The sequence below is a fragment of the Symphodus melops genome (genome assembly GCF_947650265.1).
Source record: "Symphodus melops genome assembly, chromosome: 16".
Taxonomy (NCBI): domain Eukaryota; kingdom Metazoa; phylum Chordata; class Actinopteri; order Labriformes; family Labridae; genus Symphodus; species Symphodus melops.
Window position 1 is genome coordinate 16,668,032 of NC_136706.1, and position 127,989 is coordinate 16,796,020.

General features: G+C 39.9%; 9 protein-coding genes across 11 annotated transcripts; 3 read left to right on the forward strand and 6 right to left on the reverse strand.

The window, feature by feature from the left end:
• The first annotated feature begins 1,979 nt into the window (after positions 1–1,979).
• On the forward strand, positions 1,980–6,649 carry tmem267 (transmembrane protein 267). Its single transcript, XM_079364851.1, has 3 exons — positions 1,980–2,075; positions 2,991–3,455; positions 4,055–6,649. Exons 2-3 carry the CDS (start codon positions 3,048–3,050, stop codon positions 4,388–4,390), a joined length of 744 nt encoding a protein of 247 aa, XP_079220977.1. The 5' UTR covers positions 1,980–2,075; positions 2,991–3,047; the 3' UTR covers positions 4,391–6,649.
• A 1,659-nt stretch (positions 6,650–8,308) lies between these two features.
• il11ra (interleukin 11 receptor subunit alpha) lies at positions 8,309–60,643 on the reverse strand. Of its 2 annotated transcripts, none has more exons than XM_079364453.1 (12): positions 60,638–60,643; positions 26,759–26,855; positions 21,788–21,854; positions 21,280–21,446; positions 20,430–20,544; positions 19,943–20,106; positions 16,851–17,014; positions 15,606–15,750; positions 15,136–15,222; positions 13,159–13,261; positions 12,930–13,009; positions 8,309–12,253 (listed from the first exon to the last, which is right to left on the reverse strand). In XM_079364453.1, exons 2-11 carry the CDS (start codon positions 26,853–26,855, stop codon positions 12,931–12,933), a joined length of 1,188 nt encoding a protein of 395 aa, XP_079220579.1. In that variant the 5' UTR covers positions 60,638–60,643; the 3' UTR covers positions 8,309–12,253; position 12,930. The 2 variants fall into 2 exon arrangements, with proteins under 2 accessions (XP_079220579.1, XP_079220578.1); XM_079364452.1 differs by lacking the exon at positions 60,638–60,643 and adding an exon at positions 55,495–55,716.
• A 1,453-nt stretch (positions 60,644–62,096) lies between these two features.
• LOC306836536 (cystatin-1) lies at positions 62,097–65,132 on the forward strand. The gene is made up of 5 exons (XM_079363703.1): positions 62,097–62,182; positions 62,363–62,580; positions 64,287–64,438; positions 64,547–64,648; positions 64,779–65,132. The coding sequence occupies exons 2-5, from the start codon at positions 62,493–62,495 to the stop codon at positions 64,872–64,874; spliced, it is 438 nt and encodes a 145-aa protein (XP_079219829.1). The 5' UTR covers positions 62,097–62,182; positions 62,363–62,492; the 3' UTR covers positions 64,875–65,132.
• Positions 65,133–65,162: 30 nt separating this feature from the next.
• Positions 65,163–68,081, reverse strand: LOC306836609 (hatching enzyme 1.2-like; the record flags this gene model as incomplete). The annotated part of the gene is made up of 7 exons (XM_079363785.1): positions 65,163–65,835; positions 66,204–66,285; positions 66,710–66,888; positions 66,987–67,104; positions 67,495–67,635; positions 67,888–67,906; positions 68,004–68,081. 7 exons carry the CDS (start codon positions 68,079–68,081, stop codon positions 65,658–65,660), a joined length of 795 nt encoding a protein of 264 aa, XP_079219911.1. The 3' UTR covers positions 65,163–65,657.
• Positions 68,082–81,076: 12,995 nt separating this feature from the next.
• LOC306837113 (uncharacterized protein) lies at positions 81,077–90,471 on the reverse strand. The gene is made up of 3 exons (XM_079364619.1): positions 90,418–90,471; positions 82,378–82,955; positions 81,077–81,846 (listed from the first exon to the last, which is right to left on the reverse strand). Exons 2-3 carry the CDS (start codon positions 82,939–82,941, stop codon positions 81,568–81,570), a joined length of 843 nt encoding a protein of 280 aa, XP_079220745.1. The 5' UTR covers positions 82,942–82,955; positions 90,418–90,471; the 3' UTR covers positions 81,077–81,567.
• On the forward strand, positions 88,755–96,114 carry LOC306837114 (uncharacterized protein). Of its 2 annotated transcripts, none has more exons than XM_079364621.1 (3): positions 88,755–88,830; positions 93,474–93,965; positions 95,184–96,114. In XM_079364621.1, the coding sequence occupies exons 2-3, from the start codon at positions 93,492–93,494 to the stop codon at positions 95,445–95,447; spliced, it is 738 nt and encodes a 245-aa protein (XP_079220747.1). In that variant the 5' UTR covers positions 88,755–88,830; positions 93,474–93,491; the 3' UTR covers positions 95,448–96,114. The 2 variants fall into 2 exon arrangements, with proteins under 2 accessions (XP_079220747.1, XP_079220746.1); XM_079364620.1 differs by lacking the exon at positions 88,755–88,830 and adding an exon at positions 92,087–92,180.
• Positions 96,115–97,120: 1,006 nt separating this feature from the next.
• LOC306836690 (type 1 phosphatidylinositol 4,5-bisphosphate 4-phosphatase-like) lies at positions 97,121–108,223 on the reverse strand. Its single transcript, XM_079363904.1, has 7 exons — positions 108,014–108,223; positions 106,306–106,466; positions 104,800–104,906; positions 103,678–103,789; positions 102,314–102,366; positions 100,860–100,950; positions 97,121–100,261 (listed from the first exon to the last, which is right to left on the reverse strand). The coding sequence occupies exons 1-7, from the start codon at positions 108,102–108,104 to the stop codon at positions 100,118–100,120; spliced, it is 759 nt and encodes a 252-aa protein (XP_079220030.1). The 5' UTR covers positions 108,105–108,223; the 3' UTR covers positions 97,121–100,117.
• A 1,046-nt stretch (positions 108,224–109,269) lies between these two features.
• LOC306836610 (solute carrier family 2, facilitated glucose transporter member 1-like) lies at positions 109,270–114,806 on the reverse strand (the record flags this gene model as incomplete). Its single annotated transcript, XM_079363786.1, is given in 13 exon segments — positions 109,270–109,443; positions 110,002–110,148; positions 110,150–110,193; positions 110,196–110,205; positions 110,288–110,352; positions 110,355–110,376; positions 110,478–110,511; positions 110,513–110,571; positions 110,677–110,692; positions 111,028–111,160; positions 112,023–112,185; positions 114,055–114,286; positions 114,787–114,806. Coding segments are annotated over 13 exon segments (1,119 nt in total).
• A 41-nt stretch (positions 114,807–114,847) lies between these two features.
• Positions 114,848–121,087, reverse strand: rassf6 (Ras association domain family member 6). The gene is made up of 11 exons (XM_079365000.1): positions 120,951–121,087; positions 120,711–120,789; positions 120,329–120,489; positions 119,857–119,951; positions 119,554–119,753; positions 119,343–119,444; positions 118,278–118,329; positions 118,064–118,182; positions 117,269–117,366; positions 116,848–116,888; positions 114,848–116,665 (listed from the first exon to the last, which is right to left on the reverse strand). The coding sequence occupies exons 1-11, from the start codon at positions 121,019–121,021 to the stop codon at positions 116,625–116,627; spliced, it is 1,059 nt and encodes a 352-aa protein (XP_079221126.1). The 5' UTR covers positions 121,022–121,087; the 3' UTR covers positions 114,848–116,624.
• Between the last annotated feature and the right edge of the window lie 6,902 nt (positions 121,088–127,989).

Genomic DNA, 127,989 nt, shown 5'->3' on the forward strand with positions numbered 1-127,989 from the left:
TGCCTGTCTATCTTTGCGCAATAGGACTTCCTTTATCTATATTTTACAATTGCAATAGCTTTCTTTTCTTCACACAGCATTTAATCGTACTTTTCTTTGTACCTTACAGTACCTCAACATTGGCCTTGTGTTCTCTTTGGCAAACTTTACTTTTTTATCGTTTTGCTTTTTAAAGGCATTAGGTCACCTGACTTGTTCTCCACAGTTTTAAACCGACAGATACATTAAAGCAGGGAAAGGTTGTAAGAGTGAGCTAGATAAAGAAGTTACCTTATTGAAAAATGTCAAGGCTGGTTCTTCAAACCACATAAACGTGCACTGTGTCATTAATTTTGCTGGACAGGTCAAGAGTAAAATACTTAGGAAAGTAGCACAGGGCATCATGGTCAATGCTCACCGTATCAGCAACCTCCATTCGCTGTTCATGTGTGACTAGCTTGCTGATTTTGAGCGTGTGGAAGACTCTGTTCTGAACATTGATTGCTCAGGCAGATTGCGCATAGAGGTGAATTGGAATGGAAGCCGCCGAATCATTTATCCCAGACTGGAAGAAGTGATTGCAATGGTCTGCAACATCATGCTATATTTCTTATTCTTGTTAGATTTAAAAATAAATAGAATACATACCAAAATGTCTTTGTCTTAAATGTCTTAAATGTGTCTTTAAGAAATTGGTCACTATAATTTAAATATGTGAAAATATGCAGCTTTATTATGAGAGCGTGTGTTTTTGATTTCTTGTTTACCTTTTAACATGTGCTTTATATAGTGTTTCAGCACCATACTCACTTACTTGTTTTCTGATTCATGGAATAGGTTGGCTTTACTTTAATTGGTGAAACCAGTAAAGTGTAATATGTTCTCATACAGCAACTCATCCATCAATCATTTGGATCACACTATTAAATATTGTTGAACTATCGTTTTTATTTTCAATTTTAAGGTGTGTTGAAATATATTTCATTCAAGAACAATCAAATCTGCAGAGGTCTTTTTTTTTTAAAAACCTTCAACTTTATATATCCATATAGCATGGCTGTGGTGCTGTACTTGAATTGCTTTATGTAACAATATTTCTGAAAAAAAAAACAGGTTGGAGTTAGTGGGAGTGTAAGCATAATACACTTGCTTAAATAAAATTATAATTTTGGATGAGTGGCACAAGCCAGCAACTTAATTTTTAAAAACTTAAACGGGCCATATAAGACATTTTTTTTTGTTTCATTATACAGTTTTTGAGGAATTACTAAAAACAACAACAACAACAACATTGTAACACCACAAGAGGGCAGCAGAGACAACCCTTTTATACCCTTCTTGTGCACTGTCTCTGGTGCTGAAACATTCAAACGCAGTCTCTAGCTTTGTCCTCTTTCACAGAGCTAAATATTGTAGCTCTCCTTATAGCTCATAGAAGCTTTTTCTATTACGTTGTAAACTCTGATGTCCAAAATCTCTGTTAAATGCAGAAATTATACCTACTTAATGCAGGATCATACTTAATCCTTTGTACAGTTGTGTGCATGGATCTTGTCACTCTATTTAAGTGTTCCAGAAAGATTTAAATTCTGGACTTACATCAAGTAATGCTAAGAGTAAAATATGATAAATTACATAATTTCTAATATAAAGACAGCTAAGGCTGCTGACGGTTTCAGTTGTACTTGAATTGTATGCAGTGATAGTGTCTCTTCATCATTCTAACATTGTTTAGTGCTGTAATGTGCTTTTTATTTTATGTACTATTCTGCCATCTAGTGATGTTAACAACGTAACAGTTCTTACTATTCAGCTTAGTGTTCAGGTTTTAAAAACTTGTTGTTCCTGTTCTTTTCTGATGGTCCCTGTTTGGGAGATACACGTCTATGTACATTCCTGCTGGTAAACAAAACGTTGCCTTTTTACTGGCAAGAAATAAATCATTGGACAAAAGCCATATTGTTTCGTTAAAAGCCTGTTGTTTCACATATGACCTGCAGGTGGAACCAGACTGCCGCTGACTGTCAATGCTACCACAATACACCACCGAAGAATTGGCAAACCTGGCGTATGGATAACTAATGCAGGGTAATGGGGTATGTATCTTTGGTATTTATTAACTGGTTGTTAAAATGTCAACTAATGATATTGTATCAGCTTGTGTATAATTGAATAACAGATTTTAATTGCCGAGCACGTTTCATGTGTTGTCATTTACTTCAGCTTTACCCGTCCGCCAACACACAGCAGTTACTGTTAGCCACTTAGCTCAGAGCTAGCTGTCATTGTCACTGAAAAGACAAAAGATTTTTTGATGAGGTGTATTTATTTTTTTATTTTTTTGATCAGCCAAAAGTGAACTCGTAGATGAACTCAAACAAATGAAATGTCGTCTGTCATAGGTAGCTTAGCTCACCGGGAGCTGCCAGCAGTTAAGAAAAAAATAACGTTAATCTAATTAAAATGTAAAACATGGAAGAGTCACGTCCCCGAAAATGACAGACTGCTGGAACATCAGATGATTTATACAGACTGTCAGCTTCCTCTGTCATTCATCTCACCCAGTGGCATCAGAGACATAGACCTGGTTTTCTGTCACCCTGGGGCTCAAATGACTCCGTGGTATCTGAATTGAACACACTCTGTTTGGAAGGCACGTGAGGAGTAGAGATGTATCTTTAAGATGTTTTTGTTGCTCTTCAAACAAGCTCTGGATCAAAACCTTAAGATCATGAGTGGTAATAACAAATGTTTTTGAACATCCGGGGAACATTTTTTTATTTTTTCCAAATGTGTTGTGGTACAGTAACTTTAGGTAAATGAATGTGTTATAAAGAACTGTTAATTTTCTGCTGTATTCATTCCTGTTCAATGCAAGAACCATCCATATTAAAGATTTGCCAGGTGACCTGATAAAAGAGACTCATGTATAATGTCTTAGCTGATGTCCAGACCAGCCTGAACCCCCTCTTTCTCTCTTCTTTGCCTCCTTTCCTTCCTTATATTTACAGTCTACCTGACTCTTGCTGACCTTCACTGCTGATTGGCCCTCACAGCCATCTGTCAACATGCAAGGGTTCTACTCCAAGCTCGACTCCTCCCCCTCCTCGTCCCCTTTATTGGGGGTGGGTCTTGGGAGAGAAGGCGCTCCTGTTCCTCTCAGTCTGGCCGTGGAGACGGAGAAAGCTCAGGCCCTTCTCCAGACGTTTAGCTCCGCCTCTCTGCTGGCGTCGGCGGGACTGGGTGTGTTCTGTGTGGTGGCAGACCACGGCCTCCAGCTGTCGGTCATTCAGCACCACCTTTGGCTGCGTGCTGCCTTGGACAACGCGACGCATGGGTTAATAGGGCTGTGGTCATGGGCAGTTGTGATTGGACTCAGGAAAAAGAGTGATCTGTATGAGGTGCTGCTGGCTGGTCTTCTGGCATCACTCATAGACCTGGACCACTTCTATATGGCTGGATCCCTGTCACTCAAGGTAAGACCAACCTTACTGAAGGTTCCTGATCTGATGAGGTCTAATGAAGTTTTAAAATGACAGCACAAAGGAAGATATAAACGTCGATGCGGTGTATTTGGAATAATTCAAATGAAAGTCAGGGTTTTGTCTCTTTCGTACGTGTATATTAGAGCAGGCTCGTGTTGGTCATCTACATTTCTTTCTCCTTTCTTCTATGGATTCAGGATAATTTTTTTTTAAATAACATTTCTAATTTTAAGCATTTCATAAAACCAGACAAAGACCAAATCCTTTAAGTTTTCTGTTGCATCTTTTATCGCCTGAAGTAGGCTGATTTACACCAGCAAGAATGAGATAGTGTAGATGAATCATGGACTTTTTTTTCCCCCAGAAAATGAAGATGTCAATCTGTAACACAGGTTTGAAGTGATGACTCTTGTCTACAGTGTATTCAGAAGAACGGTTTCTTCTGCAAGGCCTGAAACTTTGACCTTCAACAATCCCCAAAATGTTGAAATAATTTATTTAAAGTACAACTGAGATGCTAGTTGATACAATAAACTCGTGTCCACCTTTTAAATAACATCCCATAATATGGTCTCCTGCTTTCCTTCTAGGCTGCTGTCTCGCTCCCCCAGCGTCCTCCTCTCCACTGCTCCTCTCTCATTCCCGTGCTCTGTCTCTCTCTCCGTTTCCTCATGTGGATCGGACGCCTCAAAGATGCTTGGTGCTCCCTGCCCTGGATGCTGTTCATTTCCATGGTAACGCACCACGTCCGGGACGCAGTGCGCCACGGCCTGTGGGTGTGCCCGTTTGGCAACACGGCACCGCTCCCGTACTGGCTGTACGTGAGCACCACAGCGACGCTTCCTCACTTGTGCTCAGTGCTCATGTATCTGACCGGAACCAGGGATATGATCTCCACCAAACATGGGGTGGCCATCGATGTTTAGGCGTCACTGACTTACTTACCAGCAACGCCTGATGCAGATCTGAAATGCATCATCTGTGGAAGACGAAAAAAGTTCTTTGTTTTTGGGGGAAAAAAACAACTTTTCAAGACAACATTTGAAGGCTTAGAAAACGTAAACACGAACGTACAAAATGAAATGTGGGTTTCCACTTATGGAGACGTGTCGTCAAACAAAAAGAATATTGGATTGAGACGAGCAACATTCCAATTTGAGTGCCAATCATGGACTTTTTGTCTGATATTTTACTAAAGAGTCATTTTCATCTCTCTGGAGAGGGATTCTGAACTCTTCTGATCTGGTAAAAGAGTCGTGATGCTTTTTAAAGATCAGACACAACGTGTTGCTTCAGCTTGTTATTCCTCTGTGAACCATCACCAACACATCCCAAGAACTCAAGGAAAAGTCAACCAAAGGTCATCCGGCTGCGTGGCACTGACTCAGTGTTACAGGAGCCCTTTCACTCTGTGTGTACAGCAGCGTGTTCCCACTTTGATTTTTTTTTTTTTTTTTTTTTTTAATCAGCCATGGAGGTGAAACTAAAAAAATATTGTATCCTGTACTTTAGAGTGAGCTTATAATCACCACCACATTCCAGTAACAGATCAACTTGTAATAGCTCAGACTCTTAAATACCCAGCCGTCAGTTCTCTGACACTCTGCGTTTAGCCTCAGCCTTCTTCTCCAGTCACTGTACATTTTCCCCGTAGAGGAAAAAGAAGAACGTTTCAGTGCAGACCAAGTCAATCGCGGTTTTGAATCTGAAACGGTTTTGGAATTTTGGATCAGCTGATCACGTTTTTAGCCAAGACAACAGTCCTGCTGGTTGGACTTGTTATGAGCCTTCGACTAGAATCATCTGGGAAAGTGAAAAAAAAAAAAGGTGTTCCACTTATGAGAGAAACTTTGCTGCGGTACAATTTATATTGCTGGATTTCTACTGTTGTACAACGGACATACCACTGCTTTTGTTATTTCTGTTTTCAACAGGAAGCATCCTCTCAGAGTGTGACATGTACAGCTCGTGTTTGATTTTCACAGCAAAAGAAGCGAGTGAAAGGATTGAGTATTTGTTTCAGTTCAAAGGGACACCAGTGTCCTCAGTGACTTTTATTTACCAAAAACACAGGAGGAAAGATGAGGGCACTTGAGAATAGCTTGATATGTATCTTAGTGAAATAGTGTTCCCATTGCCAGTAATGTCTTCTTATCACTTGTTGATACTTACAGATATATAGACAATAATTAAAACAATGTAATAGCTGCATTAAGTTGCTGTATATTGTTCACTGCAGTTTGTTTTGGATCTGTAAATGCTGCACAGTTTAAATGCTGACGTTCTCGGTTGACTTTTCAGTGTTGAAATGTCAACATGGCCGATTTATTTCAAATGATTTATTTATTTTCATTCAGTGAAAGATGGACGGACTATTACACTGTTACTGGAAGTAGACAGAACGCACCCATTGATTCCTCAGCAGTATTTCTATTAGATTTTAAAGGATGCTTTATATGTTGTCATAGAGTGGATAGTGATATGTTTAAGGGACTAACTAAATGTGTAGATGTAAGTGACTTGCTCCGGGTTTAAATGGGATTGTGGATTTCAATGATCACATGTTCTTGAGTTCAGATTGTAATCAATGTGTTGCAAAAGATCTGCAACAACTAATGTGTTTTTAAGAGTGGCATATCTGCTGATGAAGGTTTTAATACTGTTTGTTGTCCACTAGGTTGCAGCAGTGAGCTGCAGTGATTCACTGGTTGGTTGTAATTGACCCTAAAGGTTCTTTTACAAAACGTTTGGTAAGCCATGATTCCAGGTACATCTGTTTGAATTTATATATGACGAGATGTGTGAGGTGTTAGTCTTTGGTCTGCTGCTATTGCTTTATCATTCCTTTATGTGTCAGTTATTTATTACTTTTATCTATTGGGGAAAAAAAGAAAGAATGGATTTTGTTCTACACTGAACACCTGTTGCACTGGAATAACATTTTTGAATGAAAAGGAAACACCATGTCTACACGTTGTAGTGGTCATTTTCAGTTAAAACATCTCTGCTGCTGAAATGAACAATGTGACCGTATGCAATATTTTTTGGATTTTGCACTTTTTTTTTTATTTTTAGTTACGTTGACGTACAATTTATTATTACTTCAATGTAATTAAGTATTGAAAGTAATATGATTTAATGTAGTGTTCTTTTTATCTCAATAAAATTCATCCTGTGTATATACATTGTGTGTTTGAGCATGTATTTGTTAAAATACAGAATTTATGGAGGCTGCAGTCCTTCAAACGAATCCAACCTGTGGCTACTTTCCTGCATGTCAATCCCAACGCTCTCTCTCTCTCTCCCCCTGATCTCCAACTGTCCTGTCTGTCCAATTAAGGCACAAAAAAAATACATCTTTAATAAAATCAAATGTACAGAATTCCCCAGGTGTAACATATTTAAATAGAGTGTAGATTTAATGTTGGAGTATGAAACGGTTACTTGTGGTTGGCTGCACTTTGTAAATACTGCCTTTTAATGCTCCTGCGCTAGTGTGAGGAAACGGGAAGGTCACCGGCTCAAATCCCGGCTCTCAAATGTGTGAAATCAAGAAATTGTTCTGGTAGCTGGAAAGGTGCCAGTTCACTTTCTGATCACTGCTGAGATGCCCTTATGCAAGGCACCAACCCTCGCCAGCATACGAGTGCTCACTACGGGAAGCCCCCACCCCAGTGTTAAACTGAATTATCTCTCTCTGCAATAATAATGGATATCTTCTTTTTTAGCTCTGATCTTTTATAGAAAAGAGAGTTTTTACTTTGTTCACAGCTGGTTGAACCTAATTGTACTAATGTCTTCAGGTTATTGATCAGGTTATGATAAGCTTAAAAGTAGGTGTTGGATCTGTTGCATGGGAAACTGAACTGAATGAACATTTTAAACACATGCAATCAGTTAGTGTTAGTTATGGAAAGTTCAACAGCCAAAGTTTTTTGGAATGTGTTTGAATGAAAGTGGTGCTTCTTCTGAATTATTCAGCTGTTGCTGCTATTTGGAAAGATCCTGTTGGGAAAACACAGGAGGGCTGCTCTGTGCTGCTTAGCCTCACAGCAAGACTGTCCCGGGGTTCAAGATCTGTCTGTACTGTTCTTGTGCATAGATCAGGTCCCTCCAAGTCCAAGGATGCTTGCTAGGTTAATTGGTGACTACTGCTGAGCTCTCTCGCGACCCTGACCAGCGGTAGAGAGAACAGATGGAGAGTGGAGAAGAAGCAGTTTGCTTGAATTAAAGTACCAGCGTAGTTGCGTGAAATAACATGAACAAATAACCTTTTTATATGCCATCACGCTTGTTACAGGCCCCAAACATACACCCTCCGCTTTGTTTACAGGATGCTGAGTGGATAGAGGAGGATATATCAACGTACATAGATAAATGTTTAGAAGAACATTTACATTTACATACATTTCCAGCAGAGCAAGAACAGTGGAACATCTTAAAAGAATAAAAGACATAAATGCCAGCTATGATATAACAAGAATTCATTGAACTCTGTCACAATCAAAAAAAAAAAAAGGGACTGTCACAGTAGGAATTTGTCTTCTATGGAAATAAGGTTGATTTACAAAAAAACAAACCACTGATCCCTTTCACTTCTGGCTCATTTATTCAGAGTTACTTCATTTTCCTTGCTCAACATTTGAAATGTTTTGAACATTAGACAACATTAATCACCTTACTCAACAAAAGACAACATTGCCACAATCTTTTTTTTCCCCTCAAAAGAGACAGAAAAGGCCCCAGGAAAAACAACATGAATGCAGTTTTAGGGGGATCAGTGAAATGGAGTTTCCCTCCTCCTCGCTGTTTTAGTAGAATAAAGTAAAAACCAAAGAGGCTACTTATGTGATAAAATAGTATTTATTTCACAGACAAATACAAGGACAGGAAAAAAACAGCTTATGGTGATATCTGTGGTACATATAAAGCAAAAAAAAAGAGAGACAAAGACTATTTACAACTGAGAATGGATGCCTGAGTGTTATTTGAGTAATAATAACTGAATCAACAGGCTCCACCTGCTATCACATACTGCAGAGGAACATTGAAAGATTGACACTGAGGTGTCAACAAAACCAAGAAAACACAGCTAAGGGTGAAACATCAAGGTGGCAGCAGATAAACACACAAACAGAGACAAAACAGACCACCTTACATACAGAGTAAAGGATGGAGAGGGTGAAAACATGGTAGCAATTCCAGAGGAGACCGACATAACATTCAATCCGTAGGGTTGTTTATAAAACTATCAGGCAGTGTGTCTCTGAAAATGTAATTACAAAACCACTTTCATCTGAGAGTTTGTTTTATTTATCTGCTTTTCAGACTGGAAAATATATTTATGTTACCCGTGAAACCAGCAAGCTCAGATTTCCTATTTCCTAAATATTCTAAACAACTGTTAGTATCTGTACAGTTCAGCTGTATTAAAAAGAGCACGTACAGTACATTACTAAGTTAGAATGAAGGAGAAAGGAACAGATTTGCTGTCCTGAATAAAGTAAATTAAGAACTTAAAAGTCCAAAAGAGCAATTTGTCGATCTCCAGACATGAAGAGAGGTGACAGACTTTGATGGAAATGTTTGACAATTTAAAACTTGAGGGGTAATACTTGAATTAAAAAACAAAAAAAACAAACATGCTTACATTCATTAAATCCAAATCCACATCCCAAAAAAAAATGTCAAATGTATCATGAAGAAGAGTAAAGTTGAGAAAACTATTTGCTGCTTGTAATTATTCCTCAGTTCAATGTTTCTATCTTTTGTAGCTCTCTTCGTCTGACATTCTGTCGACACAGTTTTCTCTCCTTTCTCCAGAACAGGACGTCAAAGTTCAACTCCACCACAAGAAATCTGAAAAATGAAGTGTTTTCCTTTTTTTGTGTGTTATGTTGTGGGGGTGAACGAGACAACATATTTGTCACCCGATGAAGAATTGGAGAGAAAATCAAAGTGGATAAAGACGGTCTCAGTAAACACAATGTCCGTACAGTAATGGTACAGTAACACAGCTTCATATAACTGGGTGGAAAGACACACATACACAATGATGGGAAGGTTCTCCAGACATGGATCATCCTTTGACTAAATATTTCAATGCCGTTGGCTCTGAATACATTTTTTTGCAGGAAAAACTGAACTGTTTTCCATTAGAGTTGAACGTAATGTTCAATGGATTCAAGAATTTATATCATAAAAAAGCCAAAAACCAATCATAAGTGCGAATTCGTCAAACAGAATTAATCCATGTCTGTAAAATCCAATCCAAATAATATATATTTTATCTCTACATATAAACATCACATTTAATAATGTACATGAAATGTATCTTTCTCAAAGTGTGATACACAATTATAAAGAAAAAAAAAAGCTTCAACTGGATCCATGCATAACGTGTGGAGCTCGCGCGAGAGAACATCCACTGGTCAAACTGGCACCGAGTTTGACGTTGTGTTTCATCGTCGTTGGTCAATCGATAACTCAATGGGTTAATAACTACACAGCTTTGAAACAACACCAGATGAACCACCAGACCAGCAGAAAGAAGGAAAGAAAGAATGATACACATTTGTTTCCTGACTGGTAGGTAACACGCTCAAGCTGTAGTCTTTTATCAGCTGGATGGTTAGCCACGTTTAACGTTTAAAAGGTAGTGATGTAAAAAGCAGGAGGAAACGATAAGGGTGTGTGAGGCTTTTCATTGGTTAGCACTGGCCGCCAGATATCATTCATCTTCCTTTCTTCATGAGTCAGCGTGGCAGGAGACATGAGTACAGTGAGCGAGGGTCACTCTTGTCAGTTAATTGTGTTTGTGCTAGGGACGCTCCATATTAAACTGAAAACTGATCATTTCCTGCTCATGATAAGATAACCTATTTACCTTTTGACTTAAATTCCTTTCTCCTTTCAGATTTTTTTTTTGTGTTGCTGATTTCGGTGTAATAAAAGTGTACTAAAATTGTCAAACTTTAAAGGTGTACTGTGGAGTTTTGGTAGAGGAAATATAAAAAGTTGGAGAAGTGTACAGATTCTGTGTTACTATCAATACCAGATCTACATGGCGCATCTTTAATGTTGGGTTGATCAGAAACACCAAAAGGTTAACCCGACCATCTGAATCTACAATTCGATTAACAAGTTCATGACAATCAAAAGTGCCAAATATTTTGAGTTTACAGCTCCTCAGAGCAAAGGCTCGTTGGCTCTCGATTAATAACAGGCCATCGAAACTATTTTCAAATGTTGTTAGGGGATGACATCCTGCCTAAAAGTAATTTTACAGAAAGATCAACGTTGGTAATGACCAGTAGTGTTAGTCCTGCAATGGATGCCGTTTTTAATGTAAAGTATTTTAAGACCTCTTGGTTTCCTGATAGAACAGCTGAGTATCTAAAGCCCCGCGTCCTCCAAGCGGTTCGGTATGGATCAACACAGTTTGGTTTAAAGAGAAATACAGACAATTGGCCGTGTATTTAAACACAGCGGGCTTGTGTTTGCCGCTGTCACACTTGAAGTGACAATCAACAGACTGCAGTGTTTAGCTCCACCTTTTAGGGTTGGATCGATATTCTTGGCGCCCCAACAGAAGGGTCCCAAAAAAGTAGGACGGTACGGGTCTGTAATTTGGGAACCTTTCCCGGCTTTAGTCTATGGAAACGCCACAAAATGCGTGCCGTGCCGGGACAAACCGAACTGAACCGCTCGGTGGAAACAGGGATGAGTTACTAAATACCATAATGCTGGTGGTTTGTGAAAGGCCAGTATCTCTCGTCTTTTCAGCCAACGTATGTCTTTCAATCACACGTTTTGGATTAGTGTATGGATGGAGAGCAAGAGAGGTATAAATACTTTTATATTTATATATATATAAAAGTACACCTGTACTAAAGACATGACACAACAAAACAAGCATATCATGCTACAAGAAATAACTTGACGCAAGTGAAATTAAGTCGACATAACCTAAACTGCCCACCCTTGACTTAATTTTCCACGTCCCCACACTCAGGTCAGGGGTCCTCAGCTGAGACAATAATGCCCATAGTTGCTGCTTTGGCATCAGATGCATACAGAGACACTGGCAGAAGTTATGTTTCCTTCACAGCATTGAGTCCGTCGGTCAGTCAATGACGCACCACGTGGTACTTTCAGTGAAACTCAACAAAATACAAGAACTTGTGTTTAGGAGAAGATATCAAGTTGTCCAAGAAAAAAAAAAAAAAAAAAAAGGTTCCCCTTTGCACCAATAGTTGCCTAAGTTCTCTTGTTTGGCAGCTGCACTTCCTTCTTGCTTAAAGTTCAAACGAAAAACAATCTCTCCAAAGACGAGTCAGTCTGTCTGAAGCAGCATTGGTTGTGAGTGAGCTCGGACGTCATGAGTTAGTGACTCTCCATACTGTCCCCTGAAGAGTCCCATAGCACTGAAGTTTCTGAAGGGAATTTAAAAAAAAAAACAGGACTGGACTGATTAACTACTCCATAGGCAATTGGCTGATGCATTATTGGTAGTGTTGTTCAATATGACCTCTGAATATGTCCAGGGAAATCTTGCAAACTCTACCCTTGAGTCAACTTTAATGGACTCGGTCACCTATCCTGACTCCACAAAGTCCCGCGTATAGCTTCCTCCCAGATGTCGCAGATCCTGGAGTGACTTGGACTGATGCATTCTGGTTAATGTAGTTGTATATGGACGGCCAGTTTGCTACAGTGGTAAATCCAAAGAATGACTTATGGGAGTCGCCCTACAACGGGCTGATGGGAAAAGATTGCATCAAATTCACCTAAGAGAAGAAAGGGGAGAGAATCAGCAGGTACAATAGGTTAGATTGGAGAAGAGGGAGAGTAAAGTGGAGGAGAAAGAAAACTTTAAAAAGCATGTATAAATCAATGTAATCAAGCACGCCTTGAAGCAAGGCTTTAAATACCAGAATGAATGACAAATATGCAGGCATACTTACTGAGTTATAAACTGTGTGTGAGTGTGTGTGTGTGTGTGTGTGTGTGTGTGTGTGTGTGTGTGTGTGTGTGTGTGTGTGTGTGTGTGTGTGTGTTGAAGGCTTTAATCACAGCTTTGGCTGACTATCTGAAGGGTTGTCTGAATGTTGTTTAAAGCAGCACTTTGAACCATCTCAGTTCTTACTAAAGCAGAGCTTTTCTGCTTTGACTCCCATGTGGGGACTTTTTTGAGTTTTTTTTTTTTATAAATCTGAAATAAGTGACACTTATTTAGGATTTTAATTAGCTTCCCCACAAAGGCTGTTTACCGTCCAGAGGTTGAAAACCATCTGCCAAATCTGACATAAACAACCACCAATGAGATCTCTGCTTATTATTAAACAAGACAGACATACAGACCACACGCCTGCTTGAATCAAAGCAGAAAAAAAGAATGACGTGTCATATAAAATGAAGATGTAACACTGTGTGTGTGTGTGTGTGTGTGTGTGTGTGTCTCACTTTAAATTGGCATGGACTTCATCTTGACCATTGAGGTAAGTTCCTGTTTGGTCACATGATCGCGCCGCCTTTGCCTCACCCTGAAAATCGAGAAAATAATTAAACACACAAAAGAGGAAAAACACCAGGCAAAAGATAAATAAAACAAAAGGACTGATGAAGAGAGACTTTACACACAGCTGTGGCCTGGGGATGTGGGAAATGTGTGTGTTTAAAGTGTGTGTCTTACCACACGACAAAGATGAGGGAAAGGACGGTGGTGAGGATGACCACGGAGAACAAAACCAGTAGAATCACCAAACCTAAATTACCTTCGTCCTCAAACCCAGGATCTGGACGTAAAGAGAGAGGAAGAAAACAACAGGGGTGGTCAACACAAACCGACATGGTGGGAGAAACAGGGACGAGAGCTAGAATAGAGAGGAGTGAGGAGGAGACATTGGATGGAATCATGTGGCAAGATAATGAGTTCAAAAATGTATGTTGAAGCGGGAAAATTAAACAGTGCACACATGTCTTTGTTGTTATTTTGTCATGACTCATAAACAAAGGCAAAACCCGTGAAAATGTGTGTTTCATAATTTTGCAAACTCGTTTCATCTTCGGTGTTTGCGTCTGTTTCTCAGAACTAAACTGTGTTTGTTCCCTGCTTTAATTACTCTCTGGTGGGGAGTTCATTTTATATCTGCCATTAAAGCTTTCACACAAACATGCATTCATCATACCAAGAGGAGTCCCTTTACACACACACACACACAAAAACAAAAACAAGAACACACGCCGAGACAAAGCAACAAAGATCAACAAAGGCCATCATTAACACTGAAATGTGCAAAAAACACTTAGTATTCAAAATGATTTAAAATGTGATTTATGAGCACATCTGCAAATAACAGGACACACGCAGAGAATCACACACACACACACACACACACACACACACACACGGGGAAGAACAAACATCTGGTTCACATCAGAGCATCTAAAAGAAATGTGACAATGTCGGTCAAAGAGTGTGTTCTCCTCTTGTGTTTATTATATACTGGTGTGTGTGTGTGTATTCTGAGCTTCATTTTTTTTTTAAACCTGTGACTATGTGAGCTTTTCCATTAGGGATGTGCTTCAGAAAACATTAAACCCTGCAGGTCTAATTTCCTGCAGTCTGATGTAATTTGCTGATGAAGATACCTGCCCTCATCTATGTGAGCATGATTACAGTAAAATGCCTTTTAGCCGCACTAATGACTCGCACGGCCTCTGATTGCTGCGAACAAAAGGGGGTTTAAAAATATGCTCATCCTGAGTTCTGATTAGCTGTTATTAGCTCAGTTCACCTTTCTAGGCAAAAAAAACAACAACAACTATAGGCCTAAATACTGGCACGTTGTAAACAAGCAAGTACCTGCCTTTCTAAAAACAGATCCTAAGGGTTATCTTCAGTTAGCCTCCACATCAGTTAAAGGATCTTTTTGTTTGGAATATAATGAAACACATTTCAAAGTGTTGTTTGAGGCCCCGTGTCCACCTTGTTTTGTTTTTTTTTCTGGGCAGAAAAGCACTTTGCTGTGTGCTCGGGAGTGTGTGTGTGAAGCGTTTTCTCTGAGAATGAAAGCACTGCACGTTTGTCCTGGTCTCTATGACAACAGTTTGTTGACAACGGCCGCTGTACGACCGACATGGCTCTGTTAATTTTTACTGCATGTTTTTTTTTTTGCCCCAGCAGACACGGAGCAAAGAGGCTGAAATACGGGGAAAAATCACACTTTTTTGAAAAGAGCGCCCGGTGACGTCAACAGTGCCTTTCTGAAAAGTTGAAATGGCAACTTGAGAGCTGGGAGCAGCTGCACAAAAACGGCAGAGTGCTCGTTCAAAAGATGCTGCGCTCTTAATCCAGGCGGCTGCTTTTCTGCTGCAAACGCTCTCTACACGTTGAAAACAGCTGAAAAAAGAGGCTGGGGCCGAGAAAAAAAAGGCTAGGTGGACACGGGGTCTGAGTGGTTGAAGTGATAAAAGTAGAACATAGTAATGAAGCGTTAATAGTAATGTAGATAAAGCAGAGCCGCATTAGTGATTGTGATAGAGGCAGATTTGATCAAAGTAGCAGAAGTCCTTATAATAATGATGGAAGTGTTCAGCCTGAACATGAACACAGATAGTAGCACTCATCTGCACGGACACTTCTACGATTCCACTTGGAGATTCTTACTGTGTGACTTTGCAGTCGAGGTTTCAGGTTTTGTGATGAAGGGGAGGATAATGTCTGGCTCTTCATCGGGATAAGGGGTGGGCTTAACTGTAATACAAACACACATCACAGACTTCAGACACTTGTTCAAAGACATGATAATCAATAAACACAGATACAGGTTTACCGTTAAACGCTTATCTTATCGTATACTGCTGCATAAGCCCGGGAAAGAAGACCTCATTTGTTTTGAATGTAACTTTGACTATTATTATAAAAACTTAACTTTTATTCATACTCATCTTACATTTCTAAATTATCACTGTCAATCTGTTTAGTGCTAATCCTTTACAAATGTTATTATCAAATAATGTGCATAATATATTCGAAACTACTCCTGGGTATTTAAAGATCTGTAAAGCGTAATGAAATGGATTAAAGTGAGTATCCACTCTCTGTTATTTCATGGACATGTGTTTTGTCTCTCTGACCTTCCCAGGGTTTGCAGAGAAACAGGGGAGACCATTCGCTCCACTGGCTCTCAAGGTTCACTTCATCGTGGGCTCGGACCTGGACTTGGTGGAGGTGGCCAGCCAGGGCGTCAAATATGGTGGCTGGACTCTCTAAGGAGAACATCTGATTGGCAGAAAAGAAACACAGGATGAGGAGTGAACGCATGAGAAAGTAGCAGGGGAAAAGATGCCGGTGGCATTTTTTAAAATGAGGTTACTGCAACATCATCAAATTAGAGGTTTCGACCTTCAAAAGTGTGATGTGATTGACCAACCTGAGGAAGCTAGAGGCAAATTGTGTTTTTCGCTCTAAGAAAAATGGCAGGAATGGTTTATTTACATTTTCATAGAAAACTGATTAGGGTTGAAAATGAAATGAAAATTGTCAAATATCTCACTTTTTGTTGTTTTAAAATTCCTAAAATATTTGATCTGCAGCTTTTGATGACCATCTCATCTTATAACAAACTATTCCTCATGATCTAAAGGCAGAGTTGGTCATTTAAAAAAAAGTAGCATGATTTTGAAAGTAGCATTCCCTTGGTGTCTTGCTGCACCCACCCCCCTCCCTTCTGTGCTCACTCTGAAGCCACGCCCCTCACTTTCATGCACAAGGTCCAGGAGTGGACCTCGGCTCATTGAACACTGTGTACAAACTTCATCATCTCATGTCTCAATCAAGCGGTAAGCAACCTCACAGTATAAACAGTGATGTCATCAGTGACGTGCTTTGAATGTGAGCTCGTGCGTGCATGGGGTAGAGAACAAACAGGGAGGCCTGACCGGTTCATCTGACGATAAAAAACTTTTTTAAAGGTTCAAATTAGCAGAGAGTTTAAAACCTCTATGTACTGGAGCAAATGACCAAGAGGGTTAAACGCATAGAACAAGTAAAAATGTCTTACAGTGAAAGTCTTTTGGCTCGAAATGAAATCTGTTGATTTGATCAATGAACAGCATTAAATATTTAAGATCTCCAAAAATATTTAATTCTTTACGAGGCATGATCTCTAGTGGACTTAAATATCCTTCAGTACTTCAAAAAGGAATAATTAAAATGAATAATCCTCTCCCAAAGGTTCAGAAATATTTGATGTGATTGAATAAATCTACATATATAGATCTATAGACCTTGGTTGTTAATGTTTTGTAGGCCAATCACGGCGAAGTAAATACCAAATCCGTTTATCAAGTTACTTGAAACAAGAGTTTGGAGTTACTAACCTCAGACCAGTACATCGAGCCATGTGGCCTGTATCTGATGTGAAACAGAAGAGGGAAGCCAACATGGCGCGGCCAGGAGGAGGGAAAGTTCCATGAGACGATAAGCCTCTCCGGGTAGCCTTCTAGCTCCTTCACCAACAAGGACTCCGGAGGGTCTGGTTTCACTGCAACGAATGAACGAAAGGAAGTCAGACTTAGCTACGACTGTTTGTATAAAGACTGCTGCTAAACCAGTGGTTCTCAACTGACGGGTCAGGACCCAAAAGTGGGTTGTGGAGCCTTTTTCAGTGTTGCGTGAAAAACTTTGTGAAGTGTTGTTTTAAACATGTCAGTTTGTACACGTCTGAGGTCCAAACTGCTCCTTTCATCAGTCAATGAATCTGAATTGGTTGAAAATATCAGAATCAATAAAGGTGTTGGTTGTGTATCCTGAGGACACGCATAACAATGAAAGCTAAAAGCCAATATGACAAACATTCGATCATAATTAGGAAGAATTGGATGAAGCATTTGTCTCAATAAAAATGTACACCTCTCTTCTAGTTGAACCCGGATTCTTGACTATAAAACAAATACAACTTCATTATCTTCTTCTACTTCTTCTTCTGTGGCTGCATCTAACTTCCCTTATTTGCACCGAGTGTCCTCCAAGTTGTCTCCTCCCCTTGCGTCTTAGTCCCGCCCACCAGAGATGCACGGAGGAAACAAAGCCGAGGAGAGAGGACCGAGGAAATCAGCTTTAAGAGACATGAGACGTTGTTTCCTCGACAGTGTCACATGACGCAACATCAGCTGATCACGTTCAGCTGTCAATCAGCCAAACAGCTGTTTATGTCCACACAAACACATAATGTATTATTTCTAATCAAACACACTCACTGTATTATTTCTAATCAAACACACTCACTGTATTATTTCTAATCAAATACACCCAGTTACAATGTTTTAGTCTCTTTACCTGATAACAAACACCTGAAGAACAACATGCAGTCTACTCATAACCAAAAAGATTTCATTGTGAATTGTCCATTTATTATTATTATACAGTTTTGACTCAGCCTAGCCTGTATTTCGACAATGAACTCTGTATTTTATAAACAGATATTTTTGTGTCAGGAATACTGAAAATGATTGATTAGAATCTAAATGATGAAACTTTCTGAGGATAAATGAAGCTTAGCGAAAGTTCAGTAAGGAAGACTTTAAGTGATCCACAATCAGGTTTCTCAGTCAACCTTTTTTCACACCATCTCATTTCCGCTGTCATTCTCAAGCTGTCCGTGGGTTAATCAGCAGTTTTGTCACCGGACCTCATCTAACCAATGGCGCAGCGTTCCTCCTTCGTTTTCGGCCTATCATCGTTCAGCTCTCCTTTTAAATATGATTATTTTTCTTCCCTAGTTCTTTCAAGCTGGCTTTGTGCGCCCCTCCACCTCCCCCATCACCGCCATCTTCAGGAGCAGAGTCAACTCCCATCAATTCTTCTCCAACTCGGTCTCATCAAATCATCAGTCCTCCACCACCAGGGTCTGGACTCCATGGGGGGGATCTATCCTAATGAGGAGCAGAACTTCATCACTAAACCGCATCTTCCACCCCATAGAGTCCAAGCGCCAAAACGTTTTGTCAAATCTCATTCTGTCAATCACTCTTTCACTGTAATAAATTCATTCTTCAAATCACTTGTCTCTCCTGATTGAAATAAGTGTGAATGTAAAACGTGTTTGTGACTGACAGACTCCCTCTTCATCAAACTGTCATCCTCATCATCATCAGACATTCAAACAGTCTGAGGGATGATGAACAGAACATGAAGGATGTATTGATTTTATAGAAGTTATAGAGCTTCATATTTAGTTGTTAATCTTCACGTCAGACTCTTTTTAATCCCAGCTCATCACAGACCGACTCTTTACAAATTCACATAACCTGTTAAAATGTCCCACGCTCCGTTTAGCGTCTTTTTAATGTCCGTCTTTCCTCCGGTATTAAACTCTGCTCATGTTGAGAAGTTTCACTGAAGTCTGATCCTCTGCAGCGTCCAATCAGTGAGTGATATACGAGAAGGGGGCGTGTCTGTCAGTGAAAAGACTTCAGTGAAGTCGGCTCTCGTGTCTCCTCGGTCATCGCTCCTCGGATCTGCCTCCTCTTTCCTCCGTTCACTATAAGAGCTTTGAGACGATCCTCCTCAACATGGCGGGTCTAGAACTACTTCCAAATTGCAAATAAGGGAAGTGAGATGCAGTCTATGACTCTGTACATTTGTCCCTCACACTCTCATCTACTTTTGAAAGCATGGTGCTAAAAGTAAAGAGAGGTCGAGAATATGGTGAGGAAAATCCACCAGGCACACCAGCCGCAGTGAAAACAGTCACAAGGACGCTTTCAACGGCTCGGAGCCACAAAACATGATTCAGACAGCGGAGCGGCGCGAGGAGATAATTGAGGTCATTTTATGTGGAGCAAAGAGAGAAGGTCAACAGCAGTCGTCAGGAGAAATGATGAGTGTCACCAGAAGTCATGACATTTAGAAATCGGTTTGTGTGTGTTTACTTGCTGTATTAATATATTGCTCCATCTGTGTTCCAAGTGTTTGCCTTTTGGTTACAGCTGCATGTTTGAGCTTCTATTATTGTGCATCAGGGGTTGTGTCAAGTAATGCTTGTGTAGTAAACATTTATCCGTCTAATAGAGGGGAATACATCCGAGGGTGTCAATATGCTCATTTTGAGAAAAAAGAAAACTGACCTATCTGTTTAGCTCTAGTGGTTTTAGGAAACAGAAGGCGATTTCAGCAGGAAGGACTACTGAAGCATGTAGCTCATTATTTAGAAGGGCAACATTGGATTCTAAATGTAAAATAATGTAAAATATAATACAAGTAAGCCAATCACAATGGCTGTTTTTCAATGATGTGTCAGTCTGGTTTATGAGAGCTTCAGTCGTGTTGGTGCGCTGAAGCCAGTAGAATAGTGACAGTTATTAATCTATGGAGGAATAAATGAACACGCTTTCAAAGCATTCTAAAACTGAGTGAATCAGAATCCTTTTTTTTTTTTTTTTTTTTAAGTCTGTGTTTTGAGTGATCTTACATAGCTCATGTAGCCTAAACCGGCCATATGTTGTCTCAGATCCCAGAGCGTTGGTCTGAGTCACTCTGAGGGTATGGATGGTTTGCCATAAGGCAGGATGAATTTTATCACAGTGCTTGAGGGGGCTGTCCACAACGCAAGGCTTCCACTCCAGACCGTTCCCCCTTGAAAGACAAAGACAGAGCACGGTCAGTGGCGTACTCTGATAACTGACAAAACAGCAATCAGGAAACGGCAGAAATAAAACGGTTGATTTCTGTTGCCAGTGCTTCGATGTATCGTCCTGTTTCCAACAAAGATCACGTTTAGAAACAACTGCTGTAATAAAGGGGCTGAATGACAAATGAAGGAGGTAAGCAGAGAAGGTTAGACATGTTTACACTCACTCTCACCAAATTTAACTCTGAGGTTAACGTTCTGGATTTAGTCCTAACTTTCTAAATTGACTTTGGGCCTTGCTGTTAAACTTGCAGTTAGTCAGTCTTACTTGAAGGAGGCATTGTACTTGGCCGGCAGAAATGTCCTGACAGGTTCCACCCAGGAGCAGCGAACATGTGTGTGATTGGGCACTTGACAGGAAATGCTCAGTGGCCCAGGGGGACCTAGAGTAGGAAACAGGAGTCAAACAGAGCTCATTTTCATGACGGAGGGGAGAGTCCTTTTTTCCCCCACTGTTAGTCACAGTATTTCACAATTTATCTTTGTCTTCTAAAATAGCCTAAAAATGGACAGCAATATGCCAGGTTGTCCCTCTCATGACCGAGTATATAAAAGGAGAAGCTTGGCCACTTCCATTGAAAAGTTCCTGTCCCTGGAAAGGAAGCTCACTTAGGGAGATGTTTCCTGTTTGAGACATGTACGGAAGCGAGGGCCTTTGTCTATGTCACGGCTGATAAGACCCGTTTCCTCTAGAAACCAGTAAGCCTTTTCTGATCATAAAATGAGTTGTTATATGAAAGGAGTAAAGTTATTAATCAGAAACAGACTGATCCAAAAAGAGGGGAGACAAAGAATCCGATGAAGGGACAGAAAAAAAGCAATATATATTTTAAGACAAACTCCAGAGAAAAGGAAATGTCTGAGTAGGAGGAATAGAAACTGTTTGATGCTTCTATGATGAATTATCCAAAGGATGAACTTAACTAACAGAGAAAGGGCTGTCTCTTTATGGAAGGGTAAAACACAGGGGACACCGACATGTTCCCGCTTCAAAGGTTGTTTTTCTTCCTGAAGAAACAGTCCCGTGGCAAAAAGCCACAAGTATGGAAGAGCTGTTAAAGTGTTATAAATCCTAAATTGGGCACTTTAAAGCTGGACAAGTCACAAAAAACACTTACGCCCCAGCCTGAGGTCGACAGAGTGGAGGAGGAGCCCCCTGTTGTCATAGCAGCTGTAGTTGCCCTGCGCCGAGTGGTTGACATGCAGCAGTACTAAGGTTCCGTCTGATGTCACCGTGTGCCATGGTAACACTGAGCTGTGGTTGTGACGCCACACCACAGGTATCCTGGACAGGAACACGGTAGAGTTAGATGACTGAAGACTTCTGTCACTAACAATGACACCAGAGCTAAACTCTTTAAGGACGTAATTCGGATGCTTTAAAACTCACAAAGAGATTACTATAAAACACTGTTCATACTTCGTTTCATATATTATTTGTACGTCTGTTTTTCTTTCTATTCACTTGGCTTTCTCTTTGATAAATGTGTCTCCTGAATGTACTAAACATAGCTTTAGATCACTGATAAAAAAAAAAAGATACCAATCCAACTCCTGTGCTGGAAATATCTTGTCATTACAGAAACAGTATCCAGTCACACTCAGCCAATCATTTTTATTCCTTACCTGATTTGAGACTTCCCGCATGCCAGTTTCACATTTGACTCCAAGTGCTCAAACTGTATTCCCGACACTGCAAACACAGACATTGAATCAAATATTAAAGCACATCCTCGTCTGGCCTGAAGGATCCGTACACTTTGCAGCCCAACATACCATGCGTCCACATTGTCTGTAATAAAGTGATTTAAGCACCATCTCTCACAGTGGAGTTACAATAACATGACCATATATGGTTACAGGTCCTGCAGTCACAAAGCTGAGAAAGCTTTGGCACAAAGTATCAGCGATTTGTGTTTCTCAGAAAGTTTACCCACACTTTATGTAATATTACTGTATATCAGCAACTCAAGACACATCTGATAATAGACAATAAACAGTGAAGCATTTGAAGACGATACCGTGAACAAGGCTCAGATTAAGACTTCCTCAGTAAAATAACTTACTATAACTTTAATTTCAACAATCAAACAGTGGCCTTTTGTTATGTGAACATGTCGAAAAATGTGTTTCCCAGTAAGGCTCAACACCCACATGACTTCCTTTAAACAGCCAGGGCCTGCTTTCTGCTCTCTCTATTAATTTTCCTGTCCATAAGATTGATTCAATGACTGCAAGAGATTAAACATCGCCCCGCGCTTCCAACACACAGAAGTAAACAAGGTTGCTGGCATGCTATGGATTCTGGAACGCTGAGGACAAAAGAAAATACACAGGCGAAAACAGTGCAATCCTCTGGGTTTCATTACAAATCAAGGACGCGTTCTAATCCGTACATGGAGGGACCTTTAAAACTGGACGGCTTCACAAAGCAGATTAAAAAGGAAGTGCCTCTTAAAACGACACAATGTTTCTACCCAGTATCCTGACTGGTGTCAGTAACAATAACGACTTCACTGTAACCTTGCTTTGTTAGTGGCACGTCTATATAATCATTACAAATTGGCATTTGGTTTTGTAATGGTAAATGACTTGAGCTTATATAGTGCTTTAGTCTTCTGACTACTCAAAGCACTTTCACACTGCATGTCACACCTACACATTCACACACTGATGGCAGAGGTTGCTATTTCGGGAGACTATCAGAAGTAACTTGATGAAGCACCTGAATGCCTCACTCCTGCTACTGATCTGGCTGCTCCCAACAAAACTGTTATTTCTATATGTTTCATTGTGTTCATGTGGTCCATTTGAACTCGATCAAATAGATGCTATCACCAAAATATGTTCCTTTAGTCGGGAATCCGTTGTAATGGCAGTATAGGCTCTTGAAAAATGAACACAATAAAGTCTGTGGGATCGGGTGGGATTGTGGGCGGGTATCTTTATCTTTCAGTTTATTTACATTTGTAAAGAGATTCGTTGCCACAGCTGTGTGATTTGTGACTTTATCGAAAAGATGCAAAAGAACATTTACTCTTTTTTCCTTGAGCCCTCGGGGGTTAAGTGTCACAAGGACATATCGGACATGTTACTGCAGCAGCTGAGAATCAAACCCCCAACCTTCTGGTTGAGAGACGACTACGACACTGAGCCACATCCACCCCACCATTAGGACAGTATTACACTGAAAAACAGCTAAAAGATCAACTCCACGCCTCCCAAATGAACACACGTTTTCTTCGACATGACATCGGTAGACTTGGGCGGAAACCCCCACCCCCCCCAAAAAAACCCAAAGTGATTTGGAAAGCGTAGCTGACTTTGAATAAGCGAGAATGAATGTACTAGGAGTTTTTTTTTTTAGAATGGCCTGCAACATAATGTCACAGTTTTATCCTCTGCAACAATTCATCAGTCTTTAGTCTAACCATGGAGGAAAAAGCTGAAAGGCCAAATGTAGTCGCTTAGTTTATTGAACGCTTTGTTAAAAAGAACCATTTGTATCAATAACCACATTGATGAGACAGAGCTGTTATAACATCACTTGCCAACACTAAATTGAAAGCTTGTGTACATTTAAAGTGAAAGTAAATGCAGTGTAAGCAAACCTAATTTGCAGAGTGGATACTCTATCTTGAGTCGGTGGGAGAGAGTGTGTGTGCACATGTTTAGCTTGGCTCGATATTATCAAAACTTGCAGATCTGGAGTGGAAAAACATCAGTGTGACTGCCAGTGTGCCACGCACACACCTTCATTAATTCTCCACCTCAATCACTCAGGCATGCACACTCCCTGCTGGCCTCCCCTCCTCTCCTCTCCTGGGTTACCAACAGTTTGTCTTTGCTCTGTCTTTCTTCCTTATTTTGAACACAACCCTCTCTTTATCCCATATACTCTTCTTTTTCACGTTTCGTCAGTTGTGGCCTGAGGTGAGGGGTTGGATGTAGGATGCACTTTAAGAATCTTATAATTTGATTTTCTTTCGTTGTATATTTTGATCATTTTTCCCTGCAACAGAAACCTCATATGCCCTTCAGGGATCAGCGGACGTAATTCTGAATTAAATTGTACACATACTCAATTGAAGGCTTTACTGAGGGCTTATTCAATACTTGGTTTTCAAGGATACCTTAAAGTTAGCTGTTCTGGCCAAGCTGCAGTTGTTTTAGTGGTTGTGTAAAATGAAAGAGCAGTGGGAAAGAGCAGCAACGTTCTCCTTCGTGATTCTGTGGTTGCATTTATGTTTTTGAGAGGAGAGGAGACACATTCACACAGAGAGGAGGACAATGAAACCTATTGAGATGTTTAAAAAAAGCCAATAGAAGGCTGTTCTTACTTTAGTTCTGTGTACAGGAAACAAAATGTTCAGATAAAACACAAGCCATGGTGAATTCATTTCAACGAGAAGGTCAGCTTTGGTATCGTTTTCTTAAAGCTGTGTGACAGTAAAATGGTCAAAGCAGAGTAAAGGAAGAACACTTTGTTTTTGTTTTTTATTATACATGACCGAAATACCTTTTTTTCTTCTATTCATTACTCTGTCCTCGGCAACTTTCAGTTATAATGCCATTTAATCACTAAGTACGCAGCACAGTAAATAGTGCAACAGCACCAGGACTAGGCACAAGAGACAGCTGATGACAGGTTTCACAGGCTTTAATATAAAACTCCAGCTGAGTCTAAATGTCTAAAATTGAAAGTGAAAAAAACGTGATTCTTTTTCATATACATATATGGCAAAATCCACCTTCAAGCTGTAATTAATAATATTACCAAAACAATTCTATCGTTGAAAGAGCAGAGCTGGAAATTTTTGGATGTCTCAGGATTCGATTGGATTTCGATTCTTTGGGTCACAACTCAAATCAAAACGACTCCAGTCGTCTGTGAGACTGGCTGAATTTCTTGCTGCTCCATGGTAGGGAGTGACTGATTCGCTCCAAAAATAAATATATATATATATGTATATAATATTTTTGGGGGGAAGTTATGAATCTATTTAAAATCTCTGAAGATACGAGCTCGTTTAGGTTCAGAAACTGACTTCCGGTGATTACATAGCTTGTTTTGTAAAGTCAAAAATTCAAAGCCCAGTTCCTGAAATTAATTAGAAAACTTTCCTCATCTTCATTTATATTCAAAAGAGTAGTTAAACAGCTACTTCATTTTTTTTGTTGCTTTTTAAAAACAAATCATTCAGACATACATTGGACACACACAGCCATGCCACTCTACGGAGAATCAAAGTTCTAGACATGATTCTCAACAATGCCCATGTTATTCACCAGATTTTCTTTTCCCCTTTAAAAGGACAAAGAAACACACACACACACACCCCTCCCTCTTTGTGTGTGTGTGTGTCTGTGTGTGTATTACCTGGGGCCCTGGTGCTGAGCAAAGATTTGGCTGGTCTGAATGTGTGTATTCATGTTTTATTGGCAGTGAAGTACATTATTCCCCAAACCCGCAGCGTTCCACTCATATCTGATTCTGCCTTTGGCAAGAGAGCCCAGATATGTGCATACACACCAACATACATAAAACCACACAGACACACAGACACACACACAGACACACAGACACACACACACATGCATACAGGAAGGGTACAAGTTTCTCTCAACATTAAAATCAGATGGCAGGCTGGACACAGAAAGTGCAAACTGGATGAAACTCAGTACTTTCCAAACAAAGACAAAAAAACCTGGAACGGCTGTTTGGTAAATGAATGTGAACTTAAATCTTTGACAATTTCACCTGAAGGGCTGTTGGGCAAGTTTTCTTATTCTTAGAGTTATTAACTGGGCTGCTTTTTTAAGGGATTTAGTACTAGAGACAAGACAGAAACAAAAACAGTCTTTTAAAGAAAAGGAAAGACGGGGTGCTTGTTCAGCTCCGTCACTAGAGCAATTCATTCTCTCTCCCTCACATTTCCTGTCACTCTTTAAATGTCCTATCTAACAGGGCAAAAGGCAAACACAAAATAAAACAAATAAAAAACGAAAAATCTTAAACAAAGAAGGGAAGGAAAGAGGACTCAATTTTTTTGCTGCCAGACAGATCTCTTCAATCAAAGGACAGAAAGAGGAAAAACACAAGTTCAAAATCCAATGTTAAAACTATGAGTTTCAGGGTTGCCAGTGGTCTAGTGGTCGGATGCCCTGTACAGAAACAATAGTCTTTAACCATGTGGTTAGGTTTGAATTCTCCAACCTCTGATTCATTTCTGACATGTTACTCCCAACTCTATCCACTGTCCTGTGTCTCCAAAAAGGCACAACATGACCACAAATGATTTCCTGAAAAAATAATATGGAAGAAAGAATAATTGAACTTGTTTAAAAACATGCAGGTGGTTGATTGTGTTGAATTGTATTCCCATTGTATCTTCATTTGGATGTGTTACCTCCCTCCTTCCTCCTGCAGTAGTTTCAGATCCCATAAGTACTTTGATCCAAGATAAGTCAAGAGCGCCCAAAATAGTTCCCAAAAGAATCCATGTCTGATCCTTAACAGAAGGTGTGTTTGAGTGTGTGTATTTGTGTGTTCAATACTAGTGGTGTGCAGGCAGAAGGGTGTGCGTACTGTGTTACCTTCATCAGACTGAATCTGAGCGCAACTGGGACGCAGCGACCACGACAAAAACCAGATGACTGTCAGACACACAGGACTGGACAAAAGGCCTGGCATCTGGAGAGAGAGAGAGAGAGGGAGAGAGAGAGAGAGAGAGAGAGAGAGAGAGAGAGAGAGAGAGAGAGAGAGAGAGAGAGAGAGAGAGAGAGTTCATCATCAGTTCTTTTTTGAACATGTGAAAAGAAAAATGCTTTGGAAAACATCCTGAACATGTAATTTCTTGTTTAATTTCCTGCAGATAAAAAGCTTCAGTCACAACATAATGCAGAAAATCACTTCACAAACAGCACCTGTTTTTCTTTCATCATTTCCCCCCAAAACGTTTTAAAATTCAGACGATAGCCAAGACAGACTGAAGGTGTGATCTGTCAGCGGACTCTGTAAAGTATTTTTATAAAAACAACAACAACAAGAACAACAACAAAACAAACACTGTCCCATATGTTTGGGGTAAAGATCTTTAAGTGTCTGTGTTTTTTTAATTATGTTTCCAATGATTATACTCATCATAGAAACTCTTGGTAATGTCAAGTTTTAGTCTCACTTTTTTCAATGTGGAAACTGTGAAGTTCCTTACTCGGAGTCGACCCTGATCCTGTATTGTATCATGCACTCTATCTCTGCCCTGCTCAGAACAGTCTGTTTCTGCGTCTGTAGCTTTAAAAGGAAGTGAGCTGTAACAAACCACGGACTCAGAAGGCAGAACAAACACCTGCTGTGGGGGGTATCATCCAGCAGGGGGAGTGGTTACTGTCCTTTGTGATGTCACCAAGGGAAATCTCCAGACGGCCCACATTTTCTAAAAGGTGGAGCAGGCAAGAAGGCGGAGGGGAAGGACTTTTCAGATAATTGGGGGGGTTTGCAGACAGGCTGAGGGTGCATGTTAGTGTAAAAAAAAAAAAAAAGGGAAAGTGTATTTTGCGTGTGACCTTTGGTGTAATGTTCACAGTCTCAGTTCAAAATGTAAGCAGGAGAGTTTGAGTGTTTGTGCGTGTGTGTGTGTGTGTGTGAGAGAGACAGAGACAGAGAGAGAGAGAGAGAGAGAGAGAGAGAGAGAGAGAGAGAGAGAGAGAGAGAGAGATAAAGAGGCTAAAAAAGAAACCTTGAATGTGATCAGGGGTTAAAAACAATTTGAAGTACCGGTATGTGTTTGTGAGTCATTCAGTCCAAAGTCACAGCTAATGCCGAACCCGCTTATTTTACCTCTGGTGCCACCTATCTCTATGTTGGAGGTCACAGTATGTGAAGTATTGTCATGGCAACACATAACCTCCATGGTGAGGGAAGCAGAGTGAGGGCCCATAAAGACGATTATGTGTTACCTCCTTACTGTGATGCTTTCCCTATTTAAATAGGTTTTTGTTGAGTCATAACTCGTCAAAAAAACGTTTTGTGCATTCTTCACGCTTAAAGTTAAATGAAGAGGACTGAAAACAAAAAACCTCACATGCATTACTTATCAAGTGAAACAGAACATTCTCCAGAGTTTCAAAACACTCTGATCTAAAAACGATCTGAGTGAATGAGAAAATGCAAAGAAGATTCAAGGGAAGTAAAGAACGCCAGAGACAAATCGGTATGACTGCATTCAGAGAAAGTTAGTCGAACACAAGGGAGAGAGAAGCAAGAAAAAAGAAAAAATGACACAAGTGACAGATAGTTAACACTTCTCCAAACGTGTGTGAAAGTATTAATGAGTCTGTGTTCTGTCAATTCCTACAGTTCAAACGAAGTCGCTGGATATGTTACAAATCCAGCCTAAAAAGTTTCATCGTGTCTGGGTTATTTTTTTCTGCCGACTGCAATCATGCAGCATGTCAAAGAAGATGGTGTTAGTGCTCGGAAATGTATTTCTCAGAAACCTTTTATCATCCTTCCTCACCTTTTCAACTCGTCAATGCCATGTTTCTAGTCTAGATGTTTTTTACAGGTTGACTAATAGTGCTAAGAGGATGGCGCAAAGCAGTATGAGCTCACTGCTATCACCTGACAGGATTTCTTTCAATGCCATGATGTCTTGTACTCAACAGGCTGAATGGGATGAGCAGGCAGGCAAAGAATCACAGTGATGGTACCTTAGCTTATGTAATATGTTTTATAAAGGTTAAGTGCCTTCTGTCTGGAGTGTCAAAGCACAGACATGAATGAGGAGAATGTTGCATTGATTCATCTCTAACAGTGAAGTGGAGGGTTTTTGTTGTTGTATTGTTTCTTTTTTTTTTTTTTTTTAAAGGTTTTTTATTTTTGGCCTTTTTGCCTTTATTGATAGGACAGTGGATAGAGTCGGAAACAGGGAGAGAGTGGGGAGAGACATGCGGGAAAGTGGCCACAGGCCGGACGCGAACCCGGGCCGCCCGCGCGAGGAGCAAAGCCTCGCAACATGGTGCGCGCGCGCTGCCGCTGCGCTATCGGCGCCACCTGTTGTATTGTTTCTATGTGTAACTGACAAAGCCACACTCCAATAGAGAAGACAAGGTTAGGGCACAAAGTGTTGAAGCATCATCTCCTGACACATGCACACAGCTTGGAACTTGTCCGACAGTTTTCTGTGGGACAATCTCCAGTACATTACCAACGCTATATGGAGCAGCACAGAACTGACAGCAAGTCATGCAGCACTCTGAACTGTGTTTTTCTTCTCTGGTGGTCGAAGAGGGCTGGATCACGGTAACAGCCAGACAAAGGATGGATTCCAGGTGTTTTATAACACGGTGTGACAAGAGCAAGTTAGACTTTCTTTAAAAGAAGAAAATGCCTTTTTAGAATGTGCCCTTTGTCCGCTCTTTGACTTTCTACATAGCGAGGAAAACACCTGGGAACATGTTACAGTTGCTCCCCAAAGCTTCAGTTTTCAGAACAATATTGCAGATCTCTTCCTTGACCTTGTGAGCTGAACAAATAAAAAGGACCTTCAAGATTAGATTCACTTGAATACATCCTCTGTGTCTGCGTGATCCAACCTGTAAACACTCATTATTGGCTTCTCTGTAAGCCTCAGGCTTCGCTGCCAAACCGATCGTCTGTTTGTTTGAAGCGCAAAATAAATATCATCAACTATTCATCAGGAGAACAAGGTGTTGTGTTTGGCTGGTGCAGATAGTGAAGGCTGCAGGCTCTAAACAATGAGGACAATGTGTTTGGTGCTCTTTAGACAGAGCTTTACAGTGCTGTGGGTATAGAGGAGATTCTGATTGATGGTCTCATTGGGAGGGAAATGATGAGGATGATGATTTGAAATAAAGTGAGTTAATCAATAACTGAATTTAGGGTTACTGATGTTGGCACACACACACACACACACGCTGCATTTTCATTGTATATACCACTAAGAAAACTGCAGCAGTGATTACATTTACTCAACAAAGCACATCCTGACTTGTGTAGAATCACTACCTCTGTGTGTTTAGGACAGCAAAACTGGTTGATCTCAAATATTGGTTTGTATTTTTAAGAGGCAGATTCATAATTGTACTTAAAAGGCTTGTAAGCACAGAGAAAAAAACATATACATAGTGAAAGCACACACTTGGTGTCAAAAAGTGGGTAATTGAAAAGATGATTTTTCTAAACGCCGGAGCAAAACTTTCCTCTTTGTGTACTTTGAAATGGGAACTTTACTTTCCAGTTAGTTTTCATGCTAGCTTGATTTAAGTTAAACAATTTTAGTCTCAAATTAAACAAATAAAGAATCCACTGAGCAGCCAGGACATGTATCATGGCCCTTTAATCAACACCCCATTAGTCTAGATTTCATCCAAACCACCTTGGTTCGCTCTGAGAACATATTTCATAAATTAAAGAGCAAAACACACCAATCAGGGCATCGCAAAGAAATGATGAATGGACAAAGGGTTTCGTGGCCCTGCTTTTCCAGAGAAGAGCCTCATGCACCTCGGCCAAAACACAGACGAGGAAAAGTCCACATTTGAGACAAAGACACCCACTGTGGCTTACGAAATCAAATCCCAAAAACACAAACCATACACCGAGTGTATAAGGGAGCAGCAGAGGTCTCCTTTATTTCCACTTCTGTCCTATGATGTATCATCGCGGTGTTACATTCACCACTCCAGCACTGTAACTTCACACAGCTCACTCAGCAAATTCAAATCTCACTGACTTCTTTCTCCCTCACCTTGCTTTACATTCCTCTTCCTGTCAATCCCTGCCTTCATGCTTCTCTCAGCCGTTTTACATCCAGAACATTCTGTACCTGCTGCCAATGATCTATTCAGACAGACACAGGACCTTTAACATGCCTACATGTCCGATGTGTCCTTGAGCAAGACACTCAACTTCATGTGTGTAAATAAATCAGAGATTATTTTAACCCCTCAGTGTTTTTTAAAAGTAGAAAAAAAGCCTGATGATTTGGATGCTTGTCTGCACTCACAACCTCCCATCATGAATCCAACAGATTTGCACAGTCCACCATGTTTGTTTACTCTTTCAGACCTTGACACACACTTTTTCCCCCCCGCTCAGTCCTTGGCTCTGGTTTCCATCCCTCTAATGACAGAATGTTCAGGGTTCAATAAACATATCCATGTCATATTTTTGGCAGGCTTTATCTCTCTTTGGCTTCCCACACCATTTTTCCCCCACAATCCCAGGTAATTTTGTATTTTATCCTTTCACATTTGCTTCCTCTTATCTCTTACGCCCCCCCGACTTTACATGCAGTCTTTATTTTCCCTCTCCGAGTCAGAGAGAGAGACGGAGCGAGGACAAAGTCTAGTAAACATATTTACACAACGGGTTCCTTACTCTCCTTCCAGTAAAACTCGAGAACAATGCTGCATCCTGCCAGCGAAGTGCTGATCTGTCCTCTCACCCTTAAACAGGCAAGGCTGGAACATTTATCTCAAAAAATCATTTACTGGACATATTTTAAATATGTCCAATAAATCAACAATACTTCTTTAAATACTGTGTATATTTTGGATGTTATGAGGTGTATCCCTTAGGATATGTTGCCCTATTAAGGTATAAAAAGAGTCAAAATGGTAACCATATGGAAGTTTAATTTGATGAAAAGTATTGTTGTTTTACCTGCTCATTTACATTCAACATGTTAACAGATTTGATCCTGTTTTACTAATCCAGTTTGGCCTAGTAGGATGTAACGATTCACTTAACTCACAATACGATAAAATATGAAAAACAATTTCTTTAAATTGCAAAAACAAAATTACAAAAAAAGCTGTTTGAACTGAATTGAGGTGACTGAAACAGATTTTCTTTTAATGTTTTTTTTCATGAAAACACAGATACACCGTGCAATCTCTTCTGCCTCGTTTGGGCACTCAGTGCTGCTAACACGATTGTTGGTATGTTTTGGCCTCCGCAGCTGCCATGGTAACGCCTGCTCGTGACAACCAACCGCGTCTTCTCTACAGCTGCTGACACTCACCATATTACTGCCCTTCATTTTCAGAGAACCAATGTGAACCTTTGAATTGATTTTTACCCGCCTTATGATTCATCTTTACATCCCCAGTGCCCAGCGAATAACAATCGCACAAAAAAGGAACGCCATAAAAAGGACGAAGGCAAATACATTTTCTGTCTATAAATTCCTTTTTTGTGGATTCTTGTATGAGACTGTTATCTGTCTATCGAGGCAGAATGTGCTTTTTCCTTTGTCAGATAACCGGAGCGCTTCTTCTTTCCAATGTGCAACCTGATCCCATGACTGTGTACTTTTTGATTGCCATTTTTCAACTGATCCAAAATACCAAAATATTACCACTGACCTCGGATCTGCTGCTTCCTCATCTTCCTCCTAACAATACGACTACATAGATTCTGTTTGGGGTTCAGGTCAGGTGTCCGATGAAACATTTGCACCCTCATGTCGTCTGACTGTGTTTCACCAAATCTAGAGTCGACCCAGCTGTGTACCAGGAGACTTTAGAGGACTTCATGTCTCCAGCCCAGTCCATCGAGCTGAACCTCAAAAGAGAATCTCCAGAGTGTTGTCGAGAGGAAGACGAGAGACAGCAGAGCCAACAACACAGACGAGCTGAAGGCCACCATCAAAGTAAGCTGGGTTTCCATATCACCTCGGCAGTGACACAGGCTGATTGTTTGTGGCGTCACACTGATGATACGTTTCAAAGAAGCCTGTGCATAAATCCACATATTCATCATAAGGGTTCATATTTCTGTATTAGAAATCCTTTTCTCTGAGCGTTATTATTTTATATTCTAATATTTTGACAACCTGGATTTTTGATTTCATGAAAAGTTTTAATGATATACACTAACTCGATTTCTACCTTTTCTACCTCTAATCTAAATGTATCTATGGGAGTACATACATAGTAAAGTGTGCTTAATACCACTACAATCATAGTAAGACATTTTTTTCCTAATCTGAATATTAAGACAAAGTCATTTCTTTTATGAGTTAAATTGTTGTTTTACTGAAAATAAATGTGATTAAAATGTAATTACTGGTATTTGCCCTCTGTGAAGCACCATGATGGAGTCAGACTGACTTTATAATGACACATAATGTGAACCAAATCATGACCTCGATGCTAATACCAGACACGGATTTAGAGATTGATGATGTGCCCATAATGCTCTGTACAGGATGTTAAAGAGTCTCTCGTACTTCCTTGTCAGTTGACCTGTTGCATGTTTTATTTCCAGTTGCTTCGCTGTGTGTGCGTGTTTAATAAATGCAGCAGACGCAGGTACTACCCTTTAATGTTGAGCGTTTACTGGCAGACAGCCATTTGTCCAAAAACTATCACAGCAGCATATTTGATCTGCCATAAAGAATATGAAACCAGTGATCAGCGGTTAGATAGAGTAGACGCTATCTCTCTCTTTTTCTTTTCTGACTTGGGGGAAAATAGTATTCGTCTACGGCTGTGTTTTTGGTAAAACAAGCCATCCTTTATTCTAACTGTAAATACATAAATCAAGTCTGACTGTTGGGTGCAGCATGCTGTGGGACAGCTTGCTGTCGGACAGAGTCCGTTTGGGGAGCACGGCCGGCAAAGAAAAAAACAAGAGCGAAGAAAAGCTTTCTTTAAGCTTTGCTTGTGTTCATTTTTATCTCGTTACTTGGACTGCACTTGATTTTCACTCGGATGAAAAGAATGAACAGTACGACAATTAAGCTCAGCTCATTCTTTGTTCCCATCTATGTCCCACCAAAACTCCCTCTGGCACCCACAGCGCTCTCTGCAAGTCTGATATTACCACAAACTACTGTCTGTCTTCAGCAGTTAGAGAACATCTTTCTGAAGCTAGCAGTGGAAAAAAAAAACACACACTTTCCCCCGGTGCAAACATCCCCATAGTGGGTGATGATATCCTCAGGTAGACTTGTACTGTACCAGCAAGGAGGCTAAAATGTATTCCTCCCATGCTGGTCTGCTAGACTCCAAAAAAAAAAGTGCCCAGCCCCCATATTTAGAACTTTAACTGTCAATTTATAGACTCACAATGTCAAGGACCAGAAGGAGCTTCTCCAATTTCAACAGGCTTTCTATAGATTGCCTGTGAATGTCTGTGTGTGTTTGTGTGTGTAATCTCTGACTCACCACAACCAGTCACATTTCAACTATACCGCTTCCAGCCAGAACCAGAATAGAAAGGGTAATGTAGCCATGGATATTGTCACCAGGATATATGCATAATGAAAGTATTTCCACAAGCAGAGAGATGCAAAACATCAGCCAAGACTCAAACGCACGGTTTGCTCTTCAAAATAAGATCGCTCTAATTGTGTTGCGCTGCCAAATCCACAAAAGAGCGAGAACGGGTGCAATTAAAACTAGTTGCAGGAGCTGAACTTTGTGAAATTTCTTGCTGAGAAACACCTTCAAAGCAGAAGGACATAATAAGGTCAAAGGTAAAAGAGTCAAGACGAAAGGGAAAAGGAATGTGATGAAAGATGGCCAGAGAAAGAACTTATTTTGGAAAAACAGATTTGAAGTCGATGATGGAAAAAGACTTGAAGAGAAAATGAAGGGTGCACACTGACTGAGTAATCCAATCTAAGAGGACTCTCTTTTAGCCAGTCCTCTCTGTGGCGGCACAATCCCACATGGTGACTCACTCACACTCTGGCATGCCACTGCACATTCAGTCGGCTTTACAAGAGAAGAGAAAGACAGTGTGAGAGAAGAGAAAGACAGAGAAAAGGAAAAAAAAAAAAGGGAGGAGGGGGAGGGACGACAAGCAGAGGGCGCTGAGCTCGAAAAAAACAAAAAGAAGAAGAGATGCACAGAGCTGTAGAAGTGAAGTGTATTAAAATGTAAAGACTAATACAGATACAGAGTTTCAATCAGATCAAAGTTCATTCAGTCAGATTAATCTTTAAAAGTTTGTGTACACACACACACACACACACACACACACACTGTTTTATTGCTCAGAGACAAAACAAATGATCACAGGATGTCCTGTTCATGATAATTTAATTAAAATTAACTAAGACTGATGTTTCATTAGCCTCCTGTCTTCCCACCAGTATGTATCTCTGAATGTGTGGATGTGTCTACCTGTGCACAAGACTAAAGGAAATGATGACAAGGGATTACCTAACCCTAATTAAAGTGTGTGTGTGTGTGTGTGTGTGAACACGGTGTGTCCGTGTGTGATAGTAGGCTCACTATGCATCGATACAAACACAGACGTGCACTAAACCAACAACACAGAGAGGTCATGCCAAGAAGGTGGACGGACGGACTTACAATGGCTCTGATGTTTACCGAGGTCGCTACGGTAACCACAGCACAGCTTATCCTTTTGACCTTTTCAGGCGATAGCAAAACCGCTGACGGACGTGTGTGTGTGTTTTGTATTTCCATCTGTGAATCTTTTGTAAAAGCCTGGCTCTTTGACATTCGTATTTTTTTGTCTCTTCTTGAAATAATTTGGCTTTAATATATTTTTGAGGCTCCGTTTTTTTTAAAGTTAAACTGTCGTCATGTTGTTCCTTCTGCATCTCTTTGTCTACATTGATAAAGCTATAAAACAAAGATAAACGATGCTGATAAACGATGTTGGACAGAAGAATGGCGGCATGTATATTTTGGCTATCAATTCCTACAGATGTATAGTAAATACGATATTAAACTTTAAATATTCATGGTGATGGCTAGAAAACTGATTTTAGCACCGGTGTTGTGACAAGATGTCATGAAAGCCAATGTGTTCAGGCTGAACGATAATCTGATGAGCTGTCAAGCTGAGGGGAAACACTTTGGCCTAATGATTGGACAGACTCCAGTCATCTGGCAGTCTGTCGATCAGCTAGAGCCAGGCAGACTAGAAATTATTTATTAGTTGGTCTTTCATGGACTAGCATATGTAGCGTTAGTCGACATCAAATTTACCAGGACCAATCCATTAGAAATACTAGCAAAAAAAAAAAAGTCAAAGAGGAAGACAGCGGCACGAGGAAGAGATATACGAAGAGAAAGAGAAATGGAATTACTAACCAACAAGAAAAACGAAAGAGAAAGAGCTTCAACCAGGGTCTGAAATCAAAATCATCTAATGCAGACGAGGCACAAGTGCTCGAGATAAGGAAACAGTGGAAGTAGAAAAATGAGCCATTGTGCTCATGGTGAAGATTAGAAAAGATAAGCAATCTGTTACCAAGGAAGCAACAGCAGGAGTAGAGACTGTCCAGTCAGGCCAGGAGACATAGACACGGGTCAGACAGACAGAAAAGAGGCAGAGCTCGTGAACGCTGACGGGACTTGTAGAAATAGATGATGTAGAAATACCACAGGTGCCTAACTGAGTCTTTATCCGCCTGTTTCAGGCATGATATTGTTAACATTCTTAAATTCACAGACTCTTGTCAACGCTCCAGTATTACTGTCACCTGCTTTATGTTTGCTGTTATGTTGTTGTTTTTATTAGGGCTGGGTATTGGTCAGGACTTAACGATACAATCACGTACTGTATGTGTGAATGCAATACGAAAAACACACACTTGGAGCAGAGTGAGAATACAGTCTGCTGTGTTGGTGAGTGTAAACTATTCAATTCAGAAATCACTATATTAATATTAAAATTCAGACAATACAGGTTGTCCTATGTCTAAGTCCTTGATGTAACCAGTCTCTCTCCTTGATTTACATCTCCCTGTCCTCTCTTTCCCATAAGGCCCAAAAAGTCATCTTAAAAATTTAAAAAAAAAAAAATCAGACACTATTAGTACCTGTTTAAAACCATGGCATAGTTCAAACAGATGCATTATACGTGAGCATAGACATTAGAAAAGCACCGCTCAGATAAAGTTCAACAACCATGATGAATGGGACTATTGAAATACTCTGCTGGTAATACCAAACAGACTCCACATCTAGGCCGTGCCAGTCCTATCTAGAGATGGAGTTGCTGGTCGAGTTAGTGGGCTGAATTCCATCTTTGGTCCAAGCCTAAACATACAGGGAGTAACAGCTGCCATGTGTGTACAGAGATAGTACCCGGCCAACCAGGCTGCGAGTGTGCATTTGTGAGTTTTTCCCTTCGAAAACAGTGAGTAATTTAGAAATAAGATTGGTTAACCAGCAGAAGAAGGAATGCACAAGCTTTCAATAATTTGTTTGTTCTGAGTTCAAATATTACTTTAGGTGTATGTGTGTTTGCCCCGGTATCAGTACACTACTTTTCGTTTGCGTGTGTGCGTGTGTGTGTCAATGGTATCTTGGCCTTAGCACTACATCGCTGGAATTTCCTCCGGCTTTGCCGCCAGGGCAAGATGGCTCCCATATGCCAGCTATTAACACACATAGGCAGGCACGCACACGCACACACACACACACACACACGCACACACGCACACACACACAGTTTCAGACCGCACTCTGGCTAGCAAACAAGTTTGTTATACTGAAGCCAAACTGACAAGTAAACAAACACATGCTGAGATGTATAATGGGGGTCAAGCTAGACTGAAATCAAACATCTTGCACTTGCAGATGTGTGTTACACTAACATGGACATGCACATCTGTGTGATTCTGTGCACGTGTGTAAAAAAAAAAGGACAGGTACAGCACACGACACACAGCAGTCTTTGCCATAAAAAAAATGAGACTAGAGGAGAGTCCATGTAGCTCAATGAAGAGAACCAGTTCTTTTAACAGAGCATAACAAATCAACCACACACCCAATCCACCAAGACTGAGTCAAAGGCACACGATGCATTTGTCAATGAACATTAATCTCTGTGATTTGTCTTTAAAGATTTAGATAAACATTTGTTCTGAATTACAATAAAACATGTCAATGACTAATCAGAAACTAGCAGCCACCTTTTAACACATGTTCTCCGTCATTTGGTCATAGTCCTGGATTTATAGAAAATGAGTAAATAAAATTGTTGAACGCTGGTTTGAATGAAAACACTTTTTTGTAAAATAGGACGACATTAAAATAATTTTAGTTTTTTGGCCGACTTTCACACAGAGACACAGAGTAAAGCGTTAATATTTCAAGCGCTGCTTTGTATTTGCTCTGTTCACTCTCACCCTGTCTGCTAACAAAACTCATTAACGAGCCAGGCTGAGCATCTGTGACAAGGAAGCAAGTGTGTGTGTGTGTGTGTGTGTGTGTGTGTGTGTGTGTGTGTGTGTCTGCAGATCAGCAGCATGTATCTGACTGATCAAGTTAAAGTGTCAAAAGAGCAGGCTGTGCCGTGCTGGAAGAAAAATAACCTTCAATCTCCTGCATGCAGCCATGGCGTCTTGTGTTTATGTTACACTGTGTAAAAGAGACATTTGGGGGGGAAAATGTGGAACACTGCTGTAAGACAGCTACAGTGAGTTAAAACACCATGTGCTAATGCTCAGTTAGGATATGCATCATATTCGGTCTCCTGTACACAGAACCACAGTGGTACTAAAAAAAGGCCAATCTGAAGAAGCTGTGGAAGCTCGAGAGCGCTGCTAACCACAGAGCAGCTGTAGCTGATGCTAACAGCAAACGGTTTGCAATAGGAGAATAAACTCAAAGAATGTACTGCTGTTTGGACGACACATCTTCATGTCATATGATGACTGTTCACCTGCACCAAGACAAACTCAGCATCTCCATTTTCAAAGACTATGACCCCTCAATTCATGTCTATGTTTTCTACTGAATTAGCCATGTCACTACATGAGACACTCATGTAGTGACATGACACAGCTGACACAGCTGGAGCTTGAAAAAGAGAAGAGTAGGTTGTAAGCACAAAGTCACAGAATGAGCATGACTCACCAGTCACCTTTCTGTTTTCATTCAAGTTCGAAAGACACATTTTCTTTTTCAGATTGCAAAGAAAGTCTGGTCAACATTACTGATGTCATTTCTGTGACCTAAAGACAAGGTTTGAAACTTTCCATTGGTTAGTCCAGCTTTTTCTTTTTGCGAGGTAAACAGCTTTATAATCGCTTATATAAGCGAAGACATTTTGTTCCAGCTTTTAGTCGCTCCCGAGCACTCCTGCAAGGGAACTTAAGGACCACAGTGGCCAAACAGATGTTCTCCACGACAACTTCTTGGCATGTTGACATGAGCCATGGCAAAGCGTTCTTTAATGGTGGAACAGTGTACAACAGAGCAGTAGATGTCAAAGTGCAGGGTTAGGCACGCATTATACCAAACAAACTAACAGGACATAATGTGAAGCCAGCCTAATACTTGTGATTATTTTTATTTTATATTATTATTATTTTTCTATTATTATTTTATTTTTAAGTAACTGTTGCAAAATCCTTATTATACTTTATTAAACATGATTTGTTATTCTTTGTTTCATTCAGTAAAAAACATGCTTATCTGGCGTCTTACTTTCGGTTTACTATTTCTGCTGAACTAAACCTAATATGTTTTTGAGCCATAAAGTTGATTAATTATTCCCACTTCATTGGGTTGAGGCTCAGTGACAGATTTGAATGCTTTCAACCGAAAGTTCGGGGTTTCAATCCCCAGCTTCTGGAGCCACATGTCGAGGTGTCCTTGTGTAAAATACTGAACCCTGAATTAGTCCCATGTGGCATAGCCAGGATGAGGTATACCGATAGGCACATCATGAAGACACATCTACACATTAACACGCTGAGGCCAGTGGTTGCTACGTAGTGAGACCATCAGAAGTAACTACCGTATTTTCCGGACAATAAGTCGCATCAGTAAAAAAATGTGCCATGAAGAGAAATAAAAACATATATAAGTCACAACAGGCAATATTTATTTTGAAATTGAATTCACAAAATCCATAACCAAAAACAGACATTTAATCTGGGAAGAAAGTTTTTCAACTACCCTCTGGCAGGTGAAACAGTAATGTTTGCTACTTGGTTCATGTCAGTCAGTATGCACGTAGCCTATATTTTGATATGTAAGTCACACTTGACAAGAAGTCGAAGGAGCAGCCAAACAATGGAAAAAAAGTACGACTTAGTCAGGAAATCATGCTTATCCCATTTATACACTGCCGACAGAGACATCCAGAGATAAGTGTCAAAGCTGGGTATCGAACCCTCGACCTTCCAGTTGAGAGACGACGACTCGAGCAGCTGAGTGAATGTTGTGTAAATGGACACTACACTCGTATACAACCCTATAACCAGCTTTGAACAGTTGAAAAGAGTGAAATAGTCCATTTACAAAAGTCAGTAGTAGTCAGTCAAAGTAAATATCAGAAATCCTCTTCCCACTGCACAATTCCATACCAACACCCTCTGTTAGAATTATTTATAAGCGCCCCTTTATTGTTTGTGTTGCTTTATTATTACGGCATTTTGTGTGTTCAACCAAGTACAACCCTTCTTCTAATGAGAAACTTTCAGTAAAATGCGCTCCATATTATTACGTAAAATACTCTTATTTTACCATGATGCTTCCATAGAAGAACCATATTGAAAAATATTTTGCACTTATTCTTTATTGTATTGTTGTATTGTATCAAACAGAAGATGCTAGCTGCACAAACAGGCGTTCAATTTGCGAACTGCTAGTTAGCCTCATCCAGAGAGAATGAGGTGCTGTTAATTAGTATAAAGAATGTTAACAAAAACAGCTCCAGAAAAGCAAAAAGTGCAGATGACAGTCGTTTGCAAGATCTGGTTTTCTTGTAAACTTATAGAGAGAATCTAAATGAGCCGAGCACCAAAAAAGGTGGCAAAGGAAACTTTGACACAAACAAAATCAAGTGTGGATGTAATCTCACCGCTCAAACATGTTTGGCTGCGTTTTACTATGCTTAACAGTTTGGACTACGTTCAACTCGAGTCAGCTGGCAGGAGCAGAATATTACCGTAAACCACAGAACTTTATAACTGTGGTTTGGAAAATTCCATAGACATAGTGTCCTAGTTAAGACTCCTAGTCATCTGTATAGTGACCTAAACATCTGTCAATGCATTCAGCGCTGCACTCTGACAAATCACGCAGCTGTAGAGAATGTGAATGCATTCATGTGCTTTAATGCCATCTTTTATGGTGAGCTTCATTTAAACTGTTTAGCTCGGTACCTGAAATGGAAAAGCACAGTTGGAACCATTACTGCTGGTAGCAAGAGGACAATGATGTCCCAACAAACATCTGCTCTCTATGAGCCAATGACAGGCTCTTTAAACATACACCCACCTACCCACCCACATCTGCTCTATGTTATCCAACAAGGCCTTGCACACAAACAGACACAGCTACAGGCGCACACACACACACACACACACACACACACACACACACACACACACACACACACACACACACACACACACACACACACACACACGCACACACACGCACACGCACACACACGCACACACACACAGATCTTTGCTTTGTGATCAATTACTAATCCTATAAAGCAGACTCATCATCAGAAACTGAGTAAACACAAATAAAATCCAGGATTCACGCAGTCGGGATGAAAGATGGCGACGAGGGGAAACAAAAGATGGCGTATCGTTTTACTGATAAATAAAATGACTCTTTGACCAATACAGCGGCCTTTGTCTTCTGTGCTAAACAAAGAAATAGCTTAATTCTTACCACGATCAGCCATGTGGAGTTAATGGCTTATTTTCAAGGACTGAAAGAAATTGAAAATGCAAGAATCCACAGACAAACACTCACACACACATGCTGCCGATGATCGCTTTACCAAACTCCATCCAAGTCAATAAGCCAAGCAGATTGGCTGGCCAACAAACTCTGCCCAGTTCTGCTCTGGTGAACTCCTATTATGAGCTGCTGTGTAAGTGTGTGTGTGTGTGTGTGTGTGTGTGTGTGTGTGTGTGTGTGTGTGTAAATGCGCGTCCATGTACATTTGACTGGCGCCACGCTACTGCTGGGAGCAATTATAAAGACATGAAGCAGAGAGTTGAAGATTGCAGTTTTATGCAGCAATGTGACACACATACGCATGAATATATAAAAATTTTGATAAACAGTTTGTCTTTAGGAATATGTTTACGTGTTTACACTAACAAACTGTGATTATTTGGATAAAGACATTCAAACACAATACGTACTGGGGTAAAAGGTATTGGCTTTTCTGCCCCTTTAAATCCATCCGAATAGACACCGACACAAACACTTCAAGGTGTTCATGAGTGATATAAAATGAACTTAAGGCGGAGTGGTAAGTGTGTGTTGGAGTATGGAGACTGTAGTCCTCCAAGGGTTTGAATCTGAGCTTTTCCTGCACCCAACTCTAACTACCATCCTATCTCTATGTGAAGGCACAAATAGGGGGGGGGTGTTCGAATATGCTCCAGAGCTGGATGTTCACAGCAGGAGATTATACCTGAAAAAAAACAAAAAAACAAAAAAAAACCCTGACACAGAAGTTTCAGTGCAGTTTAGTCTGCTATATGCTGCTGTGATTAGAATCTTTGCCTTTATAACTTATTGTCGGACAGAAAACCGAATGCGGCAGTTTAATGATGTGCACAGAGATCGTCAAGGTCGCCTGCATACAGCCTACATGCACTCACCCCAGTCACAGGATATGAGCGTCAGCACTCTCTTCTACTGGCTCAAAGTGAATTCTCCAGATTATATTCCTGCTGAGTTCCCACATCAGCTCACTTTGACTTGCTCCGGAAAAAATAGTATGAGGGCTGACAGGAAAACTCTGCGTAAAGTCTGAGTGAAAAACTGCTCACGTGAAGCTCCTCGTGGAAATATCATGAGTTTCCTTCAAGGGTACAAAACCTATTATAATGTCAAAGTGATTATACTGAACTAGTATACTGGATGTGTTAGTTGACCACATTTACTCTTTTCTTCTTCTTTTTTTTTTTTTTTTTTTTGGGGGGGGGGGGGGGGGTTACATTTGAATGTTCTTGCAAAGACTGGTATACTCACTGAAAACCACATCCAGCACTTAAGACTGTATCTGAGGCCTTTTCTATATGTGTGTGTGGATAAGAACAACCGAACAAACATACAGCTGTCTTAATAAGAACCTCATGACAACAATATGTGGAGGCTGTGCCATTCATGGAGCCTCTCAGTAACGACTCCTGACAATTAAAAAGAGGGCAGCGTCCCATGATAGTAAACGTAACAGTCCGCAGTAAAGGATCATATCTTTTATAATGGCACCATGTTGGGTATATAAGTGTATTTGTCTAGGCTTAACTTTATAGGACTTTGTCTTTCACCGGCGGATGACCTTTAACAGCCACTTTAAAAGCTTTCAGCATGTGTTCAGCAGGAAGGAAACCAGAAGAGACATAAGCAAACATGTTGAAGCACATACACACAACATAGAACCTACCCCAACACGCTTTGACCATCCTACACCCACCCACACACACTCACCCACCCACACACACACACACACACACACACACACACACACACGACCCCAGAGCAATGAGTCACTCTGCTGGGAACTTCATGCTTTCCCCCATTACAACTGACTGACTGACTTTCCAAACACGCTGAATCCAGAGGTAGACTTTATAGATGTAAGACAAAGAGGAGAGAAAAAGATTAAGAAGAAAAAAATAACAGAAACTGTTTGAAACGTATTACTGGACACATTCATGTGTAGCTACAGGCTCAAATCTGTTGCGTTAAATGCACCTCAGTGCTTCTCAGACGAGTCACAGGGGCTCAGTAAAAGAGTCAGTTAAACCTCTAGTCATAGTGCATGCCAAACCAAAGACAGTCGTAGGAGAGCGTTACCGTCTGACTGTCTGTTCAAAAATGAAAGGAGACAAACAGGGCAGAGAGAGAAACGGACCAATCAGGATGCATCTGTGTTTCATACAGGCTGGTAAATGACTGCATGTCCTACTGGCTGAAAACGTACTGTAAACACAACAATGATTGAAGGATTATGCAGTTCATATGAGAATTAACATAAGGGTGTCTAAAGTAACCGTATACAGCTTTTAACATCAAACAGGAAGTGATTCATTCTCATTTTGTTTACAATGACTTTGATATTTAGATCACGATTATTAAACTGGTTGATTTTACAACATTGTGTATTTATCAAACTTTCACCTTCAAAACACTTTGAGAAACAAGCAACATACTGAAATCTTATTTAATGATAAGTAAATCAATATAAGAAGGCCCTGTGTCCACCTAGCGGGGTTTTTTCTCTGCAGCCTTCTTTCAGCTGTTTTTCAACAGGTAGAGAAAGCGGAAACCTGGATGAAAAGCGCCAGCGTTTTTTTTTTACCGGCGCTCCGCCGTGTTTGTGCCACATTCATTCTTTTGTAAGGGGATTAAAAACATCCCTCATGTAAATAAAAGTGACAAAATAGGTAAGATAGTTCAAACATTTTGTGTCTGACTTATAAGTGCAGCCATATAAGTGACTATTTACTTAAGAGGGTTTGAAAAATATCCTCAACAATTGTCTTTTACACTTTGAGAAGGATTAAAAGAAACAAATCGAGCGTGTCAGCTCCTTCAGTACACTTTGTTTAATGTTTGGGTCGGTTTTCCCTTTTCATCTGTGTAAAGGCAAAAATAAATTCTGAGATTATAAACTTGCATTATTTGACCACAGAGAGTAATTTCTTCCAGCTGACTTGCACTTTCTTAATTCGACGCTCGTCATTTGTTATTTGCTTGCATTTGATTCAGAACAGATTGAGCTCGGAGAGAGAAAGAATGAGACAAACGAGGAGGTGAAGAGGAAAGCTACATAGCACAAGACAGAAGGACAAAGAGTGTTAGAGCTGAGAGAGGGGGACAGAGAAAATGGCAGAACTCAACTCTATCAAGTCAAATCATTTGAATCCAAAAAGCTGACAACACTTGGGTGAAATATAGTCAATGCATGAAGAATCTAATTGAATATGAGTTGTGGTATTTTACCTGGAACATTAAAGCAAATACCATAAGCCCTCTCTCTGACAGGCTGAGCCCACTTTGGTAACCTAGATGTCAAATGATTCAGGCTGTTCAGCGTCGGTGGTTTAGTCATCTTCCCAATTTGGAACCATGATAAGATCACAGCCCTCATACAGTACACCCGATCTAAGCAAAACAGACAAACGTGCACAGAAAGTTGGACTGTGCTGACATTATTGGATCTATTCAGTAAGAGGAGACAGTGTGGCAAGAAGAGCCGACAAACAGCGTAACGGCCTGGCGCACAGACTCGTGGAGCTCATCTAGACGGATCACTGTCGACTCTAAATTAGCTGAAGTGCTCAGACAAAACCAGACAGTCGAGCAAACAGATTTGATGTGAAACAATAAAGCTTGCTAAGTAGGCTGAATTTCAATCGACAGAAAGCCCTCCGCTCTAAAAAGTCAACAACATCCTCATTATGGTCGGAATATTTTCCTGGAGACAGGAAGCGACACAAACTATAACAGAGTTTCTTTCAGAGTAAAACGAGTGACACAGAAATAGAAAGCCCTCATCAGACTGTGTGGCTGCTGCACAATGCACAGACTTGGAGCGCCAACAGGCCACTATCCAGACACAATGCTTGAGATAGTAAAGCAGATAGGAGACTGTTTTGTAACACACCACCATGATACGCTTTCAAAGTTTGTTGATTTTTTTGAGCAAACTCTGTGCATGGGTATTTTATGTGTGGGTGTGTGTGTGTGTGTGTGTGTGTGTGTGTGATCCAGAAGACAGATTAAAAAGCTGCTTCATGATCAAAGGCAGTGACTGAGGGAGGGAGGTTTTCATAGGCGAAAACGAGAAGAAGCCTTACTGCATTAGTTCTCTGACTCCTACTACTTCACACATTTCACACAGAGATTTGAATAACATGAACAACTTCCATGTGACGTGTGGCCTTTATGTTTTAGACACGAGTATGCAAAAAGGGTTTATTTAGGCTGCAATATCAACACAGCGTACATCCAGTATGAGAGCCTGATGTTTATCTTGTGATTTGAATTTGAGATCTGACTGTAAAATGACAAGTTATTCAAGCTGTTTCGGTGCAGCTTTGTTGTGTGTTTTTGGAATTATAGTTCAACAATACCTGAGCTACAGATGCAGGCCTAACATAAGCCTTGTTCGCAGCAACACCGACTGTACAGCAACAGATAGGCCGCTTTCAGTGACAGTTCCCACCACCTTATGCAGTGTGGCCTTTGACGTATCAGGTGTTGCCTTGGCAACGATAGTGTAGCCGCCGTGACAAGACACGTCCTGTTACAACTATAAAGTGAAGGATTTCTCTGGATTCGATAACTGTTGGAAATATTTGAAATAACGTCTACTCTACAACAACAAAATAAAATGTTTAGTCCATTTTTTATTTTTTTTATTCATTCTACGCAAAAGCCGTTTCATATTAAATACTCACAAGTAATAACTAATATGTTGACATCTTAAGACATAATAAAACTATCAGCTTTGATACATTGAGCTAATAAACGATGTATAATACGAGGTATAAAGTATAGTATACACACTGAAAGTCGCCTATAACAGCTTTTGTAAGGACCTGAGCAGCCGTAGAAACGTGCGCTCAGTTAAGTAACCTTGTTAGTGCACACTTGGCTACATTTCTCATTTGTTCCTGTCACCTGCCTGCCAAATCAGATATGATCACCATGCTCGATAACACCCATTTATCCTCCTTTAAGGCTGCTAACGCTCCATGAAGACAACAAACACGGCCGAGGCAGGAGGAGGAGCACGCGGACTGAGTGAGACAGAGTAAACAGGTAGAAAACAAAGAGGAACAGCTAGAGAAAGGTTTTAAGGGTGACTTAGTTGCACTTTGACTGCCCATTCAAAGTGCAATATCAACGTCCCTAAGTCGTCTCGCCTTATAAATGTGAGAAAGGGGGACGTAATGTGGCGACGAAGGGATCCCCACTCTGTGCCACCTTTGGAGGTAGTAACAGAGGCGGTACATGGGCAGGACGTGATTGGCTGAGGCAGTTTAGGAAAACCGTGCTGTTAGTGTGTGTGTTTCTGAGTGCTGTGTATTCTAAATCTCCTGCTGCTTCTCTATACGTTATTCACCTGCAGTGCCATGATTCACTCCAAATTCATTCCTGTATTACACCGTCACAGACTGTACCGCACTCTGGTGGAATCATCATTTGGCCCAAGTTATTTAGAAGGTAATACTTAGGACTGGGCAGTAAGCCTGTCTTGTTAGAAGAATGCTATACAAACAGTGAAAAAGATTCAGACACAAAACTGAAAGGAGGAGACAGGAGAAAGAGAGGGGAAATAAAAAATAAAAAAAACTGTGCTAAAGGTTGAAGCAGTTTTACATCTTTCATAGACAGAATTATGTCATCAAAGTTCTTCACACACAAAAGCGCGCGCACACACACACACACACACACACACACACACACACACACACACACACACACACACACACACACACACACACACACACACACACACACACACACACACACACACACACACACACACACACACACACACAGAGTCTTGTGCTTCCCAGGAGATAGTTTGCTAACTTGCCGCAACATAATTGAGACTGACAAGCTCATCAATTATAAACCCCAAGTCCAGTAAAAATAGTCACCTAGCTGGACAACATGGACCGCTGAAACACCACATCTACAGAAACATCTTTACTTTAAGCTGTTGAGACAATGCATTTATTCAAAGTGTTGACAAAGGATAGCCTCAAACACCTCGACCTCCCACCAAGGTAACAAAAAAAGGACTCAATAGGAGTGTTTTTCAGTTTTCAGTTCAACATCTAAACTCATCTATGCTTTCATTTCGACCTTTTGTTTTTGTGCCATTGGATGGGTGGATGTATAAAGGCTTTTTTTTTTAAAATCTATTGCACAAAGCCCTGTGAAAAACAAGCCCCATGATCTTGATGGAACACAACCATAGACTGTGCATGACATTATTCGATCTCTGAGCACATAAGTAAACTGTTGTATTGTGTTTTGTTTTTTTTGATAATGACACCTTCCCTCATACAAGGGTTTCCCATGTTGTTAATCTGGCCTGGCCCTTATAACTCCATTCTCTAATATGATCTCTTAAAGCCTCTGTGACAGAGTTCAGCACAGTTTCTAAGGTTTACCATGCACCATCCTCTCTGGCTCGAGGCCAGCACAGCCAATGCCTTTCGAGTCTGCAGACAGACGTTGTTCAGTCAGTCCAAACCTGGCAAAAGCAGCTTACAGACCACACTTTAGGGATTACTGATTACTGTTTCCAAAACAAAGCGTCTTTGTATTGTGGAAGTGTTTGTCATGGTACAACTGACAACAGATATTTACTTCATGTAATCTAGACACCCAAGTGTGTTATAAATGTGCAGTTCTGTTTAAAATCCTGAGACCTCTTTATCAGACAAATGTTTACTTTGAACAAAGTCAAAAAAAAAAAAAAAAAAGAGCTCAGCTTCTCCTCTTTAAGTACGCCTGCATTAGTGAGCCTCCTTAAATAACAGGATGGTGGATCTCTGTGCTCAGCTGAAAAAAACAAACAAAACAGCTCTTAATTTCAGATGAGACATGATGTTCACAAACAGAACATTTGCAGGAATGGCAGTGACGGTAAATAGAAACACCTGCAGGGTGGGAGTCAACAGCAAGCCGCCGAAAGGTAGGTGCATGTTTGCCACAGCAGCTTGTAAATCAATCCACAGTATTCTTCATGCTGGTTTGGCAAGTAAACTCCCATGATTCGGAGGTATACTTAAAAAAACCCCAAAGCAATCAATAGAGTGTTTTTCCAGGAGAGCCTAATATTCTGCCAAGCTCTAATAATCTCCCTGGCTCGCTGTATTTTCACCGTCAACACTTGGATGGACAGAGCGGGTACAGAATATGAGGCTGACCTATTAGAAGTAGCTTTCACTGCATGTTTGCAACATTAAGACGTGCAAATACAAAACTCATACACTTAGGGTCTTTCATTTTCAATGTAAAACAACTATATGTTTACAAATGCAGTTCAGTCAGGACCATTTTGTCAAAATGAATACTTTGACGCAATTACGTATATTTGGCGTTATGGCTCTGAGGGATCTCTCTGCCCTTCCACGTGCTTACATTGGAAGGCATTAGCATGCAAGGAACGCCATAAGGCAGGGAGATAGCAGCAATCCCCAGAGCCAGCATCAACGCAAGCATGACATTGATTAAGTCAGATATCATAAAAGGAGGAGCAAGGGAGGAGGAGGGTCGCAAATGCGGCATGCAGAGGGAGCAGAGAGGTGTAGGCGGGCGAGCGCAGTTTAAAAAAGGCAGCATAAGAAGAACTATTTAGCCAATAGGATGTTTTCAGCAGATCAGCTGATGAGGCTTGCGTGAGATCAGCTGACGCGAATTCTGGCACAAAATTAAAGCGTGACTCTGTGACCTGCCGGAACTTACGTGACACTTCATTTGTTTTACATACAAGGTACTTCAACTTCAGGATAAAGACAGTATAGAAAGTATAATCACCTGAGATATCTGCTTTCACACGTGCACAAAACTCTGACTGCACATTTTGTGATTCAATCAAACATTTAAAAACAAGTATTGATATGAAAGCAGTAATTCTCATTATAACGACTTACAGTAGATTCTATTGTTTCATCCTGCACTTACGTCACCCCGAACACACTTAGGTTCAGGCAGACTGAACTTAAGTTTTCTGGAAATGCTCACTAGTGCATATTAAGTTGGTTGGTCTTTGGTAAACCTTACAACATCTCTTCTACTGTGTTTGATGTTACGATGGTAAAACAAGTCATTGAACTGCATGTTTATCTTCCCGTAATTAAATGATAAAAATGAAGTTCCTAGGAATGGAAGCCAGTCGAGGTCTGGAGGTTCAGAACATCGGGATGGGAAAGAAACTCTTTCTTTAACATTTATCTTTACTGGAACTCCCAGCATGCATGGCGGGGTTTTTTTTTGCCTGCGGTTATAAGTGATAGCATACAGTAGAGCGCTCAGCACTATGTAGTGGAGAATGTCTTATTTAACAAACCTACTTAAAGGGATACTTCACCCAAAAAGCATCATATTGCATCACATGAAGAAAACTTCCAGGCAAAGAAAAACATATTTTTCTCGTCTCAGGGCAAAATGAGGGTTGGAGTCACGACCATTCAACACTACTACCATGTTTCTAATGATACACAGCTTCATGTAAATGGGTGAAGTATCCCTTTAAAGAAATAAATCAAACTGACCCTGCAGGATGTTCAAAGCATATTCTTCCAAAGGACTGCTCTTTACTGTACTTTAATTTACATTAGGATCCTGTCCAACACTATGAGAGCCTAAAGCTGTCAGGATGTACTGGGTAATATTTAAAAACTAGCATGATTTTCAAAGTAGCATGCTCTCATTCTCCGTATTCACCCACCCCCTTACATGCACGAGTGCCATTGGTCCAGAAGCTGAGTTCAACTCATGCAGGCATGCGGCAGAGAGGCCGCAATGAACCATCATCCGACATTGGTTGAAGTTTTTACATGTTGACAGATGACAGATTTTTCTGGTTTCTTTTTCAGAGCACATTAATAATTAATTACTGTCAGGACCTGAAGACAATTTCAACCAAAATCTTAAACAGTCTATCTGGAGAAAATTAGCTACCCTGCCTTTAAATGAGCAAATAGTGGGGCCGATTGGTGGTGTCGGTGCTGGAACTGTTTGCTTATGGACATAGACATTGAGTCCAATTGCTGCTGGGAATTTCAAAGATGCCAATTCCTTCTGGAAGAAATCCCAGTTGAGGAAACGGTCACGATGCTTTGCAGTAAAGGAAGAACGGCATTGACTTTGTCCAAGTAAAACTAGCTGTTGTTGCTATTTCTCTTATGTTAGGTGTTTAATCTTTATATAAAAAGAAAGATGTTGAGAGGTTTTTTTTTTTTTTTAAAGCCTTCTTCTAACAAGACACGTTTACTGCCCAGTCCTAAGTATTACCTTCTAAATGACTTGGGCCAAATGATGATCATACATGATGATGTTGAGGGTTTTTTTTTTTTTTTTTTTCAGACATGGAGTCTTTTGGCAAAAATAAGTTCTTCCATTGAAAACAGATGCATCAAACTTCAGATGCTTGGCACCAGTTTCCATATATCAAAGAGTGAGAGTAGGGTTTCTTTGCAGAGCTGCAGTTATGTACTCAACCATCTTTTACCCATCATACGGGGAGTGTTTTAAATAACAGGCACAGCTATAGCTGCTTAAGGAACATTCCTGATGTTAGCGAGATGAAAAAGAAAAGAAAAAAAAGGATCTTGCAGACAGAACACTTACAATATCTCTATGGATGTCCTTGTTGGTCGTTAAAGCTCAAGAGAAGTCACAGATCCAAACCACAAGATCAAGCCCTACTTAAGTGGCTTGACCTTGTGGTTTGGATCTATGAGAACTATAGCAAATGTAGATAATCATAGTGGAACAAGAAATGGACAAGTAAGGTTTGGATTGAGTAGCTTACAGCTCTTTCAGGCAGCAGAATGCCTGAAATACACTGAACCAATCGCAAAGAGCCGCTGGTAAGAATGAGTGGCAAAAAGAAAAAGTGCACCAACAGCAGAAGAAAGGAAAAAAAAAAAACCCCAATCCAGGCCCCTCAAAGTTGGTTTAATATCAAGAGCTGACTCTTTCTGTCTCTCTATTACACACACACACACACACACACACACACACACACACACACACACACACACACACACACACACACACACACACACACACACACACACACACACACACACACACACACACACACACACACACACACACACACACACACACACACACACACACACACAGTATAGCCTTAGACCTGGCAAGCAGTGCTGAAGCTCTTGGAGCAGCTCTCTCTCTAATTTAAAGTTGATTGCCGTGGGCCCTCTGTGTGTGACTAGTGAAATATGAGTGTGGAGAGGAGAGTATGAAGGCTTGGACTGAGTTACGCTCTGTGTGTTTGTGATTTTGAAAGTGTGCATGCACAAGCATACTGGATGTCTGAGTTTGCCTATGTATATAGTGCCATGCATGAGTCTATGTCAAGGTCTAAGTGGAGCACACTGTAAATACTGTGTGTGTGTGTGTGTGTGTGTGTGTGTGTGTGTGTGTGTGTGTGGTTTTTGGCAAGAGTTAGTGCAGGGATTGGACTGCCAGTGGGAGCTGTCTGCAGGGAATCAGGCTTAGCAGAAGGCCAGCTGAATAACAGTACCTTTCTTAAACCAAAGTGAGGTGTTGGAAGGCGAGTTCAACTGAAATGAGCTGTAAAAAATGAGCAAAGGATAACTTAGTCATAGTACAGAAGGTGTATTAACCAAACTACACAAAGGGAATTCAAAGTTATCTCCCTGCCTACCATCAGTTATGTGCATTTATTTAATTCATTATTTACTTGCGGGTAACGAGTGCCACATTTTTTCAGCTAGAAGGATATTCTCTTTACTAGAGATACAAGTCAAGTCAAATGTATTTCTATAGCACATTCTATACGACAGGCGTAGACTCAATGTTCTTTAAAACAGAAAAATAACAAAGATCATGTACAACAATGACATAATGGAAGAGCACAAGAGATAAGAGGGAATTACATATGAAACCAAGGCTTAAAAAACATATACACAAAAAAAAACATTAAAATAAATAAAATCGATTGAAAAGGTGCCAAGGTTTGAACCGTCCTCAAAAAAATGAATCGCGGTACTGAAGTATCGTGAAGCGTCAGCAGCTGTAGAGCAGAGGAGGTTGGTTGTAATAAGCAGGCGTTATCATGACGAGACAGAAAATGAAAGACAAAAAGTGTGTGCAAATATTACAACAAGACAGAGAACTTCACAAATAGCACAACTAACGTGATGCAAGCATTAATCAACAGCACAATGAGACGCCCCAGTCACCTCCAGATTCTCTTCAAATAAATTGTGAGGATCGGATCGTGAGTTGAGAGAATCGTTAAATCCCTCCTCTTTACATACGAGTTCCATTGACATCACCTTAAGTGTTGCTTTTATAAAACAATAAATTGCATGTAACTGTACTACCCAATTCATGTTAATCTTAATGTCCTTCTTTACATCCTGGAAGGCTCCAAAGGTACCAAAACGTGGAGATGTCCGCTATGTTTGAAAAGGAAATTGCAACATTCTGGGAAATCTGAGCACTTGGATATCCCTTTCGTTTTACCCCCCTCTGCCTCTGAGTCCAAAGAACACATCTGTTCACTGAGTGCATTTCTTAATAACTTTTAACAGGTTGGTTTTTTAATAAGAAGGATGGGGGTACAATTGGTTTTCAAGAAAGAACAAAAAAAGCACTCGAGATTCTGTTTTTCTGAAAACAGAAGACTTGGGATTCCATGGGCTGAAAAACTTCCTGAGGTTCAACAGCAAGGTGCCTGGTGTCTCTCCTTTTCCTCACACTGTGTGCATAAGGTTTCACAGTGGTTTAGTAGTCAAGAGTATGGAAGAGCTAATCTACTGCTGTACGGTCTTGCAACAGTTGTTCTATAATGTAAACAGAATCTGGCAAGCAGGAGAACCATATTTCCTGACCTAGATCACAGCCAGTAAATCATCATTTGACCTTAATTATAGCTGTCACCTACAAAGATAGTGCAGGGAGTGGCCAGGTGTACTGACCGCAATAAAACAGAGTATGTAAACACTGTATACTGATAGACATAGTCGGATATGTCAATATGACTACTCTGTAAGAGCGTTCTTTGGACAATGACAAAATCAACTGGGGTCATGGCCTCTTCGCATGTTTACTGTCAACCCTACAATTTTCATCAGCCATGTAAGCAGCTTGATAAAGACTATTAGCAAAAGAACTGCTGATGTTTTTTGGACTCTCACAGACAGAATGTAACACCCAAATTGTCAAATGAGAGGAAATGAAAACTAGTCTTTGAGTGTGAAATCTTCTCTTCCATCTCTAAAGGAACCAACAGATACGAGCCACCTCTCTACCAAAGCAAGGAAGTCATGAATGAGGTCTTTAAGAGTCGAAGAGAATTCTACCTCACCAATTGTTAACACACTCTCAAAAAGATCTTAAAAATGTTGATGCCAAAACAATTAGTTCTACACTGATATTAAATGATGTTGTGCAAAGATAGATTATAACCTAATTCATAAAACACACACACACATCACTTAGCTCTGCTTATAAACAAGTAAATACATTCATGGAGGTGTAACAGGCTATGAAAGAGGGCTGAATATGCCTTTAGTGCCCTGACATTTGAGACTTAGAAAATACTGAGCAACAAATGAAACACATTTTGAGCAAGAGACTTTGCAGTCTTGTCTTTTACCACCTATCTTCCCTCTCCTCCTCCTGAGAAGCCCCCCAGGCCTCTTCTTTCTGGTTGGTGTGTTTGCATTCCTGTAGAGCTCTATTTAAAGGCTTCATCACTCCACTGGCTGGAGGAATGCACATCTGTAGGGAGATCCAGTCCCACTGTCTCAGCCTCTGTCTGTCTTTCTGTTTTTCTGCACAGTATTTGTTTATAATAGCACTAATTGCACACCAGCCTTAACTACTGCCGCAGGAATTATAATTATACTTATAAATATACAAAAGCATAGAGTAGTTCGTCACATCAACAAAAAAAAATGTTTTTGAATGACGCATGATGTAAGATTGAAATGTGTTTCGGAGATTGGGTTTGAGGGCCGAGAGAAGCAAAACAAGCAATTAAAAGCTAATGAAACAACTGAGCTACTTTAGATGATTTCAGCTCTCTGCTGTAGGCCTACTTTCCCTTTAGCCTACAAAGACAAACAGTGTTGTATACACAAACACACAACTCAAGCCTCACAATTAGGATGTTTCCATTTTAAATGTATTATATATGACCATATATTCTAATAAGCTATATTTTTTAATAAAGCCTGATTTCTTCTTCTTTTTGATAAAACCTTATACTGAAACCAACATGTTTATTTCGCCTTATCATAACTTACATCAAATACATTTGGACTACATGATTTTTAACGTCATTCATTTAAGAGACATAACATTATTAAGAATGAATGTATTCAGGCATACATTCAAAACCCATGTCAAAGGCTTCTACTTAGGCTAAAGAGATACTAACAAACAAGCTAGCAGCGTGACACATCCCCTCACTGAATAACATTGGAGTAGATGTTCCCCTCTGCTCCCTCCTGTCCCGTGAACTGAGTCGGATAAAGTTTTCGCCCCACAACACGCACACAGCTTCCTCGCCGCTAATTCACTCCGAACCGGCTTAAAATCGTTTCAACAGCCAGACTTACCTTGAATTATGTCCCCGAGTCAAACAGGCATTATTATGTTGTCACCTTCCATGGTTGGTACTTTCTCAAGTTATTCTTCGGCTCCCCGGAGAGACTGGAGACAAGCTAGCGGGGCAGGAGAGCAACAAAGTCGGTCAGGCACAGGGAATAGGGGGAGGGAGGTTAGACAAGTCGGCTAACGACTCGTTGGGTGACCCGACTGTCAATCACCTGTTAAAGTGGGCGGGTGCAAACTGTAAAGGGATTATGGAGGTTGAGCGATCAGCACTGATCCCACTACTGAGGTCTAAGGAATGTGCCATGGAAAAATAGACAGAGGAAAATGTTGCATGAAGCGTGTGATGAATTGAATATAGTTTAATTGAATATAGATAAACTTTATATGAACATATAATTGTTTCTTTTTGACCTAACCCTTCTCATTTCAGACAATCTGATACTACTCTCAGACTTGACAATGACTTTATAGTTTGAGTAGGAAAAAGGGGAAAATATTTTCACAAACATCTGTAAGTAATACTAAAACCTGATAACGTTAACTTGTTTAATCATGTGGAGAAAAACGTTCACGTCATCCTCTTATTAGGGTATTAACACATAGGGCATGAAAGAGGAATTGTGTTAACATTGTTTTCCCTGATACATAGGCTACTGTAGCCTACACTAATAAAGGAATATAGCATGGATTGCTAAACTCTTCACATTTTGAGATATAAGTGAAAGAAGTTTTTTACAGGTTTTTCCCAGTTTCCAGACTACTTGTGAAGCCACTCTATCATCATCCAATGTAGACTATTTATTTATGATGCAGTATACCTGGTATTTAATGGGCACAGAAACACATTAAATCCATTAATTGTACCAGTGCTCTTTGAATTTGAAGAAAATAAATTGGTTGACAGTGACAGTTCATTAACCAAGGCAGTGACCTTTTATTCTCCCTGAAATAGATATGACACAGTCTGATACAACTCCACGGCCTCAAAATTACCCAACAGTCAAATTAACAGCCCTCTGACACATTTCAACAGGACCTCTCTGTAGGCTTCACAAAAGTAAAATCTATTGAAATGGTCTTATACATTTTTCTTAGTATTCAATCATGTTCATTCGGTGTTCAGTAAAACATACCCATACGTTCCTTGTTGTTCATCTCAAATGTCAGATAGGCAAGTAGAAAAACAATGTCATAACCATAATTATATAACAAAAAGACAATACATGCACTTACTGCACTTAAAAAGACTGGACGAGAACAATCTGGATGTTGAATGTGCAGTTGCCATCCAGTCCATTCATCAGGCAAACAATACTGACATCAATTATTCCATTTAAATGGGGGGGATTTCCTGCGTAAACAATGCCGCCACCCCATTTCTGACCTTGAGCAGTCAGTAGCAGCTTCGTGGAATTGCAGCGAATTAATGAACAACAAGGCTTAACTTAACTTTGCTGTCCATTTTTGTACATGTTTGGTTCCTTTTTCATATTTGTGTTGTACATACCATTCAAAAGTGTAGCCTCTAGTATAACCCACAGAAAAGCACAAGTTATAGCATTAAGTGTTGAATATATTTTAGTCTGGTTCCGAGTGTTGTTTTTTAAATCTTCAGTCATTATGCTTGTAGTTTGTTGTGGTACTGGACTGGACTAAATCTGCCCCTTGTCAGTAATCTTCCACCTCTCTTATCATTGTTCTCACACGTCCTGATTCTGGGCTTTTTTTAAACAACTGTGGTTCTACATATTGCAGAAGAATGCCCAGGAAGGAAGGCATGTTCATCTTACTAGTGTTATCGTAGTAACAATTTGCAAAGCTTGTAAACTGTAGATTGTCTATCTATGATATTGTACTGTATGTTGGTGATTTTTTCTGGCCTGATAAAATACTGAGCAGACAAGTTCATGTTGCACGTGCTTACACTAAATTAACTATAAGGCAAATGGGTCTTCTTAAATAAAAGATTGGCTGAAAGACGCAGTGACCATGGTTGAGTCTCAGACAAAACACTTACAGACTCACAGATGTGAGGCATTCCTAGTTAGTGTTAAGTGCTGTGTCGAGTTTGTTAGGGCTCTAAAATAAACTTTAAACAGCAAATTATTACCTTTTCATGACTCTAGCAACATCAGACTTTTGGGATTGATCCACAGATCATGGTGGCTTGAGGCACATGACTACTAGCCCCCTAAGTAGCCCCCAAGTGAGAAAAATGTTCATTTACTGAAGCTGTAAACAAAAAACAATTCATTGTCAGCAAATCAAAGCTAGCATAGATGTGAAGGAGAAATGCTAACAAGTGACAAAATGTAGCCTGTTTATTTATGGTATTTGAAGAGTTGTTTGTATATTTAGCCAAATATTCATTTCGTAGTAATATTTATGAATTTCTGCCATTTAAGAGTTTGCTAAAGTAGAAAAAACAATGTGATGAAATAAATACAAATACAAGAGGGGTGATCTTTTTATTAATTATGCAATGGCGTATCTTGTTTCCAGGCAACGTCTGATGTCATGATTGTCAATATAGTGTGTCCCATTCTGATGTTTTTATTCCATCTAAAGCCTTCAACGACTAACTCACTGCATGTTTGACACAATCTGAGCTTTCAGTGTTTAGGGTGGATACTGGGATTGGGTTTGTAAGAACATTGCATTTACAATTATGACACTTTATTGGAACTTTGCTTAAATTACCAGGCCTAAGTATTGTTTGAAAGTGAAATGAACTGTCAAAATGCTTAGATACTATAGTCATATCCCAGTTTATTAGTTTTGACGATGAAAATGCAAAAGGTTTGCGCAAACAACCTGTTGCATTTTGTGAGAAGGATGTTGCCTCCCCCTGCTGTGTAATCGTATTCATTACATTATTATGGTTGACACTAATGGCAGGAGAATGGACTTAGCATAGACTGTATACTTTCAACAGCTGAAATCTTAGCAGGATCAGGCAAGAATTCACGCAGTTCAATAAAATTGTCCACAACTTATATAGAAGGTAATCAAAAGCTTATTGGAGTACTTTTTTCGATTTTTTCCTTAGTAAATGTTTCTTAAAAATCTTGTTGAGGAGCAGGCTGAGGGACCCCTCTACCAAGATATTTTTTTCGATTGTCTGGCTGCTCCATACCTAAGTGAAAAACTGTGATTCTTCTTCATTTTTAAATTGGCAGCCATGTACAGAAAAAAATGAAACGTAAAAAACCACACATGCCGTAGCTGGTTCTGGATCCAAATAACTTAATAAAAGGCCTAAAGAGAAAAGAAAAGCTTCTCCTAAAAAGAAAGAAAAACAAGATTGTGCACCAATCAGGTCCCGTTTGGGAGGATTTATTAACAAGTTTCTTCTAAGACAGAGCATGTTAGTTTGAAAAAGCACTTCTTAATACATTTTTTAAGTGGGATCGTCTTGGTGTGGGGAACCTGTTCTGCTTCACTTATAGGACACGGGTTGGTTTTATGTTTTAGTGGCGTAGTATGTCATTTATTGCAGGGGTGTGATTTGTTTTTAATATTAAAGTAAGGTGTGGTCTGTGGTTTAAAGTTCAGGGAGTGGCATAGCCTGCTGCTGATGTTGCTTGAGGTCAACAAAGGACATGCTTTTTCATCCAGAATGGTTGCTTGTGAACTGTAGGGCTGTGGATTGTGGTCTTTTGCATGGTTTGATTGATGTGATTAAAAGATAGGGTGTGGCTTGATTTTGGGAGTTTGTGATGTTGAGGCATGATTCCATGACCTTAAACCTCAGAGTGCATGTTCTCTTTAATACATTTTATATATGTGTAGTAATCTGAGGTTTGTGAATATGCAGAGGGGCGAGGTCTGATTTGTACATGGGATGTGGCCCTTTGTGTTCTTTTTTTTTTTTTTTTTTTACAAGCTGAGTTTGGGTTTTAGGCTTGTAAACATAAACTGAAGATGCTTAGCTTATAATCTATTTGAGGTTTTACCTGAGAATGACACTGAAATTAAAAACCATACGAACAGGGGAGCTTGTAACTCATTTTAACTGGGTCATATTATGACCTACTTAATGGTGGGTTCATTTGACCTATATTTTGAAACATTTAATCTACTGAAGATTTGGCTTCAAAGGCCATCCTTTTATTTTTTCTCCGTACGATATTCATCTGTGGATAAAAGAAACCCTCAGCTGAAGAACGATGTGAATGATTATTAGTCAAATCGTAAAGTTTGGTTAGTAAATCAACTGAACACAGCCTTAATGTAATAGCAGGAGAAACTGGAACGTTACACCATGGAACATATATTTTTAAATTTGTTTTCAGATTTTTCTCCTCTTCTTTTTTGTTTGCTTCAAGGGATTTGAAATTCACTCACAATTTCTCACAGCATATGATCATACCACAGTCTTCCGTGGTTTAAGTGAATTATACTGGGTGATGAATTACACTGGTTTTGCAGCTCAGGGGAAGATAACATAATTGTTTTGGTAAATCCCTGATTTCACATTTGTTTAAGAAATTATTTTTAATCTGATTTGGCTGACTTTAAAGTAATTCTGATGTATTATTATTAGATTATTGTTATAATCATGTTAGGGTAAGTTTTAGGAAAGACTGCAGTTAATCATCTGCTGCTCTTTCTCTTATCCCCCTTTTAATCATTGGCAGCTGTCTCGCACATTTGCCAAAAATGCCATGCAATCACACAATAATGGATTGGTAATCAAACAGCTGTATGGATCCTTTTGTGATCATAAGTGGAAAATTTAAGAATATTTTGTCTGTATTTTGAGTGTTCTACTAAAATATACCAAATACAACCACCAAACAATAATCTTCTTCACAGCTAGCAGGATCTGATACTATAGAGAGATGTTGAGATGAAATCATACAACCATGCAAATGATGAAGTTAAAGATATACACAGATTGTCACATCTATCTATTTGCCCCCATTCACACACTGATGGCAGAGGCTGCTATGTGAAGTGGCCATACAATTTGCCTTGTGTGAGCAATTTGAGGTTTAGTCTCTTGACACACCAGACGTGGCTGCAGGAGCTAGGGATCGACCAGTTAAGAGATGACCGACTACACCTACCAAGACAAAGCCGGAAAAAAACCCAACAACTCTCTTGCTGCCCTGCAGTGAATATGGAGGCCAAACCGAACACAATGAATTGTGTACGGTAAAACACAAGGTAAATATAAGATATGAAATTTCATCAGCCCTGTGCTGGTGTTCTATGGTGGCAGAGTGTTAAAAGTAAACTTGACTTAGCTTTCTACAAAATGCCAGTCAAACGGAGAAAAACAATGTAAATGGATGTATCAACCTGTGGAGGAGTCCACAACAATATGAAAACTTGAAGAGATTCATTTAATTTTTAATAAATGATTCAGATGTTTTAATTGAAATATGGATTTTCTTAAAAATATGACCTGTGAGTGATTATTACATGATGTCCTGTGGCGGCTTTGGCTCAGTTGGTGGAGTCGTTTTCTCTCAACTGGCAGCTTCAGAATGGGTGTCAATGGGTAGGTGTGACATGCAGTGTAATAATGCTTTTAAAGAAGTCAGAAGACAAGAAAAGCTCTATTCAAGCTCAAGTCCATTGACCATTTACCCTGTAAACTGAGAGAACAAACCTTCACATTTTTGTAATGTTTAGAGAGTGTGAGTACATCCAGGAAATTACATTTTGCTTACAGTGAAGCCCAGCGTTGTAGTATTACAACAATGTGAAAAACTCATACAGGCAAAACATAGAAAAGAGGTTAAACTCTGCAATACCTGCATCAGAGGCTTCATACAGTAAGCAATCCATATTTGAGTCACACAGGGTTAAGAACTTAAGGCAGTTATATACCAAGGCTGCCTGTCAGCTTGTTTTTCTCTCCAGTGTCCCAAACAATCAATTTCTTGGTAGGAAATTGAGCTTTCAGGTTTATGCATTTCCCCCCCCCCACAGTAAATTACACACAAACAGCATCTTTAAGACTGTTACATAAGGCTGATACAACCAGCTTTAGAAGCCTTAAGCTGAAACTAGACTCGCTGCTGAAATAGCATCCTCAAAAGTAGTCAGCTGTGGATGAATGAAGGCCAACAAAAACAAACAAAGCCCGTTCATGACTTCCACTTGCTGACGCTTTTCGTTTATTCATTGCTATCAGAATAACACAAACACTCTATCACATGATAACAAATGTTCTAGGCAGGATGTTGATCTAGCTAGAACGTGGTGTGTAGTGTGCTTTAGATTGCGCTCTGACTCACCACATGTTTAACCAGCAGAGCTTGAGTCATATTTCCACAAAAGTGCCATGCATGCTCATTTGAAAGAATTGACCAAATGCAAATGATCACATCACACTAACAGGCTAAACAACCACAACATGCAAATGGATATAGCTGCACAAAGAGCACACAAACACAACAGCACACACTCAATGGCACATTATCTAACACACCCCTTCACCAACCCTCCCACCATCAGTGTCATACACCCGGTCTGTCATACACTCTCTAAAGCTGCTGATGGTTGTTAAATCCCTCTATGACGTCGTTGCCAGGCAGTTGTGGGAGTGGTCTTCACTGTCTCGCCAACATACCAGAGCTTAAATGCTGAACTGCCACTGCCATTCAACAGCCGCCCTGTTTCTGTGACTCACTTTATTTTTCCCAGTCTGGCTCACTGTTGCATCTGCATTCAAAGGTGAGGGTTCATTTTGTTTAAATATCAAAAAGCTTCATTGTTTTAATGTTGTTTCTGTCTTTGTAGCCTTTACATTATGTGCCATTTTCTGTATTTTTCTGGCTCTTTAGCAGACTTTTAGGAGAACCTTTTCATTACTTTTCGTGACATCTTTCTTTTTTTTGTGCTTTGTGGATGTAGACCCTGACAACTTCCCTCCGAACTCCGAAGAACATCTTTGACTTGTTGGCAGGGGTACTGCTCAAGTAAAAGTTCTACACTTTTTTTTTCTCCCCTGGAAAATTATCTTCCACCAGTCCCTTGTGTTGAAATGTCTCTCCCATTGTCAGTGCTGTTATGTCTGACAGTGGCACAGATGAGCATGGGGGATCTGCCAGTGGAGGAAGTCATCACAACAAGTAAGTACTCATGTTGATAACAATAGACTGAGTATATGCTGAGTCACAGAACCTCAAATGATATTATAGACAAATATAATAGGATAGGACTCTAGATTTGTTCTGGCTATTTTCCTCTTGATAATGTTTAAATATAAGATGAATTGGTTTCTGACTATTGTGGACAGTTTACAGAATGCATGAGCACAGTTTGAAAAGACTGACAGGAGAGTTATCTGAAGCTCCACATACTGTATACTGTAGGTGTAACAGCGTCTTTAACCCTGCTTAACCACATACCATACCTTCTTCTTTACATTCAGGACAGGCACATCTACTTAAGGAAAGTTCAATGTGATTTGATCAACTCCCAGCTGCATACGAGTATACTATGTTGTGCTCAATTTAACTCTTTGTGGTGTCAGCTCTAAACAAACGATTGTGAGATTCCTTTTTCTCATAATCTCTTAAACTAAACGTCCTAATCTGGACACACTCTGAACTCTGTTTTTAACAGAGGAACCATAATATCATATATAAATAAACAAAACCAAACAGGTAAAATAATGGACTTAAAGTTATGTCATAAACTTCTGATCTTGGCTTATAATAGTTTTAAGTTCAGTAAGTGATTCATCCATTAATTATCCCAAACTTTAAAGAAAGAACATATGACTGTCTGGATGTTTTAACAGTGAGCCTGTATGACACAGTGGAAAAAGAAGTGTTGCAGAAATGTTCTCAGTCTGTAGTCTGTAGGATTTTCTGCTGCCGTCAGGTTGGGTAGAGTGAGTCAGAAAGTTTGGCTCAGCCAGTTGTAAGAAAAAGTCTTCAGTGGTCAGATTCTATTTAACTTGGCAGACGGGGAGTTGTTTTTTTTGGAGGTGTATGGGAATAATATATTTTTTTAAAAAGTCAGTCATTGTACCTCATTACAAATTCCACTAATTTGTCAAACATCAGTGGCTTCTGTTAGTGAAGTGGTTAAACTTAGAAACGTTGGTTGTTGGTTTGGATTAGTACACTGTATTTTAAAACAACATGCTTCCAGTGCTACAGTCAGTTCTGTGTGAAATATAAAGTTCACATAAATGGATGTGTATAAGTGGTAAAAGTTTAATGGGCTTCAGAGGCAGAGTCAACACACCAACAATTGATTAAAAGTTACTGTTGCTGCCAAAAGAGGGCTGAGTATGCTTCAATTGCAAGTTTTATGTGATAGAAATACTTTCCCCAATGGTCCATAGAGTGTTTGTATCCCAAAGAGGAGATTCATTTCAGAACCTTGCTTTAACAAACTCAAGACGTCACGATCCATGATCATGCTAGAGAACAAGTTCACATAGTTTTAACAAAGTTGATAAGTCAAAATGGCTCACCCATGGTACATTAACTGCAACATTTCTCCTGAATCTTTTTTTCTTTCTTTAAGAAAACCTGTATTATATATCCAAAGGCTTTCCCTGGCAGAGATCAACAAGTGATAGTATGAACTGGCGGGAGATTTGGTCGTCTAATAGTTTCCAAGCTCTTCAGCGATGCTCTGACCTAAAAAACTCATTTTCAGCTTGAAGTAGCGTGAAACTCCCAAGGGGATCATACACAGTAATAATACTTTGCAGCTGGCAGTGTGAACGTTCTTGGAGTACATGTATTGTAAAAATGTTTCCATAGCCATTATCAGTTAAGTGAAATTGACCTAGCGTCTGTTATTAATTCCCACTTAGAAAAAGTTTCTCTTCTGGGCGGCTGGTCTGAAAGGAATCCGGAGGCAGAAGAGATTTTGGAGGTGGCTCGACATGCCGTGGAGGAGTTCAACACAAACTCAAAGAGCAAGAAGATGTTCAAACTGGTCTCCATCACCTCTGCTCAGAGCCAGGTTACAATCATTTTTAAGACACACAGAAACCAACATGCCATGCATCTGGTCATCTTTTAATCCTATGATTGTGTCACCCATCGTTGTATGTTTTTCTCCTCATTTTAGGTGACGAATGTGATCAACTTCAAGATTAATGCTGTACTGGGAAAAACCAAGTGTCCCAAATCAGAAAACCCTGACATGAACAGCTGCAGTCTTATCAAAAAGGTGAAGTTATGTTATATTAGACTCACTGTTTTAAGATTATATAACCACATATTTAGAAACAGTTAAATGTCTTTCTTTACAGTCAGATTTCAGAAAATTGTTTTGTAATTTTTATTCTTTTCTCTCACAGCATATGAAGTGCTACTTTGAGGTGACTTTTGACCCACGCAACAACAAACATGAGATACAGATGAAGAAGTGCAGGAGACAGAAGGAGAGTGCTTAACCTTTTCAAAACATAAATAATTTAGCTTTACTTAAAGCTTTAACCACCTTTATGCATTTTGATACCATGGTGTTTTTTTCCCCCTGAAAAAAGTTTTTCAGCTGACCCAATGTGCTGGGTGTTTGATCATGATCAGTTTAATATTGCACAACTTCATATGAAAGCACATCATGATCACTTAAAGTATAGTTTGGAATAGGAGGGTGGATTTTGTTTTTCCAGTGTGAACTATAAAAATAATAAATATTATGTTTATTTGTGCTTTGTGGCTTGTATCTATATTGGTATCTCTTTTACTTGTCATCGGTTCATTCTGTTATGGACTGTTGTGCAAAGAGAAGAGCAAAACAACAAATGATTTCTGATGTAAGACATTTAAATACATAAGTTATGACCAAATGCACTTTTAGACAATTGTTTTATTTCAGTCGCAGGATAACAGGATATGTGAAGGAAACAGTATTATGATGATTCACATTGTCACTCAGTGGGTTCTGGAGATATGCTATCCTGTGAAGACAGTTGTCTTCATTTCCTTTCAAATGTCTGAAAAGAGATATGAGGGATGAGTCAACACAAAGAAGCGAGAAGAGTTCATATTGAGTTGTACTTTCAGAGCAAATGAGTTCAAACCTGTCAATGCTTCATTGAATAAATATAGGTTTCCATTACTGAAATGATTTTAAATGATGTAATAAAATGAGCACATTCTCTTTCTACAGGTATTTCTTCCAGTAAATAAAGGAAAAAAAAACAATTACTTTGTGGTAGTCTACACGCATTTCAGGAAAGGTAGTGTGTTCTACATTCTATTTTAGAAAACTGATACTCACTGCAATTGAATAACTTATTGATTCTGAGTATATCAATATCAGACATGCCATCCCTCTGTCCGATCGGCACGGAGGAATCTGGAATAGGAGTAATGGTATCTTCTCCATACACTGTAGCAAAGGCAGTCCTACAGAAAAAATATGAGATAAAAGAAATAAAATTGCATACTGATATAAACAAATGTTTTTATTTATACTTTTAGATAAATAGAACATTGTATTTTATTTTTATTCTACAGTAGAATAAGTCTCAGGAGCTTTACAGCCTCTCCTTTTCTCATGAGCAAAGAACTGAGGCAGACTTAAACGCCTCTATGCAGTCTTTTGCATTGTTATACTTTAGTGATGAATGTATCGAGAATGATCTCGCAAAAATGGATTGACACTCAAAGTAGACAAAAAAAAGAGCTGATTTCATCATCGTTTACAGAACACTTACGCAATTGATAATACAATGAAAATGAACGATAGTACCATTTATAAAGTTAGATCATACCTTCCGTAGTGCATGACAGAGGAGTAGTCATAGGGAGTGTTCAAGTTGTTGGTGTCCTTTTTGTTGAAGTCATGAGCACTTGCTGTATAAACACAAAGAGAATATATATTATATTTAGGACCTCATAGTAAAATGGCTTCAAGTGGTCAGAAGACTGAAAAAGTAATATATAAGTTCAATGCATTTACTATGTTTTCCATGTAATTTGTTATAAACTCAAGGGGCTCTGATAGTATAGTGTTTAGGTTGTGCCCTTTATAAAGAGTCACAAAGACCTCCAAGTGGACCAGGGTTCAACTCCGACCTTTGGCTCCTTTCCCACATGTCATTTCATACTCTCTCTCTCAATGTCCTATACTCTATCCACTGTCCTGGCCAAATTAAGGCAAAAGCCAGAAACAAATATTTTATTAAAACAATTAAAAACTGAGCCAGTACAAGCTCTGCTTAATCATCTTGTATTTATTTCATGAAAAAATGGTGCCGCATCAGGGCTTAGAGCTCACCTGACGGGATGTTTTCCCAGTTAATCCGCACATACCGGTCCCTGTCAGACCTCGTGTGCTCATGGTGGAAGCCAAGTGCATGGAGGAGCTCATGCTGAATGACTCCATGATCCATACAGCCGTACACAGACAGAGAAAGCACCTGCTTCCCTCCACTTTTTCCAATGGTTGACCAGCAGCTTACGGTTCAGTAAAGGACAGGAAGATAGGTTTGAATCCTGAAGGACTGCTGTTTCTATTTCCCTGACTTGCAGCTCTACTCTTTTTCTACACTTACCCCATTTCACTCTCAATGCTAAGGTAGTCAGACTGTCCATGATAAGGAACAAAGCGAATGCAGGTTTTCTTGTGGAAAGTTTCCAAGGCTTTCTCTATTAAAGCCTTTTCACTGTCATCTGCAAAAAAAACAAAACAAACACCAGTGTTTATTCACAGTGAATTACTTACAAGTCAGTGGCGATGTAAGACCCTTTTTAGGGTTGCTTCGACAGGGTAAAGGGTATAGTTGCTAAAATGAATAACTAGAAAAACACTAAATTATAAATAATAAACCCATATCAGGATGCAGATGAAATCTCTACCTTCCTTAAAATGGTTATTTTGGCGTTATTTTGATGATTTCATTTCAGCGCATGGAAAAGAACCAGATAACTTATTTAAGAAAAAGGCTAGGGATTTCACACATTCTTTCATTTTCTTTCAGCATATTTTGTGGTGATTCCTTCCTTCATTTATTGCCTCTATATTTAGCTTCATTGTTCAGAATTTTTTTTTATCAGACTTACAAAAGTAATCGCTGAGGCTGTAGGGCACTTCAACAAGTCCACTGAAGGACTTTTGCCAGTTGCAGTAGCTACTCGAGCATTTCATGGCATTCCTCTTCTGTGAAAGAGCAACGTCCCCTTCCAGCAGAATGTGGTATATCCCTGGAGTGAGACAATATGTTTGTAGCATGGTTTAGAAAAACTAATTCACGTTGGAATGCAGTTGAAGATGTAATATTTGCCTACTTTTCATGAACAAATGGCATACCTCTATTTGCCTCCAGAATTTTAGAAGTTATGTCCAGACGGATAGGCTTCTTGGTCTTTGCACCTAGATTTTCTAGCTTTAGTTAGCAAACATGGCAAACATCAGTTATATAAAGGTGAAACCTCTGTGGGAAAACATTAAGTTACCTTCCTCATCTTGTTGCAACTGCAGAGACACAAAGTGAATTTTCTTTAAACCCAAATTAATATAAAAGGATCAGAAAACAAGAGAGAGACTGATGGATTTTCTGTGGCTCTCTTACCAGAGAGTTGTCTTGAGTTGAAAGTCCCATCAGCAGGGCCAGGACTGCAGAGAGAAGAATTGTGCTTGTTGTCCTCATGATAAAGCTTGTCTGGTTGGATCGTAGGCCCACTTAATCAATCAATCTTTATTTGTATAGCGTCAGTGTTATCTCAAGACACTTGACAAACAGCGGGTGCAGGACCTTGTCTGTTAACCACCAGTGACCACAAAGCCTGAAGTCTTGCTTTTATGCAGGAAAAGGGGTTGAATTGTAAACAACTTATTGTGAGGCAAAACATACTGTAAACCCACTTAACAAACACTTTAATGCAAGGATGATCTCCAACAGGAGACTCCCTGAACCTTCTCAGGTGGAAGTCAGACAAGGGCTTGAAAATTTATGATAAGTTTCACATCTGAATTAGGTACAGAACGTTTGTTAATGTACAAATAATATACTGTATGCTTACAATTAATTTCTTTGTCAGAAACTAATGAAAATTATTAGATCAAATGTATATGTATAATCTCCCCTAAGTTTCTTGAGGAAGGATGCCTTAAATAAAAGTCAACTGTACATAATTAGTTTCATATTTCTTTAAAATGAAAATGTATGTGTGTTCTACAGTTTTGCTTCTCCTATTGGAAGAAACATTTTAAAGTTGCACAAGCATTTGGCCTTTATTTGGATAGGACAGTGGAAAGAAGGAAATTGGAGAACGAGTAATGACGTGCAGGAAAGGAGCAGCAGTTCGGACTCGACCCCTGAGGTTGTAACCTCTTTATATGGGGCATGATGTCGTAATTAAGAAGTCTACAATGAATTGATCAAGGATCCAAATGACTCTTTATCTTAGATTTTATTTGATCAATTATATGCAATCACTTGCAAGTTAGTTTTTCTCACATACAATGCCCTTCGCCAGTTTCAAAGATAAATCAACAAAGATAAATGTTATAGTTAGTATTTTAGTAAATGTGTAAATTCTTTAATTTTGGTAGGCACTGAATTTAGGTTTTGGTATGACCTAACCAAAGTCTTCCAATCTCCACCATAACACATATGCACACAGACACTCAGACACACACAACATATTCCATTTCTACATCGCCGTAAGGTTCTGGTTTCTTACATCACATGGAAACTTTCTTCTTCCATAGAACAGCAACCACTTTATACCCACATTTGGTCATTCATTAATTCAGGGGAAAACTAAACTCAGTGTTCAGTAATATGAAGCAGTCTGATGGGCTGGTCTAGTGTTAGTGCTTTAAGGCTTTGGCACTAAATAGCCCAAGCAGCTTTACTTTATTTAAACTTGAGGATGACAAAGTTTTCCACTTCTAAGCAGTTCACTGTTTTAAAAAGCACAAACAAACACACACAAACACACACACACACACACACACACACACACACACACACACACACACACACAGACAAACACACACGCACACACACACACACACACACACACACACACACACACACACACACACACACACACACACACAAAAAGACAACTCGAAAGACTCCACAATAAAACCGGACTATCAGTTCATCGATCGGCATACATCGATCACCTTCAACAATACAAAGAAGAACTCAACGCTGCCCGGTCCACCTACTACTCCCACCTCATCCACTCTGGCTCCAACAACCCCAAGGCTCTGTTTTCCACCATCAACTCCCTCCTCAAACCTCACGACAACATCTCGTCATCATTTACCGCTGAAAAATGCCAAACCTTCTTATCATTCCTCCAATCAAAAATCAACACCATCTACAGTAACCTCAACATCCTCAGGATCCCTCCCATCTCCCAACCTGCATTCCCCCCTGCTTCACCACCTGCCTCACTGCCCACCACTACCCATCACCTGACCCATTTCTCTCCATTACTGCTAGCACAACTTAAAACCATTATGACCGGATTAAAAACCTCCACCTGTACCCTGGACCCCATACCCTCCAAACTCATCAAGGACTGCCTCCATGTCATCTCCCCACTCATCATCGATATCATTAACTCCTCCCTCTGCACAGGCTCTGTTCCCCAAACCCTCAAACTGGCTGCCATCACACCCATCATCAAAAAACCCGGTCTTGATCATGAAAACCCAAACAACTTCCGCCCCATCTCCAACCTCCCCTTCCTGTCAAAAATTCTAGAACGTGCTGTCGCCACACAACTCACAACCCACCTCACCTCAAATAACCTCTTTGAATCATTCCAGTCTGGTTTCCGTTCCAAACACAGCACTGAGACAGCTCTTTTAAAAGTCACCAATGACCTCCTCCTTGCAGCCGACTCCGGACACCTCACCATCCTCATCCTCCTTGACCTCACAGCTGCTTTCGACACCATCAACCACTCCATCCTGCTCTCCCGTCTGGAATCCTGTCTTCACATCACCGGCACAGCACTCTCCTGGTTTCACTCCTACCTCACTGACAGACAACAGTTCATTAAAATCAACAACTGCACCTCTCCCACCGCTCCCCTGTCACAAGGTGTCCCCCAGGGGTCGGTGCTTGGTCCCCTCCTCTTCATTCTTTACCTCCTCCCCCTTGGCCAGATCATCCGTCAACATAACCTTCAGTTTCACTGCTACGCCGATGACATCCAACTATACATCTCCTCCAAAGCCATCTCCAACACCACCCACTCCACACTCAGAAACTGCCTCACCGATGCAAGCAAACTATCTTCAACTCAACAGCGATAAATCAGACATAATCATCATTGACCCCACATCCCGCACCAAAGCCAGTCACAACTTCTCCCTCACCTTTGACAACTGCACTCTATCCCCCTCACCGCACACCCGCAACCTAGGAATCATCTTTGACAATAACCTAAGGTTCGACCTCCACATCAAACACATCACCAGGACCGCCTTCTTCCACCTCAAAAACATTGCCCGCCTCCGCCCCTCACTCACATTCCCTGCTGCAGAAACTCTCATCCATGCATTCATCACATCCAGACTAGATTACTGTAACAGCATCCTCCATGGTTTACCATCCAAACTCCTCAATAAACTGCAATACATCCAGAACTCAGCCGCATGCCTGCTCACCCACATCCGCTCCAGAGACCACATCACCCCCGTCCTCCGTGACCTGCACTGGCTCCCCATCACTCACCGCATACAGTTTAAAATCATCCTCCTCACACACAAAGCACTAAATAACCTGGCCCCACCTTACCTCACTGACCTGCTTCACCACCACACCCCCTCCCGTGACCTCCGCTCATCTAAAGGAAACACCCTCTCCCCACCTACACGGACCAAGCACCGAACCTGGGGAGACAGAGCCTTCTCCATCGCTGCCCCCTCCCTCTGGAACTCACTCCCCAAACCCATCTGTTCCTGCACACACCTCCCAACTTTCAAGACCATGCTCAAAACCCACCTCTATAAACTAGCTTTTAATACTTAACTTCTTCTTTCCCCTCTTCTCTTTCTGTTTCTCTGTCTTTTAATGTTCTTCTACTGTTTTTAACTGTTTACTGTGATTTCTTTTTTACATGTAAAGTGCCTTTGAGCCCTCGTAAAAGCGCTTACAAATTAAATGTATTATTATTATTATATTATAATGAGACACTCCAAAAACACAGCACAAAACATATAGAGGAGACCACACAACTTGTTTTATTTATGACTATTTATGACAGATGATCAATCTACAGATATGTACAACTTGTTACAATGTATCTTTAATGTCAATATACAGAGTTTAAGAAATACAGAGAACAATATTTATTTGAACTCTTCTCACTAAAAATCCAGAGGGGTTTTTGAACTGCTTTTGGTCTGACCCGTCACCTAAGATGTGTTTGCCTTTGGAGACCCTACCAGGGGCATAAAGCCCCAGACAACATAGCTCCTAGGATCCTTTGGACACTAAAACTAACCCACCCTGGTAAGGTTGTAGTTCAAGGGGAAGGGAGGAAGAACTCAGCCATGTACATAGACACAGCTTTATAGTGAGGTCTACAGATGAGGGTGAGGACTACAGATGGAAATTGGCTAAATTTGATGCAGCCATCTTTATGTTCTACAGGAATTCAATGTCAGTCATGCTGCAGCAACTCTTCATGGGGTCCACTAGTCACAGTTACTGACAAAAACTACACACAGGTTTACACTTTATGGTGAATGTTTCTTGGAATTTTGCTCAATGCAGCTTGGATCAAAATGATCATTACATAGCCTTATTTGGTGGAATTCAATAGACAGACCTCATGATTACAGTACAGAGTGCTTTGTTGTTTAATTGGTCATGCTGTTTACAGTATATAGCATGTATAGTGTCTGTAAACTACACAGCTCATGCTACATGGTATTATAAAACATGAATATGTCATCTCTAATCTGGTAGTCTTGTATCATAACATAAGTGTTTATAGTGAGCTAGTGGGTACATAATCCTAAACTTAAAAATCTTTAACTTTACAGTAACAGTTTTGTTTATGTCTTGTGGCTTGCAGAAAACTTGTTAGTGACCAGTGGTTAACTTCTCCTCTGGCACCTCAGTGTGTTTCTTGGACTTGTAGTAAAGTCATTCAAGGAGGGAGACCAGGCAGAGCTGAAGCGTGTGCAGGGGGAACTCAAGGTCAGACTCCGAGAGGCAAAGGAGGAGTACAGAAGGAAAGTAGAACAGAAGCTGCAGCAGAACAACATGAGGGAGGTCTGGGAGGGCATGAAGACCATCACAGGCTGCAAAAAGAAAAATAACAACGCAGAAGACGGGGACCCTGAGAGAGCAAACCAGCTCAACTTGTTTTTTAACAGGTTCGACAGCCCCGTCGCTGCAGCCAGTGCCTGTCCCCCCAGCACCCCTCTACACACCCCCTCTCACTCCCCCCAACACCTCCACCAGAACAGATACAACCTCCAGTGACAATCCATCCCCCCTCCCCCCCACCATCACCAGAGACCAGGTGAGCAAGGAGCTGAAGAGACTCCGCCCCAGGAAGGCAGCAGGCCCGTACAAGGTGTGTCCCAGGATGCTAAAGGCCTGCTCTGCTGAGCTGGGGGAGCCACTTCAGCACATCTTCAACATGAGCCTGCGGCTCGGGAAGGTTCCTGTGCTCTGGAAGACCTCGTGCCTCACCCCTGTCCCCAAGAAGAAAAACCCCAGTGAGCCAGGCGACTTCAGACCAATCGCTCTGACATCCCACGTTATGAAGACCTTCGAACGGCTGCTGCTCCAACACCTCAGACCCCAGGTACAACACGCACAGGATCCCCTGCAGTTTGCATAACAGGCAAAGGTGGGCGTGGACGATGCCATCCTCTATCTTCTACACAGGGCTTACTCTCATCTGGACAAAGGGAGCAGCGTGATGAGAATCATGTTCTTTGATTTCTCAAGCGCTTTCGACACCATCCATCCCCTCCTACTGAGAGACGAGCTGACCGAGATGAGGGTGGACTCGCACCTGGTGAGGTGGATCACTGACTACCTCACAGAGAGACCACAGTACGTCAGACTGAAGGACTGCACATCTGACACTGTGGTCAGCAGCACCGGAGCACCACAGGGGACCGTGCTCTCCCCTGTCCTGTTCACCCTGTACACCTCTGACTTCCAGTATAACTCTGAGCTCTGCCACATGCAGAAATACTCGGACGACACTGCGATAGTTGCTTGTGTCAGGGATGGACAGGAGGAGGAGTACAGGAGCCTGATCGAGGACTTTGTGACGTGGTGCAGTGACAACCATCTGCAGCTAAACACCTCCAAGACCAAGGAGATGGTGGTGGACTTCCGAAGGAACAAACCACATCTAGAACCTGTTTCCATCGGCGGGGTCGGCGTGGAGGTGGTCAGGACCTACGGGTACCTGGGGCTGCAGCTGGATGACAAGCTGGACTGGTCGCCTAACATGGACACTACCTGCAGGAAGGGACAGAGTCGTCTGTACTTCCTGAGAAGGCTGGGGTCCTTCAACATCTGCAAAAAGCTGCTGCTGATGTTCTACCAGTCTGTGGTGTCCAGCGTCCTCTTCTACGCAGTGGTGTGCTGGGGAGGAAGCTGCAAGAAGAGGGACGCAGCACGCCTGGACAGACTGGTGAGGAGGGCCGGCTCTGTGGTGGGCACAGAGCTGGACTCACTGGTGACAGTGGTAGAGAGGAGGTCTCTGGACAAAATGCTCTCCATCATGGACAACACACACCACCCTCTGCACAGCACCTTCACCGGGCAGAGGAGCATATTCAGCGACAGACTGCTGTCACAGTCGTGCTCCACAGACAGGCTCAAGAACTCTTTTGTCCCCCTGGCCATCAGATTGTACAACACTTCACTGTCACAGCAGGGAAGAAGCACACGGTGAACCCTGGACTCTTTTTTTCACTTTTTCTCACTCCCCATCTGCACTGCTGACCTCAGAGTCAGCCCCCAGTTGGACACTGTAATGCACATTGATAGTCACCTTACTGAGCACTGGTCACTTTAAAGATAATCACCCTAATCATGTCTGGTTTCATCCTACTGTTGTGTTTAGCTACATCTGTAATGGTTGACATGATCACCCTAATTAGGTCAAGTTTCACTCTATTGTCTTCAACACTTAATGCTAATCTGCTCCTCAATAGTTGGGTACTTAATGATAATCACCCAAATCACTCCTGGTTTCACCATATTGTCTTGGACACTTAATGCTAATCACTGCTCCTTTATGTTGCTGAGCCAATTTACATCCCTGCATTGACTGTTTAACGACTGTACTCACACCTCTGGCATAAGCTCAAACACCTCTGTACATGCACATGTAACTAGTTCTAGAAGGCCAGCACTTTGTTTCTAAGGCTCTTTAACTGTTTACAGGTCTCTTTTAACCAACACATGTTTTTCTCTCCTCACAGGTTATGTACATTATGCTATTTAAGTTTTAAGTCTAATTGCTAATGCTAACTGCACAGGTTTAACATATAATTATGTTTACTCTTAGTCACATAGGGGCTGCTAAATCTTGTTTGGGGGATTATTGTATACAGAGGGGAGGGGGGACAGCGGGTGTGTATTGTAACTAATGTCTTGTGTCCTGCCTGTCTGTATACTGCTACTGGATGCCTTGAATTTCCCTCGGGATCAATAAAGTATCTATCTATCTATCTATCTATCTATCTATCTATCTATCTATCTATCTATCTATCTATCTATCTATCTATCTATCTATCTATCTATCTATCTATCTATCTATCTATCTATCTATCTATCTATCTATCTATCTATCTATCTATCTATCTATCTATCTATCTATCTATCTATCTATCTATCTATCTATCTATCTATCTATCTATCTATCTATCTATCTATCTATCTATCTATCTAAACGTCTATCAATCTAAACGTTTTGAGGACTGAGGGGTTTATAGTTACAGCGATAAAGGCGGGACTGCACATTTAGACGTGAGCTGAAATCTCAGGAGTGTCTGCAGCACTTTTTTCCTCTGAGGCCGGGGAAGGAATTTGTGAGATGGCTTCATAAAAGCTCACACAGACAACATAAAGAATCATGAATGAACTTTCTGAGGACTGCCTGTGTGACGGGTCAATAAAGAATATTGATGTTTATTGTTTTGGTTATCAGGGACCCCACAAATTCATTTTTGTTGTATTCATTATTATTCATTAATTCTTCATGCAGTTATGGTGAAATGTTTTAGTTCCACTAGGTGGCGTATGTAAAAAGAAGGAGCGTTGTGCGTTTGAGCAGAAGAAGAGTTGCGTTTGAGCAGAAGAAGAGTTACGTTTGTGCAAAATCAACGTTTTGAATATTGATTTCAGCAGCATGACAAAGAGACAATACTGGACCTTGTTATCTGTCAATAGAGAAAACAGAAGATAAACATCCCTGCCAGTGTGTTTCTGTGGCTGCAACACCTGCACTCACAAATACTCACTCTGGAAGCTCTTATATTATATTAACTACTGTCTCTTTAAAGAGACGGTAACACAGACACATTTTACTGATACAGAAGGATTTGTGATTAAAAATGAACCAAAATATTGAATCTGAAAGGAGGAATTTTAAAAAAAAATCTGTCTGAAACAAAGCGCACTTGTAAATACCTTTCCACATATTTCTTTTTAATATTTGAAAGAATACATATTGCCATATTTGGAAACTTTGCTGAATCAGTCACTGTTTGCTCCATCCTGATTGAAAGGAACTTTTATCTATACTCGACACCCATTTTTTTAAAGAAATATCCACCACATGATTCTTCATAAGAATACAGAACACAATTTCATAATAATAAGAATGGCAGATAAAGTTGGGTTCACTGGTCAAGGCTAAACTTTTTTTTTAGATGAAGTAGTGCTGAAGTTTGAGGATGGTCGAGTGAGAGTCAGAAATGTGCTGTATGATACCCTGACTGTCATCATCTATGGGAATGGACCAACAAAGGTACTTACCTATCAAACCTTACTGACATACCACAGGTGTCTAAACAATTCCATTACTTCAGTCAGCTAGTTTGTTCACAATATGCTGTCACAGCTGTGTTTGTACCTGTTGTGGTTTTCTTTGTTCACAGGTGAAGAATTCTTCATGTATAACCAGTGAAATTATTTCATTTTAAAATGTATTGTATGCCTAATGACACCATTCCATTAAACATAAAAACAACCATAGAATTGAACCAAAACACATTACCTTTTCTAGCTCAGTATCTGTTTAATGTACAAACATAGGTACAAGTTCAGTTAAGTTATTGTACAATAGGCAACAAAACAGTCTTGATTGGCACCAATCGGCTGTGCTGGATGGAAAATAATATAAACAGTGCTGTAATTTGAAATTGGACCTGATGTGAAGTGGTCATGTTCTTCCAATACCTAAACTCAGGCACAATGATACAGAGGCATGTCTGTTTGGCTTATTGTCACAGTAGCATTAAGAAAAAAGGACATTCAGAGAAAAAGCTAGAGGAGGTTCTAAAAGTCGTTAGTTTTTAGTCACAAGCATGTATTTATATTTGTATTTATTTATTTAGCATTTCATTGTGCAGTGACATTGAATATTCCCGTAGGAAAGTGAAGATGGCTGCACTAGATTTAGCGTGAGGCTAATTTCCATGTGTAGTCCTCACACAAAAGACAGACAACATAATGCAAATTTAAAAAAGGTGCAGGTGCACCTTACCTTTTGAAACATATATGCATAGGATAAAAAGAAAAAGAGATAGGGATGTCAGTTGTGAGTGTGTGCGTGCATGCATCCGCCACACTCAGATTCCTATGTGTTTTCTTCAATACTGGTCCTGATAAATCCAGATTTTAGGGTCATCACTCCAGTAATGCACTAAATTCTGCTCATAGTTGGGCAACACTCACAGGTAAGATCTGCTTTTTGAAATTTACCATCTGTTACATACATTAGGCAACGAGGGGCCTACAGCTGTCTTCATATGGTTTCCTCCCCATGTAGGAGTACAAGATTGTTAACATAGCTACTAGCCAAACTGTCGCTAAAATCACAAACAGTAAATATGGAAATTGCACTGAGCAAAGCTGAGTTATTAAAAATAAGTAACTAAAAGACAAATTAGATTATGAATTAGATTAGATCAGATTAGATGACTTTATTGTCCACCATGGTGGAGATTTGTCTTTGGCTTCTCCACGATTTAAAATCCCACTGGACAAATTAAAACACTCATGTACAACAAAAAAGCAAGAAACAGTTGTGCAAACAGGCGACAAAAACGGAAACAGCAGATTTATAACCCTCTAAATGGGGGATCACTTTGTACAGTCATGACCTCTTCAAATGGCATTGACAGCCTGTATAGCATGTGGCAGAAAAGATTTGTTGTTTTGGTTGCGGCTTGCCCTCGGGACTCTGAATCTGCAACCAGATGGTGGCAATTCAAGTGCAAAAAGTATGGCAAGAATACAGGGACATAAACAAAACAATAAGACATCTATATTCTATTCAGGAACTGAAAAGAAAAAGGAGTTATCACCTGTCTCAGGACAGGACACGGGGCTACATCAAGATGTGCACACTGCGGTGAGCGTGTGTCCGTTCAGCATGTGCTGCTTGACTCTCGGTGCTATGACTTTGAAAGGAGGAAACTGATACTAGCAGTAAAGAAAGCTAATTTAAGTATCATGATGGGTAGCCTGCATGGAGTTTCATTACAAGGAACATACAGTCACCTAATGAAGTACCTGAAGAAAACAGTACTAGTTTAGAGAATGTATGTGGTTTGTCTTTCATGCATTCTTCAGTCAGTCAGTCACCTTTATTTAGCCAGGTAAGGTGTGAGATTTAAAACCTCTCTTTCAACAGTGACCTGGCCAAGATGGCAGCATAAAACGGATTACAGCAAACACAAAACAAAATTCAAATACGGACACAAGTTCATGATGTCTGCTCTCCATAAGGGCACCTTTACCTATCTTCTAACTGCACACACATACTTGTACAGACTACAGGTGTGTTGTGTCTGTGCAATAACATGTTAAATTACATTTCTTTTGTATAAATTGTTGTTGCTGCTGTTTTTAAGGCCACATGGATGATTTTGCTCTTGTATTGCGATGAACACCTCATCAAAATATTCTTCTATCTACTTTTATCTTCTATGTCAGTTAAAAGGAATAAAACCTCAATTTTCTATAAATCATTAAACAAAAACAAATATTTGGTAAGTCATTAATACAATTGACAACCTAAGAAGGGTAACTGACTCTGACATACATTATCAAGAAAAAAGTTTCAGAAGTTCAAAACTGCCATCTTTTAAAGGCTTTAATAATATCAAGCAATCCCGGACATGGTTATAATGTAATTGCATTTTTTTTTATGATCATCTGGGCTGAATATTATAGTCCCTCACTATTTCGCGGTTCACTTTTCATGGTCTCACTGTATCGCAGATTTTTAAATTGTATACCAACTATAGACTGTATTCTGTATCCTGGGTGCTCTATCTCCCGTGTATCCAGACCTCGACCAAATCGAGGTCTGGATACACGGGCTCAGGCTGCCTACCTTGTAGGCAGCCTGAGGAATTTGGTGAAGACAGGAGTGTGGAGCAGGATTTGAATACTGCATTGAAAGGAGGTGAGCAGTCAGCAGGTGGAGACAAACACAAAGATACATGTGAGAGATGCCACGTAAAGAAAAACCAAAGACACAAAAGCAATTTGGGAGAGCCTATACAACTAAAGTGCATTCTCAAATAAGGCAAAAGTCTTTTTTTTTAAAAATAAATGTATTTTCTTTCAAAAAGCAGATGCATGGAGTGCTGCATGGGTGTTAAAAAAAAGTTGTCCCTCTGGTGCTCTTCAGTTTGGGGATCAAACTTAGAAGCTCCTGAAAAAATCTGAGGCACTCGGAGGGTTAACTATAAAACACCTTTTATTAATCATGGGCTAAAAATTAATAAAAACATGCCAACGTGTTTCAGCCATCTTGGCCTTCTTTAGGGAAGATATAAAATGGATGCCAAGCTACTTCCTTTAAAGGTTTAAGCCGGTCACATGATCAGTGGCTGTCACATGGTTCATCAGAAAAGGGGGGTTACACATTTAACAAAGAAAGTTAAACATCAAAAATCATACATAACACCGAGGCAGATGAGAATTAGAATATTTTTAATGTAATTCAATATACCAGCACAATACTGAGAACCAAAACTAAGACACTTAGAGGAAAGGAGAAAAATCTAATTATCCATTTAGCCCTGGATATTGCATAGCTTTCAATGTATAAATCCAAAAGGTCTCTCTTTGTAGGAGCTTTTTTAGTCTGTCTCCACTTCTGATTGAGCTTGGTATATGATCAATACCTGCCATTTTTAAAGAGTTACAGCTGCTATGATGATAATCTTTGAAATGTATAGCCATTGTATATTGAGGGTTTCCCGTTCTAATGGCATGTTTGTGTTCAGCTTTCAGTTTATGTTTCATTCTGCCTATGTAAAAACAGCCACAAAGACATTGAAGTCTATAGATCACATGTGTAGTATTACAATTTATGAAAGACTTAATGTTGAACTTACGACCTGATGTTGCATCTGTAAAAAAGCTGGTGTTTGTCATGTTATCACAGTGATTGCAATTGCCACGCTTGTGGTAGTTGCCTGTTCTATTGCCCAACCAAGTTAGGGAACACTAAAATAACACATCCTAGATCTCAGTGAATTAAATATTCCAGTTGAAAATCTTTATTTATTATATAGTGGAATGCGTTAAGAACAAAATAACATAACAGGCTGATCCAACTTCAGAGGAAATTCCTCAAGACAAGTCAAAATGAGGCTCAGTGTGTGGCCTCCACGTGCTGACCTCCCTTTATTAAAGCATCAGTCAACCCCTGGACAGTCTGTTTTGCAACGTGGCGTTGGTGGATGGAACCAGACATGTCCCAGATGTGCTCGACTGGATTTAGGTCTGTGGAAAGGGCGGGCCAGTCCATAGCATCAATGCATTGGCACAACAGCAGGTGAAATTGATTCACAATCAGTGTTGCTTCCTAACTGGACAGGTTGATTTCACAGAAATGTGATTGACTTGGAGTTACATTGTGTTGTTTAAGTGTTCCCTTTTGTTTTTTTTTGAGCAGTGTAGTTCTTACATAGCTAAACAACGTGATACAAATGTATCAATTCGTTCGTCTTGTTCAGAGAGCTCCTCTCATTTAACCTGATGTGTGAGACTCTGTGCACTGCCTGAATAAAGAAACGCTGACTTCAAGATCCTCGTTTTGAGAGTGTAGGAGGAAAAAAATAGACCAAACAGAATAGGGGCCTATAGTATTGCGTATATTGCTTGTTATTTAATACTTGAGAGATAAATTGTAATCTTTATCACAGTGGATGGTCTCATCTTTCCCCCATGTGCAAGGCAATGTATACTATGCTCTGAACTACCAGTATTGCTTTTAGTAACAGGCAGTATGCAGTAACTTGGATGTGAAATAAATGAATGAATGAATAAATGCTTTTATATTGCAAAAATGTAATCAGTCTCATCAGCACAGTGCAGTAAAATACTACAGAAAAAGTTTCCATGTATAGTGCAGTGCAAAACAATAGAGGACTGACATTATTGAAGTGGATCAGGATATATTTATTTGTGTCATTCACATCACAACAAATGCTCTCTTCCACTTTTCTCTCTCGTGCCTGAAAGAGTAACTAAAACCTGTGATTTCAATAGCAAAGTTGGTTAGCAACAGTAGGAAAATGCTAAAGTGGAAAATGAAATGTTACTTGCTTACCAAGATAATTTTATCTGTGTTCACAACATTAACATTTTAGAAATAGTAACTTTTTAAAGCTTTGTAATGCTGTAAAATTATGTTCATATGGCAGATTAGCGCCTTGCATGGCAGCTCTGTCGCCATTGGGTACTGCTAAGGTACAAAAAAGGCGCTATATAAGTGCAGACCATTTACCATTTATTTATATATTATCAATGGTTCTTCATACAACAGGAAGCACAATGCATTATTCATGATGACCGACAAATTACTTCTGTTCTGTGGACCACACATAAATGACATTAGGTCATCTGATGCATGGTTGCTTCCCTAAACAGGGCTTCACTTATATGTGTAAAGCTGTAAAAGAGAGGATAAAGTTTCCCCTTGACAACCAATGTCACCCCTCCATTCCTTCACTTCATCCATGCTGATTGGAAGTGACTTCAGCACAGGGAGCTTTTCACCTTTCTCCTCCTTGTATGTGGCAATCGACTCAAATGTTACCACAATGCGAATGATGCCTCTCTGTAAAGTTGTTAGCTGCGCATCTGCTATCATCTGTTTTTTCATGTTCATTTGGGAAACATCTTCAGATAGTCGCTGTAGTGTTGCCACTGCCTGAAAAACAGAGGTTATTGTAAAACTGTTTAGAATTTTTACTCAATTTTCTAGCACTTTATAGTCTGCTTTTTTAAAAACACAAACAGACCACATTATACTTTCTTTTTGCAAAATGTGCAATACTACATTTTTTGCTGTTTTATTATTGTGCTGGATTCTTTCGGGTTTGTTTTTTTGCATACAGCACGGCTAAGAAAGTGAGACTTTACAAGTGAGACTTTTTATATAAAGATCTACAATCATTGCATTTTCTTAAATACCACACGACTACACAAAGAGCTTGAGTGTCCTGACCTTCTCTTAAATACAACGTTGTATCAATAAGAATGATAGACGTGAAAATGGAAAAACGGATAGAATTTGACAGTGATGGTAATCAAACATCTGTGTCTATCTGAATGTGACCTTTTTCATATGATGTTGAGTAGATGTGTTAGGAAGGAATCATTTCTCCTGCTTGTGGACAATGGCCGGGTCGTGATGGCCATATCATGCACTATGTAAAGACGTAGCTAAAAAATGCCTTACCGTGGACAGTGGTTTCATGAACTTGTTTAGAATGCCTGATTCCAAAGGGACATCAATTCCCTCAAGTTTCACAGTGTCGTTCTGATGTTCCTTCAGCCATTTGCTAAATTCTTCCATCTTGGATATTAGCTTTTCGAGCACATGAAGACACTTCTGCAGTTTACTCCATTTTTCACGTGCACCAGGTGCATGAATGAAGCATTCTATGATTTCTTTTGCAGCCTTGAAAACAGCATCAATAACGCAGAACTCTTTAATTAGTTTGAAAAGTTTGGCGACCGATTGCAAAACCTGAGCAATGGTTTCAGCTCCACCTTCAGTGGCAGCCTCTGCTGCAGCCTCCGCTGCTGACTCTGACGCAGCCTCCGCTGCTGACTCTGCTGCAGCCTCTGCTGCAGCCTCCGCTGCCTCCGCTGCAGCCTCTGCTGCCAGCTCTGCTCCGGCCTCAGCTGCTGCCTCCGCTGCTGCAATGACAGCTTCCGCGGCTGCAGCTGCAGCAGCCTCTGCACTTGCTGCCACCACCGCTGCAGCGACTTCAGCCACAATTCCTAAAATTATTCCCATGTTGACAGAGTGACCTGAAAGAAACACAGATATGCAGAGTGGCAGCCTCAGTATAATGGTCTATAATTGTATATTTGTTACATTTACCAAAGTTCTGTCATATTTTTACATAACTACAACATTTTACTCAGCAGTATCTTGTGGAACACTCTACCTCCCATGATCACACACAATTTCATTCTCACAATTTTACACACTTCTTTTCCATCTGACTGTCCCTCTCCCACTCTTTTTGACTTGGTAAACTGATTTGTATGTAAAGTTGTACCCAAGTAATAGTGGAGGATAGGGAGACTGTGAGATATATGAATCATATAGAATACTCATCACAAGCATGGTGAGTTATGAAAGTTTCTCCAATACATTAGATTAATAGTCAGTTTCAGTACACAAACAGTTGCATAAAAATTTGGTGCAGAATTCATTAAGCTACTGATGGGTGGAAGAGGGTATCCCTGTTCCGCCACTCAATCCGACAACAATTTAGGATATTTTCAGTGCTTAAGTTCTAAAAATAACACACAGTATTGAGATGTATTTGGGCACACAGTGCAAAAACATTCATATGTAGTAAATCATGTTTCTCATATTTTATTTGATCTTGAACAGCTTTAGGATGGATGTATACAGTTTAGCTAGATAGTTACAGGTAGCTGACAAGTAGGTAGCTTAGAGTGCAACAGATTGTACACAAAATGAAATGAAACTCCTCCGTATGCTTTGACCATTCATGGAGATCAGACATCTGCCAGTGGAGTACGAGGGCCGCCCTCATTGAGCGTGGTTCTCCTGCCAGTGCTAAGTGTAAAACTAAAACCAAATTGTGTAGTCTACAATCAGACCCGGGCTCCTGAGTGCTTAGCTCTTCTCTGTATAGTGCCTGAGCCAGCTTCATCACTAAGAGGTAAGGTAAAGAACCTCTTTAAATAGGTTAACACAGATTTTCCATCTACTGGACTCCAAATTTATAGCAAGAGAGCTGAATATACTAATATTCAGCTGAATATACTAATATTCAGCTCTCGTAACAAACTCTGACATACAAGATCGTTATTATTATTATTATTATCAGTCCTTCGAAGCTGGTTAACAACCTGATCCATCAACCCAGGGTTGCCAAGAGTGCGTTCACGTAAAAGAGGCGGAGTTAGCGTCTTTTAACCTTTCACAATCATCACTGCGTTCGTTAGTTCACCTTAGAACTGACTATAAAAACTCCTGTTTCTTCTCTGAAGTGAATGTGTTGCTCTGACTCTTTGAAGTGGAGAGTAGAAAAAGGTTTTAGAAGTTATATTTGAACTGAAGCTCTGACCATCACAAACAGAGCAGCATGGAGACATTAAACATTAATGAAAACACAATTCAAAGCCACAAGAAAATATTCGAAATTGCATATCTTCAACTAAAATGTTACGGTGCTTTCTTCAGTCTCTGTTGAAGGATGTCAATGAAACATAATCATTAACTAACGGACTATAGTCTTATATAAAATCATGCAGGACACATGAAGTGTCCTCCTCCCTCTCCATCAGCTCCGGGAGCTCCACAATCAAAAGGTCTGATTGGTCAGTGGGCGGAGATTTTCACAGGTTGATCTCTTATCTCCAACATAACTTGCTCCGGAGCAGCTCAGGTGTTCAGCATAAGTTAACGTGGTGATATACCCAGGTAAAAAGTAATCGACCCTCATTGGACTGAAAACCCAGGATTAACCCTGAAGTTACCTCGCTAAGCTCAAATCCTGCTTCGTAGTATAGGCCTCTGGTTTATTACTTGATTTCATGTTTTGGTTTGTGTTCAAAGATCCATGGTGAAACCTGGAATGGATTTCTGAACTACAACTTGACTTTTCTGGATTGGACTGAACCGTGGGGTGCGGACACTTTAACTTACTGGACTGAGCTCAACAATGGCCACACACATTCATTACTTCACTGTGATACTGATTGTTTTTTGTTAATACACTGCTAAATTGATTTGTGGTCTGTCTGTTTGTTTGAACACCGCTGTTCTGCTTTTGTGGTTGAATTATCCACCACCTGGTCGCTTACTCAGTTTTTTATGGTTTGACAATAGACTGGCACTCCTGCTTATTAATGAGGCCAAACCTGCTACTTTATAGTGTGTCAGTTTGACGTGTTGCCGGATGCAGAGTTGAGGAGCACTTCACAATGTTGACATACGGCTTGCATCTTGTCCACTTGTTTTTCTCCGTTTTTGTACTTTCGTGATCCCAAACAGGTGATTTTAATCACAGCGGAGCGTCTTCCAGCTCCGGCTTCTTGTTGTTTGCATTAGCCATCCCATTCGCGAGCCATACAGACTAGTTAGATAGATAGATAGATAGATAGATAGATAGATAGATAGATAGATAGATACTTTATTGATCCCGAGGGAAATTCAAGTTATGCGCAGATATGAGAATAAACGGTCTGTCCCTTGTGGTCCTACTTGTTTTACTAGTTTTTACTATGCAGCTGTGAGACAGAGAAGGTCCGACACAACTGTGGGCACTATGAGGTTTGAAGTTTCGCAACTAAAACAATTCTGTACATTGGCCATTCTTAATAGTCTTCATGCCGCGGTAGACCTCTGTACCAAACCGAACTTGCCTGTACCGTACGGTATGGGTACGTATAACTGTATGGAAGAGAGAGAGTAGAATAGGGAAGAGGTGCTCAGGGAAAGAGTCAGGACATCACAGCTGCAACTGCAACATTCTAGATGGGGGTATTATGTTCATAGAGATAAAATGGACCTCTGGATAGGAGGTCTAAGGCAGGACTGTGTGACACTGATTGCTGGTTTGGTTCTTTTGGTACAAAGACCGACTTCAGCTCCACCATCAGCAGCAGCCTCAGGTACTGGTGAGTGGTGGGAGCAATGATCATGCATCTGTCAGAGATAGAGCTCAATGAAAAAATGCAAGCTGTGCACCTTCAGTCTTCTTTTAGGTGAACAACTTTTAAAGTTGTCAGCTCTCTCCCACCTGTCTCTGATGTGAAACAGTACATTTTAGTGTGTTTTAGTGTTTGACAAGCAAGACTTAGTTAATACCAGCTGATGCTCACACATCAGTTTCTGCTCTAATTATGAGGATTAACAGGCCAATACTAGTTTGTTATATAGCAAACTTGTGATAGCAAATTTTACAGTATGGAGATACAATAAGCATTAGCTAATGTTGCTCACCCAGCAAGACACTTGCCCTGTTTTCCACGTGTCCTTACATCGCAAATGGGGTTTTCTCTATTGTTATTTTCATCTGTTCCTGGTCTTTTTGAGACCCAACAGGCTCTGTTTCAGCTGCGGCCAATCATATGTGTTTGAATATACATTTTTGACCTCCTCATTGTCAAAATCACTGTTCTAATTATTAAACTGTATTTAAACAGAGGTTGGATAAAGCTGCTGATATAAATCAGTCTTGTATATATACGGTTGGTGCTGCATGGACTTGAAAAACCTGTTTCCCATTTTTGCAGCCCTCAGTTTAATTTATATGTTCCAAATCAGTCTTGTAGAGTTAAGGTGCTGCATCAACATGAAAAAAAACTGCCCTTTTTGCACAGCCCGTACTGGTGAAGACTTGCTCAAGCATGTAAACCCACAACCACTCCCTGATGTTTGATAACAGCCAGTGAATCTGTAAAGGGCCATTGGTATGGGGAAGCAAAAGTACTAGTAGAAAGGTAGAGTGGGGACAGATGGCTGAGAATTAGGAACAAGAGATTAGAAAGTATCTCAACTGAAACTGTCAGTTTAAGCTTTTTTAAGAGGTCAACAGTTTGTGTTCTCATCGCCCTCAACACTGACTCAGTGGAAGTTCAGAGAACTCGTAATGCTTGCCAGTAACAGTGCCAGTGCTTGCTGTGTTTGTAAAGTCACTACTGTAAACAGTCTACTGAAATGTTGTGTGCACATTTTTTGGTCCATCATCTGTTTGTACAGCAGCCTGCTTCAGTCATTCTTGTTTTTGGCTCCAAATCCGCATCCAGTTTTTACAGTATTTAATTGTAGTCTAGAGAAACAGTACACTACTGTTAGAATGTTTTCATTTAATTAGAGCTGGAGCTGACTGAACGCAGACTAATGCTATTAGTACAAGATTAAGGATCATATCAATGTATATTTATTTATCAATAAAAAAAAACAATAAGTAACTATTTATTTGAGAAACAAAAGTAGTTTAGGATGAAACAGTGTTTGGCTGCAATTTGATGTACCTACAGTAAAAGTGAGCTAGACCAGTTTCAAGGTGGCACAAAAAGCAAACAAATTCTCAGGATGTTAAAGTGTAACAAATGCATAAAAAAGAGTGTGACCGTTTGTACAGCCTTTTGAAAAACACACCACAGTATGGTTTTGTGTGTTTGTGTTATTCTCTGGCATTTGAAACACCTTAGAGGTTGAGGAATATATTCCCTCACTTTATAGTTGAACCATCCTATTTTGACTTCCAAAGGCATTACATTGTCTTTTCAAAAACAAGTAGCACAGACAAACTATCATTCTTGACACCACCTTTATTTGTTTGGAGTCTTTTAGCTTCTAGTACTTTACTGCCTTGAAACTCTTTCTTCACTTCTTCCATTGTCATCTCTAGAGGTACATTTGGTATCATTCCTCTTGTTTTCTCAATCATTCCTGGTGAATGTACTTTTATCTGACTTCCATCAAGATGATTCATTTTCATGATCTTCTCGTTGTTTCTTGTTCACTGCTGATATGAGAATTCTTCTGTTACCCAACAGTTTAGCATACTTGATCTTCCCTATTTCTTTCTCTATTGCTTTCATCACCTTGACTGGATGAAAGTGTCCTTTATCATTACTGAAAGTAATGATAACTTTCAAATCCTCCTGCTTGTCACTTTGGGGTTTATTGTTCCCATTCGTTCTAGCTTTCAGTTTTTTTGAAACTTGTGTTGTCGAGCCTTCTTCTCCACTACTTGCTACAGACCATGATTTTTTCCTTGCAGCTTTCCGTTGACTAATCTCCATTTCTGAAGTCCATCCACCACCATCACCATCCGAAGTGTCACCCATTGCTACACTCACGGTAGTTTGTTTGTAACCCGCTTTGTCCAAGTTTTCGTAACTGCTGCCAACGACGCTCCTACTGCAGCTTCTCCACCGACACCTCACGGGCATGCAATGACTCCAGGACAGACGACCACCTCGCTAAGCTCAAATCCTACTTCGTAGTATAGGCCTCTAATTTATTACTTGATTTCCTGTTTTGATTTGTGTTCAAAGATCCATGGTAAAACCAGGAATGAATTATGTAATTAATCAGTAATTTGAGTTGTCTGGAGTGGACTAAACCGTGGGGGGAAACTGGGGCGGACACTTTAACTTACTGGACTGAGCTCAACAATGGCCACACACACATTCATTACTTTACCGTGATACTGATTGTTTTTTGTTAATACACTGCTAAATTGATTTGTGGTCTGTCTGTTTGTTTGACACTTTTTGCACAGCCCGTACTGGTGAAGACTTGCTCAGGCATGTAAACCCACAACCACTCCCTGATATTTGATAACACTTTGTGTGTGAAACTGTAAAGGGCCATTGGTATGAGGAAGCAAAAGTACAAGTAGAAAGCAGCAGAAGGGTAGAGTGGGGACAGATGACTGAGAATTAGGAACAAGAGATTAGAAAGTATCTCAACTGAAACTGTCAGTTTAAGCATTTTTAAGAGGTCAACAGTTTGTGTTCTCATCGCCCTCAACACTGACTCAGTGGAAGTTCAGAGAACTCGTCATGCTTGCCAGTAACAGTGCCAGTGCTTGCTGTGTTAGTAAGGGAGGTAGAGCCTTTAGTTATCAGGCACCGCTCCTTTGGAATCGTCTACCAGTCGGGGTCCGGGAGGCAGACACACTAGGTACTTTTAAGAATAGACTTAAAACTTTTCTTTTTGATAAATCTTATAGTTAGGGCTGGCTTAGGACCAGCTCATAGTTATGTTGCTATAGGCCTAGACTACCGGGGGAACTGGCACCAGGATCTCTTATCTCTCTCTCCCTCTTTCTCTCCCAGCTTTCATATCTTATTATGAAAGCTGGGAGAGAACCTTTCCTATCCTATTCTTCTTTCTGCATCTTGTCCCATCTCCCCCATCCCATTTTCAAGCCCAGCACAGTTTAGCAGATGGCTGTTCCGTCATGAGCCCGGGTCTGCTGAAGATTTCTGCCTGTTAAAAGGAAGTTTTTTCTTGCCACACTATTCAGCTGCGCTCTTGTAATATAGTCATAAGTAAGGTCCTTTACCTGCTTTTGTAAACATAACAATGAGCATGGTCTTGTTACCTGCTCTTTCGTTAATGTTAACAGACAAACAGTAAGGTCCTTTACCTGCTTTTGTAAAGTGTCTCGAGATAACGCCTGTTATGAATCGACGCTATATAAATAAAGATTGATTGATTGATTGATAAAGTCGCTACTGTAAACAGTCTACTGAAATGTTGTGTGCACATTTTTTGGTCCATCATCTGTTTGTACAGCAGCCTGCTTCAGTCATTCTTGTTTTTGGCTCCAAATCCGCATCCAGTTTTTACAGTATTTAATTGTATTCTAGAGAAACAGTACACTACTGTTAGAATGTTTTCATTTAATTAGAGCTGGAGCTGACTGAACGCAGACTAATGCTATTAGTACAAGATTAAGGATCATATCAATGTATATTTATCAATAAAAAACATTAATTAACTATTTATTTGAGAAACAAAAGTAGTTTAGGATGAAACAGTGTTTGGCTGCAATTTGATGTACCTACAGTAAAAGTGAGCTAGACCAGTTTCAAGGTGGCACAAAAAGCAAACAAATTCTCAGGATGTTAAAGTGTAACAAATGCATAAAAAAGAGTGTGACCGTTTGTACAGCCTTTTGAAAAACACACCACAGTATGGTTTTGTGTGTTTGAATGTGACACTAGCCACGAGGAATTGAAATATAAATCATCTCTGGGCAGGTATAAGTCGCAGCATTAGCAGCTAGTTATACTTTGGCGAATTCCTTACCACCCCACTGCAAAGAAGGTACATCAGATTCTCTACTGCTTCCTGTGTTTAATAGTCCAACATGTGGACGCTGTGTCAGGTGGCTTTATAAGGCTAATTTTGCACCCTATAGTGTTTCTATGACTTATTGTTACATTACTTTTATTAGTTTGGTATTTGTGTGAAGCAGCTTTGGGTGTCACGATATACACTTTCATATTAAATGCACAATTGTGATTAATATTGATATAAAACATTTCTGAATGGCTCCCAGAAACTGGCATAGCAATTAATGCAGCAGGTACAATCATTCTATGTCTTTTGCATTCTTTTCATGAAACATTCAAACAAATCCTTAGTGAGTTTTCTGAAGCAAATACACATGTATATCACAGAGCTCACCCAGCAAAGCAGACTGAAACAGACTGTTTAGCCTCTGTGTTAGAGAGGTACCAGTTAGATTCATATACTCACAAGGTGAACACTGGGGATGTCAGACTGGTAGGCAGCACAGAGACGGAAAACAAATTGCAGAGCAGAACGTTGAGTCCCGTGTTTTTAAAGCCAATGCAGGAATGGGTGGAGAATTCAACAGGAAACATGATGTGGAAGGAGAAATTTGTAAAGACAGTTTCAGTCTCTCTCCTTATCTGTCTCTCTCTTTATCTCTCTCTTTAATTACTACCAGCCAATCATCACACATCAGTTTCTGCTCTAAGTATAAGTAACCCAGGATTAACATGCCAATACTAGTTTGTTATGTAGCAAATTTGTGATAGCAAACTTTACAGTGCTGAGGTATAACACAATAAACGTTAGCTAATGTTTACCCACCAAGACACCTGCCTTGCTCTCCACTTGTCCTTTCATCACAAATGGATTTTCTACTGCTGTTATTTCTTCTCATCCTCAATCTGTTCCTGGTCTTCTCGTTGACAATGTATTTATTCTTTTTTTTTAATTTTTTTTTTTAGGTTTAAACATTTTTATGAAAACTGCCCTGCACATACGTATAGACTTTTTATTATTATTTTTATTATTATTACTATTAGCTTTGCTTAATATTCTTCACATTAATTCACTGGGACCAGCAGCTATTTAACAGTAAAATATGTACCCCTATCCCTATGGTTTGTATTATGTAGGTCTATTTCATTTTAATCTTTCATGCTTTACTGCTTTTGCACCTCCTATATGTTGTAAATTAGTCTTGTTGTTAAGGTTGGTGTTGCACATGCACATTTTTACAAAGCTTGTGTGCACTCAATATGTATCAGGACAGTGATGTGAACTCAAAGACAAGCTGACTCAGCCACTAATCTTACATTTACTGTAAATTTGACATGATTCAGCAAACCAAGATAGGTTAATGAACACAGACACTGAAATGGGTTGAAGATCAACTTCTTGAAGGCCTTAATTTTGCTTGGGGGTTTCATTACATACACCCCCTGTATTATTTGTAGTGATATTCTACCATTTTACACCTTTATTTCTTGATCATGATCAATCTGGCCTCTCTAAAACATAATCATCTCAATTCCTGCCCTCCTCAGGAAAAAACAAAAACAAAACCAGCCTTGAGGCCCCCCAATAGATTTATGGATCATTTGTGTAGCTTATAGAATTCTTCTGTAACACAACAATCTTCCACTGTTTTGCAGGTAATGCTGACATGCATACACGGTGTATGAGGAAGTAGACACGAGAAAAATGTGTTTTTCTTTGTGTGAAAGTTTTCTTCATGTGATGCAAAAAGCGTCAAATTGCATCGCATGAAGAAAACTTCCAGGCAAAGAAAAACATATTTTTCTCGTCTCGGGGCAAAATGAGGGCTGGATTCACGACCATTCAACACTACTACCATGTTTCTATTGATACACAGCTTCATGTAAATGGGTGAAGTATCCCTTTAACAATGAAGAGTCACCAAAATCGGAAATGTTTATTTTTGTTTTATTTTATTGAACCTTTTTTTAACCAGTTGAGTCCCATTGAGAATAAAAAACAATTTTTCAAGGGAGTCCTAGTTTACCAGTAAGGCAGTCGAAGGAGTGTTGCTCCACCCATCTATGTTGTAGGCAGTCCATGTAGAGAGAGCTCAAAGGGTCTACAACCCCTTGGTTTTAGAGAATTAGTAGGGAGTCATCTGGGACAAAATATCATTTTGACCAGAGAATCATTGAGGTATCTTGAGTTGACTGCAGAGAGCTTCATCAACCAGAACTTAGGGATCTGTGAGTAAAACATTTAGTAAATGAAGAAGCACATGTTGACTGTTGAATAACTACTGTCTTTCTGCATTTAAAATCTTTGAATTGGTATTGCTATACATTTTCTTTTATCTCAATCAGTTTTCCTGGAAATTGATTTTAGTTCCATCTGCATTTAATAAAAAAAAATAGTATGCTCGAACCAACTTACTCACCCCAACTAAATAAGAATAAATGTGTGCTTATGAGCTAAAGATTTGTACTAACATTTAACAATTGCAGTAAATATAACACAATTAGAAAAATAGTTAAGTATACTAACAGTAAGTATTAAAAAAGTACTTTGTGATACAATACTATGGTATACTGTTGCAAATATTCCTGCAAAATTCCAGTAAAGTACTGCTGCCAGTATTGTACTGTATTTTTAAAGTGTTAATATGGTCATTTCTTAAAACTGTTTAAAGAAATTACTGTTTAATACTGTGACCTTCCAATGATGTACTTTGTTTACTGTATTAATGTGTATATATTTACACACACACACACACACACACACACACACACACGCACATACATATGCTGTATTTTATTGATATAGTGTATTTACATAGTGTGTTACTGCACTTGCCAACTCAGCGTGAAGGCAGGGGACACCCTTGGCTGGTCGACAGTCTATCATGAGACAACCAAGCACACCCTCATTCACACCTACTGACAATTTAGAATCACCAATTAGCCTCAGCATGTCTTTGGACTGTGGGAGGAAGAAAGAGAACCTGGTGAAAAATCTATTAGCTGTGAGGCGACGGTGCTAACCACCCAGCCACCTTGCAGCCCTCAGTTTAATTTATATGTTCCAAATCAGTCTTGTAGAGTAAAGGTGCTGCATGAACATGGCAAAAACTGCCCTTTTTGCACAGCCCGTACTGGTGAAGACTTGCTCAGGCATGTAAACCCACAACCACTCCCTGATATTTGATAACAATTTATGTGCCAGGGAAACAGTAAAAGGCCATTGGTATGAGGAAGCAAAAGTACCAGTAGCCTAGAAAGCAGCCGAAGGGTAGTGTGGGGACAGATGGCTGAGAATTAGGAACAAAAGATGAGGAAGTTTCTCAACTGAAACTGTCAGTTTAAGCATTTTTAAGAGGTCAACAGTTTGTGTCGTTATTGCCCTCAACACTGATTCAGAGAACCAGTAAAACAGTCAAAGGACTTCCTGATAAAACAAATGCCAGTCTGGTGTTCCCGCCAACTGAGTAATTACATGAGTACTGCAATAACTGATATATGTCCAAATATGTGTCTTCTCAGGTCAACACCATTCCAAAAATGGCAGAAATTGAGGAAATATTTGAAGCCGTTGAAGAAGCTATTGAAGGGACTGAAGAAGGCATCGAAGAACTGCCAGAAGAAATACAAGAGGAAATAGAGGCTGAAGTAGCAGAAGCCAGAGTTGAGGTTACAGAGTTTTCCAAAATTGCTGAAACTTTAAAAACCTTCCTTGAGTTTGTCACAACAAGTATACCTAAAGTAGCAGGATTTGTTATGAAAAATGTAGCTATTGGTGCCATCTTGTGGGGGGTAAATGTGTGTCTCAATAAATTATTACCCCATCATGGCTCAGATGTGAAGAAGAAACAAGCTGCCATTAAGGCCTTGACCACGGTGATCAAAACGGAAACTGACTTAAGTCAGAAGACCTTGGATTGGCTGAAGGAGCACAAAGATGACCAAATCACCCTGGGCGGGTTTGAGGTGCCACTGGAATCGATTATTGCAAAATATATCACACCAATATCTACGGTATGTGCCACACAGCAACACACTGATTTCAGTCAAACAGATATCATATTTTGTTACGATTAGGTGGGCATCACTTTGATTTGAACAATTCCATTTACGGTTCTGCTTATCGATTCTGATTCTTAACAATTGTGGATCACGATTCTTTTGATGAGTGGGGTCAAACGAAATGACAGGCTTTTTTCACAAAGAAAAAAAGTCCTAAAAATCCTGAGACAAGTCATGTCATGTTCATATTCACAGCTGTTTTTATACGTATTATCGAATCTGTAAATTTAATTCTTACATTTAATTTTGGTTGCGGCTGGTAAATTATATGATGCAATAATAACCTTTTTAAAAAAAAGAATGTAGGGGCGCTGGTGGCGCAGTGCGCGCGTCCCATGTATCGAGGCTATGGTCCTCGCGCGGGCGGCCCAGGTTCGCGTCCGGCCTGTGGCTCCTTTCCCGCATGTCTCTCCCCGCTCTCTCCCTGATTTCCGCCTCCATCCACCTTCCTCTCTCTATAATGAAGGCGAAAGGCCAAAAATAAATCTTTAACAAAAAAAAAAAAGTATTCACTGTAACACTGAAATCTACTGAAATGACAACACGGCAACACTCTAAAACCAGTTACCTTGCAGTTTAGGCAGCTGCCTACTAACTTGCCCATGCAAGTGTTGACATGCGAAAAGTAGGAATGTCAATTTTAACCCAACCAATTAACAAAATATACAAAAACTTTAACCATGGTTTGGGCTGGCAGGTATAAAAACTTGCTTAATAGGCAGAAATTATAGAACGCAGCATTTTCAGCACACAAGCTATGACTTCCCTGTGGAACTTTTTCTGCTGACCTAAGAGGGAGTCCAGCGTCGCACATCAAACAAAGTACACTCGTTGATTTGTATACTGTGCTGATTATGGTGTTTTGTCATGTTAGTAATACATCCTCTTTTGCACGAAATAATATTGGCGCAGGTGTTGCACTGTGCCGACTTGTCATTTTTTTCAAGAGTTGTTGATGCTTGACATAGAGTAAAACATACAGAGTACAGAGGTTGACCAGTGATTTATAAATTCATTTACTTTTCTACCATAAGTGGTTCAGACTTGCCCAGGAATGGATGAGACCTCTTATCTTAGCTTTCCAGCTTCTGCTGCAACTTCTGCTGATACACTAAGTGATTCAATTCCTTGCTCATCTGATGGTCAATATTTTCTATTTTGATGTTTTAGGCTGTTGACGCGGCCTTTGATATCGCAAACAGACTAAAGGACAAGCTCGATGGAAAGGTTCACTACAACGTCCCAACTGGGGGAGACATGAAAGACTTCCTCGCAGCTGGTGATGCATTCCTGAAAGGCTTCAGTGACCTGATTGAGTTCATCTCCAAAAATGTGCATAAGATTGAACAGCTGGCAAGCTTTCCAGTGCAACAGAAGGACGTCGATCTTCTCACGACTCAGTTGAAGGCTGCCAAGGACTTACCTTTGTGGTAAAAAAAAATGAGATGCCTTGACTTTTGATTACTAGAGACCAAAGTCAAAAAGGCTAGTTTACTCCATTTGATTATCAGTCTCGACCAGTGGTTCTCAACTAGTCCAGCCTCAGGACCCACTATGTCTCTACAGTCTCCACCCGAATTTTTGAAGTTTGCTGTTCCTGTTAACAAATGAAGGTTTATTTGGGTGTAGTCTCAACGGATTGTGATACAGCTTGGGAAATTTTGTCTTATTTTTTTGCTAATTTTGGTATATTTGGACACTTTGGTCAAGTGTTGGCTTCTGAGACTCTCTAAAAATTGCTTTGCGACCCACTTTTGCGGTCCCGACCCACCAGTTTAGAACCACTGGTCTAGACTACTATTTGTTTTAAAATCTCTGGTTTCTGTTTGGTAATAAATTTAGGTGCAGGCTTTAAATAAGACTGAGAAAAGCTTTTCACTCATCATTTACATGCCACACTTGCCATACGCTAAGTGTGTGAGAGGTATAGGTCGATAAAACAAGCCTCTACCTGACCAATAAACAGCTTTATAACTGAATTGTCTATACAAACAAACTCCTTTCTGCTCCACTCTGTCTTTTTCACACAGATCTCTGAATAAATCTCTTACTAGTGAGGTGAGCCTCATATTTGAACACCATTAAAGCTCATACTGCTGCATGCTTGTGTGAAAATGTAATTTTTTTGCTGTTCAGTTAGCATGCTAATATTGACTTTACTTTTTGTTTGTCGAAATAGAGAAATACTATGGTAATAAACGTGTCACAATAGCTTCAGACAAGAACCTGTTACATGTATGAAGCTAGAAAAACAGTAGAAGTAGAGAAATGAAAGCTGTAGGGGATATTCGTTACTTTCAGTTCAAGAGGTTTCATGTACTATGGGTATACTTCTGTAAGCAGGTTGTATTTGAAGCTTGCTGTCTTACACCAAGGATTTGAGTAGGCAGAGATATATTATGGTATATTATACTGTGAACACTGCAGCATGTGTAAACGGATGACATGTTGATCAGTTCTACATGTATGTGTCCATCTTGCTTTTAAAGCTTTGGGTGTGGGTGCATGTTATTGCTGAGATGGGATCAAAATGTATCATCAATTAAACATTTCACTTGCTCCTCGAAGAATTGTCTCTCATTTCAGATTAATTAATTTGCAAACAATTAACAAACAGGAAACAGATGAAACACATGAATCACAAACACTTTATTCATTCATTATCTGTGGTTATTAACAGGTGGTGTGCAATAACAGGGTTGGCCTGCCTGCCCCAGGAGAAAATAGATGACAGAAACAGCAGAGTGACTGCAGTAGAGATATGATATTATTTTATGCCATTCCCAGATACCCTGGAAGGGACAATCACTGTGTAAAGGACAAACACTGACAGCAGACCTGGAAATAAGAACAGGAATCTTCTTGAAGATGATAGTGGAACAGTACATGAAATAAAGAGAACTGAAATAGGAATGCCTTGAATTCAGAAAGTGAGCTACCAGTCAGGGAGTCTGAAGTGGATCAGTCAAACTGGCAGCTGGTGGAGCAGGTGGAACTATTCAATTCAACTGTATTTATATGGCACCAATTCATGCATGCTATGTCAAGGCACTTCAAATGGTAATGGTAGAAAGTCCTTTTTATTAGATCAGTTTAACTTCAGTAAGTCAAGTCAAGTCAAGTTTATTTATATAGCACTGTTCAGACACAAGGCAATTCACAGTGCTTTACAGACATAGAAACAGAAAAACATTAAAACAGAGCTTAAGGAAAGAATGCAAAATACATCATTAAAAGACGGGGAGTTTTAAGGCCTGATTTAAAGGAGTTGAGTGTGCCAGCAGTCCTCAGTTGTTCAGGGAGTTTGTTCCACAGTTGAGGAGCGTAGTGACTAAACACTGCTTCACCTTGTTTGGTTCTGACTCTGGGAACACTAAGTAAACTTCTTCCTGAGGACCTGAGCGGTCTGGATGTTTTATATTCTACAAGTAGATCTGACATGTACTTAGGGCCAAGACCATTTAATGCTTTATAGACCAGTAGTAAGATTTTAAAGTTGATCCTCTGACACACAGGCAGCCAGTGCAGTGATTGAAGCACAGGTGTAATGTGCTCCACCCTCTTTGTGTTGGCGAGGACTCTGGCTGCTGCGTTCTGGATCAGCTGCAGCTGTCGGACAGATTTTTTACTAAGGCCTGTAAACACACCGTTACAATAATCCAGCCTGCTGAAAATAAAAGCATGAACAAGTTTTTCTGAATCTTGTGTTTTTTTCTGAGTCTTGTAGAGTTAAGGCGTTTGCATGAACATGTGAAAACTGTACATTTTGTGTGAACTGGTGACGACTTGCTCAGGCACATAACCAGGGATTAAAGTAAAAAAAAACGTTTTGACTGAAAAAAAATTCGGCATGCCCAACCCACATGGTGTGCATTATATAGTGCTTTAACAGTATCCCACTACGTCCAAAGTGCTTTCTATTGGAAGTGGAGGCAGTGGCAGGCCAAGGGGCTCTGGAGTAGTGATGGGAATTCCGGCGCTTTTTAGAGAACCGGCTCTTTCAGCTCCCAAGTGGCCTTCAGATTTTTTGGTGCTTAAATTAATTTATTACCAACAATAATATAAAACGAGGAACAATATGAATTACGAATGTAGAAAAATGCATTATATCAAATAAACACAATACACTCTGCAGAGTTGCAGCTTGAAGAGGATTTTTTAAATATCGAGGTCAACATTCGAAAAACATTTATTTTAGGCAAAATTCATCCTCTGTTAAGTTTTTAAAATGAAAAGCCTCAGTATACTAAGTCATGATTATTACAATTGTAATGCCATGTTTAGTCACAGTTTTACTTATCCATCCAAACATCCAAATAATATTATAAAATGCTGTTCAGCCTTGAACATGAACTTCAAATATTCTGATTCATGTCCTTTCATTTTTCAGGCCAGACTACATTTACATCTTTATTGTCTTTCTGTTGCATCTATAGGCTCATTCACTGTTTCTCATTCTCTAAGCTTATTACAGTTTTGGTCACCAAACGCCTAAACACATAGACACTAAATGGTGACAATGTCTCAAAATGAACACTACACCAAATCCTCTTTGTAAAAACTCAAGTTCAAAATAAAAAGTTCTCCTCTCCCCTCTGCCTGATCATCCCCTGCCTTTCTTGCTGCAACAAATGATAACTTGATTGACGCTGTCTCTTAAAACTACGTTACATCGTTTCTCCGATTCATTTAAATGCCGTTCTAAAAAATAGACCTGCAGTCACGTCGCGAGACTCACGACCGTGTTTACTTTCAGTTTGAAACGAACGGTTGTCTCTCTCTCCTGTTCGTCTGCTGTGTATAACCCCTCTCCTCCCCCTGCTCAGTGAGGACACAGACACAACCGCACATCTTCACCAATGATATCCGGCTTTAACAGAAAAAAAGACAAGACAAAAACTGGCATTCCCACTCTTTATGTGCCAGTGAAAATGTAAAGGGCCATTGGCTGGTCCAGCTCCGCTGCCACAAGGACAGATACAGAAACTCTGTCCTGCCACAAGCTATAAGTCAACACATCACCCCTGGCTGGCAGAGAGCTCTCAGTCCTCTTTGCCTTGTAGCATCTGCCTTGTAGCATCCTATTGTATTCTATTCTGGTATAATAAATTGTAGCTATTGTTAAAAGACAGGTGTGACATAAGGTTCTATATTAATGTATCTACATTCCACAAGTATTAAACCAGCTGTGCAAAATGATCATCTTCAGCTTGCGATTGACTGCATATTAGCATCAATTTGAATTCATTGTAACGGCAGCAGCCATGTCCAAAAAGGTTGAAGTTGAATGGAATTTCAACTGAAACTGGAGTTGTTTGGTAGAAGTGCCACCTGTTTTTTGGCCATATTACATGCCTTAAAGCTGAGCTTGGCAATATTATTTGACATCACCGAGCAAAAAAACATCTATAATAAACTTCCAGCATATTGGAAGTATATTGCATTTGCAAGACTTTTGCACCCATCAGAGGTGTGATCAGATCAGGTGACAGTATAGCGAGCAACAAAGTCAGCATTAGCAGTAAGACGTAGTGGCAGAATTAATTCAGCATGTTTTTTAGTTTGTATTTTTCCCTTTTTCTAGATTTCCATCTGCTGCTATTTCAATGAAATCACACTGAATTCAAAAGATGGGCTTTGGCACATTTATAAAGCACAATATCCAAGAAAGTAACATTTAACTCTCTTGTACTGATTATTATTTACATGTCTTTAGCAGCAACTAGGGATGTCCTGATCGCCCACCCCAATCCAAGGCAAATATTGAGCATTTTCAGATACTTCCAATTTGATATCATTTTCAATTCAATTCAATTCTATTTATATAGCGCATATTTACAACATCATCATTTTCCTAGCTAATACAGACTTGAAGTACAGTAAAGTTATTATATTCAGGTGTAAGACGTAACGTAGTTTCAAATTTAATTGTGCTCTCCCTCTACAAAAACTTACATAACAGAAAAGGTGGACCTGAATTCTGATTTGTGCTTAATAAAGCCGATAGTGATAATAATGCCTTGATTGGTCCCAATACCTATCTCTGAGATCAGATCAGGATATCCCTTCCTCAACCTCAATCGCTGGCAGCCTTCTTTGTTGTTTTATGTGTAATTCTGAATAGGCTCACTTATTTTAATGCGAACCCAGTAAATAGCCCAGCCAAAACTAACTACACACAGAATCAGAAGCACTGTCCAGATGGCATATATTGCCCCATGTTCCCTTGCATCCTCCCAAGTACAGCCCTGTATAGGAGACAGACATATATGCATTATTATTGAACTACAAACATGTTTTGGTCATGTAAAAGATCACCTGCTCTCTTTTGACCAACATATCTAACACATGATGCACATTTTTTCCCCTTTAGCTCCACAACAAAGTTGCCAAAGTTTTCCTTACACTCTAATTTACAGCAATCCCCATCCATGCCCTTGGAAAATCCAAGTGGGACTTTTGCAATTACAGCCTCTTCACTGTCCTCCAAAAAGCTTAACTTGAATTACTAAGCATTCATGATGTATGTATACATAATGCAGTATAGAGCAAGTACATGCCTGCTGCTGTTTAAAAACACCAATTATTACAAAAAACACAATACCTTTGGAAAAGTCAAAATTATATTATATCACATATAGAGTTTCTGCTTTACATACAAGGTCATACAAGTATATTGAAAAGGTCATGCATGTGGTTCAAGACATTACACACTAAAACTAACAGCCATTCAGAGAGAGTTCCAGAATGTGTTGAAAGAGTTTGAGCTGGTAGAAAAGATGTGTGTAAATGTCCAGAGGGTGGAAAAAGAAAGAAAGGTTCACTCACAATGATTTTTAGACTCACCGCTAGTATTCCAGTGATGGCAGCAAAGAACAGGCCAATCATGAAAAAGAAAAGAAAGCGTTTCCAGGGGTAACTGCGTCCAACAAATGACCTAAAAGCAAAATGGAGAGAGTACAGAGGAGACAGTTTTAGGGTCAATTCATGCCTCATATTAAACAGCAGGCCATAGCAGCTGGGTTCAGATTGGACTGAAACACTGTGCCAGTGGACATTCCTGAGGTGTGCAGAGCACAATGAACAGACATAGGACAGGATTTAGAGTTTAGAACTTCCCACTGTATTTGGGTAATACAAATCACCTCCAAAGCGCAATGTGATGACGTGTTGTAAATATGCGCTGTATAAATAAAATTTAATTGAATTGAATTCCAAAGTCTGGCAGTGACTACTTCAATTACAACTCTTCAATGATGCATTATAAAGGTGGGGATGACCAAGTACAGTTGTACAGTCTCTCCTCTGAACAAGCATTTGTTTTGAGCACCATTTGTTTTCCTTGCACACTCAGTGCACTTTTGGTCCGCGCAGTCACACATTTCCGTGTATCACTGACTGGCAAAGTTTACATCATGCCTTGCGGAGGAATTGAAGACCCTTGCAGACAAGCAGTTGCAAAAATAATACATTGGCCTTTGTACAGTGAGCAAAAATATAAACGCAGCATCCAAATGGACTTGTTTTTTGCGTAGCTTACCAAGGGGCAGAAAAACAGTTTACCACATGGGGCCACAAGTCAGACCAGCACACAAAAAACTCCCAGACCCTTTAAATTTGGTAGGAGAAATTTAAAGAATAAACTTAAATTAAGCAACTCTAACATTACCGTGATGTCTCCAAAATCTGGACTCAATAATCTGTCAACAGGACCAGTCTTGAAGGAAACAACTTGACAGCTGAATGTATGTCAAGAGAGAGACTTCCTCCTCAACATGTTTCTAATTATGAGCTTCGACTCTCTTCACTATGGCTACTTTTTTCATGCAATTATGCAAAAGTGCCATCCTGTCCCTGTGTTGCTGCACCACCTCTCCTCTGGGTGTGGCACACTGACCCTGCAGCTACCTCAAAGGCTACACAAGTATCACTGTCTAAGTATATACTGCTAAACTGGATTCTGATCACAGCTCTGCCTACCACTTCTAGTCACGGTAACAGTTAACTATTTAGTACAATTACCTGCATATATTCATTCACTGTCTGTTGACTTATTTTGTTTGTTTGTAGGTAATGAATGTTTTTGGTGTAATCATCGCCGGTGCTACCGTGTATTTCTTTGTTTTGGAACAGGAGGTCAATGAAATCAGAGCTCATGGCCTCTGATTATAAGACTGATCAATATAAGAAGATTCAATCATTTATTAATATTCAGTTTGAAAAATGAATAAATCAGTGCCCCTGATTTTTAAATAAGTGCAAAAAGAAGTACCCTAGAGAAATAGAAAAAGAGGCCTTACACTTTTCGGCAGTGGGGACATCTTGCTCGTTTCTTATTGGTCAAGTCAGTCCACTAAAAAACAGAGAATTGTTAGTGTAATTCAGTGGTTTATGACAAGTATTACAGTTTTTGTGGCATGTTTTAAGTGCCTCGCTGGGTTTTTTCCGACAGTCACTTATTGCCCCTATTGCTCAATCCTAAGAGAGCAGACGAGAACTTAGGAGAGCAGTAAAACAGCAGCAGAGACTCTCACACTTTGCTAAAATGAAACCAGTGTATAGAATTTAGGTGAATAACACATCCATCCATCTATCTATGTCGTCGCAGAAGCAGCTGGTGAAGGAGGTCATTCCACACGTCCCCTCTCCTCTGCAATGCTTTCCAGTTTATCCTAGGGGGTCCCAAAGCATTCTCAAGCCAGATGAGATATATAAGCCCTCCAAGTGAATGACAAATAAAACTGGAATGCACTCAAGCTGGATACACAACCTTTGCCTTCTCAAACATGACAGGTAGCCTTGTGACCTTGACCTTTTGACCCCAAAATTAATGGGTGACCAGGGTAAGTCAAGATGAACATCTGTGCCGAGTTTGATTATCCACACACCTGCACACCTGCATATTTACAGACAGACAGGCGGCAGTGACCGCCCTAATAAATGCCGGAAACCGGTGGATTGCTCCCTCTGGCTTGGGGGGAGTTGCTTGCGTGGCCTGGCGACCTGTCCATGCTGTACCCTACCTTTACCCCAAGACAGCTGGGATAGGCTCCAGCTGCCCTGTGACCCTACAAAAGATTAAGCAGTTTATAAATGATGGATGGATGGACAATCAGATTGGGGAATTGTTTTGGTGGAACATTTGTATGCAGGGAGGCGTACACTGTCATAAAAATGGCTAATTCACCGAAAACAACTAGGAGGGCTGCTTTACTGCACAATCTCGATCTAAATGCTCAGCAAAACATAATGAAAAGGATTTTGAAAACGTACAATATTTACATGACAGGATATTATACCTCATTATATCTTTACATTGCGCACACTTGTTTGCTGCTTTATTAATACTATATTGATGCTCATATATAGAACCTTCAACAATATCAGGGCAATAGTATTAAAAAAATCGATCTATTATTGTCGAAGTACAAATGAAAAAAGAGTTTTTAGTTAAACCCAAAGGCAGCCAATGTGGGTTGTGTCCATTCATCTTGCTTAGTGTACCATACCCTTCCAACCAATGTCTTTGAGGAGCCAATCAATTGCTGACTTAAAATAGTGAGTTTTCCACCCCTTGGCCTAGTAGTTCTTTGTACGTATAAGAATACGGTACAGTGCGTGTGACTAATATTATGATGTTGAAGAGAAGACGGGCGAGTTGTACCAGGAATATTTGAGAGCAGTGTCCGCAGCTCACTCTTGACCCACACGGCTGCAGTTCAGCGCTGACAAGACTCGATCCATACGCCCCTGCACCAAGCTCAATAATTCGCTTACTGAGTGAGAGAGAGAGAGAGAGAGAGAGAGAGAGAGAGAGAGAGAGAGAGAGAGAGAGAGAGAGAGAGAGAGAGAGAGAGAGAGAGAGAGAGAGAGAGAGAGAGAGAGAGAGAGAGAGAGAGAGAGAGAGAGAGAGAGAGAGAGAGAGAGAGAGAGAGAGAGAGAGAGAGAGAGAGAGAGAGAGATCCAACAAAGTTTTAGCCAATAGTCAGCAGTCTGACTAACATTCCTTTCTCAATGCAATGCCAAGAGTCCCACAGATAATATTGAAGACATTTCCATGTAGCTGTGACTGCTACAGTTTCTTCTTCCTCCACATTCTGTCCCTCATTTGGAATGCTCAATTCAGTGATCGCTTGAAGGTCATCCCTTAACGCAGAGGTTATCTTAGTTAAACAAAGTTTCCTCGGATACGTCTGCAACCAGACACTGCATCTATTCAGCTCAAAAGAACTTTCTCACTCACGTTTCCTCTGAACCCTGACAGTCCAAAAGCACAGCGACAATACCTTTACAGTTTACAGGCAATAACAGCACTCTGCATGTGAGACTGTTTCTATATGGGTCTGAGGGCTCTTAGCTAGAGTTCATTTGAATTAACAGCACTGTCATTATTCTTCTGCTAATGTTAATCTAAGTTAAGTTTCCCTGCATTACCAGTTCTTGCGATCTCTTTCGGAGTGATTATTTTTAATCATACGACACAAATAAAATCTGATTAATTCATATTTAAGAGAGCTGACCAAAACCTCTTGCTCATACCAACTAAGATGAATAGGAAAGTCTGTACAAGGTAAGTAAAGCAAGAAATAGTATTTTTCTCAGTTTACACTTTACTTCTAAAACATGTGTATATGTGTATTTTAAGGCAAGTATACAAAGTTTTCTCCCATTCTTCCCCGCTTTCTCACCTTACCCTCTCTTCTGTAATATGTTCCCAGTGTGTTCCTCAGTTCGTATTTTTTTCCCTCCCCTCTACTAAACACCACACCGTCAAAGTGTCTCTCACCAGGAGGGACGAGGACAGGCCACTCGCTGGGACGTTGCCCTGCAGATCAGGAGACAGTTGCAAGGACAGCGTATGTACTTCTTACCCACAGGAGGATTCTGAACAGGCTGTTGGTGCGATGGAGTTGTTGAACAGAGAGGACAAAAATGAGAGATTATTGTTCTGTACAATCTCCCTGCAAGGTTTCATAATGTACTTTAATTACAAAACAGACAAAAAGAAGAATTCATGTGTCATCTATTTTTCCTACTGTTTTGTAACAGTTTGAGTCAGGGTTTGATTTGGTACCAGATATGACAACAACTATGCTACAGCAGTGAAAACAGTAGAAACTATAGACTGGTATAGTTTTGAGTCCTAAAACCAGGAAGTGAGTTAGCATTTTAGCGCTGTGGTTCTAACCTCTAAAAGTCAATGGGGATTTTGAATGGGTTTGTGTTTAGACGCCTGAAATAAGGTCTGTGGTTAACACAAGCTGAAGAGATGTTGATGTTTTGTTAGACGAGATAAACTACGTTAGCTAAGACCCCACATTTGAATTTTAAAGTTTTTACGCAAACTTTCAATGGCGGTTGCTAACGAGTAGCTAACTGAAACTACAGTGGTTGTTGCAGACATTAAACGTCATCGCGCTGGGAACTCCTTATCCTCCTTATAGCCTCTAGTCATGTTTTTCAGTGTTCTTGCAAATATCAGGTTAATAAACAACTTATTAAGCTAACGTTTAGCTATCTTGTGAAATCCGCTGATTAGATCGATGAACCATAACGGTCGTGATGTCATTATAAACCGTAGTAGTAATGACGTTGTTAATACTCTCCTCCCCAAACTTTGCAATCTGATGTAGAAACTCCAATTAATACATATGCATCACAGCTAGCTGTAAAAATGACTGTGACCACACCTTTCCCCTGCAAATGTATCGCTGAGAGCCTTTAACAAATCCTTTTTCTTTATTTCTTAGCAGTACGTGTTGGCGTCATAAATCTGGCCTTACATCTTTTTACTCAAGAGAAGTCTTGAGAAAAATGCGATTGCACATTCTGGTGTCATAGTACAGCGTCAGTCAAAGGTTTGGACACATCTTCTGAGTCGATGTTTTTTTATTCATTGGTATTTTAATTATTTCCTACATTGTAGATTAATACTGAAGATATCAAAACTATGAAAGAACACATGGAATTATGTAGTAAACAAAAAAGTGTTAAACAAACCAGAATGTTTTATAATTTAGATTCTTCAAAGTAGCCCCCTTTTGCTTTGATGACAGCTTTGCACACTCTTGACATTCTCTCTATCAACTTCATGAGGTGGTAAAAACAAATCTACTAATTTGCAAATTCAAATAAAAACCATTAAATGAGAAGGTGTGTCCGAACCTCTCACTGGTACTATATATCATAGGTGTTTAAGGTTCGAACAAATGTTTTTGCACACACTGGGACCAACATGGAGAGAGCTTAAGAAATTCCTGCAGGAACTTGGACACAAATCGTTAGTACCCACCGTTGTCTCATGACAGGCCAAACACTTCACAAGGCGCTGGTTCTTGTGATTCGTCACACTGATTTGAGACCGGCACACTCCACACTTCACCCATGAACCATCTGCTGCCAACACTGAATAGGGAGGGGGCTCTTCCACAAGTGGAGGAGCTGAGGCGATGGCTGAAAAGAGGCAAAAACAGGGTGAACAACATGGCGAGGCTGTTTTTTTTTTTTTTATCTTCATGGTAACTGTCAGAGTACAGTAGAGTTTCAAACCACCACATCCCATCTTAATGATTTCATGTGTTGTGTCTTTCAGCTGTTTAGGACCACTTTCTCTGAGTTTATCTGGAATATCAGACAGCAGTAAGATCCATGAGCGTCTCAAGAGAGAGAGAGAGAGAGAGATGCGTGTAATTTCATTTAATTCCTATATTATAAATGATCTCTGACATGGACAAAGAATCCATAAAGATCTAATGGCAAGTCACACTTTGTAGTTTTCTTTGCCACAAACAGGTGAACAGAATCACAGGTTATCAGCTGGAGTTAAATATTTCATCCTCAGCTTGTTTGAGAAATCGTGTTAGTTAATTGGACAGTTTGATAAGGTGCTACTATTTTAGATTGAGATATTTGGGCTGGATGTCTGAATGAAGCTGTAAGGAAAATGAATGGAATGAATGACAGGATGCTGCCACATTAACGGATGGATGGAGCCAGCAATGTTCAATATTCCATGTCTGAAAAGGGCTTTTTATCAGAGTCTCTTCATGTCCACCTCCACCGCTGCTGTCAGCCATAGCACCAAGCCTCACTATACGTGTTCCAGTTCTTCAATAAAGTTGTTTTTTCTCTTCAAGTAATGTCATATCAGTCATGGCAACAAGTTATCTTCTGTCAGAAGTGATTATTGCCAAACGTATAAACATATACAGCTGCTCTCATCTAGCTCAAACAGCCATAATGTGTAATATACATCCCTTTGTTTGTGACTGCAGCTTCAGTGGTAATATTTTCTGGTCTCTTTCTTCCATAATGACAGAAACCTGAATATCTTTGGGCTGTGGACAAAACAAGGGTTTGTCATGTTGGTCTTTGGAAAACCGACATTACTTTCAGAACATTTTTGACCACACTTTAGAGAACAAAGAACTAATCGAGTAATCCAGAAAATAATTATCAGATGAAGAGAGACACTAAAAACAATGGTTAGCTGCAACCCTAAATTGTGGACAATAATATAGGATAGCTTCCAATGTTCAGGCTGTATGTGTTTGGCATGTCTATCCTTCTCGAGACTCCAATCGTGATTTACACATAGGTTTTGTATAAATACATGATCACTTTTGCAATTATCCTATGGCCCACAATCTTCAAAGTATAACCCTCATCAAATCAGGTCACTTTGATGCATTAGTAACATTTCAGTCACGAAAAACGAGCTGCAACCATTTTTGATGAGTTTAAATGGTCCTTTAAAGCTTTTCCAACCAGTAACAACAATACGTGGATACTTGTGACATGTAGAAGCAGTTTAACAGATGTTTAGCTCCATCGTCAGCTCTATACACAGTTGGTATTTTGCTGTTTTTATCTGGTCATATATACGACATCATAAGTAACAACACTTGTCCTACTGCGCCTTTATGCGGTGTCTGTAGAAAGCAGCAGCCTAACTGTGTGAAACAGGGACTTTTATTACAACTTCTCGTACGGGGACAGACCTGAAGTTTCGTCCACCTCTAAGGTACTTCCATCAGCCACCACACTGCCTGCTCCGCCACGGAGAAGCGGGGCTTTCTCCTCGTCCGCCATGTCCGTAAAAACAGCAACAACGGGGTTCAAATGTTCTGTGTCAAAACACAACAGCCATGACCAGGAACTACACTCAGCCTGTCATGTGAGTCTGACTGAGGACTGACCGTCTGCTTAGATGTGCGCATGCTCCGCGGAGACTACATTCGCCAGGTTGTCGGGAAAACGCTGACAACAAAAAGCTTCTGTCTGCACGCAGTTCAAGTTGAAGCACCACTTTTGCTGCTGTCTCAAGCAGCCAAACCCCCTCGTGTAACAAGCTCTTATATAATCATAGACATGTTGGCTAAAATATATATATCAAACTCTTGGACACAACACTCTTTAATGTGTAGCCCATCTATAACAGAAAAAATACACAAAAGTAATTGCAATGAAAACAGAAACTGACTAAGTCAATGATTTCAGTTATAACTCAAACAGATTAACCTGTGTAAATTCTGGATGAAGATGAGGCCATCCTCATCTACAATCCCAAGGAACCTAAGAGAGCTCAGGAGCTCGCAGAAAAAGGAGAGGTTAGTAACTTGAATATAAAGATAGTAACAAGCAGTAATAAGATATGAAAGCAGAGAGAGAGAGAGGGAAAGAGAGATAAGAGATCCTGGTGCCAGTTCCCCCGGTAGTCTAGGCCTATAGCAGCATAACTATGAGCTGGTCCTAAGCCAGCCCTAACTATAAGATTTATCAAAAAGAAAAGTTTTAAGTCTATTCTTAAAAGTACCTAGTGTGTCTGTCTCCCGGACCCCGACTGGTAGACGATTCCATTCTGGGGATGAGTTTGTCACCATCTTGTGGGCAGCAGATAACGTCAAGTAATATTTTGTTTTAATTTAACCCCCCCAAAATAAATTTTTATGCTGCCACACAGCACTCACTCAGTTTATTCGCTTGCTTAATTTTAAAAGTCAGTTGCATGCCATTTTATTCAATGTGGTAAGCACAAACAAATATTGATATCCTCTGTCAGGTTGTGTGTCTTTATTGTCTGTGTATGAAAACTAAACCTCCTATGTAATACTGATCCTAACATATTACACATTCTCAAAGTATAAAAACATATAACATGTGGCTTTGTTATAATAATAATAATTATAATTAACTACTACAAATAATAATATAAATAATAACAAAAACAATAATAATAATAATAATGGTATAGCTTTCAAAGGTCTGGGTCATCACCCCCGAGGGTGCTAAACTCTTCAGGGGCTGAGTATTTGTCAGCACCTGCACCAGCTGACTGGCGGAAACCTGCTGCAATCTCATCAAAGGTGCAGCCCTTGGTTTCTGGCAGCAGGACAATGAAGATGATGAAGACGTAAGGGCCACAGAGTAGCTGCATGAAAGGCAAAGGTTAAGTTTCTTCATATTGTTTGCACAAGCTACACTATGTAAGAGGGTTAAATAAAAGCCTCCAAGACTGCTGTGCACACAAGGTTTGCCTGGAACATGCATGCAACATGCACTAGTAGTAACTGTCATGAGTCATGATAGCACACAACACTGAGCTATCAACAGCAATATATATGTCAAGCATCAAGTGCTACATTTCTGAAACTGTGTGAAAAAGGCAACTCTTAATCTTGAATTTCATTTTGGGGAAGAGAAAGAAGTCACACGGAGCTACATTTCTATTGCCATAATTCACCTTGGAAGTTAGTTAGTTAGTCAGTGTCCACCTCAGACTTTCTATGTACACAGACTTACATCTTTAAGTATTTATAAGACAACCACCTATTTTCTAATTGAATCCCTAGTAGTTTCTGCTGAGTTTTCACTGAAAGAGTTTCATGTTTCAATTCAGCCTATAGAAATGCTACAACTGTGAGGTACACACCCAGAAAAAGGGGTCCCAAAGTAATGAAAACAGAGATTTATATGAAAGTGGTCTTACCTCAACATACTGGAAGCACATTCCCACTAAAAAATTGGCGGACCAATTTGAGACACCAGCAACTGCAATGGCCGCAGGCCGAGGTCCCTGACTGAAGATCTCAGCCACTATGAACCAGGGGATGGGGCCGGGGCCCCATTTAAAAAAAGGCTACAAAACTGAAGATGGCCACAATGCTGACATAGGACATCATTTAAGCTGGTCCTGAAGAGCATAGCACAACACAGACGTTTTCATTCCCTTTAATTAAAAAGCCTGATTCAGTAAAGGTGATTGCAAACACTTCCAACAATGCAACGGCAACAGTTAAAAAAGTTGCTGAAACTGGCATTCCCATTAAACCAATGAGGTGCCCACACGCTCCACCACAAACAACTGCACAGAAGCAGAGGAAAGATTTCATTTCAAAATATTGTAATAACAGTTACAATGTTGCCACCAGTCTTTTTCTTCCTAATGGTTCTTTTACAACTTACAGAAACTACTGTGAAGACAGTGTTGACCACTCCTTGCATAGACAGACTGAGACACACCTGTTCGCTCAAAGATCCCAGTCGAGTAGTAAAACACCTACAGAGGATGACAAATACAGGGAATAGTTACTTCTGGGAAGTTTTTTCTTCTTGCTTTTTTGTCATTAATATTCAGTATTCAGTGAGAGTCCCAATCTGATACCATTTTCTGAGACACACTTCAAGTACATTAAAGTTAACAAAATCTTTCCAATGTGTATGCTTGACAAATGAAGTCTGCACTGCATTAAGACATATGATGCATTTCTGCATGCATGCTGTTCCTTAATCGTATGTAGGTGGTCACAAACACAAACCTTGTTGTAAAGCTCTGGTAGGGCATTGTCTGAAATGTAGAGAGGTCAGGGGGTGGCTCAACAAGCTCCAAAAGACAGCGAAAACCTGTATTGTCTACATTCATGTCAGGAAATATATTGTTTATTAGCTGTAGTACCTAATTATACTATCAGGTGGAGCCTCTTATTTAACTAACAATTTTAGTAGTCACTTGGACTATGGGCTGTTCCATGTTGGAAAGAGTATTGTGGGGATGGTGACCTTCTTCTCCCTCATCATCTTCTGGCTCTCCTCCCTCATCTCCTCCATGTCATCACTCACCTCTTCAGTGCCCCGCAGCTTCATTAAGACTGGAAGACAGTAGTCCAAGTTACGAACATCTATGAGAGTTTATAATCTGCCACACAGTCAATATATGTGTGGATATGTGCGGTCAAAAGGATGATGATGAACTCCATTAACATCTGAATTACAGTAGATGCCATGAAAGAATTGCCAATTATTCAGTGTTGGCGAAGTTGTCATTGTGGTAACAAGGCAGAAGAAAGCTGTTGCAGAAGAAGAAGTTGTATAACGTCATTAACATTGTAAAAGGATTTGTTTTTACCCAAACTATGCTCTTTTCCTAATGAGAAATGAGAATGAAAAGGCAAACACCTAAAAATGTAGTGAACAACGGTCCCCCATGGGGCACAAACTTTATACGACCTGACCCGCCCACACTTGAAAATGACACTAAGGGAGTGACCAGTGTGTCAGAAATACACACCAAGGAGTTGCGATGAAGTGTTCATACTTGATGAGTTGGGAATGTGTTGACTTGGTGTTACTTGAGTTGACAATGATAATTGTTTCAACACAGTGAACATTATGATTGCTTTTACCCCTGCCAAAATTATTTTGTTTTATGATAATGTGTGTGTTTTTGTGTTTCTGTATGTGTCCATTTGTGTGCGTAAGGCTCTCATGGTGAGGACCAAATATGAGTTTTAGACCTTGGGAAGTGAGCTTGAGGAATAAGAAGAAACTTGAATTGCTTTCCAGCTTGCTGAACTGATTGGCCTGAATGCCTGCATCTTTAATCAGCTCCATTCCTGTAAAACTTTTGCTTTTGAAACTTATTACAGTGAATATCACGTAGGTTTCCACCTGCCTGGACATATGCATTTGGTCTTTGCATTCCAACACCTTATGACAGTATGTGTACCTCACCACTGCAGGCTTTGGTCTCTTCGTCGCAGTTGATGAGGAGATATCGGGGACTCTCAGGACAGAAGAGCAGCAGGGCACACTGTAGCATGGCTGGCAGCATAGTAAAACCCAACAGCAGGCGCCACAGGGAGGCATTCCCCATAATAGCTTCCATCCCAAAAATCTACACAACATAAACAACACACTGTTTACATATACTGTATACAGTGCATGAAGCATAATTTACAGCTGGCCATTGGCTTGAAACAACAAAGAAGATGAAACCAAGTAACACCCAAATGAGCAAATGAGAGTTGTACTTAGATTACTGTTCATTGCCAATCCATGCATCTATCCATCTTCTTCCACTTTACCAGTAATAAAGAAAACAGCACATTCTAGTGCTACATGTGATTTGAATAATCAGGTAATGTCTGTAGGCACCCCCTAGTGTCACCCTTTGACACACACATTTTGTTATTGATAACTTTCTGCCAGACCTTTTATCTTCCAGACGACTCTATAACCTTTTGTTAGCCCTTGTTTTTTTGTTTTTTTTCTACCTATTGTCATTGATTTGCACCTATATACAAACCAACCGCTGTCCCCTCCCTACCCTTTAACCATCTGCATAAAATGTTGTATTCTGCCAATGTTCTGGGTTGGCTTACTTTCAGAGACCCACGCTTTGTGTTGGTAAGTCCACTGTATGCACGAACATCAATAAAACATCTCAGATGCAAACTTTGGATGAGGACTATGAATGAATTCCTAAATTTTGGAATTTCTCTGTGTCCCTCTCCCAGGCAACATTTTCTAGTTTCTCCTGGAGGATCTCAAAGCATACCCAGGCAGATGAGATATATAATCCCTGAGACATTTGAACTTCAATTGAGCACGTCAGGGGGTATCTAGTACATACTATTCTTCTTTCCTCAGATCTACATTCTTTTGCCATTCTTTGACTCAGTAACCTTGTTGTTTTCAGTTCAGGTCGCTTGCATTATCTGACAGTTTGTTTAAGCTTTGTTGTAAGTCTGGCTGCTTTGCCTACAGCTCCCTGACTGTTCTGCTCCAGCCTTTCAGCTTTGGCTCAGTCATTCCCTCCTTCCTGGATACAGTACCCAGAACACCTGCCTGCCCCTGCCGTCTTCACCTTCACCGTGTCATGCCCTCCACCTCCAGCGCTGTGTAGAGGCAGCGCTAATGGTTTTCCCCCTTTCCCCTTTCTCCCTTCATGCTTGCTCAAATTGTTCCAGAGCATCACTCAAGCAGAGTCACCGCCAAACACAAATGTATGTCATTCTGAAATAAATGGTTAAATCTGACGAAGTGTCCAGTTTAGGTCTATAAATTAATTAGTGTACTCTAGCCGTCTTTTGTCCTCGCAAAGTTTGCTGCTCTTGATCCAAGAGGCACCTAATTCATCTGCATTTTGGAAGATGCATGAAAAATCCAGATTTTTCCCAGTACAATGCCCATTTTCACAGTACAAATTCCATCAGTACAACAACAAATCTCTCTGCTATGTGCATCTTCTCTGTTTAATGCTAAACATTCTTCTATTAACTTTAATCACCTATTGTTCTTATCTTGGGACTCAGATGAATCTAAGAGACCATGTTTTATTTGTTCTGGCAGAAATCATCTTGCATTTCTCCCATTCAAGCAGATTTTAACCCAGCATTACCTGTGCTGAGCCATCACAATCATTTGGTTAATGGCAAATGGCCCACAGTGATGAACATTTCACAGTGCTTTACAATGTTTTCCATTCATACACACTCGCACATCGGTGCAGCGTTAATCTAATATGGTATAGGTTTGATGTGATATTCAGAGAAGCACTACTGAAGTACTTAATCACTATGTTTTTTTACTCTGATGTCTTTGTTGCTCTTGCAGGTTTCATCTGTGCTGTGAGGCAGCCTTAAAATAGAATATCCAGTTAGTGTGAAGCTTTAAAATGTGATTCTGTCATACTATTTATGTAAAACACCTATACATGGGAAAAGATGGAGGGAATTCATGATTCAGAGATTAAGGATCTCACCTGTGCTATGAGAATGCCAATCACTACACCAAGGCGATGCAGAGTGTCTAATGCTCCCCGGATAGATGTAGGTGAGACTTCCTCCACATATATAGACACAAAGCGAGTTGAATAGAGACCAACAGTGAAACATCCAACGATGAGCATCTCAAAGGAAGCAGCCAGCTTGGAGAAGCCCATAAATGTGGCAGCAATGAAGGCCAAGACACTGGCCATGAGCATGGAGTTCCTCCTTCAGAGATCATATGAGTAGTAGCATTTAGGATCAATTGGTAATTTACCTTAAGTCTCTAAAAACATGGCTGCCATCATATGAAAGGAAACCCCTTCATTTGTTTTAACTATGTCACTGGCTTCACTAACTGCTAAGGCACTCAGTGCACTAAAGTTTTCTATTTTTCATCAGCTATGATGTGGATTTTGCATCGGGTCCCAAAAAGCTGCTCAAGAAGTTCCAGCAGGCACAAACACGGGGGTGTTTTCCTTTGAGAGCGTGATCTGGCCTGACGGGCATCTGGAGGACAAACACCCTCATGTCATGGAGGGCAACAGGTTACTCGGCTCAGGTATATTCCCGCACCATACATACGATCAGTCAGACTAGCTGGCTACAGATGTTGCTATATAAGAAATATAAAGTGCACTCTTTCAGTTATATCTTCTATGTCTCATTATCCAGAAGGCAACTTCTTTTTAGTAGACCTCATGTCACTTGCCACACATGACACTTACCAGTGTCCTCTCCTGTTCATGTTCACTAGGAATACACATTGTCTCAGCCTTTGAGCAGTAATTTCTTAAAATATGTTTTATTTTTAACAATATGCAACACAGATACACATGCTTTCATATACGGTAACCACAATTATCATTTTCTTTTAGATGTGAAAATTAGTAACAAACTTCTTTGTGCTTCAACTTCAGATTTCTCTCCATTAATTTACACAAATGTTTTATTTGAGGTAACAGCACCTCACAGGGAGGTAGTAGATCCATCCATCCATCTTCTACAGCTTATCCGGGGTCAGTGTCGCGGAGGCAGCAGTCTAAGCAGAGAGGCCCAGACTTCCCTCGCCCCAGACTTGGAGGTGCTGATTTTCATCCCTGTTGCTTCACACTTGGCTGCAAACTGCCCCAATGCATGCTGAAGGTCCCGGTTCAAAGAGGCCAACAGGACCACATCATCCGCAAAAAGCAGAGATGGGATCCTGTGGTCCCCAAACCGGACCCCCTCCGGCCCCTGATTTCACCTAGAAATTCTATCCATAAAAGTTATGAAAAGAACCATGACAACGGGCAGCCCTGCCGGAGACCAACGTGCACTGGGAACAGGTCTGACTTTGACTTTTATTTTATTGTCCCCGAGGGGAAATTCTTTTTCACCAGTATACAGTTTTAAGGGCAGTGCGCCGACAGAAGGTGAACACAGGGAGATACATGTGGGACAACAGGACATACAGTGACAGGACATACAGTGCATATGGTTATGGGGGGACCGGGGATCGGGACTGAGGTGACTTGCTGCGAACCAGGCTCCTGCTCTGGTTGTACTGGGACTGGACTGCCCTTAGCAGAGTGCCCCGGACCCCATATTCCTGTTGCACCCCATACAAAATGCCTTGAGGGACACAGTCGAACGCCTTCACCAAATCCACAAAGCACATGTGGACTGGTTGAGTGAACTCCCATGAACCCTCGAGCATCCAATGGAGAGTGTAGAGCTGGTCCATGATAGTCCCTGCACATCCGGAGACATGAGGTACTCAGGGCGAATCTCATCCACCCCTGTTACCCTGCCACTGAGGAGCTTTCCAACCACCTCAGTGACTTCACCTCCTCCTCCATGGCCTTCCCGAACTCCTCCCAGACTCGAGTTTTTGCCTCCACAACGGCCTGGGCTGTGGCACGCTTGGCCTGCCAGTCACTTGTGGACGCCTCTGTTTTCGAATATTGTGTTTGTTATGGACAAACTGTGACTAGTACAGAAGTCCAATAACAGAACACCATTTGGGTTAAGATCGGGGAGGCCGTTCATCCCAATCACCCCTCTCCAGGTCTCACTGTCATTGCCCACGTGGGCTTTGAAGTCCCCCAACAGAACAATGGAGTCCCCAGTCAGAGCACTGTCCAGTACCCCTCCCAGTTACTCCCAAGAAGGCCCAATACTCCGCACTGCTGTTCGGCTCGTAGGCCGAGACAAGAGTCAGAGTCTTGTCAGAAAAGTGGAGAGTCCAGCCCCTCTCACTAAATCTAGACGGTACATCTCTCAACCTCCCGCACAAGCTCAGGCTCCTTCCCCCCCAGCGAGGTGACATTCTGTTTCCCAACAGCCAAAAGCTGTGACCGGGGATCGCCAAGGCCCCCACCGTTGACTCCCGCCCAATCTACATTGCACCCGACTCCTACGGTTCCCTCTGCAGGTGGTGGGCCTACAGGAGGTCGGGCTCACGTTGTCTGTTTGGGCTAAGCCTGAACCAGATGCTTGCATGCAAGCCCCAACCCCAGGCCTGGCTCCAGGGTGGGGCCCTGTGCCATACCGGGCGACGTCACGGTCCTCAATTTTCTTTTCTTCATTCATCTGTAATGATGTCCACATATTGTACTTTTTTCCCTGTGTAGGATTTCAAAATATTTACAAATGTAACTTAAAAATAAGTTCAAGAAGTTGCTTTAGAATGTCCTTTCCCAGAGTTCCAACAGCTAATCTTTTCTCCTTACAGCGGTGCTGTAATGGATGACAGGTCCTGTGGTTCAAGGATCAGACGCTAGTCTCAATGTGAGGTGACGTCTTACCATTCAGCGTATGCAAAAGCAGTTTATGCTGGTGTTTGTACCTGACACACAAAAACACAAAGACATTGGTAAGCAACCCAACAAGAACAAGTTAGTTACAGAATTGGTGCCACCATCGGTTATACAAATGTTACTACAAGGATTTGTTTTTGAATTCTTTAAATGGAAATCCCCTCTGTTTGACAGGCATGTTGGGAAAATGGGTTTGCTGCATGAATAAATAAAGCCATGCAAAAGAAGGCAGTGAACAGTGCACTTTGAAACTAACAAAACAATTAATTTGTTGTAGCCTGTGACAAAAAACAAAACATTTTCCTTTGTAAATTTAGGTTCAAAGTTCACTTCCTTTCATTACCAGTAACACATTTTAACATTTCATAAAATATTCTATACAAATTCCTTTTTAAGATAAAATACTGACTTGCTGACGACTCTTTGTATCTCTCTGTTCTCCTCCTCTCTGAGTTTCAGTAGAACGTGCTCCAGGATAGGAAGCTCTAAGTTCAGATACTGTGCTACCTAAAAGGAGGGGGGAGGAGAAAAGAGGAGAGAAGAAAGAGGAGAAATGAGGAAAGTTGAGAGAATTGTAACTATTTGCAGACATGAGGATATACAGTTTAAGAAAATACTGCTTTAAACTTAATTTGCACAGCTTTACTTTACTCTGTGATTTATGTCTGTAACGTTTAGTTGTGCTGCTGAACCTCTTGGCTAGGAAAGTCATGTAAATGAGAGTTTTAATCTAAATGAGGTTTCTCCTGATAAAATACATTATAAAATAAAATAAAGAAAGAAAACAACAATTTATTGAAACATTAATTTTTATTCAGTCAAGTTTTTCTACAGAACTACCCATGACAACCCAAATATCTACTTGTCCAAAAAAGTAAAAATCACTTAACTAAGGAAAACTATTCACAAGCCCAGTGTTTAAAAACAATTGAGCCTATTAAGCATTTTATAGACAAATATTATAAAGGCAAGCTATTACCAAGCTTAAAAATAAAAGCATTTTGTAAAATAGTTATATTTATAATAAAACATTTAATAAGTAACAAGTTAAAAAAAATAAAACTTTTTTTGTTAATGAATACTGTAGATTATTAGGCTGGGGCCGCGAATATAAAAACAGACTATTTTACATTTGTTTTGTTTTATAACAATTGTTTTGTGTGTTTGGAATTATTCCCTCAAAAGGCGAGCTTAGAACACTTACATCATCGCTGACTTCTTCCTCATCCATGTCCATCAAAAAGATCCTCATGATGTCATCGGAGGGCCCATGGAGTATCCGCTCCCATAGGGGCTGGTCCCTGTTACTGAGCTTCCTTTTTTCTGGACAACAAACACTCAACATCAGAGAACATTTTGCCATATTTAAATTATTTGAAGAGTGCTTGTATAGCTGGTGTGTAACAGACAAAATATACCTCCACTCTGGTGAACACAGTACAGAGCAAACTCCTGAGGGTCGTTCTCGATCTGTTAGAGAAACATTACAAGCTCAGATATCAATTTGAGATATTTGGGGTTTGCTTGAAATACACACTATTTTTTTTCTTTTTTGTTTATGATGTCATCTTAATTGTATATTTTGTGGCAAAGACATGACTTTGAGGGTTCCTCTTTAATCGTTTCTGCTCTTCTGTTACAACCTTTCAGAATATATATATATATATATATATATATATATATAAATTTCTTTAACGTGTCCGGTCGACTTTTTCATCTCTAAAAAGTCAATATTTCAACACCTGAAAAAAACTCCAATTCATTTATATTTTGTGTTGCTAGCTTTTTGCATTTCTCAGTCAATCCAAAGCTAAGAAGAGGAAGAATTTCCATCGAAAAAAGTTTGTATTAGATACACTGGACATAAGGGGGAAAGAATGGCTGTGTCTTTTCTATTTTTATACTATATAAGTTTAAGTCTAATGCTAATGCTAACTGCACAGGTTTAACCTGTAATTATGTTTACTCTTACTCACATAGGGGCTCCTAAATCTTGTTTGGGGGATTATTGTATACAGAGGGGAGGGGGGACAGCGGGTGTGTATTGTAACTAATGTCTTGTGTCCTGCCTGTCTGTATACTGCTACTGGATGCCTTGAATTTCCCTTGGGATGAATAAAGTATCTATCTATCTATCTATCTATCTATCTATCTATCTATCTATCTATCTATCTATCTATCTATCTATCTATCTATCTATCTATCTATCTATCTATCTAAAACACATACAAAGAAGGTTTCAAATGAAAACACTCAAGTCTGATTTGGTTGCACTAATTTTCCTGAACAGACTTTTTTTTTCCTTTTTAGGCAAGTGTTGACCTATAACAGAGTCTATGACAGTAAGTTTACACTTGATTTATAAAGTGCCTCACACAGTGCTTTCATTTCAAAGGAGTACATAACACTGATTTATATTTGGGCCTTGTAATACATCAGCATGTGTTTTACTGCAGTTAAAGACTTTTAAAGAAGAATCTCACCTTGAACTTGTTTAGAAGTTGAACTATGACCTGGTCTGTGGTCATCCCACTGGAGATTCGAACTTTAGTTGGAGTACCGAAGGATGGAGTAAAGACAGAGGTCTGTAGAGGACAGTGAGAGACTTGTGGGCCACAGTGCAGACGGGAGTGGGAGAAATAAACGCTTATACCTCATGTGGCAAAGCCAGGAGAAGGTTAAGGGGACACTTACCTTGTAGTTGTAGAAGTGTCCATTGATAGAGAAGCGATGTTGTCTTTCTTTCTCTTTCTGTGCTGCTGACTTTCCCTTCCCCCTCCTCCTCTTGACCAATGAGGCGTCACTCATACAGCGAAACAGGTTGGACTCGACCTCCAGCTCGCAGCTCTTCTGCCTCACAGGACGCAAAGTGCTGGTCTCATACACAGGTGGGCCTTTGGAGAAGAACAACAAGAAATAAATCCAGGTAATATGTACAGCGAAAATGTAACAACATGGACTTTTGAATTAGGATAGAGATATGAAAGTGCAAACAACCTGGTAGAGGATTGTTGATGACTGTGTCCTGTGATGTTTCGGACATTTCATCAATCTGGTGAAGGTCAACATATTCACCCCATCGTGTCATACCCCTACAGAGCAAGGGAAAATAATGTCAGACTCCAAACAAATCCTCATTACTTCAATTTGGATATGATCATACATACATATACATACATTGGTGAACTGAAAATCTCACTTACATTAACGGCAAATGCATAGCATATTATGATGTTATAAATCATTTTTTATAAAATAAAACACTTAGAGAGAGAGAGCTGTACAATCTGTCTGTCTGTCTGAAATGATCTGAAATGAGCTTCTTTTGCCAAAATAGAAATCGCATAGAATAACATTTTTTTTCTATCATACCCGAGAAAACCATTTTTAAGCTTGTGGTTGGCTTTTCAACAGATTTTGCATTTTGCCTGGTTTTGTATCGAAAAAAAAACAACAACAAACAAATAACCTCTTGTTTCCAAGCAGGCTGATTGGACTGACGGGGTCAGGGGAGATCAGAGGAGCAAAGGGAAGCATCTGTTTGTCATCTTGTATTTTGAGCCTGATGAGTCTCCGTACTCCCCAGGAGATATTCAGGTAGCCCTCCACCACCACCTCTCCATCATAATCCTGTTACAAAAACAGACCCAGAGACACTTGGATGGTATCATTAGTCTAATTAACTCTCTCCTTAAGTACCTCCTTTTGTAAGGAGTCCTAAAGATACTTTTTACGTGTACTTTTCTCTGAAGCTTACAGAGTTACAGTCCAGTCTGGGCTTGTAATTAACTGTGACTTGTGGATAACTGATGCAAAACAATACAGCACATCTGTAACTGTCTTGTACATACCTGAGAATAACTGAGGTGCAGCTGAGCCTGGTCCTTAAGGAAGCAGTTGTAGGTTTTCAGTAATGAGAGAAACTCTGCTCTGAAATGAAGACAACAGCAATGAATTACTAAATATTGTAATACAGAAACATTTTACTAAAGGTATCATAAGTGTTTTTGTCTTATTTCATGGTCCAAATATGTTTAATGCTATCTTGGTTTCATAGTTTCTATGTTATACGTTTAGATGAAGTGACTCACTTGGAAAGTGTCCTCCCGTCTCCTGCCTGGATCTCCGAAGGAAGAGCTGCTTCATTCATCTCTGGTATCATCAGCTACTGCACAGAGAAAACAAATGAACAAATGCTCTTTCATGGCAGCAGTTGGAGTAATCCCACAGCACTAAGGTCTAAAAGCCCGAGCTTAAAGCAGGACAAACAGTCAAAGCTGCAGACTTGTTGAATGCTACCTCAGCATTCTTATTACGTTCTGTAAATGTTCCCAATTAAAGAAACCTGAGCAGCTCTATGTCAACATGGAGCGAGGGATGGCTCAAAAATGTACTACTCTGCACTTTCACAACCAACAGACCTAAAAATAAACACTATAATTCTTAAGTCTTACCTTCTCTAAATGGCAAATCCAAGCTCCTGTCTTGATTCTGTTGCGTTGTCTCTGTCTTTCTTTCTTCTTTCTGTGCTTTAAATATCACTTTCCTCTCTCTCTCTCTCTCTCTCTCTCTTCCTCACTTTGAAGTTTTTGTGTTATATTTATCCCTCTCTCTCTCACTCTCTCTCTCTCTCTCTCGCTGTGCCTTCACTCTTTTACTTTCTTTTTTTGTGCTTGTCTCTAAGAGATTTAATAACAGTACTCCACCCAGTAACCAGTGATGACAGTGTAGGCCTAGCCGTTTGTTTATTCTTTGGTTTGAGACACAAAAGCCTGTAAGCCTGTGAACATTGTTGGAATATCCATGTGTCAGCTCTTAAAAAAAAAAAAAAAAAAGAATTGCTATTTTCTTTTTCTAGCTCTCCTTTTCTTCTGAGTTACTCAGTATAAAACAGCAATCTGTTTTTTGTTGTGCCTCTCTTAATCACTTTCCATGTCTCTCTGTTTCAGCCTGTCTACTTGTAGGAAAAATATCTCTGGTATTCAAGCAGTTGTCATCTGCACTACCACAACATGTTCTGACGGACAGTTCACTTTTGAAGAGGGGGATGAACCGTTCTACACCAGTAAGAAAGACATTTAAAGGTGCAGTACACAATAATGTGTGAAGTTGCTACACTAATTGTAAGAAATCCCTAATCTTCCGTGCAAAACAAATACAGCTTGCATTCACTTTGCATTTGTACTCCAAAACAAAACAACAAGTCATTTTCAAATTTATCAGTCTCATACGCACTTATTTGTAGTATAATATGTAGTGAAAGGTTTTGGTAGCTGTTCAGTGAGGACTTATATAATGAAATGGAGCTTGGCGTAAGTTAAAGCAGGAAGACTGGTATTCTTGCTCTGGTGATCAGCTGACTATGGGCATATATCATTTATGTAATTAACCAACAAGTCTCTGCTTCTCTCAACAAATCACCCTGCTGTTGCTGCTAAATGCTAAAACAGTCTGTCCTCCACAGCCATTCTGTCATTTCAACGCAACCACTGCAACCCTCCTCCGCCTCAGTCACCTCCATCCAGCTCAGCAGAGTCCAGATTCAGGCTCTGAAATCCACTCCTAATCGCATCCTCTATTCCTCTCCAACACCACCGGTGTCTCGACTCCAGGGGGTATTCTATCCTGCATCGGCCTTATTAACTCTCCGAGTGCATGAAGTCGTCATGTTGGAGTCTATACTTCCACTAAAGACTTGAAATTGTTGAACATTTCATTTTAAATAATAAATTATAAATAACATAAATAATTATATATTCTCAATAAAGTATCTCCTGATTGAAATACATTTAAAATACAGAAGAAAAAAATCTCAAATGTAATCTACTATCCCTTTATCTTAATGGGAATCCATTGTCAACTTGCCAGATGCAAGATTCCAGACCACTGGATTCAACTGGCCTTTTTTATTTATTTATTTTTAGCTTATTTCACATCTTCCTTTCCTTAGAAATAGGCAAAGCTGCTAGCATACAAGTTAAACATCTGCATTCAAGTTTACAGAGAGAACAGACATTTGAATATCAGTGGGAAAGTGTATTGCTCCTACTTTTCGGTTCACCTGTATAAAATCAAGAAATTTCTCTTTATCCATAGTTTGAACTAATTTGAGGACTTAACTGTTGACTTTCAAGCCCCAACATGCAGGATTAAAGGTCCCCTGGAGCAAATGTATCCTGTCTGTGAGTCTTACTGCATGTGTGTACCTGTTTGTTTGATTTGAGAATCACATGCTTTTTAAAAGTCAAAGTCAGCAATAAAGGAGCAACACTGTTTTAAGGTCCACACTGCAAAGTCAATAACATGCTGGAGACCATGACTTTCAGTGAGCTATAAAGTTGATTCATGACAGTTCCATTGCTTCTTAAGAAAAAAAAATATTTCCTGATGTTGAATATTTAACTGGGCTGGCAACAAATGTTATTCAAGATACTATGAAACTGTTGATAATAATCTCAATAATTATAATCTTGTCCGGGTCTCTGCTCGTGTGGTCGACTGGGTGTGCCTTTGAATTGCCCCACACAGACAAATAAAGTTTTTTTTTTTTTAATTAATTGAATTGAATACATTCATGTAATTTATTAATCTATACTGAACCTAGTAATGTAGAGGAAAATCAAATTGTACGCCTGTAGAATTGATTTTTATGGCTGGTTCATGTTCCACTGAAAAATAAAAACACATGGATTGCAGTAAAGAATTTGTGGTGAATGTACAACTGAGCTGACAAAAAAAAAAACAAAAAAAAATTGCCAGCGGGGAAAAAGCCAAAGTACACCATGGCACACCCAGTGTCTGCCTTTATTGCCTTCCTGTATGTCACTCCCCCTCCCTCTGCTTCTCTATATCCTTTACTGCTCACCTTTCTTCCTTTGTACTCTAAAGTATTACAGTATGTGACACTTGCTCTTTCTCACATTGATGCACAGGTTTGACTTGAATGCTTAATGCTCGTGCTGTTTAAAGTGGTGCTGTTTTATCAGAAGAAATAGCATTCACTGTCTTACACTGATTGGCAAGACAGTCCTCTGTTGTGTCATTTCAAAATAAAATGGCACCCTTGTAAGTGGTTCAAATCTACTTTTTAAAACTGTCAACCAACATATCCAAGTTTGTTTGTAACAATAAGGACACAGTGTACATTCTGTATCTATGAATATTTATATTAGCTAGCAGTTTTGTTTGGCTATAGACTACATCTACCCATACTCATGCTGTAACAAAATAAAGCGTAATGATGATAAAACATACATGCATTATGTCCTACCTGGCCACTTTATCAAGATCCAGATGAATGAAACAGTTTCACTCCATGTTTGTGGTAAAATACCATGTATGAGTGTGCAGGTGTGTGTGTTCACAGGTCCAGAATACAGTGCAGGAGCAACGAGGTGAGCTTGTGTAGCACACTGCAGCAGCTGGTTAATTATTGTAAGACATGTTGAGACAGCGCAAGAGGGAGGGGCTGACTGACACCTGATATGACTTGGCTGCTTTGTGTGTGTATGGGTGTGTGTGACAGGAGAGAGAAAAAAGAGAAAGTTTATTTTCAGGTAACATCCAAATTTTGTTCTAAATTAAAGATCCCAAGCTGATTATAATATTAGAACAATACATCTATTGTAATTGGTGTGTGTCTTGCAGATTCTGATGAAATCCTGATTTCAACCAACCATTGTTTTACTTTTGGCCACAAATCTCTACTTAGTAACAATGGATTTCTGTAACTGAGAGGCATCCAATTGCAGCAGGTTCTATGAAAAGACAGCCGCCAGTTGATATGGGGAACTATATTTCAGATCGGCTTCCTTGGCATGGTAACCTACGGTTCTTTAAGGCAAGATGCTGATTATCATGTGAAAAAGCAAACATTTAATCATCTCTAACTACTGCTAGTGTTTCAGGCAATCTTAAAGATATGGTTAGGCAAATAGTTGTGTTTATTGAGGTACCAGACCCCGTTCTTAAATCTGTTGTTGTAATTAGCTGTGACTTGCGGAATCAGTAAATACTTTTAGAAATGTTTTAATATCTTTATATTTTGTTTCCATTTTCAGGTGGTTAGTAATTCCTTTTTGGTGGTTGGTAGGGTAATTGGTATGACCGGACAAAGTGCATGTCTTTAGACCCACATGGAGATGAGAGCAAGTTGAACATACTGCTGTACGTCTGTTTGGATTAAAAACTAGGTTGGAAGTTATATTCTTCGAGTAACTTTGCATGTGAAGGGACTAACATATGAGGTGTTTCGCACCTTTGGATAAAAGTTCAGTCAATGTGCTGACTTTTAATAATGAGTCTCGGTTGATAATACTGTCCACACACAATATTGTGTTGATTCTCTTGTGAAAACAAAGAGGGTTGTTTAGGCCAACCTTTCTGTGAGGTACCTCAGAGATCAATCGTTTGTCCTCTGTCGCTTTAATTTCAACCAATGTAAGAGCATTTGGTTTTATTTTAAAAATGATGATCTCAGAAATTCTTTCAGATTAAATGAAGTTTATCAGTTATTTCCACAATTCAAATTATTCTACAACAAGGGGCTATTTTACAAATCAAGCAACATTACATAAATCATACCTTAGTGTCAGTCCTCGCACCTAGGTTGAGGCGATGGTAGGAAACATCAGCTCAACAGAAAATAAGATTCTCTGCACACGAGAGTTTAATTACTTATTTTATTTATGAAATCTTCATTCAATAATGTCTATGACTTTATCAGGTGTGCTATCTAAAAACAATTCATAGGTGTGCATAACATAAATGTTGGTGAAGCATAATGTTGATTGCATCTGACAAAGTTGCCCGATTGAAAACAAGACTGGAGTTTGGACACACTTTGAAGTAATCTCTAAAAAAGCAAATTATTTTTGCTTTAAATATTTTTTTTTTTCTGTAATTGTGATGCCTTTACATTATAATGTTCCAAACCACCAGGTATATTTAGTTTCTGCAAAGTTCCTGCATGGGAACTGGAGGGTGGCTGGTTCAAGCCAAGATAACAGACTAACAAACAAAACTGTCCTCGTTATTTGAGAGGTTAAACCTGAATATGTCCTTGGAGACAAATAAAGCATAAAGCATATTATATGAAAAAATATGTATAGATCAGTTCTTTTCCGTGTCAGCAGAGGGAGGCAGAATATCACTCCAAAAAATATTCAAATATATAGTGCTGAGTCAGTGGTCACTGCAAGTACTTTTATATTGAAATTCTGTTTCTTTTTCCTTTTTATCTAGCACTGATTTACAGAACACATACATGTTGAATGAAAAAACTGTTATTTGTTCAAACTTTTTTTTTATTTTTGAAAAAACACTCTTACTTACCATAGAGGTTAAATTGCTCTGTACAACAGCATCATCTTGTGGTGTGAAGTATCACCAGCAAACAACTACAACAAGTTTGTGTGTTGTAGAATGGCTTTCTTGTAACGGACAACTGTTTGAGTTTTGTTTTGCTTTAGTTTTATATGATGAAGAGAAAAAGAGGAATAGACTTTAAAAGAAAAAAAACTTGGGCAATAAACCAAAATCTTGTGTTGCATTTGTCTTAAGACATGACAAAACAACATGACAAAAATCAAGCTCAAGACTGGTTATATCTTTCACACATTCATTCATCTCTTCACTTCAACCTAAACCAACCCCTGCTGCTTCCTCCGTTTCCCTGCTCTGGTAATTTGGTTTATTCTTCTAGTAATGAACCAACTAGTTTTGAGCACAACCTCTGTCACCCAATCATAATGCTGCTGCCAAATGCTTAAACAGTTCTCTCTCTCTCTCTATCTCCACCAGGTTCCAGATTCAGGCTCACAAACCCACTCCTCATCACAGCTTCCATTCCTCTTCACCACACACAGTGTCTAGACTCCATAGGGAGTATCAATATACCATGAAGTCGTCACAATGGAGTCTCTAAACCCCAAAGACTTTGCACAATATAATTCTGAATTGTTGCACATTTCATTGTTAAATAAATAATTGTTACTTATTTAAACTTATTTAATCCTAATAACTTCATTATGTCATTCTATATTTTCCATTTTTTTCCCCCAAATTTGAATCTTATACTGTTGTACACAAAGTTGGTGTTTATAAGATGAAGCATTTAACAACAATGTATGCTTTACTATGCCTGCTAAGGGAGGACAATAGTTGACGCCATTCAAAGCAGAATGGATAAGCAGTAAATGAAGTGAATGCCATTCCTTTCCTAAAATAAAACAGGACATACAGGCTGGCAGGCAACAGGTGGACAACACAAAGGCTACATCCTGGAGAGTGTATGTGTGCGTGTGTGTGCGCACACACGTGTCAAATTTAACTGTAGATCATTCCAATAGGCATACCAGAATATTCCTGCATACAGTTCTAAAAATGCATTGTCTTTGCGCTTTACAGTATTTGTTACAGGCATCATTTCTGTTGCTTATGTTCATTTATATGATTTAATGATTAAAGAAAGTGTAGATGCACCAACTGCGTATTGTTACTCAATGTATTTAATTTAATATGTATGTAGTCTCGACTGACTCAATGTATTTAATTTAATATGTATGTAATTTAATATGTATGTAATCTCGACTGACACTCCCTTTAAGTAAACATTCTTAATCTCCTTCATACTGTTACAGCCCAGCATTAGACGGCAGTATGTGGCTAACAACAATCTACAAATTGACCCAACGAAGTGATATAAAAACCCTAAACAAATATAGAAGCAGAGTATTTATCATCAACAAACCAGTAAATCATTCAACAAAGATCAACTGAAAAACTAATTAAACAAAACACAACAGAACACAATCCTTAACTGACAGCTAACACGCTGCCTCCTCTTGAACTCAGCACTGAGGTTAGAAACACCATAGTGTGTAATCAGTAGCTTCACCTGGGTAGGGCTGTAGGTGAAATAAGAAAAGCAACATCTTTGACCTACTCTTTTGTGAAGCGGCTTGAAATAACACATGTTATTAATTAGAACTACATTGCCAATACAGATTGATTGATTGAGTCTTTCAGTGAAATGTTGATGTTTTGCTGTTTTTAATTTAATGGAAGGTGTGCTTATGCTGGGTTTTTATTTAAGCTTTGTTGGAGTTTAAATTGGTTTGGTTTGACCTG

Excerpts from the sequence above, each read along its gene's own strand:
- LOC306836536 (XM_079363703.1), top strand. The coding sequence starts at position 62,493 with ATGTCTCTCCCATTGTCAGTGCTGTTATGTCTGACAGTGGCACAGATG. Across the intron at positions 64,439-64,546 it reads TCACCTCTGCTCAGAGCCAG|GTGACGAATGTGATCAACTT; the intron begins GTTACAATCATT and ends TCCTCATTTTAG. Across the intron at positions 64,649-64,778 it reads GCTGCAGTCTTATCAAAAAG|CATATGAAGTGCTACTTTGA; the intron begins GTGAAGTTATGT and ends TTTCTCTCACAG.
- rassf6 (XM_079365000.1), bottom strand. The coding sequence starts at position 121,021 with ATGATACCAGAGATGAATGAAGCAGCTCTTCCTTCGGAGATCCAGGCA. Across the intron at positions 119,952-120,328 it reads AGCCTGCTTGGAAACAAGAG|GGGTATGACACGATGGGGTG; the intron begins GTTATTTGTTTG and ends CTTGCTCTGTAG. Across the intron at positions 117,367-118,063 it reads AGGAAGAAGTCAGCGATGAT|GTAGCACAGTATCTGAACTT; the intron begins GTAAGTGTTCTA and ends CCCTCCTTTTAG.
- LOC306837113 (XM_079364619.1), bottom strand. The coding sequence starts at position 82,941 with ATGGGAATAATTTTAGGAATTGTGGCTGAAGTCGCTGCAGCGGTGGTG. Across the intron at positions 81,847-82,377 it reads TCATGAAACCACTGTCCACG|GCAGTGGCAACACTACAGCG; the intron begins GTAAGGCATTTT and ends TCTGTTTTTCAG.
- LOC306837114 (XM_079364621.1), top strand. The coding sequence starts at position 93,492 with ATGGCAGAAATTGAGGAAATATTTGAAGCCGTTGAAGAAGCTATTGAA. Across the intron at positions 93,966-95,183 it reads ATATCACACCAATATCTACG|GCTGTTGACGCGGCCTTTGA; the intron begins GTATGTGCCACA and ends TTGATGTTTTAG.
- il11ra (XM_079364453.1), bottom strand. The coding sequence starts at position 26,855 with ATGCCAGGCCTTTTGTCCAGTCCTGTGTGTCTGACAGTCATCTGGTTT. Across the intron at positions 17,015-19,942 it reads GTTTAGGCTACATGAGCTAT|TGAAACCAGACCCTCCGGAG; the intron begins GTAAGATCACTC and ends CATTCGTTGCAG. Across the intron at positions 13,010-13,158 it reads TCCCTCATCTTTGTCGTGTG|GGTGAGGCAAAGGCGGCGCG; the intron begins GTAAGACACACA and ends CTCGATTTTCAG.
- LOC306836690 (XM_079363904.1), bottom strand. The coding sequence starts at position 108,104 with ATGGCGGACGAGGAGAAAGCCCCGCTTCTCCGTGGCGGAGCAGGCAGT. Across the intron at positions 103,790-104,799 it reads GCCTGTCCTCGTCCCTCCTG|TAAGCGAATTATTGAGCTTG; the intron begins GTGAGAGACACT and ends TCTCTCACTCAG. Across the intron at positions 100,951-102,313 it reads TGTCCCCACTGCCGAAAAGT|GTCATTTGTTGGACGCAGTT; the intron begins GTAAGGCCTCTT and ends TTTTGCTTTTAG.
- tmem267 (XM_079364851.1), top strand. The coding sequence starts at position 3,048 with ATGCAAGGGTTCTACTCCAAGCTCGACTCCTCCCCCTCCTCGTCCCCT. Across the intron at positions 3,456-4,054 it reads CTGGATCCCTGTCACTCAAG|GCTGCTGTCTCGCTCCCCCA; the intron begins GTAAGACCAACC and ends CTTTCCTTCTAG.